This window comes from Zalophus californianus, chromosome 14, assembly GCF_009762305.2.
Source record: "Zalophus californianus isolate mZalCal1 chromosome 14, mZalCal1.pri.v2, whole genome shotgun sequence".
Classification (NCBI taxonomy): Eukaryota; Metazoa; Chordata; class Mammalia; order Carnivora; family Otariidae; genus Zalophus; species Zalophus californianus.
In genome coordinates, this window is record NC_045608.1 from 79,970,120 (window position 1) to 80,114,298 (window position 144,179).

The following is a 144,179-nucleotide window of genomic DNA, read 5'->3' on the forward strand; positions in this document are numbered from 1 at the left end:
TAAAAATCTGATGCTTAGTGAGGTGGGATAACACTCCAGAGCCCGATAGCCAGGGATTGAATCCCAGTTCTGCCACTATTGGCAGGTGACCCTAAGGCAAGTTATTAACCACTCTGTGCCTCAGTTTCTTCATCTGTAAAATGGGACTGGTAACATTCCTTACAAGGCTGTAGCAAGGATTAAATGAATTTGCATGCTTAAGTATGCTATTATTGTTTGCTATTATTATTGTCTTTCTAGAAACGTCCTTTGCATATATAATAAAATCATGTTTATGATTGTTTACAAACATGGGACATTACTCTGTAACTTGCTTCTTTTACTTAATAACAATAGACATCTTTCCGAAACCACTTAATTGTCTTAAGCAACTGCATTATATTCTATACTACAAGGGACTAGAATTTTTTCTACCATTTCTCCATGAACACTCACATTTTTCTCTTTTTGTGGTTTTACAAAAATGCTAAGGTAAATAAGCATCCTTTTATGTCTCTCTTTATATCTTGATATATTAGAGTCCAAGACATGGAATTGCTTTTTCAAAGGATATTTGCACTTTTAATTTTTTTTTTTAAGTCAACACTACCAGAGAACTTTCCAAAAGCACAAAAGTAGCTGGGCAGCCCGCACAGTAGGGAGTTACAATGCAAAACCAGTAGTCTGACTACAATAGCACAAAGCTGGGAGGGGGAAATGGAGGTATGCCACTCCAAGGTCCTTACACTATACATGAAGTGGCAAAATTGTATCCAAAGGTGGACTGTGATAAGTTACAGATGCATACTGTAAACCCAAAGCTAAAGAAATAAAACAAGGAGGTATATAAAATAAGCTAACAGTGGAGACAAAATGGAATCCTAAGAAATAGTCCAAGAGCAGGTGAAAACATCAGAACAAAGATGGAACAAACAGAAAACAAATAGCAGGAGAGTAGACTCGAATTTCACCATCTCTATAATCACATTAAATGTGAATGGTCTGAAAAACTCCAGTGAAAAGATAGGGACTGTCAAAGGGGGTAACATGAGAGAGCAAGACCCAATTATATGCTGTCACTTTAAATAGATGTAAATTGAAAGGGATGGTCTGGGGCCCAGGGACATGGCAGAGATGGAGGGTCTGCACTCCCGAGTCTCTGGCCATGACTTTCTTTACCTGGCGCCTTTTCTCCCCTGGGCTTTGCCTACCTGACGCGCCCCCAAAACCCAGTGAGGACGCGGCAGCTGCTTCGCCTCCTTAACCTTCCAGTAGCCGTCTCCACCCTCCTCATCATCCTACTGGCCCTCTGTGGCCGCAAGATGTCTCTTCGCCTTCCTAGATCTGGCTCCTTCAGAGGAGTTTGCCTTGAACATTTGAACCCACCAATCAGCATCACACACCCTCAGGCCAAGGTGACCGCGTGGGTCCAGGGTCCCAGGGGGTCGGAGGTGGGGCTGCCGAGGCCTGGATGGCGTCTAGTGTCCGCCCTCTGGCCACTTGGCTGAGAGCGTGGGAGGGAGGGAGGGTGGTATATTGGGGCCTCCGGGCTGGCCTGCCTCTCACCACTTCTCCCCTGGAATCCTTGGGAGTCTGTCAGTGGGAGATCCTTGTCACCATCCCCTTGCCTCCTCCAGCCCTGCAGAGCCCTACAAGTCTCAGGCGTCTCCATCCATGGTGGCCAGCCTGGTGTGCAGATGGGCAATGACTGCCGGGAAGTCCATTGCCTGGAACAGGCGTCCAAGCTGATGGCCAGACGCCAAGTGACAAGACCCTTGGGGGAGGAGATGACTCTTTCATTGAGACAGGTGTTGGCAAGTATGTGCCCAGGGCAGCGTTGGTAGACCTGAAACCCGCCATCATTTGTGAAGTTTGTACCAGCACCTACCACCAGCTCTTCCACCCTGAGCAGCTCATCCCAGACAAGGAAGATGCTGCCAATAACTATGGCCCTAGGCACTACACCGTTGGCAAGGAGATCATTGACCTCACCTTGGACCAAATTCGCAGACCAGGGCACAGATCTTTAGGGCTTCCTGGTTTTCCACAGCTACGGTAGGGGTACTGGTTCTAGGTTCAATCCCCTGCTGATGGAAACTCTGTCAATTATGACGAGAAGTGCAAGCTGGAGTTCTCCATTTACCCAGCCCCTGGGGTTCCACGGCTGTAGTTGAGCCCTACAACTCCATCCTCACGATGCACACCACCCTGGGGCACTCTGATTGTGCCTTCATGGAACACAACGAGCCCATCCATGACATCTATCGTAGAAACCTCGATACTGAATGCCCAACCTACACTAACCTAAATAGGTTGACAGGTCAAATTGTGTCCTCCATCACTGCTTCCCTCAGATTTGATGGAGCCCTGAATGTTGATTTGACAGAATTCCAGACCAAGCCTCTATTCCCACGTTTACTTCTCTCCGGCCACATATGCCCCTGTTATCTCTGCTGAGAAAGCCTACCATGAAGAGCTTGCTGCAGCTGAAAGCACCAACCACGCTCTGAGCCAGCCAAGCAGATGGTGAAATGTGCCCCTGCTGTGGTAAAATACATGGCTTTGTGGCCTGTTGTGCCATGGCGACAGGATTCCCAAAGATGTCAATGTTGCCATTGCCACCATCAAGATCAAGTGTAGCATCCCACTGGCTTCAGAGCTGGCGTTAATTACCAGCCTCCCACTGTGGTAGCTGGTGGAGCTCTGGCTAAAGTACACCACAGCCATTGCTCAGGCCTGGCCTCAGCTGGACCACAAGGTTGATCTGATGTACGGCAAGCATGCTTTCGTTCACTTGGATGTAGATGAGGGCATGGCGGAAGAAATTTTTCTGAGGCCCGTGCTGACGTAGCTGCCCTTGGGAAGGATTATGAGGAGGCTGGAGTGGATAGTACTCAGGGAGAGGATGACGATGAACAATTCTACCTGTCTGGGGCAATTTGACGCTCTGTTGTCTTGGGACTGTCCTATTTCCATTGTTCTGTGAAGCTGTCCATTGTGGCCCTAATTTGTCAACAGAAGTGATTTTTTTTATTATTATCAAGAGGATATTAAATCGTTTATTGTTTACACATAACAAATGATATACAAGCTTTAATCCCCTCTATAATTTTATCTGATACTTATTCATATTTCAATATGAATTCAATTCATATTTAGATATATGTTCATAATTCAATTTAGATATATTGCATAGCGTGTGCCAACAATCACTGATAACCAAATAAACTCCATGACTTTGCTTGGGTGACCCTTTTAATGGTAAACTACAGGTCACAACACATTAACTGTCAGTTCAACTACACCAAAGTCCGTGGAAACAATGGCTTCTGGGCCCAAGCAGGTTGCAAGTAAATTTCTGATGGAACCTGACATCTCCCTGAAGGAATTCTAACTTCACACTGTTGGGGTAGTTTACCAAGATGACTTCAAGTTGACTAACTTTACACAAGCACATTTAAAAAAAAAGACATTTATCGGGCGCCTGGGTGGCTCAGTTGGTTGAGCGACTGCCTCCGGCTCAGGTCATGATCCTGGAGTACCGGGATCGAGTCCCACAACGGGCTCCCTGCTCGGCGGGGAGTCTGCTTCTCCCTCTGACCCTCTTCCCTCTCGTGCTCTCTATCTCTCATTCTCTCTCTCTCAAATAAATAAAATCTTTAAAAATAAACAAATAAGACATTTATTCAGGGTCATGATTAGACTATTACATTTAGCAATCAACAGCATGGCTGCAAAAAAACAAAACAAAAAAATACACAACATTAAAGCCCTTTGTTGGAATGCTTTATACTTTCCACAGGACAGGAAGTAAAATAACCTGTTATACAATTACAAGTACAGTCCTCAAGTGTTTTGCCCCTCCACATGAGTATTGTCTAAAACATGTCTTCTTTGTAGCAGCTCAGTCCTGCCACCACTGTTCTTGGCTGAATTCACAAATGTGTTATAAGTAGCATCTGTGTCCCTTCTCTGGCTCTCCTCTGCCACTCAGCTTCCCTCCCTGGCAGGAATGAAAATTCTCTGCCACTGCTGCTGGAACCACCATAGCCACCTTGGTTTTGTGGTTTGGCAAAGTATTGGCCTCCACCACCATAGGGGCCAGAGCTGCTGCCTCCACAATTTCCTCCTTTCAAGGGCCCAAAATTTGAAGATGGATTGTTGTCATTGCCAAAATCATTATAGCTTCCGCCACTCCCAAAATGGCTTCCAACATTACCAAATCCATTATAGCCATTCCCCAGCCACCATATCTGCCACCACCTCGACTGCCCCCAAAGCCACCTCGCCCACTGAAGTTCCCTCCGTGACCAAAGTTGTCATTTCCACGAAACCACCTCCACGGCCACCACCAAAGTTTCCAGAACGACTTCCACCTCTTTGGCTGGATGAAGCACTCGCCATCTCTGGCTTAGACAGGGCTTTCCTTACTTCCCACTTGTGGCCATTCACAGTGTGGGATTTTTGAATGACAACCTTGTCTACAGAGTCATGGTCACCAAATGTTACAAAGCAGACTCTCTTCTTGCCACTGCCTCAGGCAGTCATGATTTCAATCACTTCAGTTTTCCCATACTTTTCGAAATAATCTCTTAGATGATGTTCTTCAGTACCTACTTTAATGCCACCAACAAAAATCTTTTTTACAGTTAAGGGGGCACCAGGTCTTTAAGAATCTTCTCTTGAGACCACTCCCCTTATGTGGCCTTGCATTCATGGCTGCATCTACCTCCTCCACAGTGGCAAACCGACAAACAACCCAAAGCCTCCCGAGTGCTTGGTATTTGGATCTCTCATTACCACACAGTCCGTGAGTTTTCCACATTGCTCAAAATGGCTCCTCAGACTCTCATCAGTTGTTTCCAAGCTCAGACTTCCCATGAAGAGCTTCCACGGCTGTTCAGGCTCTTTGGGAGACTCTGACTTAGGTGTGAGGGCCTTGGGAGGGGAGACTTTAATGATGCTTAAGCGCCAGCATCCATGGGCAGAAAAGCTGATGTTTCTTTCTTTCTTTTAAGTTTCTCTTTTAAATGTAAAAAGAAAGAAAAGAAAAGAAGGGAGGGGGAGGGGAGGGGAGAGGGGAGAGGAGGAGAGGAAAGAAAGAAAGAAAAAGAGATATCCCAAGTAAATGCTATTCATAAGAAAGGTGAAGTGGCTATATAACTGATATCAAAGTAGACTTCAGAACCCAAAGTTTTATCATGGATCAAGGAGGACATATAATAATGATGAAAAGTCAATTCATCAAGAAGACATAATAATCTGAGATGTTTATGCCTCTAATCTGAGCTTCAAAAACAAGTGGGGGGGAGGGTTGAGAACCAAAGGAAAAAATAAATAAACCCAGTTTCTGTAAATTTCCAGTTTTCTCAGAACAAGTAGACAGAAAATGACATTTCAAACAATTTGACCTAATTGATAGTCAAAACCCACTTCACCCAACAACGGTGGAAGATCATATAGAATATTCACTAGGATACACCATGCACTGGGCCAAAAGTAAGGCAAGTAGATAGTTCTGGCACTCGAGAAATTCAAAACAGAACCTTCTGTTGACACCGGACAAGTATTTTCACTCAAAAAGTTATCGAAAGGAGCGGGTGTGTGTGTGCGTCCAGCAACGGCCTGGAATGTGAGGTTAGATACTCTCCCAAGCAAAGAATAGCAAGTGACGAGAGCAACAGGTGCAGTGCCCGGGACACTGGCTACTTCCACCCCTGGAAGGGACGCATCAAGGCCGGAGACAGGGCGACGGCGGGCAGCCTGCAGCAGAATCCCGGAGGAGGGGCAAGAAAAACTGGCTGCTGGCCGGGCAACTTTGAAGGAGGATTGTACGAAGCGTGCCGGACGGTATACTGTGGTGACCTTTGCACAGTAGTCCACGAAATCCCCCACGAAGGTCCTCTTCTGGTTAATTCCCGGGCGGCGGGGCATCCACCTTGCTCGGGAGGCCGGGTCGGCCAGGGCTGAGCGCGCGGGCTCCAGGCGGCCGCCGGCGGGCGGGCGGGCTAGGCCGCCGCTGCCCGCCCTCCCCGGGAAGCCGGCGCCGGAGGTCTGGGCGCAGACTGGTCCGTGCCCGCGAACGTGGACGACACCGCAGGTCAGGCAACCCCGTCTGCCCACTGGCCGCGTGCAACACGAAGAGCCAAGGCCTGGAAGCTCCGGGCTCACTCACGCGCCCGCTGCTGCAGAGGATGCGGACGGCGGGGCGGCGCACCCTCAGATCGCCCCCAGCCACCCTCACCCACCAGCGGCCCGGGTCCGCCCGCAAACCCGAGGAACGGAAGGGGCGCGCCCCGCGCTCGGGCACCACCTGGCGGGCGCGGCCCGGGCCGGCGGGAGGGGGCGCCGCGCGGGCGGGCGGGGACAGGTGGAGGGGCGGGGTTGGGGCGGGGCCGGGCGCGGCGGCGGGGCGGGGCGGGCCGACCGGGAGGTCCCAGACAGCCGCGCAGCCCGGGCCGCAGAGGCCGCAGAGCGCGGCGCCCGCCCGCCCACCGCGCCATGGCCCCGCGCGCCCGGCGGCGCCGCCCGCTGCCCGCGCTGCTCACGATCTGCGCGCTGCTCGGCCCGCTGCAGGTAAGGAGGCCGCCCGGCCGCTCCCGCTCCCCGCGCACCCGTGCCCGCGCGCGATGCCTCCTCGGGAGCTGGGGAGGGTCCCGGGCGCAGGGGCTGCGAGACGTCCTGGGACCTCGCCGAGAAGCAGGAGACGGCGGAGGTGGACGGTGGAGGGACGGGAAGGGCGAGTGGAGCGGTGTCGGGGCGCAGAACCCGGAGTCGCGGGGCCCCAGCACCCGGACACGGGCCTCCAAAAGTCCACTTCGTGGCAGGCTTTGAGGTCACTTATTCAAGTTCCCACGCAGAGTAGCTGCCGTGCCGACACGGCCCCTGTCCGCCTGCGAACGGAATAAGCGAGGGCGAAATTCAGAGCCGCAGACGTGCCCACATTAGCTAAGCGCTCCAAATACGACCTCTCCTTCCAGGCCATTTTGGAGTCCCTCGGGAGCGCTAGGCCGTTCCCTGTACCTGGCTTCGCACCCTCTCCCCACCTCAGTTTCGTTGGTCACCTGAAGACGAGAGAGCGAGGCTCGTCGCCTCAGCGGATGTCTAGAGCGCGCAGTGAAACAGAATTTGGCAGTTTCTGCGGGAAAGCTGACATAAGATTTCCTTTTTATGCCCCCCCCCCCATTCTGTGTTTTCTGTCTCGTCCTCCCCTCCGACTCTCCCCACTGACAGCTTAAGGTCCACCAGGTCAGGTTCTGGCTCTCAATACCCATAGAATCACTTGTCCTTGGAAACACTTTGATGACTTTAGGACAGAATACTGTTTGCAATTGGAGAAACCAAGGCCCATGGGGTGCTTCAGGCGGGGGGTCGGGGGCTGGGGGGAGCCCGAAACTGAGCCCCGCTGTGCTTGAGCTCAGCCCGGGCTGGGGCTGGGATGGCAGGCATGCCCAGCGGCGCGGGGCTCATCCTCGCTGGTGCCAGCCCTTCTGGGGCTCCCCAGCCCGGGATGCACCTGGGGCTCCCCACGGGGGCCGTCCGCCCTTGCCTCGGGAGGGCGAGCCTTCAGCGTGCCAGATGATGAACATCCTCTCAAATCCTTGTTGCCGCCTGGTTTTCTCAGAAAGAAATTTCTTTACCACATCACTCAGCACAGTTGCCAATAAATAAAGCTGATTCCTGATTTTCTGACCTCCTGGAGGAGAGCTATAGTGCAACAAACCCAGCACCACAAGTACTATAAAACCCTTGTATGCTTGGAAGTTTCTCAGAGGGAAGAGTAAATGGTGGTGGTTTTCATGGTTTCGGCAGTTTCAGATTTCCCTTCTGTTACAGTTGGCTGAGGCTGTTGACAGGGCTCCGCAGAATGGCCCAGAACCCCGTGAAGACGGGAGAGGCACTTGTAGCGCTGTGTTTGGGGTGAGAGATGGGCGGGGGGAGGGAGGGGGAAGCTGGCTTGGGATTTAAAGTCTTGACAAAAATGATAGGAATATGCTGTAGGCTGGAGCAGAAAACTCTCCTGAAGGTTCATTCTATTTCACCCTTATGGGTATGGGTCTCTTAGAATGGCTGAGGGAAAAGAAGGCGGAAAAACCTAATGGAATTTTTCATTTTAAGCACGTCAGGTGTTGCTTAATGAAGTGCTCGACAGGTTGGACAGGGTGCTACCTTATTTGAACTAAAGGACCAGGGTGCCCGTGAACGGTTAGCTACCTGAGAAAAACCTACCCAACTCTGCAGTTCCAAAAAAGCATCTCCCGCTGCTCTTGCAAAAACTACATACATACATCTATTCATTCGATGCAGTAGGTTCTAATATGAACAGCAGATGCTGTCAAAACAAATTTAGTTTTTTGGAGATAGCTTTCAGCAAGTGCTATTTCCCCTCCCTTTCCCTTTTGGCCACTTGAATTAGGTGCAGTTTTGAGTCATACCTAAACAGGAAACCAATGATATCACGACAGTTCTAATCAAATGATAGAAGTCTGTGCCCAGTCCCACCAGTGGAGATCCATTAATTCTGAAAGGCGGGGCTGGGCGTTATAACAGTGGCAGTATTACCCCCAGATGGTAACGTGTTATGTTCAGTTGTGGCATGTGGTTCTCTGCGTGTTTCATTGCTTCTTCGGCCAACCGATTCATTTGTTCAAAAAAAAAAAAAAAAAAAGAATGGCATTGGCAATCCACTGGTGTTAGTTATCACACCCTGGGCAAGGCTTGAAGAACGGCTTAGTGAGAGGCAGGGCGTGTGTGTTGGTTTCGTAAAATCACTGGCAAAGCCGGCTTCTAGAAAGTGCTTTGTCTACAAGTAGTGTATTTCGTTTCATTGACATTTTGGTAGATTGAAACGTCCCTGGAAGGCTGAAAGTTTTGCCTTTTAAAATGTTCCTGTGAGGGGCGCCTGGGTGGCTCAGATGGTTAAGCGTCTGCCTTCGGCTCAGGTCATGATCCCAGGGTCCTGGGATCGAGTCCCATATGGGGCTCCTTGCTCAGCGGGGAGTCTGCTTCTCCCTCTCCCTCTGCCTCTCCCCCTGCTTGTTCTCTCTCTGTCCCTCTTGCAAATGAATAAATAAAAAAAAAATCTTTAAAAAAAATAAAACGTTCCTGTGATTAGATCTCTGCTCGTATCTGGGAGGGAATTTGTTTTCAGTGTTTGCCCACGACAAAAACATTTTATGATTTTATGTTAATAGTTCTGCTGTTTATTCCCAGTAAGAAAATAGAGAAGCTCGCTGTTTTCCTTAAGGTCACTGATTGGAAGTAGCCATGTTTGTCCCCAGTTATCTAAGACCTAAGGGCACATTCATTCAGACCTAGGCCAACAAAGATTTATGGCCTGCGACGCCCACACCGTGCTAGGGAGAAACAGGAGGAAGACAACTGCGTTCATGGGCCACTGTCTAGTCAGAGGACTGGACGGGTGAACCTGTAATAATAATAATAAGGCAGCACGTGATGACGGACGTGCGGAGTGGGGGCGGGGGAAAGGAGGGGAAGAGTCCCGGCGAGAGCGATTGGGGTGGGCTTCTGGAGGAAGGGTTTTTTTTTTTCTGAAGAGGGCTTTGCAGCACAGATGGGAAGTCAAGGGTCAAAAGAGGGGTTGATGCCAAGAAGCTGTTGGGGAAGGAAAGCTTTCTAGTCGAGAGGGTGGTGTGAGTGGTTCAGGCCTAAAGGAATCTTGAAAAAACAAACCAAAATAACCCACGTTGGTTTTTTTTTTTTTATGACTTTACAGATAGTACAAAGCACTTAATTCAGGAAAACCCACAGCAGACAAGACATGAAACATTTACAGTTTTTGAGATAGCTCCTGTACGACCCTTGCTGAGGTGGTAAGGTAGAGTGATCAGACAGATAAGCCACAGGGCCCTGGAGAAGCCGGTGGGGAGACCCCACGGAGGAAATCCCCTAGAGTGGAGCTCCAGGCTATAGGATAGGCACCTGCTTGCTGTCTTCCTGCCCCCTCCCATCCTAGAGAGAAGACTTGGCTATATGTTAATACTTGGTTTGGAGAACCACAGACATGTAGATCAGTGGTCTTTTAGTCCATTCTGTTGATAACAAGTATTTCAAATGCCTCGCCTGTTACTTCCTTCCCACTACTCCCCCCGCCCCCAAAATGACAAATCTGTAATATAAACACATTCTCTGTGTTGATAAGGAAATATGAGCTTGCTTTTTCAGTTATCTACCAGAAATTCTTACACCAGGAAAACTGAAACAATAAAGGTGTATCTTTGAAGGTCAGTAAATCAGTGTTTTATGAGGCCATGAAAAGGGGAGTTCCAGACCAGGGCCTCCTTTGCAGAGAGTGTTGTGTTAAGAAGGCGCTGCATGAACTTTATATGCCATGTCAGTATTAAAATTTCCCTCATTGTATTTTCCCATTTTTGAAGTACAGGGGAAAACAATATTAGTGTTTTTCCCACACGGTGTGTCCTGGTGTGTCCAATGGATGAGGAACGTTGTCTAGGCCATTTTTGTTTTGTCTTGGTTTGTTTGTTTGTTTGTTTGTTTGTTTTTCTGATACGGCTCTCCAGGTGATTCACTCCCGAGGGCACCTACCTGCCTGGCCAGGTGGCCTCCCTAGACAACCAGTGGCCTGTCTGCTATCTCCCTGCAGCATCCTGAGCCCAGCCCACAAGGCAGGCACCCCTGACTGAGCCTAAGGCAACCTGGCCTCACCTCGAGGCATCCAGAGCTGGCCTGGGGAGCATTCTGCCCAGCAGGTGATTCTCCCTCAAAGCACCACACCGTTTTGCTCTCCACCTGGTTGGTAGGAAGTCATTCCCTTTCTCTTTGTGTTTCCCTCTGCTTGCAATGAGTGGGCTTCCTGTAGGATCCACCTCTAGAAACTCATTTCATTCTTTCTGCCCCCAAAACATTGAGCCCGAAGAAACCAAGAAGGAGACAGGGGGCTTCAGCAAAACAAAAGACTTGGTCCATCTAAAGTTCTTAGTGAGCTTTTGAGGTTGAGCCCCGCGTGGGCGGCGAGTGAGATTACGCACAGCCCCATATCTCTGTCCTCATTCTGAGAGACGCACTCAGTCTGTTTCCTGCAGCAAGACCGGCCTGCCCGCGCGCCCCTGGGAGGTTTCCCCTCTGTCTCCGAAGTCAAGGGCTGCGGGGTGCTGCTGTGAGAAACGGCAGCACCCCCCATCCCCGTCATTCTTTATGGATGTGTGCTGATCACTTGATATCTGTATTTGCTGTGTGGGACCCTCCTCTTTCAGCCTTTGATGTCTGCGGGCTGCCACATTCAGGACAGGGAACCCAAGAGTGAGAAATAACACTGAATCTGTGTTCATTTATTTCAACAAAGTGAGCACCTACTATAGCATGTGGGACACTCTACAACAGGCTGGGGAGACAGAGACCAGGGGCATAGGCCCCCCGGCCCTTCTCCAGGAGGCACACAGCTAGACCTGAACCCAGAGGATTAGGGGAGACCTGTTTACTGAGAGCCTTTTCCATGTGTGGTGGGCACCCAGGACAAAGAGTGCTTTAACCTGCCTGAAAGAATATCTCCTTCTTCCTTACCATCCAGTCGTGTATGTCTGAAGCCCAGAAGGGGAGACAAGAGGGCAGCGTTTGGTCTGGGGGGCCAAGGGTGGCTGGTGCCAGGAGACATGACAGTGCAGTGTTTTCAGGGAACTCTAAAAAGGACAGCACTCCTGGACTCCCAAGGGCATGGGGGAGAGGGAGAGAGAGAGAGCCAGCGCTCCAGGGCCTTATATGCAAGCAAAAGAGTTCAGATTTTATCTTGCTGCATTGTGCGCTGGGGAGGGTCATGATCAGATTTGCACGTTTCAGGGAAGGGTGTCCGGGGGTGGGTCCAGGGGCCTGTAAGGAGGCCACTGCCCTGGTTTGGGGGAAGAGCTAGTAAAGGCTTGAATCAGGTCGGTGTAGTGGCAAAAGCAAGGAGAAGCCAAGTGCAGGAGTGATTTCGGAGCCAGCCGAGTTGTGCTAGGCGCCCACAATACAGGGGCAAAGGATGTGGTTGGACCAATTACTTAAGAAAAAAAAAAAAAGATGTGATAGATGTCAGAGTAAAATAGCTGACCATTTGAATTGTGTTTCTCACAGCTATTTAAGGAGATTTCTGTCTCAGGTTCAAGTCAGGAAGGATTTTTTTTTTTTTTTCCCTAAACCAGCATTAAAGGAGGATGAATTTTAGGCCATTGAATCCCAGCTGCTTTGGATTATTTTACTGTGAGGCAGAGACAAAAATTCTTCACACCCCAGCAAGGTAAACAAGCTAAGAGCCCCAAGGCCCCGGGATCCATGGAAATTTGTGTGCTCTGGAATTTAGAGCCATTTCCTGACCTAAAGGTGTCTTTGAATCAGAAGTTCAGGATGTAGGCAACATCAAAACTCTCAAACTCAGGACTAAAGAGAGATAAGCAGCCAGGGATCCCAGAGGGTCCATCATTAAAGCAGGTGTGACCTGACCCTCAGTTTTCCTGCACTGGCCTTAAATATGTCACCTGCCCCTAAATAGAAGCAGTGTTTACCTTGGAACTATGGCTCAGCAAACCCTTTTCGCTCGCACGAAACACATTTTCCCAGTGGATTGCTAGTGCCGCAGAGGAGCGTTTCCCTTTCTCTCTGCCCAGTTCCCTTCTGCCTCCCCCGCCACCCCCCCAACCCCCCCCCAAAAAAAATCTAGCTGAGCAGGTGACACGGAGACCCGTCTGGCACCAGCATGGTCAGAAAGCCGCCAGGTTTCAAAGTGGAAGGAAGAACTGCCTGCAAAAACTATCCTTCCAGTTTATCAGAGTAATAATAACTTATTACATTTCCTGTTCACTGTTGAGAGTGCAAGAGCCACTTCCTCCCACCACCAGAAATTTGAAGACTTTCCATTAAAAATGAGGAAGAAAAACCCTAGCTTTTCGTGAATGTGATGGTTAAACCTGGCAAGTGGGAAGAGAGGACTGTGGTGTTGCATAAATCCTACTAGCCCTGCAGGGTTGGCACATGTGGGTTCTCATGACACCCCCCCAGAGGGAAAACCAGCCACTTCCCTAAGGTACTGATTTTTTAAAAAAATATTTGTTACTCTTTGTAATGTAGTTAGCAGCAAACTTAACAGTGTGTATCCTTAAGTAACACAAACAGCTGCCAAACCCATATCCAGTTAGAAGAAACCTGTAAAGAGCCCTTCCCTCCCTCTCAACTTTGTACCCAAGATATAAAAGCAGCAGCGCATCTAAAACTTTCATGGTTGAGAATCTGTTCCATTTTAGAGCAGAGTAGAGATTATTCACATGCACCTTTGCCAATCCAGTTCACTGTTAATAATTCCCAATATCAGGAACTTCCCTATAGCAGACCTAAATCAAATATGTCACAATTTGACCCCATTTCCTCAAATTTGTTCTTTCAGAGGGGTAAAGATCAGTTGGTCAATGTTCTTTATTTTAATGTTTCCATTGTTGAAGATTGTTACCCACAACTTCCCTCTGCCCAGAGTTATTCATTCTGGTTCCTTTAACCTCTCTGTCAGCTTTTTTTCCTTTCAATCCAGTGGATCCTGATTTTGTACTTAGTGGCAAAACCCCACAAACACACAAACAACAGGCCAGAAGACCCCGTGGAAAATGCCAGACGTCTGCCACCCTGCCCATGACCCGGAAGGCTCCCCATCTAGGAGGGCAGACAAGACCGGACAGTCTGCACTCCTTGCAGTGACGAGGGTCTAAAGCCCCACAAAAGAGGAACACGCAAGATGGCCAGAAGCACGGGGTGGGGCAGATGCACGGGAGCAGGTAGTTCCTGACCTGGTCCTGGAGGGTGGGGCTGTTTCTGAGGGCAGGCAGCAGGGCACGGGGCAGAGCACACAGGGGAAAACTGAGTCCAGCCTTGATGTCTGGAGTCCAGGGCTGGCTAGAGAGACCAGGGAAAGATCAGGCCGACTTGGCAGAGGAGGGGGCGTGCGCTGGTTAGTCGTGAAGAGCTGTGTGAACAAACCTCAGGAGCTGGGACTCTACCCTGTGGAGAGTGTGGTCCCTGGACCCAGCATCCACCCTACCTGGGAGCTTGTTAGAGATGCACATTCCCGGGTCCTACCCCGTGTCTATCGAATCAGAACCTCGGGAGGCAGGGCCCAGCAATCCAGTTTAATAGTCTCTCCAGGGGATTCCGATGCACCAGTAAGTTTGGGAACCGCTGCTGGAAACCCTGGGATTCCCTAAAAAGGTTTTGAGCTCAGCTCTAAGTTAATATCATAGGATCGGTTATATTAAAAACACCTGCCGTTTGTTGAATTCCCCCCCCCCCCACCGTGTGCCGGGATGTGCTTGGTGCTTTACATGGATTCTCTCTAATCCTCACTCCACTTTTTAGCAAGAGGGAGAGGTAAGGGGCCCAGCTGGAACTCCTCCCAAGGGTCCCCTCCAGTGACATGGCCTTACCCCCCTCAGGGAAGGTGCTTATGCAGTCCACTGCATGACCGGGTGGGGATGGGGAGAAGACCCTCCAGGCGTGCTGGGACAGAAGCAAGCTTTTTAGTGTTTTTGGAAATACCATAACCAGGCTCCAGGGTACACACTCATGAGAGTTTTCTTTGGTTAACTGTTGTTATGCAAAAAGAAAAATGCTGTGACTTTAAGGCCAGCCAAGTTTAAACCAGCACCCTGAACACCCGGCACCGCGTCCGTGGGCCAGTTGATCCCTGACTCAGGAGGAAAAGAAATGTGACATATTGAATCACCTCGGCCACTTCCTGATGCAGAGGCATCTCTGACTCCTCTGTGCTCCCCCCACCAGGAGTACACTGGACCATCGCTCTGCTCCTGCCAGGACAGGTCACCGTCCTGTGTGTGTCCCCCTCCTGCCACCTGCCTGGCTCTGTGCTGGATGAGGTGGGCTGGAGGGGAGACAGGCTGAATGTAGCTCTACTATCTCTTTAAAGGCTCTATATGTCTTAGCATTACTATAATTACAGTGAATCTGGGGACTCCTCTCTTGGCCCAAATGACCTGACTCCAATTTTGATGTCTCTACCATGGCATGCATCTAAATCCTTCCTATTAATGACAGCTGTTTTTCAGTGCCGTAAAAGTCACTGCCCTAAGCAGTGGAGAAAAGTTCCAAACAGAAAGAGAGTCAGAACATACACAGCCCCTGGTCACCATTAGGTCTTGCGCTTTCCCCTGGAGTGAGGGAGGGAGCCTCCAGTGGGGTTTGTATTACTATGCACAGTAGCAAGAAACCTAGACACAGACCCCAGACCTCTGACAAGGGAGTGTCAGATACAGGGGCAATTAAATTCCGGGGGGGGGGGGAGGCACAACTGGAATCTCTGTCTTAAATTTTAACTCATTAATTTCTAATGGTTACAAGGTTTAAAAATTTTTTAATGAAATCATAAAACATTGCCCCCTTCCCATGAGTTCAGGTTTTCCATGGCCCAATTGGGGTCCCTGTGACCAGGCTGTTAAGGTCCGCTTTATGCGTAAAATTACAAATGAGCAAAGGATCAGAATGTGCAGCCGACTGGTCGTCATCTTAATTGTGCGGAGTGAGCCTCACAGGCCAGGGAGTGCAGGGGGTCTGAGCACCTGGCCGCTCTGCCTGGACAGGGAATGTAGAGTGACCTCACGAAAGGGCTAGAGGCACCGCATTCCCGGGCCGGAGCGCCAGGCATGAGGCTGGGCCAGCTGCGTTGTGTGCTGGTTAGGCAGACCTGTGTTCTGTCCCGATTAGAAAAGAGAATTTGAGCCCAGGAGGAGATGTCTAATCTTGATTTTGGAACCCCCTTCCCCCAGGGTAGCCCTAATTTTGCCCAAAATTGGTGGAACTCTTCCATGCCCATGCTTGGGAGTTCGAGTTTGATCCAGAACTAGTAGGAAATGATTATGTCTTCAATAAAGGGAAGTTAGGAGATCACAGTGGCCCTTTGGGCAGAATTATTCGTCACTTTAACAAGAATCTGAACCTTTGCTACCTGCCTTTGCTACATCACTGACCGTCTGAGCAGGTTACTCCATCTCTTTGTGAGGATGCTGGAAGTTAAAGGAAAAGCCTCCAGCATAGTGCCTCACACACAGTAGGTGTTTTATAAGGGCCAATTCTTCCTTCACCCCCACTCAAGATAAATGCTGTCTGTATCCAGCAATGGGAGAGGTGGTTCTCAACATCCTTCTATAGATGGAGATGACTGTGTGGTGTTTGGGGATGTGAGAAAGTTCTGGGTCTTGGTCTTTGACGTAATCTCTGACCTTGCTACACAGAGACCAGCCACAGCAGCACCCGGGGAGCCTGTTAGAAATGCAGAATCTCAGGGCCTGCCCTGGACCTACTGAATCAGAATCTGCACTTCCCTCAGATTTCCAGGTGATTCTATGCAAATTTGAGAGCACTGGACTTCATTCTGAGGGCCAGGGACCATCTAGTTCCTTCTCTGGCCACGTTGGGGGACAGTGGTCTTATTAGCTTGGTGCATCCCCAGAATGAAGGCAGGGCCTAGCATGAGCCTTGGCCTTCAGCAGACCAGCACGCTCTTGAAAGCACAGGGGTCATTGACTTCAACTACAGGAAAGAAGAGAAAAGTAGCTCTCATCTCAAACGAATACAAGTTAAAAAAAAATCAGGAATGGCAAGAGACAGAAAGAGACAGAGAGAGAAAGGAAGAAAAGAAAAGGGAAAGAAAAGCTGGGCACTGGGAGAATAAAGGGGCATTCCCTGGGCCTCTTGGGTGATGATATAAAGACACGTCAAAGCCGTCCTAATTACTGTGTTTAGGAAACAAAGGGTCCTTGCACTTTCCTTTCAAGTAGCGAACTTGTTTCCCTCTTTATCTGTCTGGAAGACAAAGACACTTGAAATTGAAGTTTTGAAATGCAAGTTTGTTTCTTCATTCTCCCTTGGGCCATATGTTTTCTTTTCAAGGAACAGAGATAATGACTGTATTGTGAGGAAAGTAAGGAAGAGGGTTGAGCAAAAATCAATAGAGCTTTGATGAGCCCCTTCTGAGTGAGTGCCCTGCTCCTGGTTTTCCTTACGGCACACCTGGAACCCAGGTGGTCCGGGGATGAGGCTGATGGGGCCACAGGGCACCTTCCCAGATAGCTGTTGAAGTCAGGCGTTGAATGCTTGCTGAGTCAAAATGGCCAGTATGTCAAGACATCGAATAGGCCATAAGTTACTCTACATTTTTGAGGTGTTTTTTTCATCACACCTGACCTAAGTCACATTTTTTTTTTCTGTGCGTCATATTTAATCCTAAAAAATCTTATGGCAAAATGGTTAAGGTAGTAAATTCTTGGGGCACCCAGGTGGCGCAGTTGGTTAAGCATCTGACTCTTGATTTCAGCTCGGGGTTGTGGAACCGAGTCCCGCAGGGGGCTCCAAGCTCAGCGGGGAGTCTTCTTGAGATTCTCTCTCCCTCTGCCCCTCCCGCTTGTGTGCACCGTCTCCCTCTCTCTCTCTCTCTCTCAAATAAAAATAAATCTTTAATGACAAAAATAGTAAATTTTACATTATGTGCATCTTATTATAGTTAATTTTTTTTTTTTTTTAATTTCCACCTCTTATGGCAGATGTTGTAATTCCTGCCTGGTAATGAAAATAGCATGAAGTGCTAATTATTTAAGCCTTGATGGTGTCAGTCACCCTCGGATGGGAGCCTACAGTCAATATCACACAGTCCAGGCGCTGCGGGGGTGTATTACCTCAAGATCTGGGTGATTATGTAATGAGTTGTGTGATTTCCTATACCACCCCCCACTGCACAGTCATAGGGGCCTTCCTGCTCTTCCTGATCAAGCCCTGCACACTCTTGGACTTCTGCAAATGTTCCTTATAGCCACGGGCAATACTCCTCCTCCTGACACTTGCTGTGAACATGGCTTGTTCCCTCCCTTTATTCAGGTCTCCACTGAATGTCATCTGACCCCACGTTCCCCTCCTGAGCTCATCACATCACCTCACCCGGTTTTATTTCATTTGTCATAGTCATTACAAGCAGATTGCATTTATTTTTATTTTTTAATTTTTTAAAGATTTTATTTATTTTTTGACAGAGAGAGAGAGACAGCGAGAGAGGGAACACAAGCAGGGGGAGTGGGAGAGGGAGAAGCAGGCTCCCCGCTGAGCAAGGAGCCCGATGCGGGACTCGATCCCATGACCCTGGGATCTGACCTGAGCCGAAGGCAGACGCTCAACGCCTGAACCACCCAGACTCCCCCAGATTGCATTTTATTGTCGGTCTTCTCCTGTGGACTATGAGCAAGGATACTCTCTTTCTCCCTGGGCCTCCCACTGCTCCCTCCTCTGTCTCCCTCCGCCTGCCCAAGCACCAGCCTTCACTTCTCCCTGCTCTGTCTGCGCCCCTCACCCCTGCCCTCTGGGCTTTGTGCACCTCCCTCTGTGATTGCTTCCCAGTCCTGGATCTGGGGGAGGATGTAGCCCAGGCCCTGCTCTCTCTCCTTCCCTGCCCATGACCAGGGAGGGCCAAATCCAGGGACTTAGCAGGACTTGGATCTTTCCAGTACATGGACCAGCTCTTGTGCTGTCATGTGGGTCTCTATTACAGTTGTCTGTCTGTCTGTGCCTGTGTCCGGTGCTAAACACTTTGAGAGGCCAGGGATGGGCTAATTTCTTTAGTCCTGCACCCAGCCAACCCCTTGCCTAAGTATGTGAGGGCTCAGTAAAGACGGCTTTGAAAGTCTGATGATAGCAGAGCTTTTAAAGAGATAGATGCTCTCTTCCGGGGACTGCGTCCATAGGCGTTCAGAATGGTCCAGCGTTTGACCTACCATCGTAGGCTGTCCTGTAATACAGCCTCTAACAAAACTAGGCTGTCCCGAACCCATGGTAATAGAATCGTTTACCTTTATACTAAGGAGGTTGGGAAAGCACCAAAATCTGCATGTGGCGTGCCCAGGCCAACTTCGAGGAGTTCGTGCTGTGAGACCTAAAGTCCTTATGAGGTTGTCCAAAACGAGAAAACACGTCAGCAGGGCCTATGGTGGTTCCATGTGTGCTAAGTGTGTTTTCCTTATCGAGGAGCAGAAAATCGTTGTGAAAGTGTTGAGGGCCCAAGCACAGAGTCAGAAAGCTAAATAAAAAAATGAAGCTTTTTTGAGTTATAAAAAAAATCAGAAGGCTTGATCTGTTATTGCTGTTGTAAAAATAAATAAATAAAGAGATAGATGCTATCTATTACTAAACCCTAGATTAGAGCAGAATGTGTCTTCTGGTCATAAGCACAGCAAATGACAGGCAAAGGAATGACTGGCCTTACTCTGTTATTTGCACAGTAAGTAAATTAATCACAACCCCTTTATGGAGTATGGTCTCTATGTGGGGAGGGGGTTGATTCATATTTATGGTTTTCAATGAGACCAGTAGGACTTGACCAGCTGTGATGAATGCCCTTCGAGTCTGAGTTTTACATCCTCTTTGTCACTGGAAACATATTCATAAAATGCATTTTAGAATGTTCCACATGCTTTAAAGATTTGATTTATTTGAGAGAGAGAGCAAGAGCGGATGGGGGTTGGGAGGACAGAGGGAGAGGGAGAAGCAGACTCCCCGCTGAGCAGGGAGCCTGACATGGGGCTCGATCCCAGGACCCTGAGATCATGACCTGACCTGAAGGCAGACGCTTAACCGACTGAGCCACCCAGGTGCCCCGTTCCAGATCCTTTTATTTTTTTAAGATTTTATTTATTTATTTGACACAGAGAGAGACACAAGCAGGGGGAGCGGCAGGCAGAGGGAGAGGGAGAAGCAGACTCCCCGCCGAACAGGGAGCCCGACGTGGGGCTCCATCCCAGAACCCCAGGATCACGACCCAAGCCGAAGGCAGACACTTAACTGAGTCACCCAGGTGCCCCATTCCAGATCCTTTAATAGCAGGTCAATTAGCAGAGTATCTGTGACCATCATAATGTCCTTCACAGTCTCTCAAACAAACTAGACATCTTTTCATGTTAATTAATCAGAGAGTACTTGAGCCTCACTTTTAGCAGATTTTTTTTTCAAGAGTTGTGTGTAAACTATATTTCTGTGAAATGAATTATATTTTAAACATTCAGGGAGTTTTCTGTTTAGACCCTCTGTATCTCTGTATCCACTTCCATTATGACTTGAGCCACGTACCTGGCTGGTTTAAGGGTGTCTCCCAATTTTTAATGTGTCCCATAGCTCAATGTCTCCCAGGTGAGGGGAGTATGCTAGGTGATCTGTTGTGGTGTATGGGGGATTCCCCAAAAGCTGCCCCTTTCTTCTGTTTGTGCCTTTCTTTTTTTTTTTAATTTTATTTATTTATTTGAGAGAGAGAATGAGAGAGAGAGAGTACATGAGGGGGGGGAAGGTCAGAGGGAGAAGCAGACTCCCTGCCGAGCAGGGAGCCCGATGTGGGACTCGATCCTGGGACTCCAGGATCATGACCTGAGCCAAAGGCAGTCGCTTAACCAACTGAGCCACCCAGGCGCCCATGTTTGTGCCTTTCTAACATACTGTCTCCATAGGTGCCTATGTAATGTTCTGAAGTGTGGAATGTGAAGCTTCGGTTTGTACAAAAGGAAAATGAGTCTGATACTCTGTAAATCTCTAAGCTTGAAATTCTATCAAGTTTATTTAAAATGAGAATGTGTAGAAGGGCATTTGGTCATAACTCAGTTATGTCCTAGTTAACAGAAATCACTGACAGATATAATCTAGCAGCCGCTTTATCAGCAGACGCCCTGAGTAAACTGTCTCTGCCCTCACCCAAGTGTGGCCTGTGTCACAGACTGAACCCCCAGACAGAAAACCACTGAAATGAGTCTGACCACTTGTCACGATTTCAGTCCTATGAGAAAGCACTTTTTTATGTGCTTTTAAAAAAATAAACCTCTTTGATTAACAACATTTTTTTCAGGGCGCCTGGGTGGCTCAGTTGGTTAAGCGTCTACCTTTGGTCAGGTCATGATCCTGGAGTCCTGGGATCAAGTCCCGCATTGGGCTCCCTGCTCAGCGGGGAGTCTGACTCTCCCCGTCCATCTGCCTCTCCCCCTGCTCATGCTCTCTCTCTCTCTCTCTCTCTCTCAAATAAATAAATAAAATCTTAAAAACACCACCACAACATTTTTTTCCAGTCACCCAGCTGAAATACTGTGCCATCACCTTTACTGGTCATAGCTAGGTTACAGGTAAACAGGGATGGTGCACTCAGTGAGACTGCAGGCCTTCAGAATTTTCTTGCGGGTCCCCACCCTCTCTTCTCCACCCTGTTCCCCCTTTCTGGTGACAGTCTTCCCTTTACCCCCTCAGGGAATGACCTGATGTAAGTAATGGATGCTTACTAATCCTACTTGGGTGGGCACAGAATTCCCGCTCCCCCATCACTGACCATGGCCTGGGGTCTACTGCTGTGCTGAGCGAATAAATAGGTTACCTCACTTCATTCTGCCACCAGTTACCAGAGAGGTCTTCAGCTTCAACGTGAGGAAGCAGAGCCTTAATTTTTCTGAGTATTGCTGCCTCATTTACATGGATTATCACATCTGATCCTCACTGCAGTGCGAGGCCTGCGGTGATTAGCCCCATTTTACAGGTGAGAAGACTGAGGCTTAGAATTGCCCTCCCCTTTGTCCTCAAATTGTAGAAATGTAGACAGTTTTATTAAAGCAATGTCAAGCATTCTACTATCCCAGCCAATCGGGAAGCTCAGTTCTGAGCACTGGGTGGAAGAATCCTGTCCTGGAGCCGACTCTCCTAACCAGTGGGGATGCCTGGCCGGGCCCTTCCTCCCGGTCTCATGCTCCCCTCTTCCCGTGTTCTCCTGGCCCCTCCCTCTGTTCTGCTGAATTCCTACATGCGGGCACATCAGACTTTATTTTAGTTAGTATTTCATTTTTCTTTTTTTCTGTAGAAACCTGTCTTATCGGACCTCTGAGCTACAGATGACGCCTATGTCATTTCCACTTCTAGTTATGAACTTTAACCAAGAAACATGAGGGCGGGATGCTTTCTTTTAATCAATAGACGTATGACTGTGCCATGATCGAGAACAGATAAAATAGAGAACGGCATCTGGAAACTTCTGGAGGAGAGGAACTAAGAAAGGAGCAAGACCCCAAGGTTCCTCAGAACATCTCGAGGTGAAGGGTTTTGCACACTAATTGAGACGTCTGTGAGGGGAGAAACTCAGAGCTCTCCGGCCTGTCTTCGCAGCCGACTAAGAGAAAAAGTCGCTCAAGGAAACCTTCGAGGAGCAACCCCTTTGCTAGGTTGCTCTGCTCTGTTCAATCATCTTTATCACCGTTTTGTTTGTTGTTTGTTTGTTTCTGGAAACAGAGTCTTCAGAGACAGTTTCCTGGCGTGAGACCATGCTAGTAAACCAGTTCTCTTGGTGTTCTGGGGGACGCAGGTCCCTTGTACTTTTGTATTCAGTGGTGACTTTCTTTAAAGATGCTTTTTCTTAAGGGCAGCAGGACTATTGTGAGGTGTTAGTTTCACATTTCATAGTTTCTCTCTTAACAAAAACCACATCTTTCAATTCTGCAACATTCAGAAATTTGATACCATCTTTACTTAAATTATAGCCAAATTTCTCAAATATAGTCACGGATGATATTTTATAGAATAAAATCTATGGAAAATCCCTCATTTGTTTTTCTGGGTTGGGTTCTTTTTCCCCTTGATCTGACAGAAGGAGCCAAGCTTCTTTCTGCTTTGTTAGATGTCAGCATGAATTTTCAGTAGGGCCAGAAAGTAATTTTAGTGTCCATGATGACTTTCACTACAATTGGGTTGCTTAACAGCACAAAAAATAAATATTTAAGTCAACCTTCCCTACAGGATCTAAATATAGACCTGCTGGTCTCTGTCGCTCCACTGACAGAGAGGTCATGTTTCCTCGGCTTCGGGTTTTTTCAGAATTAGACCCCACATGGCTTTGCATTGGGAAATAAATCCATGTAGCTTTATAAAGAGAAACTTGATTTACCATTTATTATCTTGCCCCTGCCTCCCAAAGCCTTGCACTGACTGTGGACATGCTTGTTCAAGATGAGTTTGTCATCTGTCAAAATAAACAGCAGCCTGTATGCCTTGGAAAAAACATACACATGACACAAAACATACAAGAAAGTCAAGCAACCAAAGGCAAATGAATTAAGTATATCATCTTGCCATTTTAACTCCCTTTTTTAGCACTTTCCAAGGAATTTATGCGGGTGGGTGGGCAATGTAAAGCCTATTTGCTATAAACAGACTCTAGTGTTCCTTATTAATTCAGGGGAAGTCTATTAGAAAACAAAGGTTAGTTGACATAAACTCTGTGGGCCAGACCTCATTTTAGTAGGTTATGAGAACTGTAGAAGGACCCTGTCGATACATGGCTGTTTGTTTTTTTTAAGATTTTATTTATTTATTTGATAGACACAGCGAGAGAGGGAACACAAGCAGGGGGAGTGGGAGAGGGAGAAGCAGGCTTCCGACCGAGCAGGGAGCCCAATGTGGGGCTCGATCCCAGGATCCTGGGATCATGACCTGAGCTGAAGGCAGACGCTTAACGGCTGAGCCACCCAGGTGGCCCCATGGCTGGTTTTTTGGCTTTTTTCCCCACTAAGACTTATAAGAACCATTGTATTCCCCAAACAAAAGTGCTACAAACAGACCTGACCTCAGGGTGGCCTCCAGAGCAGTTGTTTTGTAGAATAGTTTCCCCATTGGATCACGGGTCAGTTCTCCCCTACACCTGCCCAGGGATGCACAAGGGAATGGTCGCACTGGTCCTACTAGGAGAAGTGGTTGGGAGAAGGGTGGCAGGGAGACTTCCCCCAAAGCCTGTTGTTACTTTTGAATTTTGTGTCACGTTCTTTATTTAATAACTAGACATTTGCTTGTTTATTTCTTATTTGAGAGAGAGAGCAGGAGCTGCTGCGTGAGTGTGGAGGGGGAGGGAGAAGGAAGAGGGAGGGAGAGGGAGAGGAAGAGAGAATCTCCAGCAGACTCAGTACTGAGTGTGGAGCTGGACATGGGGCTGGAACTCACGACCCGGAGATCATGACCCTGAGATCATGACCCGAGCCGAAACCAAGAGTCTGACGCTCAACCAACTGAGCCACCCAGGCGCCCCTAATAACTAGAAATTTAAAAAGTGGTTCCGCTTTATTTGTTTAATGAAAACAGCGATGGTTCAAAAGCTCTATTGTTTTAGAAGGAAACAAGTCAATCTTAAAGGAGAACTGGGAAAAAAAAAAGATCTAGTTAACTAAAAGGTTGTGTACCTCAATTTAGTTACCAAAGGCCTTTTGCTCTTGCATTTTGAGCAAAAAAGGAGACTGTAGGTGGGCTAAGAAATCACCCCACTGACTGCAGCCTTAGGCTAAATTCCCCTAGTCCTTATTCCCCTATTCGGTAACACTGGAGCAGGAAGAGCTTTCTATCAAATTACTGCCTTACTACCATCGCTATCATAATAACAGCCACCAACTCTCAACCATTGAGAGCTTGGTCTTGGAGGGTGGAGTTAGGCCCCAATTCTGAGCAGTTGGAAGGGAAGCCTTGAGGACCAGCAGGGACTCCAGGGGCCTGGTGAGATGGTAGACATCAGGACCAAAATCTGTAGGCAAAAGGAGGGATGGGACTGGGAGGGGCTAGGGGGCATCCATTCATTCACGCCCACACATGGCATTCAAAGGATGTGCCTGGCAAAGCATCCAGGCAGAAGGAGATTGGCATACAGGAGCTCCAGTGCATAAAGGAGATCTAGCGCATGCTAACTGGAAACCAAGCCCTAGCAGGCAGGACTCGGGGACTTGGAAGCTGGGAGGCAGGCAGGTAGAGCCAGCCTGGCCTGCAGCACCTTGAGACAAGTCCCCAGGGGACCAGCAGAAACAAGACAGGCCAGCAAATCAGAGATTTGGATTTCCTAATCGTTACAAACACAGGTACTGTGATTCAGAGAGCAGCCTGGAGCCTGTTCCTGGGAGAGGAGCGTGGGATCAGAGTGAGACCAGCACAAGGCAGCCACCGCAGGTCTGGGGAGCTGCAGAGTCCTCTAGTACGAGGGTTCAGCCTGGAGCTGCATTTCTGCAAGTGGAGGGAAAGAAAGTTGGTAGAGGGAATTAGGTTGGAAGAGGAAAAAGGACAAAGGCATGGCTTGCCTTCTCCTGAATATACAGGCATTCTAAAGAGAATTTTCCAGACTCTTTTCATTTACCCCCAAACACATTTCCTTTAATATATGTATATTTGTATGTAGCCTTTTAAGTTGTAGATGCATTGCCATTTTGAAGGTTTGAAGACATACTGCAAAGTATATAATGTGCCTAAAGAACAAAATAACATTCTGTTTGAGTTGCACCTCAAATTAGATTAATACCTTAATTTTCGGCCTCACCATTGCAGATTTTCCAGTAGCAAAATTGGTGCTGCTTCTTAAAAGATCTGTAATCCTATAGCTCTGTCAAGTAGATATGTCGATTTGGGGGTGATAAAAATGTTCTAGAATTATATAGCAATGTGGTTGCACGGCCCTGTGAATATACCGAAAACCACTGACATGTACCCTCTCAAAGGGTGAATTTTATGTGAATTATATGTTCATTTTTAAAAAAGAAGACATGTCCAGGTATAGAGTCACAGTAAGCTTAGGAGCTTAGGAGAGAGAGATGAGTTCTAAGGAACAGTCTGTGAAGCTCTGTTTAGGAGCTGCTGAGACATCTGGTCACCTCTGGAATCAGTAGACTTCCCCCTTTTTGCCAGGAGGTGTAAAACCCCCGGGTTAAACAATGGGTTGAGTGGATCATGGCCACACTCCTAAATGGGTAAACAAATTGTCCACCTGCTCACGTCAGATGGTGCTCAACAGGAACCAGGATTTGGAGCCCAGGACACAGGCAGAAGCCTGACATCGTGCTAAGCAGCCAGCCGCTAGCTACATGGGGTAGCCCTCTTACCAAATTCCCCTAAAAAGAACCTCTCTGTGTGTAACATAAAGCCTGTGCTTATCTTACAGAGACTGTTGGAACTTTCATATGGGTCAGAAGCAATTGATAACCTTTATCATCTGAAGTGAGGCCCAACCACATATTTCTCTTGTTTGCCTTTGTCATCAACATGGCAGGAGCGTTCGCTTATCATTAGGCTCAGAGGAATCCGATCTGTTCAAATTTGCATTGACCACATTCAGCTTTACCATTTTGCTTCTGTTCATCTTTCTTCCATGTGCGTCCGTTACCGTGCTAGATGCAGACAGGGGGTGCCTACGGAGAAGCAGGTTCCCGTAAAAACAAAAAGAAAGAGAAGAGGAAGGAGGGGTGATTTCTGTTGGGTCATTCTTGCTAGTTTCCACTGGGCTCACTGCTCTTGTCCTTCAGCCCTCGTCCTGCAGTGAAGGCATGGAGAGCATCCAATTCACAGAATCCCGTGTCCACGGGGAATGTCGGCCCGACCTGGTCCAAAGACAACCTTCCTGGCACAGCTGGCTCCAGGAACACATTTGACCTTGTCATTGACCTCAGTGTAACTGTCCTGCCCCATCCCCCCCGACCCCCACCCTGTAAGCCCTTTGCCTGGCCGGAGCGGGGTCAGAGTGGTCCATGTTGGCTGTGTCCTTCACACCCCACTCAGGTAGCCTAGGGTTTTGGGCATGTGGTGCTCTCTTAATAAAATTTCCTCCTGTAACTGAGGTATTTTAGGATGCATGGCTTCTTCTAAGCTCTATTATTTCTACACCTTCAATCCAGTGTGCCAGTGAAGCCCTCTGTGAGCTCTGTGTTGTCTCCCAGCACTCTGCTGATGGGCCTTCGTTGCCCCCCATCCCACGTGCCATTGCAGGCCCCAGTGCCTCTGTTTGAACTGTTCACACGGTCTTAAGTCGTCCTCCCTGCCCCTCCCCTACCTTCCCCCTGCCAGTTCCTTTTCCCTCTTCTGGCTGATTTCTCTTTATCCTGCAGACTGAGCTCACTTGTCACATCCCTTAGGACACACTCCCTGACCTTCTCCAGCTGAGGTAGGGGCCCATCTGCCCCTGCGTGGGGGCCGGGGGGGGGGGCGGGGAGGGTAGTAAACCCCCTGGTGTGTGTAAGCCCCTTGAAGGCAAGGTTTATAACTCTGGATCCCTGAGACCCAGCAGGGAACTTGATCCTTGGTCTGCAGCATTTGATGTCTGTTCAGCCAGGCCCAGCTGGTCGGCGAGTTGCAGTGCTCAGTGTCCAACGTGACCGCCTGTCAACAGGACTGTTGTTGTTTCTCTCATCTGAGAAAGCTGATGCAGAGAAGAGCTTTTCTGTGGCACAGTGATAAGAATCTCTGAGTGACTGCAGGGGACTTGGCTTTTTGTTTTGTTTTGTTTTGTTTTATGTAGACGGGAAGATTTGGAAATTATATTTGTACTAGAATCATACAGAAATGAAACAGAGGCTCAAAAAGCTTAAGCAGCTTGTCGGGGGCGGGGGTTCCCCTCAGCCAGCAGGCGGTGAGGACTCCCTCAGCCAGGACTCTGAGCTCCAACCCCACAGCGTTCCTATGACATCTTGCTGTCCCACTTTAAAAAATCCTATGCATGTTTAAATTCTAAAAAAGTAAGCAGTATTAAACACCTTTTAAAAAATCAGAGAAAGTGTGTAAGACCAAATTTGACATCCCTGGTATATAATACATATATTAAGGGTCCTCCTTGTGTTCTACAATTTTGTGACCAAGTTGATGAGCATTTGTCCGCCATGTGACCATAATCCATCATATTACCATGAGCATAACGAGAATATTTTTTAAAGACTTATTTATTTATTTTAGAGAGAGAGGAAAGGAGAGGGAGAGCATGAGCAGGGTGAGGGGCAGAGGGAGAGGGAGAGAATCCTCAAGCAGACTCCCCACTGAGCGTGGAGCAGTTTGCCCTGAGATCATGACCTGAGCCGAAACCAAGAGTCAGACACTTAACTGACTGAGCCACCCACGTGTCCCATAACCAGAATATTTTTAAATGCTTTAATGGATTTTTAAGTCAGTATCAGTTGGCTTTATACATTCTTAGTGGGGAATGGGCTAGTGTACGAAAGTGACATTTTGGGGGTAGGTAATATCACACAGAGCAGTTTCAGGACTGTTTATGGTATTTTCTTATGCTTTTCAGAAATGGAATTCAGTGATTCACTTTTTATTTTATCCAGAAGGGACTTGTGCAAAATCTCCACCTGATGTCAATTTTCTCTTCAGGTGACTTTTCAGATCACCCCTCCGTGTACCCGTGAGAGGCATTATGAGCATTTCGGACGATGCTGTAATAAATGTGAACCAGGTTTGTATTTCTGAGCCACCTTTCCTTGTTCCTCAAAAGTGGGTGGGGCTCTCGTTTATTTTTTTAATCCAAGGAATAATTTCAATCCTTCCAGATTAAAAAAAAAAGAAATTGGGTAGACTTTCTATGGTAGTGGCAGGTAGTAATGTGTGTCACCCTGAAGATAAAAACCTTTCAATAGATAAAAATCACTTAAAAGCAGTTGCAGAAACTAGTACTTAATGTATGCTGGAATACAGTTTTCCAAAACACTATTTCTTGAGAAAGCAAGGTTTAAAAAAAAAAAAAACGAAAACCATATTTTAGCACTTTGCAATTCAAACTTTTGACATATAAAATGCAATTTAAAAGTATTTTACAGAAAAAATTCTGGGGCGAATAACCATAGTGGAGTTTTTGCTGCTGCAAATTGCCTAAACCCTATCATACCTTCTCCTCACATACCTGTTGAGAGGCAGAAGGTGGACTGGTTACCTCCTCCCCATATCTGCACTGCCAGAATGTGGTTGAGGATTTCTACAGCCTCAGTGAACGTCCGCAGGCTCCTCACTCACTCATTGTTCTAGAAACGGTGGTTACATTACATCAAGATCCTTTAGATATTCAAGCTATAACTATTTCTCAGATGTGCAGAACCAAGACCAGTGATTTTTGTGAGCGTGCAGGTGTGCGTGTGCGTGTGTGTGCGTGCGCGTGTGTGTGGTACTCTGGTCCTTCTGTTAACCGAGGGCCCACAGTAGATGTAGGACAAAATAAGTTAACACTCCAAATTGAAGTAGAGGGGATATTGAAGATGGGAGGGAAAGGGTAAAATGAAATTCTTGCCCCTCAAGTTTTTTAGGCACGTTTGAAAACCATCATCCTTTCCCTTGGTCAGCAGAGGTGTGGGGTGGGAAGGATGATCTTTTACTGAGATGAACTAAAAGGTGGCCTTGACCATAGACGGAGCAAGTCTAGGAGAGGTTATTTTAATTAAAAAAAAATTATGTATTTATTTGACCAAGAGCGCACAAGCAGGGGGAGGGGCAGAGGGAGAGGGAGAAGCAGGCTCCCCGCTGAGCAGAGAGCCCAACATGGGGCTCGATCCCAGGACCCTGGGATCATGACTTGAGCCACAGGCAGACGCTTAACCCACTGAGCCACCCAGGCGCCCCTAGGAGAGGTTATTTTAGCCAGCTGGGAGACCTGAGGAGCCCATCACTGATATTTGGTCTCGTCCCATGTATCATACTGTGTGAGGGGACTTCCTGGGGTCACAGTCATTTAAATGGCCCAGTAGATTGCTGTATTTTTGTTGTTCTGTTGTTATTTTGGGGGTTATTTTTCATTGCTGCATTTTTTTTTCTTCTAACTGAAGGAAAGTACATGTCTTCTAAATGCACTACTACCTCGGAAAGTGTATGCTTGCCCTGTGGCCCAGATGAATACTTAGACACCTGGAATGAAGAAGATAAATGCTTGCTGCATAAAGTTTGTGACACAGGTAAGTCAGTCATGCCGGTGGGGAGTGAGATAAGTGCTATTTTTAGCTACAGTAGTGCCATCTCTTCTGGAGGGGCATGGGAAGACGTTTTCGACATCAGACCCCCAGAGGTAAGTGCTTCTGATCCCGGAGGGACTGTGTTAACATTCTTCATTTAGAACTTCCGTCCTGGGATACAATTGTGTCTCAGTTTAATCATAGAACACACGTGTTACAGTTGACAAAATCTTGCCACAATGTTTCTGTGTATGTTGTGTTATTTAATTTCCGCAGAAACCCTGCCAGTTAGCCACAGTTATCCCATTTTAGAAGAGGAAGAAACGGAGACCAGGAGAGGTTGGGTGACTTTTCCAAGGTTAACAAATGTGAAGCAGGATTCAAAGCAGATCTTACTCTCAAGTCTTTCTCCTGAACCATAAGTGTCTTACTAACTCTACAGTTTGATCTTAGACTGCTACAGTTTTTTTTTTTTTTGGACTCAAAAAATTTTTCCCAAATTATAGTTTAATTGTAGGAATCAGAATCAAAATATGTACCTTAAGCTAGAGGTTCCTTTCCCTCTCTCTTTTTTTTTCTTTTTCCATTTAATCTCTGTTGGAGAAACCATGTTGTTAATCCTGTGGATTACAGGAATCCTGTGGGTCACAGTCTGATTTCTGCTGGTTGCATTCCCTTGGTGTCATTTAACATATTTTTCTGTCTCCTATATTTCCTATAAGTGGTTGTTGGATCTAGAAGGCTGATCAGAAGCTGGTTTGTTGTTTTTTGTTTTTGCAAAACCAGAGGTGGCATAATGTTGTTATGTCAGGGGTCGTATAGAAGCTGTTTATCTCTCTTCTTGTGATATGAACTGCTGTTGACCATCATGGCCTAGATCCACTTTCATGAGGAGCTGTAGAAAGGTGACCTTCTATCATTCCTTCTTCATGAATGGCTGGAATGCTTTATGAAGAGAAGCTTCCCTCGGCAACTATCCCTTACCCTGAAGTACAGTATATACGGGAGAGGCAGAATGAATGCTTGTAGCTTTATTTACCACTTTTCAAAATCATGACTTGATTTCCATGCTTTCTCCAAAGGATTTATATGAATATGATAAACTCAGCCACTCAGACATATTTGAGGTGTTTTAATCTATTACAGTTCCTAGGTATATGGGTCCTCAGATTGTCTCACCTCTTCCAGGTTACCCCCCCCCCCCGCCACAGTCTTTAATATGACCCCAGGTGATCTTAAGAGCTCTCCTTGCTTCCAGGTTCATCTTGGACATTCCCTGCCTCAAACCTCGAATCAGCCATTTCTTTTAAGAATTCCTGATTGCTTCCAGTGGAACATCTTATTTAGCAACCTCAGTCTGGGTGCTAGGGAGGTTCGTTGCTACCGGACTGATCCTTGTTCATAGGTTCTCTGCAGTGGACAGAACTAGGAGTTAAGTATTTTTTTTTAAACATCATAATTTTCTAGTGGGCAAGAGATAGCTGGCAGATTATAGCGGCAGAAGGTAACATGGAAACTCCACTGAGCAGAAACATCTGATCAAGTCTTTTTTCTTTCCCACTGCTTAGTAATGACTTTGACTCACTGCTGCCCCTTGGAAATAAAGGTTCATTCTGTCGGGCGCCTGGGTGGCTCAGTTGTTAAGCGTCTGCCTTCGGCTCAGGTCGTGGTCCCAGGGTCCTGGGATCGAGTCCCGCATTGGGCTCCCTGCTCCGCGGGAAGCCTGCTTCTCCCTCTCCCACTCCCCCTGCTTGTGTTCCCTCTCTCGCTGTGTCTCTCTCTGTCAAATAAATAAACAAAATCTTTATTAAAAAGAAAAGATTCATTCTGTCTACTGCCAAAGTTGATTAAAGCCCCAAACCTGGTACATTAAGATATTTAAAAATATGTCAAAATTGTTCGTCACCACACAGGCTTCATTCACTCATAATTGAGTGGGGTGGTGGAACTAGACTTTTCCACGGGAGTGACCCTTGTCCATGTCTGTTGTGTGCATGATGCACATGTTTATGCAGATTGGCCTCAGTGCTGCACAAATGACCTAGGCCTCAGAGAGTGGACACGGGAGGGACACAGGAAGATTTCTCCAGGTTCGCCATGCTCTGGTCTGAAAAGAATGGAAATAGGAAGCATACCCTCCCTGCTGGCGGTAACTTGAGACAGCGGAAGGAGACAGGGTTCTGGTCTGCCTGTTTATTTTTCCCCTGGACCTCTGCCCTAGTCCATTCAGGCTCCTATAACAGAATAGCACAGACCGAGTGGCTTAAACAACAAACATTTATTTCTCACGGTTCTGGAGGCTGGAAGTGGGAGACAGGGTGCCAGCATGGTTGGGTTCATGGTGAGGGCCCTCTTTAGGATTTCAAGACACTATTTTCTTGCTGTGCCTCCACATCGTGAAGAACGGAGAGGGAGGAAGCAGGCTCTCCTCTGTTTCTTTTATAAAGGCACGAATCTCAACCTCATGGCCTGATCACTTCCCAAAGGCTGCACCTTCTCGTACCATCTCACATTGGGGGTTAGGATTTCAACATGAATTCTAAGAGGACACAAACATCAGTCCATAACAAACTCCTATAAGGACTCAAGAGTGTAAGTCCATGGGTTATTGGGACAATCCAAGTGAGATGGGGGTCCTATAGGGGTAGAAGTTCTGTTCCAAATAGTATTACTGTGTTTCATCGTGTGTGTGTGTGCGCACGCGCAGATTGATTCTTATTATTCAGAGAATAATGTCAGTGTTCTGAACTAGCAAATGCTAAACCATTGCTCCTAGCAGAAATACAGGATTAGGTTCCTATGAGTCTCTAGTCACAACATTTTTGTTAACTGATCCACACATAACCTTGTTTTATGTGTGTTTCTGTTTAGACACCTTAGTAAATATTTTGATTCATTAACATTGAACTTAGAACGAACAGCTCTGTAACTCACACCTGAACAAAGTTTATCTAATATGTATTTGCTCATGAGACACATCACAGCCTTCTTGGGCCTGGAAACAGCAGATAGCACTTCAACACTATGATTGTGGGCCGTTGTAAGCAGTGGAATCGCTAACAAAAAGCGCAGAAATGCCCCAAATGGGACATTAAGTCGACCACAAAAAGGAAGCTCACTTCCAGTCTAAGAGCTGTAACAAGAAGGCGGAGGGTGACCTTGTTTGACCTCAACTGAGAGCATGAATGTCCAGTCCATGGCTCAAAATTTCCACTGTTCTGCATGTGTCCAAGAAGTTCTGCAGAAGTGCCAGGAGTACTGATTTGGGGGTTACACCGAAATGTTAGTGAGTAGGTGAAATTGCAAATAGGAGTCAACAAATAATGAAGATGGACCGTGTGTGTCAGCATGACCTCTATTCCACCGAAACTGGAAAGGGCAGGAGATTTGGGACAATGAGAGCACTTTGCTATGTGTTGTGAGAAAAGAGACAAGTAACACATGGGTGGCCCTAAGTATTTAGGGAGATTCACTTCAAGCGTGTCATCAGGCTCAGCCTCTGTAGTGCGGTCCCTTTTCTAATTACCTGTGACCCCTGTTTCCACAACTCTGAATACTCCTGTGGTCCTGCAGGATCCCAAGATGAATCCCCAGTCTTCAGAACCCTATTCTCTTAGGTTCAATCTAGCATTCGTGTTCAGAATATTTCTCACATTTGAATTTACTAAAAACCAAGAAGCTGTGAAGTCTCTTTGGCGTTAGCCAAAATAGTCAAGGATCATAAACTCCCCAGTTCTTAATCCTCCTCCTAATATGAAAATTGACTTTTAAAAAAACCACAAGACTCTTAATTACTGAAGAGGATACCAACCCTACTGGGATGTTTTAGTGCCAGCACAGGAAGAGGGGACTGGGGGAGTTCTCGAAACCTACTGTCCTGAAGGATGCGTTTGCGAGCCGCGCCCGCGTGTCGGGGTTTTTGCTTGTTGCTCCCGTGCTGGGGAGTTGCTCGAGGTGGAAGGTGAGCAGCCATGTCTTTGTCTCCCGCAGGCAAGGCCCTGGTGGCGGTGGAGCCCGGCAACCGGACGGCCCCGCGGCGCTGCGCCTGCACGGCCGGCTACCACTGGAGCGCCGACTGTGACTGTTGCCGCCGCAACGCGGAGTGTGCCCCGGGCTTCGGCGCCCAGCACCCGGGTACGGCTTCGGTTCGTGCACCCCGCGGCTCGTCGTCGACTCGTGCAGTTCGGCCCGGGCCAGAGCGGGCTTTGAGGGGCGTCCCTGCGTCACTAATGCTCCGGGGAACCAGGTGGCGCTGGAGTAGCTCAAGGGGCCCCTTGAGAAGGGCCAGGTTACGCTCTTCCAGGGCAGTGGGAGCGCGCGGCCCACGTGCTCCCGGGAAGGCTCTTCCCTCCGAGAAACCTTGGGATCCCCCTTTAGGCGGGCAGGGGCAGGGGTAACTCAGGGGGCCTCAGACTTTTTTTAAACTGGCGCACATCCCCCCCCCCCCGCCCCCGGAAGAATTTTGAAGAACCATGAGCCCCTGGAATATTTTTAAGTTGGCGGCGAACGTTTTTTTTATTGCTAACTTGAAGAGTTGCTAAGGAATTAGTTTCCAAGGAATTTTAACAGCAGTAACACTTTTAAAAATGGAATTCAATGAATCTAAACACCGTAGCAATTTGATAACACCATCATCCTTTTTATTTTTTTCTTAAGATTTTATTTATTTGACAGAGAGAGACACAGTGGGAGAGGGAACACAAGCAGGGAGATTGGGAGAGGGAGAAGCAGGCCTCCTGCCGAGCAGGGAGCCCGATGCAGGGCTCAATCCCAGGACCCTGGGACCATGACCTGAGCCAAAGGCAGACGCTTAACGACTGAGCCACCCAGGTGCCCCCATCATCCTTTTCAAAATGCACTCATCGTCCTTCACTGTTGGAAGATTTATACAATTCTTGTCCCCTCCTTTGATTTGTATCCATTTCACCTTCCCCAAAGAATTTTATACTAATGTGTTTTTATGCTTGGAGGGCTTTTACTAATCACCTTTTCATGCACTTTCATATCAAAACTATGTACCCATTTGAGATCGTAATTTTAAAAAATTTCCTGTGACTCAAGGTTTTAAGAGTTAAAACACTTGTGGACTAAGTTGTTATTACAATTATTACAGGATTGTCAAAAAGTAATATATTTCCCTATATTATAATTGTAAAAGCTTTATGAACTTAATAATGAATGTTTTTTTTCTGATTCATATATTCATGGTTGAATATTATTGCTAAAATGTAACAGATTTCAACATTAATTCTATTTCCACTAAGTGCTGAGAAACTTGTTCACATGAATAACTGAATGGCTAAGGAAGCCTTCTGGTAGAGGAGTATCAGTGAGTTCTTTTAACACTCTCTGAGTTATATGTCCAGGACACATAGTGGTCTGACATCAAAAGCTGCTTTTAAAGATTTTATTTATTTGTTTGACAGAGAGAGACACAGCGAGAGAGGGAACACAAGCAGAGGGACTGGTAGAGGGAGAAGCAGGCTTCCTGCTGAGCAGGGAGCCCGATGCGGGGCTTGATCCCAGGACCCTGGGATCATGACCCAAGCTGAAGGCAGACAGACGCTCAACGACTGAGCCACCCAGGTGCCCCTCAAAAGCTGTTTTTAATGATCTCTCAGTTAAGAACTCAGCTGTGTTCTCAGTTTTGTTAAAAGTAAAGAAATAGATACCTTTTTGCCAGAAACGTATTTCTTAGAGTTCTTTACCTTCCTGATTTCTGGAAAATACCCCCAAGCGGTTTTTTCAAGGTGTAACAAATGATTATTCATACCTGCTAATCTTTCACTTAGAGGCATCTTGTTTTAACCCAGAAGACTTGGACAGGCTTAGGAGAATTAAGATAGTATTCATTTCAATTCATATGGAGGAAAATGTCCATCAGAGTCTCACTGGTACAGTAAGTCCTTATTACCAAATGTATCAACTAAACCAGATGAGCTTTCTCTTGAAAAAAGTCTGACTTGATTTTTTTTTTTTTTTTTTTTTTTTGAGAGAGAGAGAGAGAGAGAGTGGGGGCAAGTAGCTGAGGGAGAGGGAGAGAGAGAATCTTCAAGCAGACCTGACTCGGGGCTCGATCTCATGACCCTGAGATCATGACCTGAGCCGAAATCATGAGTAACCGACTGAGCCACCCAGGCATCCGTTGATTTTTTAATTATTAAAATAAGTCTCCCGACGACAGCCAACTCCCTTATGAATTCGATTCCAAGACAAGGCCCAGAGTCTTTTGGTAGGGAGGCGCTCTGAATCGCAGGAGCTTTGCTGTTACCAGTATTTTGATTTGTTGTGGGGTTTTTTTGTTTTGTTTTGTTTTTGTTTTTGTTTTTTGGCATAGCAAGATTTGGAGTGGATAAGCAGCGTGCCTTCTTTTGTAAAGTGGGGAAAGGGTGATTGTGTCCAGGGAAAGAGAAAGGAGAACCTGCAGGATGCCCCTGGCAGGTCAGCATTCCAAAGAGTCAATGTGGAAGTCAAGTGCATGGATTTAATGCCCTTAAGGCTATGTGTGACTTGTGGCTCCTTAGGAAGTCTCTTTGTTTTTAAGGGTTACTCTTCTAGACTGTGTTAATATTGTAAAAAGCTGTTTGAATTCATGTGAGCAGCTAGATGTTAACTGGGATTTTGTTAAGATCATTACAAGGTGACTCAGATTACTAGATTGAGGCAATTGCAGAAATCAAGAATGCATTTGACTTTGGACAAAGAAAATGTAATTCCTTATTTTAGTGTTTTATTTATGACAATAAATCACAGAAGTGCTACTAATTTCAAGAGTAAATTGTGGTTTTGACACTAGTCAATTGCCTGATTATGATACCACATGGAAGCCCATGTTCTTCTTTATTGGAATTACCAAAGGGTCATCACGTGTCAGTTGCAGTGAGGCTAATAGATGTAGGAAATTGGAGACTTGTCCTATTTTGATAATGTAGCTGATGAGGAATGTGAGAGAGCTGAAGAAAGCTTCCTAACCAGGATCAATTCCTGCTTTCACTGCTGTGGCTTAAGGCAGGGATCCAAAATCCATCCCACCACTTGTGTTGGTGTAAATAGAGTTCAATTGGAACACAGGCACGTCTCTTTGTTTAGATATTGACTACGATGCTTTCATGCCTTAAGTAATTACAGCAGAAATCAGAGGCCCTGCAAAACCTAAGATATTTACTGTATGGCCCTTTCTAGAAAACATTTGCTGCCAACTCTTGGTTTAAGAGAGAGACCTATAGGGGTTTTTTTGGGGGGGTGTTGTTTTTGTTAATGTTTTTGTTTGAGAGAAGTGTGTTACAATCACTCTGGTGTTTGGACTGGTAAGATTTATCTGGGTTAGAAGGAGTCAGGACAGGAAGTTTCCCTTCAAGGCGGGAAAAGGGCTGTCATTCTCTGTAGACGAAGAATGATACAATCCCAAAAGGCTGAAAGGGGTGGGCAGACATGTGCCTGGTGAAAATAAAGGAGACAGCAGGCTCCCCAGCTAGGAAACAGAGGATCGGTGACCAGGACAGTGGCTCTGAACAGCCGAGGGTCAGTACCTAACTCAGATACTGATGTTCGTTACCTTGCTGAAAACAAGTCTATAACCTTCTGCTGGGACAGGGGGCCCTCTGAAGCCAGGAGGAAAGGGATGGGAACGGGAGGCCAGAGGCACAGGGGGCAGCTCCTGATCTCTGGTCCTCGGGAACATCATCCTGGCCGATCTCTAAGTGTCCTTGTTTGTTTTGCTTGTCCTTTGTCCGTTCTTTTTTTTGACAGTGCAGCTCAACAAGGACACAGTTTGCAAGCCCTGCCTACTAGGCTACTTCTCCGATGCCTTTTCTTCCACCGAGAAATGCAAACCCTGGACCAAGTAAGTGGCAACTGCAGAGGAGCCAGGAGAGCGTGTTGGTTTTATACTCAACCTGCACTGTCTCAGACTAGGTTGAAACCGGACTGATTCTATTTGGTGAGGCTTCTGCTCAAACCCAGTTTCAGAATGGGAAAATTCTGTCAATTCGGCATGGGGAAAACAAGCCAGTCCAACTCATCTTCAGCCTCATGTGCGACAGGAACTCCATATTACTTTTCAGATTCGGTTGGACTGAAATTTTGACTTACAGTTGCAGCTTCTTTTGTCCTTTTCTTAACCTTAGTTACTTGAAAATGATTTACAATGTTTATTCTTTACTCGCCACTCCCACGCTTCCCAGCTTCCCTGCACCACTGGTTTATTGGTCCAGAAACGTGTGTGTGTAGTGTGTGTGCATATAGAGGCATCCTGTGTATATAAATGTTTGCATGCTCTAAACACCTTGGGTTTTTTTTTAACATAATATATGCTAAAGGAAGCTCATTCTGTATTTGTTCACTTAGATCTTCGTGGCTTCTTGTAGCTTAGAAAACATTTGCTGCCAACTCTTGGTTTGTACCATAATTTATCTTGGTAGAGATGTACCATAAAGATGTACCTTAATTTTACTTAATAAATTCCCTATTGGTAGTCATTCAGGTAGTTTCTAGTCTGTCATGGTAATAAATAATTCTGCAATGAATCATCATATATATATATATATATACACACATACACTTTATATATACTGGGTTTCACACTTAATGTGAGTATGTGTGTATGTGTGTGTGTATAGTAGAATTATATGTATATAGTGTGTGCATATATATATATAGATATATACATATATATCTATATATATAATGGAATTTCTGGGTCCGTTCATTGCATGCTTATAATTAAATACTAATATAGTCCCAATATTTTTTTAAGGATTTATTTATTTTAGAGAGAGAGAGAGAGTGGGGGCAAGGGGCTAAGGGAGAGGGAGAGAGAGAATCTTCAGGAAGACTCCCTGCTGAGTGCAGAGCCTGACACAGGGCTTGATCTCACTACCCTGAGATCATGACTTGAGCTGAAATCAAGAGTCAGATGCTTAACCAACTGAGCCACCCAGGCGTCCCCCCGCAATATATTAATTCTCATTAGATACTTATTTTCTGATCCACTTATCCAAGCTTTATTGGATGTTGAAAAGATTTTTTGTGTTTCAGCTTCAAAAGAGCTTTCATCAAAAGTTTATCACTCTACCGAAGGCAATTGAGGCATTTGGAATCTTCTTCACCGAGGACACCAGTGCACCTTCTTTTGGACGATAGTGTCAGAGTGGTTCTTAGAGAATCCTGGCGGTGCTTACTTTTGCGTATTCATTGGTCCACCCTTCCGACGTGTGGACAGCCACTGGGAATTCAAACGTGTAGGAAGACCTCTCAGTTCTTCTCCCGAAGAAGCTAGCAATCTAGCAGAGTAGAGCCTTTCTGTAGCATTTTTTTTTTTTTAAGCAAGATTATAAAAGCAAAGCACTTAACTACCTTTATCTCTACAGCTGTAGCATTCTTGGAGAGGCAGAAGTACGTCATGGGACGGATAAATCAGATGTGGTTTGTAGTTCTTCTCTGTCATCGGCAAAGCCTCCAAGAGGTATGTTTAAACAGAACCTGTTGGCTATAGATGTGCCCAGTCTAGTCAGCGATTCTGGATTTCTTCCGAATTACATGCTGTGTCTGAAGGGGTTCACCTCTCCCTTTTCATCGGGACCATCTTATCTGTGGTCACTTTTATCAGTATTTTAACTCCACATATGCTGTTACTTGAAAATTTCCTCAGAAAATTCCCTTACTCAGAAATTGATAACAATAAAGAATTCATATATACAAAAAAAGAAAGAACAGAAACTGAGCTACAAACATGAATTAAAATGCCCAAATATGGCAGGATTGTGGCAGTCCCAGGAGGGGTGTCTGTGGAAGATTTTGGTCACCAACCGGAGTTAGAACATAGCTATTGTTATATAGGGCACATTTTGTAGATCAAGTTTATCTTAAGTACAGTTTCAAAGCCTGACAGAATGTTGACAGTTCATGGTGGATGCTGGTTGCCCAGGGGCGTGAGATTGTGCGGAGCTGGGTCCAGATATGGCAGCGCTGGAAACGGACACACAGCAGTAAGAAGCCAGGCCACAGTTTAACGGGGTTAAAGAACTAAGACAATTGGGGGTTTAGATTTGACATTTTGGGAAGCAGGAGGATATCTAAGCATTCTGGATATGGGGTTACCCAGGGTAGCATGTAAAAAAGACCATTTTAAAGATAACTTTGAAAATAACGGAGGGAATAAAGAGTTACTTTAAATAAAAGAGAAGGAGTGGAGAGGTGAGACTCCCAGAAACCAGGGCACGTAAACCAAGACTTCATGATATAAAGGTTCCAGCAAGGAAGTGATCAAAGAAGATGGGAGAAATGGTTAAGTCCATGTCGTGTTGTAGATGAAATACTGAAACGCTTTGCCGGATGGCCACGGTTCTGTTCTCATGACCAGCAGAACCCTGGTGCCATGTTGTTCTTTGGAATAGGGGCTTCCTTTGGCCCCAGAGGCCATCCACCTGGAGAGATTGAGGTGTTCTGTAGGTAAGCAAAGATGGAACTGGATGGCATGATCAAGACAATTAGAGTTGTGAAAAAGTGGCCATTTTTACTTATTTATTTATTAAAGATTTAATTTATTTTTTAGAGAGAGAGAGAGAGAGCACAAGCGGGGGCGGGGTGGCAGGCAGAGGGAAAAGCAGACTCCCTGCTGAGCAGGGAGCCCGATGCGGGGCTCCATCCCAGGACCCCGAGATCATGCCCTGAGCCGAAGGCAGACGCTTAATCATCTGAGTCACCCAGACTCCCCTACAGTAGCCACTTTTAAAGACAGTCGTGAACTGGCCTCCGTGGAGTGACGCCAAGTGTGGGGCTGTCTGCAGTGTGGTTTACCCTTCTGGAGGTGAGCACACTCTCTGCACACCTACAGTCAGGGACCGTCCCCCTTCTCCAATGCCAGACCAACATCCTTGATTCTGGGCCTTGATTCAGAGGGTTTTGTTTTTAAACAAGAATGAAAATAATCAGAGAATTAAATTAAATACTCTTTAACACCTTTTTCTCATTTTCTTCCAATGCAGAACCCCCGATTTACTTGCCCAGTTTAATTATTCTGCTTCTCTTCATATCCGTGGCATTGGTTGCTGCTGTCATCTTTGGTGTTTATTATAGGAAAAAAGGGAAGGCGCTAACAGGTACTGTGTCTATGATGGTTTTTGAAAATTATGCTTAAAGAAAGGAGATGCATTTCTAGGTGTACGCTTTGGAAGATGCACATACTGCCCATGACTGTCTCTGGTGATCAGCCTCGAGTAAGTGCCTTGATACTGGTTGCAGTTAAACTGAGGTGAAATACCCTTTATACCTGATTCATTGTTCTCTGGCCAAACAAATAAACAAAAACCCATGGTGCCTGTGGATGTGTAAGCAAACAAAATACGCCAGGTTCAGGAAGCTGATGACTTGTAAGCTGTGTGTTCGTGGCAGGTAGATCATGCATCATTAGGTATGAGCAGGTTGCCTTCATCCAAGAATACCAACATGTCTGATGCACCCGCTTAAAATAGAGACAAGTGTTCAGGTAAATGGCAGACGGGAAGTTTTGATTGGGGTCTTACCTTAAAATATGAGTATAAAATTGTGAAAATAAGTTTTCTTGTTTTCAGTAAAATTTAAGTGCTCATTCTTTTTGACACAGAGAGAGAGAAAGAGAGAGAGAGAGAGATTACAAGTAGGCAGGAAGGCAGGCAGAGGGAGAGGGAGAAGCAGGCTCCCGCCGAGCACGGAGCCCGACGCAGGGCCCAACCCCAGGACTCCGGGACCATGACCCGAGCCGAAGGCAGATGCTCAACTAACTGAGCCTCCCAGGCGTCCCTTAAGTGCTCATTCTTATAACGAATCATCCGGAGTTACCTTTTTTCTTGGAAATCATTTCTTCACAAACAGTTATTTGATAGTGCCTTTTTAACATTACGGCATATTTGACGTTTACACAAGGCTAATAGAGTGTCGTTTTTTCAAAAGATTTTATTATTTGAGAGAGAGAGAGCGCATGCTCATGAGCAGGGGGGCAGGGGCAGAGGCAGAGGGAGAAGCAGGCTTCCTGAGAAGCAGGGAGCCCGATGCGGGACTCAATCCCAGGACCCTGGGATCATGACCTGAGCCGAAGGCAAATGCTTAACCGACGAGCCACCCAGGTGCCCCGAGAGTGTCATTTTTAAGAAAGGATTCCTTGAGAGATTTCTTCATGCTTTCGTGGTCAGATCGCCTTCTCTGGGAGCACTGTTGTCTTACTATCCTTTTCTCCATTTTGGGTTACTCAGGGGTTTATCACGTCCGCCTCTGCTTTGCTGTGATTTGATCAGCGCTCCCACATCACATGCGCGAACTTCCTGAAACCCCGCCTATCTTGCTCTTTCCACTAACATCACGTTGTATAACGCTGGGCCATCAAAAGTTTTAAAGAGGGAAGATGGTGTTTGGAGATGCCCATGTTAAGCAGAGGACGGTATTAAATGACTTTTTTTAAGAATCTACTCATTATTGAGTATTTTTATTTGATGCCGCTCCACTTCCCTAGCAACCTGGTAACAAGGGTTTTGAATAATGCATGTTCAGATGATGAGGATCACTTGTGGAGTCACATTTATGAGAGATAAGCAGATTTCTGATTTTTTTTTTTTTTTTGTCTCTGCAATAATCTCTTCCTGCCATATCTTATCAGTGAGAAGGACAATGGGCCTACCAGTTACTGAATCAGGACAAAGAACTGTTAGCCCTCTCTTCATCCCTACATGGGACCCTCCCTCCTCACCCCCCACCCCCGGGGGCAGGACTGGCCCTGGGGGCTCCTTACTGAGCAGCACAGAGCGAGTGCCCTTGTTGGGGAAGCGGGCAGGGCAGGGTGAGGCCCCCAGAATGAGGCCGAGTGCTGAAAGGGAAGTTGCAAAGCTCCAGGTGAGCAGACGACAGGGGTGGTCTGACCCTGGGGCCAGCAAGGGCCTCCCAGAGATCAGGAGCTGAGCCCTGAAAGCCCTCTGGAATTGGCTAAGGTTCATGCAGCTGGTGCAGAAAGTCAGAGCCGGCAAGGAGAAACACTAGAAAGGGAAGCCAGGGCCAGATGATGCAGCCCTGCAGGCTCGCTCCTGGTCCTTAGCAAAGAGAAGTAAAACTAGCCCTCTGGTTGTAGGATAGAAAACAAATTCATGGGTACAGTAAGACTGGTTGCAGACACACCAGTTAGGAGGGCTTTTGCAGGCATCCAGGAGAGAGAGATGAGTATCTCCTTGTGTACAAATGTCATTTTTTAGTACCATTTGTGATTATCTAGTACTGATCCCTACAAGGAAAGAGCTACAAGTTTCCTTTAATTTGGGGTAACTGTATTTTTATGTAATTTCAAAACTATAGAAAGGAAGCAAGAATAATTATGAAGATGCTAGCAATACCTGACATATATTGAACATTTATTCTGGGCCAGCCCCGCTTACGCATTTTACACGTACTCGCAAAATCACAACGGCACCAGGAGGCAGGCACTGCTATTTCTCCCATTTCGTGCTGGAGAAACTGAGACTCAGGGAAGTGAAATGAACCAGGCAAGTTCAGGTGATAGGGATCATTAGCTGTTATCATGACCTGATCATCTCCTGGACAATGGACAGCCTCCCGCTTCAGTGTTTATAGTGAATTTAGCATCAAATAATCAGTGGAAGTGGGGTAAAATTGTATCTTTGTAGAACATAAATTCATAGGTTTTTTTCATTTCGTAGATCTGACTTTTGTTAAAAAAAGATTTTATTTATTTATTTGAGAGGGAGAGAGCGCACAGAGGGAGAGTGAGAGGAAAAAGCACACTCCCCGCTGAGCAGGCAGCCCAATGCGGGACTCCATCCTAGGACCCTGAGATCATGACCTGAGCCCAAAGCAGACGCTTAACTGATTAAGCTGCCCAGGAATCCCATCACTTCTGTTTTTTAAAGTTAATGGGAGATGTGCTTTGTTTATGCCACGGAACATAACTCTTCCTCCTGAGAAGCAACCAGGTATAGTGGAAAAGGATTTGAGGCCCCCTGGAACTCAGTGGGGTCTGACCACCTTCCGTCCTGCACTTTTCCTTTATTGTACATCCGTGTGAGCTAGTCTACTGGAAGGGCAATGCCCTGGACCTGTCTTCGTCATTCCCCTGCAGTGCCTCGCCCCGTCCCTTGGAGTCATGGGAAAGTGGCAAAGGGAATGAGAACGTTTCCAGTCCTAACAGCAGCTCTGAGTCTGCCCAGAGGAGTTCAATGGAACATTAGCCAGAGGATACTTTGCTTTCCAGAGATCAGAAAGTTCTGTTTGGGGGAGGAGGAGTCTTTGAATTGGTTGATTTTTCTTTTAAATGTTTTCACTCTCAGGAACTCTCACTGAAAGACTTGCAGAGGACTGTGTTTAAAGAAATATTGAGCTGACGTAGTGATTGATAATACTGAATTAGATGAAATAATATGAAGTTCTAATCCTTACTTTGTTTTTCTAGCTAATTTGTGGCACTGGGTCAATGAGGCTTGCGGCCGCCTAAGTGGAAATAAGGTAAATTTAAGTCTTAAGTGCCCCCTTCACATCCTTTTAATGGCTTAGGCTGATGTGGCTGTTATTAGTTCACCCACTGTGAATGGGGTCCTTCCTTGAGGGGTGGAACCTCGATTCCCAGGATTGATCCCCGCAGAATAACCCAAAGCCCAAGTGGGTGCCCATCGTAAATGCTCTTTTCTTTGCATTTCCTTCCCCTCCTCATCTCTGTGAGCATACATTATTTATATTGTTGTTCTAGAGCTGATCTTGATTGCCTAGGATGGGTTCCAAGGAGGAAGGACCTGCCATTTCCCTCTACTCTTTAGTTATTTTTGTAACTTTTCATTTTGATATAATCAAAATTATAGAAAAGCAGTGAGAATAGTACCAAAAAAACAAAACAAAACAGAACAAAAAAACAGAACAAAAAACTCCCACGCACGCTAAACTCAGACCCACCAACTGCTTACACTTTATCACATTGCATTATCATTTGCTCTCTGTAAGTGTGTATTATGTGTGTGTTTATTCATGGACCATTTTAGAGTGATTGGCTGACATCACGCTCCTGTACCCTTAAATACTTCAGTGTGATTTTCTTGAGAACAAGCACATTCTCTTATATAACCATAGTACATTTATCAAAATCAAGAAATGTAATCGTGGTACAAACTATTATCTGATCCACATGTGATATTAAAAATGTCTTTGATTATCCCATTATGTCCCTTAGATCTATTGTCTGTGGTATAAAGAATATACATTTTAAACCGTGAGTTCATTCTGATGCTTCCAGTTCCAGTCCCAACACCACAGGATTCATTGGGTCTTTCCCTGCCCTGGACTTGAATCTTTTCTTCTCCAACAGGACGAAGCCTGACTCCTATTATTCTCAATATGTTTACTCGTTTGCTCAATGCCAGAATACACAGAAAGTACTTTCAGAATTATTAAACTGTACTACAGAGAAAACAAAGCTAACTAGAGTTCCTTATTTGTTTACGGTAATTTTTTTTATTTAGATTGAGTGTATACGGACAAAGTACTGTGTTCTAAAGTTACTTGAGTTAGCACTTCGCTTTGCTTTAGTGTAAACATGCTATTCGTTTGAAATGCAGTTTGACTCTGTGGTTCCCATATTCCATTTTAGGGTTCTCCCCCCCTCTGTAATCGTAAATAACACAAATAAAGTGCCATAATGAGTGTTTGTTATGTCCTTGTTATGGTGGAAATAATTATTCTGAGCCATTTTCAGCCATGTTCAGCAGAAACATGTTATAATAACTCTGGGTATTAATACTTCTGCCTTCTGAATTTACATCAGCAGGAGTCCTCGGGCAACAATTTTAGCAACACTCACATGGAAGCCTCTAGTCAGCGTGAAATTTGTGAAGGTGTCCTACTGCTGACTCTGGAAGAGAAGATGTTCTCTGAAGATATGTGCTGTCCAGACGGTGGTGGTGTCTGCGAGGGTGCGTGTGCAGGCGGCGGGCCCAGTGCCAGGATGCTCCCCTTGGTCAGCGAGCTCGAGGGGGACCCCTTCCAGCATAGTCCCATGGAAGACGAGTATGTGGACAGGCCCTCCCAGACCCCAGACTCTTTGCTGTTCCTCACTCAGCCTGGGAGCAAGTCCACACCCCCCTTCCCTGAGCCCCTGGAGGTGGGGGAGAATGACAGTTTAAGCCAGTGCTTCACTGGGACAGAGAGCCTGGCCGATTCTGAAAGCTGCCACTTCGCTGAGCCCCCATGCAGGACTGATTGGATTCCCACGGCTTCCGAAAAGGACTTGCAAAAAGAAGTGGAGGGTGGCCATTGCCCCCACTGGGCAGCCAGCGGCAGCTCGGCAGAGGGCTGTGCAAACTGTGGGAACCCGCCTGGGGAGGCCCGGGAACCCCTCACGGCTTCACCGCAAAGCGGACCCTTGCCCCAGTGTGCCTATGGCATGGGCCTTGCGCCTGAAGATGCTGCCGCCGGGGCCGGCCAGCCCGCCTATGGGGCTGACCGAAGGCTTCCCGGCTCCATGAGGGGGGGCCCTGGGTCTGGAAGCGCCTCCAGTGACCAGCCACCTGCGTCTGGTAAGTGATGTTCTGCTCTCTCTTGCTTCTGAGCAGAGAGGCCTATTCCTGGTGCAGTGTCTGGAGGCAAGGGGCACAGACCATTTGGGGAAGAAGGATGCTAACATGGGGAGTATGCCACTCGAAACTGGTCTCCTGATAGGCCTTTTGGCGGGGTGGGTTTTGATTCAGTCCCCACGTTGAGGCTGTGGGTTGTGCCCCCTGTCCCCACCCGGGGGGCTGTCTCTTGGCTTCCACGTGCCCCGCGCCCAGCACTGACTGCCTGGAGGCAACGTCCACATCGATCTCAGGATCGCCTGTCATTGAGGCATTCCCTCAGATCTCTGGGTTTTGTTTTTGTCTTTAAAGCAGCCTCTACCTCACATCTCCCCTGAGAAAGCTTTTATAGTTGTCAGGGGGACAAACAACACTGTTTAGTTAATCCTTAATTAATTAATATTTATTCAGAGTAGCTTGTTGGTTCTATACCAAATTAATGACACACTAAAGCTGTCCTTTGATGCTTTATATGAGAAGCCCCTTTTACAACTGCTGCATATGATATATTTATGGAACCAGGAGGATGATTTTACAATTTAAAATCATTATAGAGATTTATCGCTGCAGCACTGCTTGAGCATGAATAGCCCACCAATTATAATATTATAACTTTTTTTTTCACAAGGGTAAAACACCATCTGTTTGATGATGTAGTTAGAAGGAAATCTGCTGCTGACGGTGAGGGCTCTGGGTACTGTTCACCACATGGGGGGGGTCGGGGATCTCTTTGAGAATCTTCTGACAGCTGTAGATGCTCTCTCCAGAAAAACGAATATATGGATATATGCTATTTAAGGGGTTTCACAGAATCCTCCTACCCTCAAAAAGAAAAAAGAAAAAAGCCCATTCGTGGACCTCCTTTATCCTGGGATGCCTTTTCTTTTTCATTCCTTCCTCTTTATTTAGACAGCAAGTAGTGCTAGCAGCTGCTGTTTGAATTATTTTATAACCCTGAGGTAGCTAGATCCTGCCCTAAACACAGAGACCCTCCTGCCTCATGTTGCTGATGGCTCCTGGCTTATTTGGTAGAACAATGTACTTTCATCTGTCTTCCAAGCTTTGTGGTTTTGCTGCAACTATACAAATTCACTGATGTGTAAATTCTGTAACATCCGTTCTCAGTCAGACTAAAAGGAGGAGTTACGTTGGGGGATATTTTTCAAAGAACTGATGTTTTTCCTTCCGAAGACCTCCACATTTAAGATTTTAAGGAATTTCCATAACCAAAAGTTTGGTTCTCTTCTTCCTTTGTATAATTCCATTTCTTTTTTTTTTTTTTTTAGTGGTTAATTTTCTTCCTGTTGGTCATAGAGACATACAGAACACGAGTTTTGGGGGCTGAGGGGGGGGCATGGAGAGACCCGAGCTGAGTGTGGCAGTGACGGTGTCCTGGTACCACGGCCAGGGGCAGACCAGTTTTTCCATTAGTGACTCCAGGAAGGTGATGTTTGCCACTGTGTGAAAACGTCAGCAGCTGTTGGAAGAAAAGAGCTGGCCAAATTTAAAGAGAGATTTTTTTTTTCCTTAGTGTCCTGAAGCCAAAAGCCAGATCTCGGTGCCCTAGTCTGGTTTTCATTACCATTTATCTCTCCAGCACTAAAAAAAGAAAAAAAAAAAAAGTGTGTCATCAACTAAATGGTGCTAATTTGTAGGAAGTTCACACTGCTTTCTCTCTTCATCTGGTGCTTCGCCATGCAAACTGTCCGTGGAGAGTCTGCCTGTGGGTGCCAGTTAGAGGGCCAAATTCATTCTCGCCCCAGGAGAAGCGGCAGCCAGACTGATTTTTGAGGCTTTGCTCTTCTCTCCATAATTACTTCTACATGAACAGGCCTTCTGGTGTCTGGTCAAAATAGCTCTTTCTCATTATTGCTTTTTTTTTTTTTTTTTTTAAAGATCGTCATTATTTATGTTCTATAAATGTGTAAAAGAGGATGGAGCTTGGGTGAAAGATCAGAAGGAGTCTAATCCTATTTGATCTCCTGAAAGCCACTGTTGCTCTTGGGGACTTGAAAGAGGTGGCCTTTTTTATTAGGTTTTAGATTTTTTTTTAAGATTTTATTTATTTATTCATGAAAGACAGAGGAGGAGAGAGAGAGAGGGAGAGAGAGAGAGAAGCAGAGGGAGAAGCAGGCTCCCAAGGAGCAGGGAGCCCGATGCGGGACTCGATCCCAGGACCCTGGGATCATGACCTGGGCCGAAGGCAGACGCCTAACCATCTGAGCCACCCAGGCGCCCAAGGTTTTAGATTTTTATTTGTGGGTATTTAAAACACACACACACACACACACACACACACACACACACACACACACACACACAACCAAATCAAGTGGTTTCTGGGAAAATGACATGACTGGGCACTTCCTCAGTAAGGACGAGTAGCTCCTTTGCTCTCAGCATCCCTTTGAAGAGAATGATGGTTCTTCAAACAATTCTACAAGTGTAATTTTTGAAAATAATATCCAACGTTAAGGTTATTCTAGCAATGTTATAACCCTTCAAGAACGGTGAGAATTATTAGCAAAGACCAATACGGGAAAAACATATATTTGGTTATGTCTTATAAAACCATTTCTTAATTTACATCTTAAATTACTATCCTGATGACATAATGGTGGCGCCCTTGGTTACAAATCCTTTCACCTGGAGTTTGGAGAATTCTTACTGTGTCCTGAAAATTAGTTCATGTGAAAGAATCACTTCTTACAACTAATGCGTCTACAGTGGCTGGGGACTTGCTTTTGGCTCCTGAAATCACTTTCTTGCTTCGGCCGCTTCCGGAGCTGGAAACAGATGTTTATTTACAGGGTCCACGGCGGTTATTAATGAACAGCAACTACATATTTGTTTTTCTATCATATCTTTATTGAGGGTCTGTTGAGCCCTGGAGACTTGGGAAAACCAGCAAAACAAGTAGAGATTGAGGTCAGGGAATGGACAACTGAAGAAATCAGTAACTTGAGACAGCAAGGCCTTGGGCCCCCTGCCGCCCCACCCCCAGCCCGCTTGCCACCCCTTCCGCACCCCCACCCCCCCACCTGCCACCCCTTGGCCTTCTCTCCCCCAACACCCCCAACCTAAGTTTTGGCCAAAGCCAGCCCCTTTTCCTACAGACACCTCTCACTTGCCTCTTCTGTTCTGTCATGTGCTTCTGCTAGTGTGAGCCACCCTGTCCCCACACTGTCCCCTTTTCCAGAGCGCTCCTTCCTCCTGTCCTTCAAGTCACAGCTCCAGTGCTACTTTGGAACCAGGGAGGGCAGGTGTGCTGGCCGAGCGGCCACCCTCTCCCCCCCGCCCCCCCCCCCCACCGCCGTTCTGTGCACTTTCCGTCTTTGTTACTGAGCCCGGCAGGCACACACCTTTATCTACAAGCGGGCTCTAGGTAGCACACCATTCAGTGGGAATTTCCATGACCTTTGCCACACCTGATCTTTCCAGTATCTCCCGAGGCGGCTTAGTCACAGGGTGTGAAGGTCATCCATTCAGCCAGTCATGAGTAACTAGAGGAACGGGAGACAGTACCCCCCTGTTTGTTCCCTAAAGTCACTCTCAGCCTCCCACATTTTCAGTCTGTTCTGGGAGCTGGAGGCCAAGCAGAGGATGGAAGGACTGGCCTGAGCTGTCCTGGACCGACCTCAGTGTCCTGGGTAGAGGAGGCAAGGTGAGCTGGTTCATCCAAATGGCAGTGACACACCAAGGCCGATTCCTGGGAGCCCAGGGCACTGGAGGTTGACCCCGTTTCTCCCCAGCCTCAGTCTCCCATCCCTGGGTCCCCCTCTCTTGAAATGACTATTTTTGACCATCCGTTTCCATCCCGAAAAGACAGATAAAGCTTCTCCTACCTTAATTTTCTTCCCTTTCCCTCCCCCTGCCGCAAGCAATGGACAACACTCTATCTAGTTCTAACTTTCTTTTCTTTCTGGTTGGAATGCCATCCACTAGCTCGTGTTTCGCTTTTAGCTAAGGACTGCAAGGGCAAGTATTAGCTCATTGACCCTGTAAGTTAAAAATGATATTTTATTATTTGGTTGGTTGGCAATATTCATTGATACTAAAAGTCAATGCATTCTTTCAAAGTATATGAAAAACTTGGTTACTGTATACTTTAATTCAGTCCTGCTTACTTTCTCTCTGTTCTAATGGGGCTCATTTTGGAAGAGTTTCATTCGTAAGCCATTCTAAGTAACTTTCAAGCATGATTCAGAATGGAACTATTAAATACTGCTTCCCTTCCCTTATCATCATCATATACTCAGTTTCTTCCAAATGCCTAAAACAGAGCTTGCATTTCCATAAAAAGGAAAATCACATGAGAAGCATATGGGTTAAATATAAGTTTTTAAAAAATTCCAAAAGAACTCTATGTAGCCTGGGTAGTTTGAGTGTATTTGTGTATATTTTTAGTTCTGTTCCTTGGGAGAAAATCTACATGACAATTGGGTGGTATTATTTGCTATAGTTCTTGTGATTTAATATTCATACGTTATGCATTTTAAACAACATAATAAGCTCTTGGGAAGTGTGTATTACCTTGCTTAAAAATGTGAATTCTGCAGAGACTGAGTTCTTAAAACAAAGCTTGTTTTTCTCTGCCCAAGAAAGAGAGATTCCATGGAGCCGCCATGTCAAGCATGGACTTAGCAAAGTGTAGACATCTTTCTGGTTAGGATGAGACACTTCATTTGTCCATTGTTTCTGTTGACTTCAATGCTATTTTTAACTGTCTCAAGTTACCTGAAGATTTTGTTAGTTAAGTCACATTAAATATTAATGTTAACCCAACCAACCCATTTTAAATGTTAGAAATTCTTCAAACTTTCTCTAATTTAGGAAAAATCCTCCTGTCATTCTGGCTCTCAAATCCCACTTTTAGGTAGCTTCAAATACAAGTCCCAGTCACCTCGTGTTGAGAGATGAGGAGACTATTTTGACCTCCTGATCATCTGATTGTGAGGCTGTCCCTTAAGCCACTGTTCTGCTGCTATTAAATTGGTGCCATCAATATTGATTTCCTTTGTTCACTGTGTGTTGGAGACTCTCCAGTGTGCTGCAGAATAAGGGTCTGGGATAGCTGACTACTCTGGCTGAGCGAGGGGCTGTGGCCAGGCCAGGCCCAGAAGGTTCCATGCGCAGGGACGCTAGGGTCTGTGCAGTAAGGGATGGCTACCTTGGCCTATGGGTCACCTCCCTTCCACCAGCTGTCTCCAGAAGGTACTATTTTCACTATCCCTGGTTCTTTTGTGAGGAAAGTTCTTTCCTTCAATACCTACAACCCTATGTTTTTTCTCAAGTGACAGTAAAGTTAAGATCAATGCCAGGGACAGCCTAGCAGGGGAAAGGTGTCAGAAGGGCAGCCGAGGAAGAGAAGGACGGGGTAGTGACGGGCCCTTGCTTTGCCTTGTATTCCTGGAGGCTGAATAGACTAAAAGTCTCAGGCCTTTGTAAGGCATCTTGGATAAGCCTTATCTACACGCTTCTTCTCTTTTCGTATTTCCCCTTACCAGCTACCAACAAGGGCTTCCGCCCCACCCCCACCCCCGCCACCAACAGCAGAACAATCTGGGGCTTCCTTGGCCCTCAGTGGAAAGAGTTACCCCTTTGGGGCAGATATCAACTATAGAAGCTATCCAGCCATGCCCAAAAGGAGGCCCTACAGCACCCACACAGTCATGCAGCTTGCTGACATGGGGACCCACTGACTTGCCCTCTCTGGTCTACTTGCATAACCCTATAACACCCTTCTGTCCTAAAAGGTAGCACATCATAAGGAATTATTTGCTATTGAGAAGGACAATTCAGGACTTATGTGTATTACAGGAGAAGGATATTACCAACTCATTCTGAACCCTGTGCTACAGGCAAGTCATCACTGACCTGTGTGAGGAGAACAAGACTATGGGGGTTCAGTGCAGAACGATATAGACGAGTGTTCAGACCAGTGACAGTCATAATGATGATTTAGTTTGGCAAAGAAAACAAAAGTTGGTTAGATTTCTGGAGGAAAGTGCCCTCTCTGTCTTTAAGACATGTTGAGATCCTCCAACAAGACACGGATGGAAAAATGACATTACTGCCCAGCACATTCCCCCCATCTCTCTCCCTGGGAGGGCCACCTGCCAGGAGTAGTAATGCCATCAGCGTCCCTGTGACTGATTCCCTGCGATTCCCCGAGCATTTTCAAATCCATCCTTGTTTGGCCCTTACGCCATCCTGCGGGTGCTCATTCATTCATTTCTTCTTTCATTTAACAGGTATTGTGTGCTACTCTGTGTGGCTCCACCCGCCAGGCTAGCAGGACTTGAAACTTGATTCGCATTTCACAAACGAGCAGACCGAAATCTGGAGAGGTTGTTAGGTGGCTTGTCCCAAATCCCACAGCTAGGGAGGGCCGAGTAGGACCAGACCAGAGCTTCCAGACCCCTGCTCTCTCCTCTGTTTCTCCCCACTTCTTACCCTCCTGGACTGAAACCTCATCCCTTTAGTCAGCAGAGAGCACCTTCTGCTCTTCAGAGACCACAAAATCAGGATGACATTGACATCATTAGATGACTGGCAGGTGAGTCTGCATTAAGACAAGCCATGAAAAAAGAAGGCTCTTTGACAGTTTCCCTCCTTAAGGCAGAGAAGGGAGAAAGAAGCCAGCCTGGAATGCTCCCATGCAAAGTAGCTGCGAGCTGGTGTTTGCAATGCAGCCAGCCCAGCGTGGAGGGAGCACTCAGTAAATTCTGGATTTGGGGCGTTGTTTCCATTACTGTTGTTACTATAATGAGTGCACACCTAACCATAGATTAGCACACATTCTTCTCTCCCTCTGTAGAGTAAGCCCACAGTACACTGATTACTCACACCTAATGGATCCCTCTAGAACAGCCAGGCCCTTCTGCTCCCACTTGGTGAATGGCTGTGCGTACTAAATCCATGGGTGTTCCCTGTCCCGAGACTGTGAGTTGATCCTGTTAAAACTGGTGAGCTGGTAAAAAGAAGTGAGTTTGAAAAGCATGAGAACTGTTTCTGTGAAAACCGTTCAGTGCTTTGGGACTATTCAAAGAATGAGTTGCTAAAATCTTTTTGCTGTTGAAGCTGAGGTGGGTGAGACAACTATGAACGTTGAGGGAAGACAACTCTAGTAGGATTCTGCACTTAGACTGCTTGGCAGGTGGCTTGGTTCTCATTCCACTTTAAAGAAACCAAGACTCTAGACTATAGGCAAAGCAACAAAGGTATCATTGATACCATCACTAGACTTTTTCTTAAAGGGATGAGCCTCAGTGCTATATCAGAAAGTTGGTGTCGAACGTTTCACAACAAATGACAAGTGGCTTTGAACATCAGGGAAACATATCATAGGATCCGTGTTGTAGTGGCACCGTACGTAGCCTCTGGGACTCAGTGTCTTCCCAAACATTGAGTTCTTTATCAGTACAGAAAATCAGATTCACAAACACTTCCGCGATACTGAAAGATATCCAAGTTATAAGAGGTTACCTCCAAAAAGAGTGACACTGAATTAAAGCATCGGTGTGGGGGGAAGAACCCAGAGCAATACTCCCAAGAGCTGCCTGCTGCTCAGGACCCACTACATCATTTCCAGAGCCCAGTGAAAGATGAAAACACGAGGTGTCCATGTGCAAAAATTAATAAGAAATCCAAGACGATGACAGCAGAGCATTTAATCAAGCATGGCCTTCTGAGGGTCATGTGCCCATGAAGACAGCTCTGTAGCCACTTATGTCATTGGCAGATCAGTAGAGCTTTTTAAAAGTTCAGTCTGTACCAGTTTACTACTCTCATAAAAGTCGGCATGTACAGAATGGGCTTGGACTTGATCAAAGGTGGTTTTTGTCATTAATGGTAACTTGAGTAAAAAAAAAAAAAAGAAAGAAAAAATGTGAAGAATAAAATTGCTTTAGAATCTTATACTCTTTCTAGATACCTTTTCTTTACATCCCAGTTATCAGGAAATTAAAGGCCTTGTTCTTGTCCACCCCCCATTCTGTCCCTCCCCCACCCCCAAAAGAATAATATTCTTGATCCAGTCTAAGTCAGAGCATCCTGAAATGTTCAAATATATCTTAGGCGAAAGGATTTGAGTTCCATTTTAGATGGAAAAAAGGAATATAGATCCTATGGGTTATAGCAAAGATATTGTTTGCCCCGAGGTAAATTGGCATGGGATGAAATTCTTAATGTGAATAATTAAACAAGATCTTGATGTGCAAGATGATAAGAAAAAATGGGCTTTGACTTGAGCTCAGACAAACTGAAGATTCTGACCAGGAAGAAGGTAAACAACAGTGTGTGGATTAATGAGGATGATTTGTTGGGAAATAAAATTTAAAATGAGGGAGAAGTCGTATATACCATGACATCAGTAGATAAGTCTCCGTATGAAGAGGACGAAGAAGATGGGAGATTAAATTCAAAGCCATAAGTCAATCACACAGGGGCTAGTGATGCCCTCTGCTAGCTCTCCATTATTCTACTGAGATCAACAGAATCAGCAGTCACTGATGTTTTAATAATAGACTGAGAAAATCATACTTTTAAACAGCTTTTTAAATCGCTTTTATTAAACAAACATGGTGTATTTAAATTAGAATAGAATGTTGGTGGTATCTTCCGTCATACTGTTAATTTCTCAACTTGACTTTTTCTTTTTTTAAGATTTTATTTATTTATTTCAGAGAGAGAGACACAGCGAGAGAGGGAACACAAGCAGGGGGAGTGGGAGAGGGAGAAGCAGGCTCCCCGCGGAGCAGGGAGCCCGATGCGGGGCTCGATGTGGGGCTCAATCCCAGGACCCTGGGATCATGGACCTGAGCCGAAGGCAGATGCTCAACCGACTGAGCCACCCAGGCGCCCCTCCTGCTTTGACTTCTGTTAACTAGTGATCTCTCCACTGGGAGGACTTCCGAGTCACGGTATCACTCCTGCTGCCGCCACAGGAGAGGCCCCCGTACCAGCACTGGGTCAGTAGTTGCTGAGTTACTTGGAGGAGTCATTTACAAGCCCATATCTTGGGCATCTTTTTAAACCTAAAACATAACTTAACATTCACAAGGATTATTTTTAGTAAAGGGCCATATGTGTTGGCTGATGATAGTTTTTTTTACATTAACCTCGTGATCTTAATTTCCACTCTCTCTGTCTCTAGTGTGGCATGAGAAATTGTAGACATTTGCAAAGCAGATGTGAGTCCAAGATCCTTCTGCCCTTTTCATGTGTTTTGTTTTGTATCTTTTTTCAACAGTTCTCTTGCCCATGTCTCCTTACCTACCAGTTCAGCGGTTTGTGGATGTTGTCTTTTGTTTTGCGTTGAGTGTGACTCACTTTTATTTGGGTCTTGCATTCACTTGAGTTTTTACAGAAAGTTCCCCTTCTTTATCACTTACATTTCACCACTTTACAAAATATATAGTTAATTAGATTTCCTAATGAGTTCAACTGGTAAAAACAGAACTGAGAACTAACTCGGTAACTGGTGGGAGAAGGAAGGCATAGACATACTAGAAAGTAGACTCCTAACGTAGAGTACACCGTATGTTAGGAGCACCTGTTGGTATATTTCAGAGGCCATGGAGTGATCCAGCTAGCTGGTGAATGGAAACACTAGCTGGCCTCCCCCTTGTTGCTTTGGTGGGGGGGTCATTAGGCAAATAAATCCCCACCACCATCTTGAAATATACCCCATACAACTGCCTATGAGAGAAATAGCATGAGTCATAAATCTTTTTGATTTGTTGCTCACACTTGAAATCTGTTTTCATTTGAAATCCTTATAGTTTCCTGGGTCACTGGGCCTCCATCTCAGCTTCTCTGAAGGTACTTTGTGGGTGGAGGGAAGGCTCCCCAATGGGATTTCCTGTAGGCTGTTGGTATTTTAGTCAGACCATCCAAAACATGCCTTCCAAACTTGGGAAAAATCTCTTCTTGTGGAGTGGTGATAGAAAGTTAATTTGTATAAATTATTACGAAGCTGGGTCACAGTAGATGAGAAAAAAAGATGAAGTTAACAGTGAAGAGCCATTTTGATGTTCATCTCTTCTCGCCAGAATGAAAGATTCTGTTTCTGATACTGAGTGTTGGGACATTTCTGCATCTGCTTGGTTTATGGCATTTATTTTCACCTGGGACATTTCTAGAGTATCAATTTTTAAAATAGAAGAGTAGTAAGGGTAGCAAGTTTCCTAACACTTGTTGAATTTTCTATTTGTTTCCCAAAAGGCTCATCAGTTCAAGACTGGTCAAATCTAGTCACCCACAAAGAAGTGATGGTAGACCCCCTAGGGACAAATCACCCTCAGGGTTCAGAAGGAAAGAGTGATTTATAGGATTTCTTTTTTCCACTTTAGTCTTATGAATCTCTTTTGTTCCAGGAGTTAAAGGTGGTAAGGAAATTGATTTAACCTCTGCTAAATACCGAGCCTGGGTGGACCCATGGCCCTCCAGGGCTGAACTATTAGGGACCTCCGTGGAAGGTACAAAGGTGTGACAATCTGGTCACCGGGGAGGCTGAGCTGGTGGGCTCCAGGGTCCTATCAGGCAACGACCTTCCCTCCAGAGGTGCGTTCCCTTACTGACGCATTTGGCCACAGCCAGGCCACTGGCTGTTTGCGGCCTGTGGATCTCCCGCACGCACACCCTTTCCCAGGTAACGGCTGCACCTGTTACAGTCTAACACCTGATGTGCTCTCCTGCCGGTATCCTGAGTCCCATGTGGCAGATGACGAAACTGGAGCATGGCCCGTAGTCTTGCTTCTCTTTTGCCTTCTCTCGCCCTCCTTCCTCTGCCTCAGTCGGTCCTGGTGAGCTGACAAATGAAGGAACCAGTGGGAGTGTCCGATGCACTCTAGAGACGGTGTCGGTGAGGGGAGGCCGCTGCTAGAACAGCCTGTTTCCTTGGGAAACTTCCCTCTCACAAGACCGAGTTCTCATCAAGAACTGATGACTCACCTTCTGCGTGTTCTCTCTTCCTCTCCCCTTGTAGGAAATGTGACTGGAAACAGTAACTCCACGTTTATTTCCAGCGGGCAGGTGATGAACTTCAAGGGCGACATCATCGTGGTCTACGTCAGCCAGAACTCCCAGGAGGGCCCGGCAGGGCCGGGCAGCGGCGCGGGGGAGCCGGTGGGCCGCCCGGTGCAGGAGGAGAGCCCGCCGCGCTGCGACTCGTTCGCCGGACTCGGGTCGCGCTTCCCGGACCCGTGCGCGGGCCTGGACGCGCGCCTGGGCGGGGGGCTGCAGGAGCGCGGCGCCCCTGGGCCCGATAAGGCCTCGCGGCCGGTGCAGGAGCAGGGGGAGGCCGAGGCCGGCGCTACAGGGGCACGGCGCTGAGCGGCGGGGGACCCGCAGCGGCTCTCGGCGCCCCTCGGAGCCGCCTTGCCTGGGGGCGGGCGCCGACCTCTGAGTCTCCAGCCTGGCCTCCGCGGGCCCCACAGGGGCGGGGTCTCTACCCCGCTCGGGAGCCAGGGGCACCTGCGCCTGGGCGGGGCCGGGGGGTGGGGCTCCGCACCTGCGCCTGGGCGGGGCCTGGGGAGAGCGCGCTCCTGCGCCTGGGCGGGGCGGTGGCCCGGATCTGCTCCCTGACGGCCCTCCCTTCGGTACATCCGCGTCGAATGACCTGACATTCAGCGCCCACCTTCTTGCTCTTTATGTAGAATCGGGCACTTTTTAAAAAACCTGCAATTGTTATGACCATTTACTGATACCCACAGTCACGTATCATCTGATGACACAGGTACACGACGCTCCACTTTTTACCTCCTTTTAGGGTTTTCCTCCGTCCCCTCCTGTTCCCCATTATCATTTCATCAGTAGTTTGTCTCTTTATGGCATCTGTTTTAATGATTGTTCTGTTCTCTTTGGGTCCGTTTTTTTCCCTTATATTTGTATTTCATTTCCATAACATTTTTCTTGATACTCTAACCCCCTTTTGTTTTTACTCTGTAAGGGTTCTCTTGAAAATTCTCCTAAGGGTGCTGGTCTTTATATATTTTCTTTTGCACCCCTTCTTGAAAGTAGGTTGCCTGTGTTTTGGTGATGGGTTTTTTGGGGGGCGGGGTAGGCAGGGAGGTCTGTACTAAGCACTTTTGGTGAAAAGGCCAGGACTGTGAAGCCTAGAGGGAGGCTCAGGAGCAAGTGGAGAGGATCTTCGTCTTTGCAAAATTTTCTGTGTTCTGTTTTTTTCTTTTTTTCTTAAAGGAAGAAAAAAGGGAAACCCTGCTTTCCCCCTGAATGTTTTTAAGTTTCTGTCAATCCACAGGCAGAACTAAGCTGTAATGTGTCCTTCTTTCCCTCACCCCAAAAATGGCTGACCCCTGAGGTGAAGGTATTTACTCATTCCAGCAGAGGCAGTCAGGTACTTTGGTAACTAAATCTCTAAAATCCAAGTTGCTGCAGCTCGGCATTCTTACTCTTGATGTCTCTCTCAAAAATACGTGAGAAATGCATAGGACACAGGACAGCCTGAGTACAGGGTGAAAAGCAGCTGCCAGGGAAATTCAAGAAAGAAGGGATGGGGCACCTGGTGGCTCAGTCAGTTAAGCATCTCACTCTTGGTTCCCACTCAGGTCATGATCTCAGGGTCTCTGACTCTGCTTGGAACTCCCTCTCTCCCTCTGCCCTTCCCCCTGCTCTCTCTCTCTCTCAAATGAGTAAATAAATAAAATCTTAAAAAAAGAAAGAAGGGTTAAAGCTGACATGTTAATTTGTGTTTTCTTTTTCTAGATAAGAAGTGCATAAGTGTGTTTAGGCCGTAGACCCTATTTTCGTCCTAAATAATTGTGCATCTGTGATTCAGCCTTGTAGAAATGGTAAACATTTCTGCTATTTTCCAAAGCATCTTATTTAAAAACCAAATCCTCATATTGTGAATTTAAGAAAACTTATCACAGAGATACTTTTCTCTTAGATCAGCCCACTTGTGAGGAAACACACAGCGTGAGTCAGATTGAAAGGAAGTACCTGGGTTCTTCCATCTGTTGTGGTCAGTGAGTATTCTCATATACCAAAAAAAGTTAAAATATCTAAGCAGATTAAAATTAATTTTGTGGATCTGGTAGGTTTTAAGAGTGCTAATAGTGGTCAGTGTCCAGACTTAAATGGCCAAAGGTGTCCAGCTGAAGGAATGACCATTGGTCACTGGTTTCTCCTTACTGGTTGCAGGTCTCTTGGAAATGCTGGAATAGTAGCAGTCAATTGTGACTTTTTTTTTTTTTTGAGAGAGAGAGAGCATGATTGGAGGGGTGGAGGGAGGGAGAGGGAAAGAGAATCTTAAGCAGGCTCCACACCCAGTGCAGAGCCCGACTCAGGGCTCCATCTCACCACCCTGAGATCACGACCCGAGCCGAAATCAAGAGTCGGATGCTTAACCGACTGAGCTGCCCAGGTGCCCCTCAATTATAATTTTTAATGGAGAAGCAAAGGGTAGCTCTATAATTTATGGGACTTCTTAGCTTACATAAAAAGCTGCAGGAAGTAACTGCACTGCTGGGATGATTAGTTTGTGGGAATTTACTGTCTGTTCTGCCCATTTAGTTAACATCCATCCAAAGAGAGATGTCATAAAAATGGGAGAAACCACTATACCTTTTGATATGGACTGTATTAAACAGACAAAATGTGGTTCACAGAGTAGAATGCTAAAGCTAAAGACCCGAGTCTCTACCGTGAGTATCATCATCTCATGATACTACTTTCACCTTTCTGTGCTTTCATATTTCTTTCTATAAAAAAGCACTAGTGATCATTTTTGACACTTACCCAGAGAAAACAAAAGGATGTTACAGTGAATGTTTAAGTATCTTGAGCTCCTTCAACAAAAGGTGCTAAATAAATCCATAAGAATCTACTTTCAGAAAAAGGTGGTATTCTTTCCCACCCTGATCCCTACATTCGATATTGATCCAAAGACAGTTAAGTGGTAGAAATGTATGGCAAATAGAGGTCTGTGTCTATGTATTACAGAGACATATAAGACAGATGTAAACAGAATAAAATGAAGAGAATAATGAAAAATTTGGGGGGAATGTGATAAAGAGATTATTAAACTTAGCGTTCATCATAAAAGTTGTTTTTTTTTTTTCATGGCTTGCTTGAACAGGGCTCTTTGTAAAATAATTGATGTGACTTCTTCCTGATCTCTGTGGTCTGCTGTGGTGTCAAATGTTGGTTATGTTATTTCTTATCGGTGGAACCCTCAACAACAGAGTTGGGACAGAAAATGCTTTGCTTTGACAATGTATCTGCTGTTGATCTCATAAGAAAATTTTTTAAATTCAGGTTAGCTATGCAGTGAAAGAGTTGAAAGGGAAATGGATTCTAGGGTCTCCTGCCCACATTTAGCTCCACTACCAGAAGAAGGAAGAATTCATTTCTCTCTCTACCTGTAAGTGCAAAGAGCAGTTTGAATGTGATGTAGTCGAACCTTCCTGTGGCAGGAGGAAGGGGTTTCTGCTATGTAACAAGCACCCCAAAACGTAGTGGCTTAAAGCAACCACCATATATTCTGTGGTTTGGCTCAACTTGGCTGGTTCTTCAGGCCTGGGTGAGCCTGGTAAAACTTGCTTACCCATGTGCAGGCTGGCTGGCTGGCTTGCTGGCTGGGATTAGTGGGGCCAGACTAAACACTCCCCATGTGCTCCCTCATCCTTTCAGCAAGCTAGTCTGGCCTTGCTCTCTGGTGGTGGCAGGTTTCTGAGAGAGCAAGTGTGCCAGGCTTTTTGAGGCCAACGCTCAAACTGGTATGCTGTGACTTCTGCCACACTCTGTTGGTCAAAGCAAGACACAGGGGCAGCCCAGGTTCAAGAGCTGGGGGAGACAGACCCCCTGCTCTAAGCGGGAAGAGCTGCGGCGTGAGAGAGGAAGAGGGATGGATGCAAGGAGGGGAAGAATGAGTCCCTTTTACCATCTGTCTACCATTGGAGTATTGTTCAGAACAAAATGGCGTGGAATAAAATCCTCCCAGAGCTCATCTGGGAGCAGGAGAGGGATGTTCCTAGCCCCTAAGGAGTGCTTCCATCACTGGGGATCACATTCGTACAGAGAGACACCCACATCCATATTTAAGTATTGAAATTCCTTCCAAAGCCAAATATCCATGGCTGGGGACCTGGATCGACTGTACTACTGCATTCCATTGGCACAGGTCATTGAAAAGCGACTATTTGTAAAGTCAAGAAAACTGGTGAGACACTTGGGTAGAGGAACCTGTTGTATAAATAGATAAAAGAGGTCACGTTCACTCGTTGTGCTGACTCAACAAACTATCTATGGCTAGGTACTGGGCAAAAGAGTGAGTTTGAGCAAAGGTTCTGTCTCCGGTGGGAGAGGTGTCATTTTGAAACGTTTGCTCTTTGACAGTCTCCAAGGGCACGTGGCTCCCCTTGGCCATCTGCTCTGGGCACCAGTTGCATAACCCCCTTTAAGGGGAGGGAATAAGCATTCAAAGGCCTAGGCATTCAGTTGGTGAGTCATCATTTTTATTTATGCTTGGGCCCTGAGCATCCCTGAGAAAGGAGGTGAAGCTAGCTAAAGTCCTAAGGCATCTGGGGACATCCTAGAGAGTTAGGGAAGACCTTGGACATTGCTCTGCAATAGGGCACCAGAGGAGCTTCTGGGAACAGAGATTAGCTGTGGAATTCCTGCCACAGCATGCCACCCCTACACCCACCCCCACCCCCCGACTGCCGCCAAGGAGGGGCTGTGCTGGCTGGTGAACAGACTGCCTTGCAGCAATGATGCCTTGCCAAAAAGAGGTGGGGACCCAAAATCGGGCAGTGGTGGGGCCAGCAGCAGGCACAGCATGTCGGGTGGAATCACGGAAGCCAAGCCCAGAGGGGCAGGGGGCCACGGATGCTGGAGACCCTGGCCCGACACCCCCATGGCTGCCCCCACTAAGGAACTGACTCCCTTAGGAAAACAACTCAGTGTCCCCCAAGGTCTGAACAAGGGGAGCACAGAATACATTTCCAAGTGGGGAGGGACACCTAAGTGACCTCTGATTGTGACCCTCGATGATTCCCTTCACCCTGGCTTCTCATGCTCTTGTGAGCCTGACTGTCTCTCTAGGTCTGTCCACCTTGTTACTGCACAGTTACCTTGACCCCAGGGTGAAGTTGAAACCCCTCCTTAGTTTGCATCTCTTTCCTCCATTCCCCTTGGTAAAACCGACATGCAGGAACACTTCCCCCCCCGCCCAAAATCTTCATTTAAGAATGAGGTTGCCAATAGCATAAAAGTTAAAATGACAAATTCCAGGACGTTTCCAGTATCTTCATTCTACTGCGAGGCACTGGAGACGTTCCCCTGTGTAATGGAGCAAATAGAAGAGTCGCAGTCAGACCCGGAGTCAAGAGCCAGCCCTCCTGCTTCCTGACTTCCCTCGTGCAGCCACCCTCCTTAGCTCTATTTCCCACGTGTGTAAATTGAAGATAACCCTATTAGTTTATAGGGTTGGGGCGAGGATGGAATGGGATGAGGGACAACTGTGCACCAGCAGAGCTCCTGGAAGATGTTAGTGGGAGAGACCATCTGTTACACATCACCCTCCCCCTGTCTCTTACAGCTGTCCATGTGGTGGCCTCAGACATCATGTCTCCTTCCTGAGTCGGGCCACACAACTATTAACTAACCCTGCCGCCCACCTCAGACACCTTCCCACTCTTTCAAACTAGGTCCAAGAGGTGCGCCTTTTCCATTGTAAATTCACAAGACTGTGGTAGCTGACCCAAAGTTGTTGTCTCCTGATGTCACATGGAGGGAAGGGGGCTTATGCCGTGTAGCCCCCCAATATACCACCTTCACTGACCAGTACAATCAGAATGGGCACCGGGGGGCCTTTCTGTCCTGGCCTCTGACATTTGGGAAGAGTGAGGGATACCGGGATGTGCAGGTTGAAAGGCTGTTTCTTGGGTGCCTGGGTGGCTCAGATGGTTAAGCGTCTGCCTTCGGCTCGGGTCCTGATCCCGGGGTCCTGGGATCGAGCCCCGCATTGGGCTCCTGGCTCAGCGAGGAGCCTGCTTCTCCCTCTCCCTCTGCCCCTCTCCCGGCTCATGCTCTCTCTCTCTCTCTCTCTCTCTCTCTCTCTGTATCTCTGCATCTCAGATGAATGAATAAAATCTTAAAAAAAACAAAAACAAAAAAAGGCTGTTTCTTTTTCTCCCAGTTTGGGAAACATAATAAATTGGCCACCAGCTTGGAAGAGGTGGCATTATAGGCCCAAGCCCCTTCGGGGCTGGGGGTGGACTGGAGCCCTTCCCTGTGACTTAGGCCGTTGATTTCTTATGGGCAGGTATAGCCCTAAAAACAAGGCTATGTGGACTATAAAGTCATGAGAAAACTACCTTCTCGTGATGAGACTCTGACGAGTTGTCTTAATTTAGGCAGAGGCAGTGAAACATCTTACCCTCAAATGGAAAAGCAAATTCAACCTACTGGCTTTCATGGCTTATTCCAATGACAAAGGAACCATGAAAAAAATACATATTTAAGGTTCTTAAAAGAGCTTTTTCTCAGTGGGAAAACAAACATAATTTTTCCTATCAGGTTTATTGAGTTTGTGATTTATATCCAGTAAGATTCTCCCCTTTTTAGGTATACAGTTTTAGTATAAGTTTTTGACGAAAACTTATGGTTGTGTAACCCACCACAATGAAGATAGGGACTATTTTCAGCACCCTACGATTTCCTGTTTCCCTTTGTAATCAATCGTCTTCGTTTTACCCGCCCCCCCGGGCAACCACTATCTGTTCTCTGTCCCTATGGTGTTACCTTTTCCAGAATGTCGTATGAATGGAATCCATTTGAGTTTGGCTTCTTCCAGCATAATGCCCTTGGGCTGCATCCAAGTTGTTGGGTGCTTCAGTAGTTGGCTCCTTTTGATGGCTGCGTAGTATTCCATGGTAAGGATGTACCACAGTTTATCTGTTCACCAACCTTTGGATTCCTTCCAGTTTGGGGCGATTACGAATAAAGCTGCTATAAAAACTTGTGTGGACATGTGTTTTCATTTCTCCTAGGAGTGGGATTGTGGGGTCATAGGGCAAATATATATGTGGAATTGCAAAATCGTTTCTCTAAGTGGCTGTGCCATTTTGCACTCAGGTCAGCAATGAATGAGAGTCCAGTTGTTCCACACTCTCATCAGCACTTGGTATTGTCAGTTATTTGTTTTAATTTTAGCCATTCTGCTAGACATACAGTATCTCATTGTGGCGTTAATCTGCAGTCCACGATTTTTTATTTTCTAAAAAAATTAAGTTTCGGGAGATGTATACCAGTAATATTTATTCAGAGTAAATGTTTTCCACAATAAAAACTCTTTTCACAGTGGGACTCCCAGTGTCAGGGCCGAGAGCCACCACTTACTCAGTGGACTGTCACATCCTATAAGGCTTTCTGGAATGAAGCAGGCACACTTCTAGGGAGCACGTTCAACCATGGAAACCGTGAGTTTGTGATAAACATGCTGACATAAATGTCTTTTATTGGTTGAGGAAATATGGAATGTTTTTCTATTGATATTTTCTGATTTCATTATTTTTATATTCATAATATAATAATGAGTGACTGAGTAAGGAGGAAAAAAGTAAAGACAAACTCCTATCTTCTGTGTGTGGAAATGGAGAGAGCAGGTGGCCTTGGGAAAGGCTGTCGGTCACCTGAATGTAGGGCCAGGTAGTGTCTGTTGGCCTGGCGGGTAAGGGAGCTGTTGTTGCCTGACAAAAATGCCTCCACGGTTGCCCCTTGGTCTGCAGAGCTAGTGCTGGGGGACAGAGCAGCTTCCTGAGAGGGTCAACACTAGGGAGCTTCTTGAAGGATCAGGAGCATCCTAGTGAGGTCCCCCAGCAGGAAGGACACCAAGGGCTCCCAAGGGGCTCTTGCACTGGTGGTGAAGGGTTGGGCTGGACAGGTGGGTGCACCTGAGGCCCAGCACCTCTGACTCCGCTCTGGAGGCTAAGGCTGTGGGTGAGCAAGGTAAATGTGATTTTAACCCTGGAGCCTCCCCTCCCCTCAGCAGTCCACAGTATCTGTATGAGTGGGACAGTGCTGGACAGTGACCAGAGGCTGTGACAATGCACAGCTGAGCTCACTAGCCTTTCTCAGCCTCTCTGAGGGGTATTTGGAAGGAAAATCTGTTCCCTTTGGACTGAGTAAGAGCTTGGGGTTCTTGGATGACTAGAGGGAGAGACTTTACAGGTGAGCAGTTTGACATCATGGGGCCCCAGCAATTAAAAGGAAAAATAAAAGAGGTGTGGCTGCATTTATACGTGCAGGTGGTAAAGTAGAATATGCCAGAGATGGACAGATGATGAGAAAAGAGGAATCAGGACATTATGAATTTGACCACAACTCCCCCTCCCTCCCCAGAAGACCAAAATCTTTCACATGGACTCCATGGCCCCCAGCCCTCCAGGACCATCTCACACCACTCCCTTCCACTCCGGTGGCCCTGGTCTTCTCTCCAGTGCACACACCTCCGGCCTCAGGGCATTTGCACGTGCTGTTTTCTCTAGCTGCAGTTTACTTCCACAGTTCTTCCCCTGGCCCTGACTTCTTCCCTGTCAGATAGACAGGGAAGGTATTAGTAACTCTTTTTTTAAAAAACCAATCAGAAAATGAGGACAATCTAGATGGGGAGAGGCCATGACATGGACTAGGGGTCACTGATGAGGAGAAAGCATCAGAACCAGGGAGTCTCTCTGGCTGCCCCTCCCCAGCCTCTTCCACTATTCCTCTCTCACTTCCCTGACTCCCTCTTTTCTGTAGTTCCTCATTCTGTGTCTCCTTCTCTCTCTTTTCCTCTTGCTCAAGCCATTCTCTGCTCTCTGCCTTGTGCCCCAGGCACTTGGTGTCCCTCCCCTTTCCCTCCTCCTGTGTGGGTCCCACATTCCTGATTGTTCCCTCAATGACTCCCTTGTCCCTCCCTGCCTTAATACTTGTCTCTGGACACTTAGAGCCTCCCCTGCCTCCTCTCCTCCTTTCCTCGGTCCCTGTTCTTGTCCCTTCCCCCTGGGTCTTCCATTTCCCTCCCCCATCCCAGGGTTCCCCAGCTGCAGAGGGTGCTGTGGTGAGATCTTCTTGCTAGAGTTTAACCTTCTACTGATCACTCTTTTAGAATTTGGCCTTTTCCTAGAAGTTACCCTGTTTGTTCATCTTGCGCCAGTGGGCATACTGCTTCCATTGCATGGTGAAGTGCAGACCCCATCTTCCTTTAGGAAGGACCCCCTCAGACGCAAAGGGTGAGGTTTGGACTCTGCCTTACCGTTTCAGCCACTGGCAGCATGTATGCATCCATAGCACTGTCTTTAAAATGGTTTTTTAGGGACACCTGGGTGGCTCAGTCAGTTAAGTGTCCAGCTCTTGATTTCGGCTCAGGTCATGACCTGAGGATCATGGGATTGAGCCTCCATGTCCCATCTGGCTCAGCGCTCAGCAGGGAATCTGCTTGAGGTCTCTCTCCCTCCGCCCCTCCCCCACTTCCCCTGCGTGTGCGCACCCTCTCTCAGATAAATAAATACATCTTTTTTAAAAATGCTTTTTTTAAAGCCCTGCTCAATGCTAGTTGAAACCAACAGCTATTTCTGACTGCTTCAGTGGTTCGTGCGGAGGTTTCGGGGACTAGGAACCCACTCGGGTGAAGTCAGGGAGGGATCTCAAGAAACCAGAGAAAAATGAACCCCCAAATGTTGGAAGGGTGGGACTGGGGTAGCCCCAGGCACTGCCGCCTTGTTCTTCTCCCTCCTGTTCCTCCCAGTCTCTCTTCCCCAGCCTTCAGCTCCCAAATCCTTTCATTGCCAGTGAGTCTACTACCCACTGGCCATATATGTATGTGTGCACGTGTGTGTAATATATAAACTTTGTGTGTGTATCTGTACAGCATATAAACTATCCAGTTTATACATATGACTGTTCCAAATTCCAGGTGATAGACTCTGGTCAGCCCAACATAACTACTGAGTCAGAGTATTGTTCATAGTGTACGTGGGTCAGTCCAATCAGCCGGGGCCAAGGAGGGTCACTGATATAAAATGAGTCTCCCTGGGACGGTCAGGCCTGTGGTAAGAGTGTGTCCAGCAGACAATGGAGGAGGGTGGACCGTGTGTGCACCCTGACCCTTGTGTAGCCCCAGACTGCGTAGGTCCAATGACAAATACACACACAGTGAGGATGAGATCACTGTAGCACTTTTTTCTCTTCCAACTTCTGTTATTGTTAATGACTCAAGAAAAGGTATATTTTTCTAGTTGGAAGCCATGACAAGAAGCAGCCACAGTTCAAGGGCCTGCTCTGGAGAAGCTGGGGGAAAATGGGGTTATTTAGATAAGGATTCTCTGTGTCTTCTTTTTTAAAATAGGCATTTTTATTAGGCCAGAGCTGGCTATGGTTCAGAAAGCAAAGAATAGAGCAATAATCCCTGATGATACATGAAGCAGCCATAAAAATAGAAGGAAATCTTGCCATTTGTGACAACATGGATGGACCTTGAGGGCATTTTTCTAAGTCAGAGAAAGGCCCATATTGTATGATCTCACGTATAGGCAGAATCTAAGAAAGCCAAACTCCTAGAAACAGGGACCAGAATGGTGGTTGCGGGGGCTCGGGAGGTAGGGGGGAAATGGGGAGATGTTAGTCAAAGGGTACAAAGTCTCAGTTATAAGATGAATGAGTTTCTGGGGGTTTAACACACAGCTTGGTGACCATAGTTAACAATACTATATTAAGTATTTGGAAAGTTGCTAAGAGAATAGATCTTGAACGTTCTCACCACACACACATACAGACAAAATAGTAATTTGTGAGGTGATGGAAGTGCTGACTAACCTTATTGTAATAATTTCACTGTATATACGTGTATCAAAGCAGCATGTTGTAGGCCTTAAACATACACAGTGTTGTATGGCAATTATATCCCAATAAATCTGGGGGAAAAATAATTCCTGACAATGAAAGAAACAAACCTTAGGCCCCGCAAGAGTTCAAATGTCAGGGCCGCTCAGCACTGCCAGGGGCTGGGAGCTCTCACCAGGATCCTTGCCAGACGCTGAGCGCCCAGCCCTGGGCCTCTCAGCACTGAGTGGAGCTTCTGTTCTTGGCCTTAAATTCTCACCATAAATACATCTACTCCTGGCTGCCAGCAGGGAAGGGGCCATATAGCAATCACTGACAATTCTGTTACAGGAAGAAGAGAGTGTGAGTAAAGAGAAAGCCTCACTTCACATCAGTTAACACTTGCGCAAATAACCACCATTTGCTGAAGCAACCTGCTGAGTGATGTACATACGTTATGTCATATGTCAGAGCATTATGTCATTTAATCACTACAGCGAATCTATGAGGTGACTCTTATTATCTCTATTACACAACAGGATATAGGGTCAGAGAGGTTAATAAACTTCCACAAGCTCACAAAGGTAGTGTGTGGATTTTGCACCCAAGCCCCAAAGTTTGTGTTCCTGCTCGCTGTTGTAATGATCTTGAGGATAGCTGGTCATGTCTATGTGTGTTTTGCTTTCTTTAAAGTATTCTGTTTTCAGCTGTAGCGAAATGATGTGCATAGAGTTGAACTGGAGTGGGCCAAGGAAGTCAATCATGAAAATATTTTTAAAATAGCTTTTCATTATAATCAGACTTAGTTTCTCAAATTCAACAGTGAGCCCTAAAACTTGGCATTAGATACCTTATATCCTAAGCATATAGTCTATTGGCCCTATGTCCCAAAAGAGATTCCACTCTTTGAGTAGGGTGATACTGCTAATCCTCTGTTAGCATCGAGAGCAAGTGTAGATTCATGGGCAGTGTCAAAAGGATGAGCAACCCCCCATGGTGGCTGATGGACATTTACCCATTACTGCATCCCACCATGTGGGTGCTTCTGGGCCCTATAGATCTGTCTCGATGACTGTATATTTATTACAGTATTTATTATGAATAATGAAACAGCCACCATGACACGGTTAAGAGATCTCTAAAGCCAAGCAAACAAATATAAACCCAGCAATTACTTGATGCGTCCATGTCCCAGCATCCATGGATGGCGTGGACAATGCGCAGACGACATCCATGGGACAGAGGACCTTTTCCAAAAGGGACAGATGGTGGCCACTGTCCTTCAAGAGCTCTACAAGTCAGTCATGGGCCCTGCCAACTAAGTGCATTGCCTCCTGCTCAGACAGAGGAAAACAGTTACAGTGCGCTACCTGGGCTAGGTATTCCAAGAGCAAAGGACCACATACCCTCCCCACCCGTGTTTGCATCAAGGGTGTTAAGGAAAGCTTATTCAACATCAGTGTGATACTTAGGAAGTCACAAAATGACTGTTTTTAAAATCAGTTTTATGGAGACAGTATAATTTACGTGCATTAAAATTTACCTTTCCTAAACCTACCGTTCTATAAATTCTAACAAATGCATCAAACCACACCACAGTCGGGACACAGAACATTTCTGTTATTGCCAGAGTTCCCTCCTAATCCTTTGTAGTCAGTCCTTTCCTCCCCACCCCAGCCCCTGGCAACCACTGCTCTGTTCTCCATCCCTACATCTTTGCCTTTGCCACAATCAATGGAATCGTATGGTGTGTTTCTGTTTGAGTCTGGCCTCTTTCTCTTGGCACAAGGCTTGCTTTGGCATGCATTTGTAGTTTGTTCCTTTTTATTCTGGAGTAGTATTTACTTTACATTAGTTTGTTTATCCATTCACCAGGTGAGTGACATTTGGCTTATTTCTGGCTTGGGGTAATTATGAATAACGCTGCGATAAACCTTCACGTACAGGTTTTTGCATGGACATGGTTTTCAGGCTGGACTGCATGGTGAGCATATGCTTACAATATGGCAGTGTATGAGAGATCCAGTTGCTCCCCATCCTCACTAGCACGTGATACTGTCCACAAACTGACTCTAGAAACAGTTAAAAGTAGTTGCTAATGTCAGGCAGTGTTGGTTTTGTTTTGTTGCCTAAAAGCAAGGCTTCTGTCTATGCTTTGGATCAATCTGAAGGAGTTAATAATGAAATAAAGTGTTTTTCTGGGTAATTGCACCCTTAAATTATGGCTTTTTCCCTGTTAACTATTTAATGAAAACTTTTACAAACATCTTTGATACCCAAGCAGTAGGTAGGATGGCAATTGATCCTATGCTCAATGGGTATTTTTAAACATTCAAATGAGGTGGTATTTTCTTTAAAAGGAAGCGTTCAACTTCCTTAACCTTGTTTTGAAAAGATCTTGAAGATTCCTGTGCTCTGGGGAAAACCAAAGCCAGAATTAGAACAATGGCAACCTTGGACTATTCTCATTTCTCTTGCAGGAAATGGCTTTTTTTTTTTTTTTAAGTTAGCTGTCTATATGCAACCTATGGATTATCTACTTCCAGAATTATACATAAGCGGTTTAGAATACTGTTGCTCCACATTTGCCTCTAATCCCCCTCACTTCCCAAGCCAACCAGTTTTCTTTCCAGTCAATCCAGGCATACTCCAAATGTTAAATAATGAGCCTTAGTCCAAATGGAACATAATTAGAGAAATAACTCCGGAATCAAAATAATTACATACACCAGTGTCAAGACAAATACGGCTTGGAGTAGTCACCATCTTGGGGGGGCATCGATTCTGAGGTTTTCCTTCAGCAGCTGGAAAAATTGAGAGTAAAATGGAGATGTGTCCGCGACAGGGTGGCGAGGCGAAGAACCATCTGAGGAGGGTTCTCCCCCACAGCACATGGAGGCTTCTGTGAAGATTTTAGCTCATTGTTCTGGTAGAATCTCGTTGAACCTTTCAATAGCTAGGTAGACAAGGGGCTCCTGGTTTAGTCTCACCGTGGCTTCTAGATGTCTTCGAGATTCTTGGGGTCTCAGGGGCCGTCCCGGGAATGATGAGAAGGCAGTTGTCAGTCGGGTCCTGACTCTGAACTACCAAAACCCTAAAGAAGTTGAAAGGTTGGCAGGGCAAGTCTTAAGAGTGGCTTTGTTGCTCCCGATAGCATTCAGGAGTCCAGGGAAATGATGTGTTTCCTCCCGATTAACCCCAAAAGAAAGAACAGTATGAGGAGAAAGTGGACCTGGTGCTACTATGTGCTAATAATTTGTGCCGGAGTCTATTTTATGACATTTCAAATTTAATTCTATCCCCCGCCCTATGAAGGAAATATTATCTCTCATAATTACTCACAGCTGGGAAATCGAGGGTGCCAGAGGTTGCCTCAGGGCTCGCTTGGGCAGCACATAGACTGAAATCGGAACGATACAGAGAAGATGAGCATGGCCTCTGTGCAAGGATGACACGCACATTCGTGAAGAGGTTGCTTCACTAGCTCGTGTTGCTAGTTGAGTGGCCAAACTCAAAGTCCCGCCAGATCTGTCTGACCCCCAAAACCCTGCCCTCCCTTGAGATCCCAGGAAAATATCAGATGCCCACTTAAATTTCCAGAGAAACAACTACGTATGTTTTTAGTTTTTGTAGGCCCCAAATAGTACATGGGATGTGCAGATACTAAAAATCATTCCTTGTTTATCTGAAAGACAGATTTAATGGAACATCCTATATTTTTATTTGCTAAATTTTGCAACCCTGGCCCTCACTGATGTTTTCTGGGCACACGACGGAGTTGCCAATATTCTGCAGTTTGCTCCTCCTCATTAGATCATTGCAAAAAGATTTCTTCCCATCGTGTACTTTGGGGGATGGAGTGAGGAGGAAAGGCTCTAAAGGGGAGGCTCACCTGAGCACAATCACGAGTGGGAAAATAACAAGCATCTCCTTCTTTCAGGATCACTGAACTGTACTGGGCTGGAAAACGCCCGTGGGCCAGGTCATTTTCCATGATGTACACGTGTCTGGTTTAGAGCTTTCCAAAGTTTGTTTTTGTGGAGCCCTAGCCCCTGAGATAATTTGTGCACAGCTAACTTTGGGAAGTGCTACAAATGTCCCCCTCTTGGAGGGTCCTGGGGCACATTGGATCATTGTAGTTCTTGAGAAAGCCTGTTGGGAAGACCACCGTTGATTTTCTGGAACTGAGAAGGTTTCACGCTCCCTGACCACAGCAGGAGCCCCTGCCTGTGGGATGACGGGAAACTCCATCCTTTCTCCTGTTACCTTCTGAGACAGTTTCTGAGAATCCACAAGCTATGTTTATATATCCTTTTTTATTTGGGGGCTTCGGAATGGAGCTGGGCCCACAGTACTCAGTTGCTAGCGCTGAGCTCACATGGCGTACGAATCGCTAGAGGTGTGAGCATGTGGATTGAGCTGCACTCCATGTACGCATCCCCCCTCCTGCCACCTTGTCACTTGCTTGCCCCCACTGCTGGGCTCGGACACTGGCCTGCTCCTTAATTCCTCTTGTCCGGCGCAGAGGAGACAAACGGCGCTGGAAACCGGACAACTCCCAGAGCCTCCACGGTGTCCCCCTGCCAGTGGTGTGTTGGTAGATGCTTAGCAACGGGCTAGAGGAGTCTGAGTCCTAGTGTGTGGGACTCAAACACATGAGCCCGATGGTCAAGAGTCACGCGCTCTATCAACTGAGCCAGCCAGGTGCCCCTACATAATTTAATTTTTAATGATGGCCATGCTTGTCAACCAACTTGCAAAATTCCTGACAATTTTACAATTTTACAGAAGTCCATACATCTAGCTCCAGCACACCACTGCGGCTTCAGGGTCACTTGCTCCTTAGCCTCTAACTCCCATCCCCCATCTGCTTCTCCCATCCCCACGCCAAGCAAAGGAAGGCACTTGAAACCATTTCTGTCCTACCCAGAATCCAGGCCGAATTGCTTCCCCCAGAAACGCTCCGCAGATTAATGAAGACAGATTTTTATGTTACAATCGAAATGCCTTTACCTTGAGCCATCCTATTTCAGAACAGCATACTTGCTTTCGTTTGCATATATAAAAGGGCAATCAGTGTATTTTTCCCAAAAGAATCATCTGCACCCCCAAAGGCAACTTCTAGTCTCTAGTTGGAAGTCAGCAGAATGGAGAACCACTAAAACTTTAGAATTTGGGGGTCAGTTTTTTTTCTTCAGGATTTCAGAGAGTTCTGGACCAAGTCTTAGATGGAGCTCTGAGTCTCTTAAGCATCTCTCTCCTCCGCTGCTATTGAAGAAAGGCTTTTCCCAGACATGTAACCTATGGGGAGGGGGGGTGGTATGTGGGTTGAATTGTGTTTCCCCAAAATATGTTGGAGTCCTCTAAGTGTGGTACCTATAAATGTGACTATTTTGAAGGATGGGGAGCTCCTGCCTCCAGTCTTCCTATGGTGGACTGCATTGCCCCGAAGAACCTAAGAACCTGCACAGGAATAATCAGATCCCTCTACATAATTAACCCCGGGTGGTCTATCCTGATCCTAACTTATCCTTGATTTATAACGCATGCAAACATGAATTCATCTCTACTGGTTTATTAGTAGCCATGGACAACACTTCTCCCTCCATGCCTCCCAAATAAATCACTTCCCCGCTAAGGTCTGAAAGTTCTGGAAGTCTCCAAAATTGAAATAGTTCACCTTGGAAATTCTTAATTCAGTTGATTTCTGTCTCACAGCAGATGTTATAGAAATACTTGATTATTGATAATATCTCCAATTTGCATAAATGTTGATACCATGTTAAAGGGGATGAGAAGAGAAATGATATAATTACTGCAAACTAATTTTACTAATTACTCAGAGCCGGGCACAATCAGGGGTTCTAAGAGATGCGTGGAGAGAGGACTAGGTGCTGAGCTCTGAGGTTTCAGGGTGCACAGTGAGCCAAGCCCTAGCGTGTACGAGGGCTGGGGAACAGCCAGTGTCCTTTGCTGACCAATTCAGCAGCCAAGGGTATGGCCGAGACCTTTGTGGTCTCGGCCAAACCGCAGGGTTTTGCCCGACTGTTCCTCAGTCATTTTGTTGTTGTTGTTGTTTTACTGCCTCTGAAATACCTAAATCCAAGATGCAATCACCTGGGAACCCCTGGAAGACAAAGAATTCTTCTAGAATTCTGGCCCTAAGTGGCTAAGCCTGGGTTTTAATGTGCCCTCGGGAGGTAGTTCCATGATTCATGGCCTCTGATGAATCTCTTCGCCCTGTGGCTAGCACCTGGCGTCAGCCCCTCCCACGTCGACGCTGGGCGGGCCCAGTGCTGCTCCTTCTTGGCCCTGGCCGATGTGCATCAGCATGTGTGACCCAAGCAGCAGCTCAACAAGCACAGGTACATGGGCGTCTGCCCTCGGGAGTTGCTATTGCCCTTCTCTGCCGGAGAGGTCATATGGACCAGGACTGAGGCTCCTGGCTGGTAGCCCTGGGCATTCAAATGAAGCCTTCTGAGACCCTATAGTCTTCTGAGTAATCCCACAGAACCCCACTAACCCCAGCCAAGCCCAGAATGGTGAGAAAATAATGGTGGCCATTTTAAGCTGGTAAGATTTGAGGTTAGTTGTTTCTCAGCGATAGATGATTAAACACTGCCCTTGATCTGCAGAACGTTTTTCCAAGACATACCTTCCTGAGCACCTAGTGTGTACCATACTCAGTGACAGGGAGCCGGGATACCAAGATGAACATAGAATAGCTTCCATCAAATAGCTCAAGGTTCCAGGACAGAATAGATGATATCGTGGTAGGGACAGCAAGAAGAGGTTCGTGACAAAGGTGGTATCTCCTTTCTTTCTTGAATTCATACTTAATAAGCTTCTGTTGAGTGCCAGGTTATGTACTGGGCAGAGCAGTGAACTCAAGAAACAAGACTCAAAGAGCTAGTGGCATTCAAGGTAGACACTTCTGGGGTGCCTGGGTGGCTCAGTCAGTTAAGCGTCTGCGTTCAGCTCAGGTCATGATCCCAGGGTCCTGGGATCAAGCCCCACATCCGGCTCCCTGCTCAGCGGGGAGTCTCCTTCTCCCTCTTCCTCTGCCTTTCCCCCCACTTGTGCTCTCTCTGTGTGTCAAATAAATAAATAAAATCTCAAAAAAGAAAAAAGATGGACACTTCTGTTCCCATGATTGTCTTTATCCTGGGAGGTGACACCTGCCCATCTTGCCCTAGCAAGTATAAGGGAGGTAGCAGAAGGAATAACATTGCTTCCATAATAAATGCTTTTATGCAAGGCGACCATTTCATATTCTTTATATCTAAGTAATTTATTTTTTTAAAGATTTATTTATTTGAGAGAGAGAGAGCATGCGAGCAGGGGGAGGGGCAGAGGGAGATGGAGACAAGCAGACTCCCCACTGAGCAGGGAGCCCAATTCAGTGCTGGATCCCAGGACCCTGAGATCATGACCTGAGCTGAAATCGAGAGTTGGATACTTAATCGACTGTGCTGCCCAGGTGCCGCCCCTGTATCTAAGTAACGTAAGCAAAGAAGTAATTTCAGCAAAGAGATAGTTAATCGAGATGCTGGCAACGATAGCATCTCCATACCTTTCCGTGGGGTGGATGGCGGTTGTTTGTGGGCAGTGGGTATCAGTGACTTGTTTTCTCCTTCCCACCTTTCAACCACCTGTTTATGAGCGGCTTGAGAAGGCAGAAGGAGGCGGGAGTTAGGCTTGGTTTCACCTCTCCTAACAGCGGCTGTGGGGCAGCAGGACGGCTCTTTGGAGGGCATCTACCAAACTCTTCTGGAGAGTCGTTCCCTTTGAGGTGTTCCGGGTTCAGTTCTCAGGGACGCACACTCCGAGATGGAGATGAGCTGCTGGAAGTTTGTTAGGGGGCATTCTCAGGATCAGCACCTGCGGAAGAGAAAGGAAGGAAGCAGGACTGGGCAGGAGATGGTGGGCGTTAGCCAGCCCCATGGGGAGCTCGGAAGCTGGCCTGGCTCTTCAGAGTTCTCAAGCTGCGCTGAGGGACCAAGGCCTTTATACTCCCGAGTCAACCGCTTGCTCGTTGGCTTGCCAGGAAGTGGGGTTCTCCGGAGCACAATAGCTGTTTTCCGCCCATGTAATTCCTGAAGAAGGATGACAGCTGAGGGCCATCTGCTGGCAACACTGCCGGCATCCGACAAACAAGTCCTTTATTTCTAAACAGGATCTGGGGGGTGCATCCCAACAGCTACCACAGAGAATGAGCAGGATCTGTCTTCAAGATAACAGGACCATCTGATGATGCCGAGCTCTGCCTTCATTCCTCTCTGGGCGCCAGTTCTTCCTGGTATAGTAGGTACCTGGCTCCATCTCCTAGACTGCTCTCCCATTTGGCCATTTCAGAATAGAGAGGATGGTGATGATAATGGAGGTGATGATGATGAAGAGGAGGAGCGGGGGAGAGATCTGATTTAGCCATTCATTTAAAAAGGCTGGCACCCTCAAAATGCACATAAGCAATGCGCCGTTGTATTTGCTGACCAAGGGACTGAATAGATGAACACAGTTTTAGTCAATATGTTCAGTATCTGGCAGGTGCATATTAGCAGACCAGGTTTCAGACTGAGGTATCCTCACTGGCAATATGGGGCTCATTGCCGTGTCCGGTCCTGGCCTTTGGGGTTCTGCTGTCAGTCAGATAAACGGGGGGCAGGGGGGCAGGGGTGAGAAGGCAGTCTTCCCGTGGCTCACGGAAGGGACTGTGAGCCTTGATGCTTCCAGGGATCAACGCAATAGAAGCCAGGAGCTAATTTAGTTCAAAAATTTTTTCTTCATGGAAGTCATGAAAGATATTTATCTCTGATCTCCACAAACCGTAACTACAGAACAGTATCCTTCTTTTAAAGATTTTTTTCATTTATTTATTTTAGAGAGAGAGAGAGAATGAGTGCAAGCGGGGTGTGTGTTGGGGGGAAGCAGAGGGGGAAAGTCAAGCAGACTCTGTGCTGAGCGCAGAGCCCAATGTGGGCTCAAGTCCATGACCCTGAGATCATGACCTGAGCGGAAATCAAGAGTCAGATGCTCAACCGACTCCGCCACCCAGATGCCCCAGAGCAGTGTCGTTTTATACTAGGGTAAAATCATGCATACCATACACTGAAATGACCCCTTTCTCTCATCAAACACAAAACAAATATAGAAAGACTTTTCAAACTAGTCACTATAAAGAATCCATTAAAATAAGTGTCTCTTCATGACAGAAACTTTATAACATGCACAAAAATAAAAAGATTAATATAGTGAATCCCCCATGTACCTAGCTAGCACCCAACTTCAATAGTTAACAATATTTTGCAAATCTTATTTCACCTATTTCCTTAATTTTTTTTCTGGAGTGTTTTAAAGTAAATCTTAAACATCATGTTATTTCACTAGCAGGCAAATATTTCAGTATGCTTCTCTACCTGTTAAAGATGTCTGGTTTTTTTTTAGATAACCAACATGGCATCCTTAACTCAAAATGTTGCAATAATTCCTTGGCATCATGTAATATTCAAACTTCTTCGTCTTAAAAATGCCCTTGTGAGGTTGGTTTATTCAAGTTGGCATCCAAACAAGATCCACGCATTGCATTTGATTTTTATGTCTCTTAAGTCCCTTTTAGTCTAGTCTGTTACACACTCTTTTTAAAATAATGCCATTGATTTGACTTGTTTGAAAATGGGTTATTTGTCCTGTAGAATGTTCCACAGTCTAGATTTGGCTGGCTGCTTCCTCAGGGTGTCATTTAACCCGTTCCTCCTCCTACTGTTTCTCATGTAAAATAATATTTACATCTTGAGTTATGATTAGATTCAGGTTCAATTATTTTAGGCAAGAATACTTCCTAGGTGGTGCTATGTCCTACCTATTGCCTCTTGTCAGGGATGTTATATTGGACAATCCCATGTTTCCCAAAGCCTACATTGTCCTAGATCAGCAGCTTCAGCGGGGCAGACTGATCACTTCATTAGAAAGCCTTTCATCTTGACGATGTTCTATCCCTTCCTGCCCTCAAAGGCTCACCTGATATTTGCAGCATCCACTGGTGAGTATAGTCTTGATCCATGATTTCAAAGTGGCAAAAATGGTAATTACTAAACTCCATTATCCTCTCTGAAGTTATTGGCTGGAATTCTTCTTTAAAACCAAGCAAAAACAAAAGACCTTCCCTCATCAGTTACCGGGCAGGAACCCATTTCAATGCCATGGTTAAGTTTGTGATATTTATTGTTTGATTTATGTTTACCAAGGTATCCCTAAAGAAAAGCATGGTTTAAGCATCCATAACAGCAGGGGAGAGCCTGGCTGCTGGCCTGTGTGCTTGATGCCACTCTCTCCTTCCGTGTTCTTCCCAAGGTCAAGTTCTCCCTAGGAGCTTTTAGTCCCATCTCATGGCACATCAGCTGGGACCTTGCTCTAGCAGTCCTCTTCTTTTACCTTTGTCTCTAAACTCTGTCTCCATAGTTTTTATGCTCTGCCTGAAATGTATATAGTAGATTCCCTTATGTTGGGAAAAAAAAATCCTTCTCTTATGCTGCAATGCCTAACGTGAGTTCCTCCTCAGCTGGGCCTACCCATCTTTCCAGCCTGGTTTCTGTTCGTCTCTTCTTATACCTCATGCCTTGACCAGACCAAATCCTACCATTTCCCAAAGGTGGCCTGTGCTTTCCTCCCATCACCTCTTTATTCACACTGTTTCTTCTGCCAGAAACGTTCTTCCCAACATTTGTCAAACCTTCCTGTCCCCAGAGATTTGGTTCAAATGCCACATCTTCATGAAACCGTTCCTGATTACCCCTCCAGAAGAAAATGATCAAGACCCCAATTGCCCAAAGAAATGTGTACCTCTGTGGGAGATAGTCTATTAAATTTTAGTTGTTCGTTGTTTGTTGTTGTTATTGTTGTTGTTTTTAAAGTAGGCTCCACGCCCAGCATGGAGCCCAGTGCAGGACTTGGACTCACAACCCTGAGGTCAAGACCTGAGCTGAGATCAAGAGTCAGATGCTTAACTGACTGAGCCACCCAGGCGCCCCTCTGTTAAATTTTTGAAGAGATCTACTAAATAAAAACCGATGCAGAGAGACAATAACAGACATACACAAAATTTAGTGAAATGGAAAATAAAGAATAAGGAACAAAGAGATGCAAGCTCACTAACTATTTGGGTTACCAGAGTTGCTGTGACTGGTCATGTATCTGAGCTTCCCAAAACCTTGAGAAAATGAGAGAAATGCCTAAATTATGTGATTTTCAATATTGGAAGAAGTCCCTTCAGTTCCAAAGTGTTATAGGAAAGTTTTCTGGGCCGCAATTTCTGAAATAAACTTTCAGATGGGGTTGTATGGGTGGTATAGTGAACAATATTTTACAGCAAGTGCAGAAATATATTCGTGTGGCCATTGCTTATAGCAACTTTAGATAAAAGGTAATGCAATTAAAGATAATCTTATGATGAGCTAATCGAATTTAGTTCAAGTATCAAGGCTTCTGGTGTTCTAATCTGATCAAAGGCAGTGCAGAATACTTCAAGAAATAAATGGAATGCCCAACCTACATAGGCAATCATCTCTGTTTATCACCTTTCCAATCCAGTGATAAGAGCTAGGCAAACAATAGTTCAAATTAAACCTATTGGTGGGAATCTACAATGCTTGATTCTATATTGCTGCATGAGGGGTAGATGCATATAATTTGGAAACCAAGTAAGCAGATGGTAGGGTCGATAACCTTAGATGGGAATTGAGAAGTTAATCTGTGTTCTCACTCAGATGGAAGGTCATTGTGCCTGTAGTTAACTGTAGAGAAAGCTAAGGAGTTCCCTAAAAAGGCTGTTTTTGATTGGCTCTGGAAATTGAACACAAGGACCTCTAGACATTTTTCAGAATGGTTTTTAAAAATTGCCCTACAATAATACTATGACTCAGTGGCTTTCTGACAGAACTAGTTCTCTATGATATGGCTCCTGTCTGCCTCCACGGGACACCCCCATTCAGCTTGGTAAGGGGGCTTTCTTCAAGGAATTCTTGCATGTCACCCAAATATTCCACACTAGGTTTTGTAGAGTATCTGACAAAGATACTTGCTTGCTTTACTTTATTTAAGAGGTCTTTTGTTCTGGAAGATTTCAAACATACATAAAAGTAGAACTTCAACAATTATCTACATTTTAATTTGCCTGTTTTTAATTATAACAGTAGCACACATGATAGAAGAAAAAAATCAAAAAGTACCAAAAGACATTACATAAAGTCCCCTCTACCTTCTACCCCAGTATAACCACTGTTAACAATTTCTTGAGTATCCTTCCAGAAATGTTCCATGCATATAGGTATGCACATTCATCCCTTGTAAAATGTGACCATACCGCTTTTCTTATATATATTTTTTCTTTTATATATACTGCTTTTCGCCTTGCTGTGCTTTTTTTTTTAAGCCAAATAATATACCTTGGAGAGACTGTCACACTTCCAAATATAAATCTACTTCATTCTTTTATTAATCATGAGAACCACTCTTACGTACTCCTGACCATCTATGCCTACAGTTGTTCATCTTTCTTTACGTATGTTACCTCACCTGATCCTCGTAACTTCTCTGCATACAATTATCCCATTTTACAGATGGGGAAACTGAGAGATGGAGAGGTAAAGTAACTCGCCCGAAGTGCCACAGCTGGTGAGGGTCAGAACCTTGTGTTCTTCACTACCTCACTGGCCTGCCTCTGTGTAGCACAACGTCGAACGGCTGCATGCTATCCCATCGCATGGATGGACCATACTTTCTGTCTGGGGCTGCATGTTTAGGTTGTGCCCAACTTTGCTTGCTTTGTAAGCAATGCTGCTGTGACTTCCAATTAAATATGGGAATTTGAACACTTGTATTTATTGCCTCTCCCTCCTGAAACCCCACCAATGTGACAGTAGAAGTGTATGTGTGCACAAACACACACATACACACATACAGACAAGGGAAAACCCCACAAGAACAAAGATAACAAGGGAAGAAGATGAGAGGCACCTGGGTGACTCAGTCTGTTAAGCGTCTACCTTCGGCTCAGGTCATGATCTCAGCGTCCCGGGATCGAGCCCCACATCAGGCTCCTTGCTCGGTGGGAAGCCTGCTTCTCCCTCTGCCTGCTGCTCCCCCTGCTTGTGCTCTCTCTCTCTCTCTCTCTCTGACAAATAAATAAATAAAATCTTTAAAAAAAGAAGAACAAGATGAAAGTACCAACATTTCAAAAGCTGAAAAGTAGATGGATGACCGGTAACTCATGGCAGATCAGAGAAAGTTGGAACCTTTGCGGTGGTGGGCAAAGCCAAGAGGCGGGTGTGTTGGTGTTTCAGGATCTCAGGAAGCTCAGGCGCCTGGAGCCTCGGAAAGAAAGAAGGTGTGGCTGAAAACAAGAGAACTAGTTAAAAATGTTTGAGATGAATAAAACTTTTAAGTGATAATGAAGCGGAATAGGGAAGGATTTCCTAAAGAAGATACAACAGGCATTAACCATAAGAAAAAGACTGGTAAATTCAACCACCGGAAGAACTTCTCTTCATCAAGACACCAGAAAGAGTACAAGCGGAACCACAGAGTGGGAGCAAGTGTTTGAAAGACAGCTAACTAACAAAGTATTCAAAATCTGTAAAGGAGTTCTAGCAATAAGAAAATAAGAAAAAGTACAATTTTAAAAATAAGCAAAACATGTCAACAGGCTCTTCGCAAAAGAGAAAATCCGAATAGTTGATAAACATGTGAGAAGCTACCCAATGCGATTTTTCATCAAGAAAATGCAAAGTAAAGCTGTAATGATATATTCTTACACACACGGCAGATGGGCAAAATTTGAGCAGTTCTAACGGTATCAGTTATCCACAAGGAAACAAAGGCACAGACTCTCCTGACACTGCTGGTGGAAATGAACCAGAGACGGGCCCTTGGAGAACAGTTTGGAATTACATGATGAAGTGCAAGGTGTGCGTTGCCTACGACCTAGACCTTCTACCACCAGCTCTACGACCTCCATTCTGACACCAGTTCTGACCTGTGGGGGGTTTCCCCCACACCAAGCAAATCCCCCCATACCAGATCCCACAGGTTCAAGGCTCAACCCCACCGGACTGCCTGCCTCTCTTCCGACACCAACCACGAGTCCACGTTGTCTCCTGTGCTTCTGACCAATGGGCTATACGTCTGAGGTTTCCATGACCCCCTCTTTGGGGTCATTGATTTGCTAGAGCAGCTCACAGAACTCAGGGAAACATTTTACTCACTAGACTGCCAGTTTCTTATGAAAGGCTATAATTCGGGAACAGCCAGATGGAAGAAATTCACGGGGCAAGGGACGGGGGAGGGGAGCGGGGCTTCCATGCCCTCCATAGGAAGCTCTCAGAGCCCTCTTTTTGGGTTTTTATGGAGGCCTCACTACATAGACATGATTGGTGAAATCATTGGTCATTGGTGATTGACTCAACCTCCCAGAGGTGGGAAGGAGGGGAGGGTGGAGGTTGGTTCCCTTGGGAACCAGCCCCCATCCTTAGGTGACCTAGGGACTTCCCAAGTCACCTCATTAACATCACAAAAGACACCTTTATTGCTCGCACCATTTAGGAAATCCCAAGGGTTACATGAGCTCTGTGCCCACAAAAGGATGAAGAGTAAACCTATATTTCTTATTATAAATCACAATATCGGGGCGCCTGGGTGGCTCAGTTGGTTAAGCGACTGCCTTCGGCTCAGGTCACGATCCTGGAGTCCCAGGATCGAGTCCCACATCGGGCTCCCTGCTCAGCAGGGAGTCTGCTTCTCCCTCTGACTCTCCTCCCTCTCATGCTGTCTCTCATTCTCTCTCTCTCAAATAAATAAAATCTTTAAAAAAAAATAAATAAATCACAATATCACAACACCTTAGAGAGACTGTGCAGACACGCACCAGGATACATGACCACACAGGCTCTGAGCATCATTTCACGAAACAGTCTCAAAGTAGAAACAACCCAATTGTCCACGAACAATACAATAGATAAATAACTTCTGGCGCACGCATTGGTTCTGTGGGATCCTGTACAGCAGTGAAAATAAATATGCACGTCACACAGTAAGACAGATGAACTGCAAAAAGAAGTTGAATGAAAAAAGCAAGACAAAAAAAATGCAATAGGATGTCATTTAAGTAATCTTTAAAAACATCTGAGAGCTGAAAAATGTTAATTCTAATAATTTTATTTACCTAGTCAAGCACGACACAAAATCCCAAAGTCCATCAAGGAAACACATGTAGCCCAAGCTGCAAGCTGCATCTCACGGACCTTTTCCCAGGGTCTCTGGGACTCCTGGCCTCAGGAGATAGGGCCCTTTGCTTCAAGGCCACCTCTTGCTAACCTGGCTGCCTCCCCACTAGGCCTGCCCCTCAGAACCCTTCTTTTCTCTTTGCTGCCTGCCCCAGCCAGGTGCCCAGTCGGCTTCCTTTGCCCAAAGCCCCGGCCCCGAAGGTGTGTGAGCACAACAGCCCTGACTGCAGGCCTATGTGGCAATGCAGCTCTGTGCTCAGGAGGGTGGGCCCCTGGCTCAGATTTGGGGTTCTCATTACCTAAAGGCTTTGTGATCTTGAGCAAGTTACTTAACCCTTTTGTGCTTCCCTCTCTCACCCCCAAAATGAGCATATTAACAGAACCCACTTCATCGTGGTCATTATAAGAAATAAATGAGGTAAACCAATTAGTATGCCAGGCACAGCCCAAGTACCTACGAAATATTCAAGATGGTCATTACCTGCCAAGGTACAAATGACATCAATGACGTAAATCCCCATGTTGGAGGTTCCTCACGGGGCAGCTTTCTCCACAGCCTCTGTGTCTTGTCCATCATGGCAGCTCTGCCCCCCCACCCCCCTGCCAATTCTTTCCCAAGGCCATACCCCTCCATTTCTGAACTTCCTTTGCCCCTACCCTTCGACTCCATCCTGTACTTTCTCAAGCAGCTTAGCCGCCCCCGAGGCCCTTCCTCAGTGCCCGGCCTGCCTCCACACAGCCAACGGCACCCACGTGCCCCCAAGCAGCAGGCCATCCGCCCCAGGTGACGGCAGACCGCAGGGGCTGCGAACCTTCGGCCTCCCTGGCTCCCCAGAGCAGGAAGGGATTCTTTTTCCCACGAAAACGAATGATGCCAGCGCCCTTCAAACTGGAGAAGCCACTACCCACCGTCACCTCAGGTTTCAAATAGCTAATGTTCCTTCTCGCTTATGAATAGATGCAGCCAACTTTCCTGTTTGATCTGCATCACCACTGTCTTCCCCACTGAAGGGAGGGTAGTGAGACCCGGCTCCCCCTGCCGCTCATCTGGGCCATCATCCCGACCAGATGCTGGGGGGATGCGGTGCACGGAGTCCAGAGTTGGTCAGGTTTGAGAACCAGCTGTCCAGGTAATCCTCCCACCTGACCCTGAGGTCACGGTGTGACGTCGGCTCAGGAGGGACGTTAACGTTGGGGGAAGGGCAAAGAGTTCTGATTACAGGCCCCTGGGAGCTCCGCCCTGGCCCTCTTGATAGCCCCGGAGACTAAAAGTCCCAACCCGGAGGCTTGTCTGCATGTTGTTTTGGGGGGTCGCCCATCCCCAGAAGGTAGAAAAGAAAGAGACCTAAAGCCTTGGAGAGTAGAAAACTCATTTTATTAAAAAAGCAGACCTCTTGGAGCAGATAATCACGACGTGATGGGAAAGTTGACACAACAGAATATTTGCTTTAAAAGCCAGTTATGCCTCATCTCCACAAGCAGCTATGGTGTGGCATCCACAACATTCAGGAGTAAAATGTGTCCCGTTACTACATTTTTTATCCGAATCAAACTCCAGGCCTCCACTTGAGGAGCAAGAAATTCACTATCAGGTTGTGGGGGGCCCCTCTGCTTCCCGAGGGTGCTGGGAGCCTGTCCAGAAAATGTGGGGGAAGGCCGTCCTGAATGGTGTTGCGGATCCTCACACACTAACAGTGTCAGCAGCTGCGCCCGTTGGAAGGCGGACAGCCATGTTCTCCCTGAGCGAGCCTCGGACACAGAGATCCTCAGCTTCGCGGCTTTGGGTCCGGCTGTGTGGTTATCCCATCAGAAGTTCTGCTGCCGACAGCGCCTGCAAAGGGAGTGGGGGGAGGAGAAACCCACCCCTCAGGCCTGTGAGATCTGACCCCTTCTCAGGGGCCACACCACTCCTCACTGTCTCAGCCCCCTTGGCCTCTTGGTGCGCTGAGCAACGGGGATTTGACTACACAAGAGCCCGAGGTCATTGGTGCAAGCAGATCCGGGGGTGCTGTGAGCGAGGGGACTCTGGCCAAGGGCCTCGGCCAGCCTCTGGAAGCAGGAAAGGGCAAGGAAACGTTGTCCTGGAGGCTCCAGAAGGAACACAGCCCTGTCAACACCTTGATTTTCGCCCAGCGAGACCCATTTCAGACTTCTGACCTCCAGAACTGTGAAATAAACTTGTGTCATTTTACATATTTATTTATTTTATTTCATTTTATTTTTTTAATTTGAGCATAGTTGACACACAACATCACATTAGTTTCAGGGGTACAACATAGTGATTCAACTTCTCTCTCTGTTGTGCCCACCACCTGTGTAGCTCAACTGTGACCAAGCAATGCTATCACAGGGCCATTGACTGTATTCCTTGTGCTGTGCCTTCCATCCCCGTGACTTACTCATTCCCTAACTGGAAGCCTGTATCTCCCACTCCCCTTCACGCATTTTGCCCAACCCCTTCCTTCCCTCTGGCCACCATCAGCTTGTCTCTGTGTTTATAGGTATGATTCTGCTTTTTGTTTGTTTACTCATTTTTTTTTAGATTCCATATATGAGTGAAATCGTATGGTATTTGTCTTTCTCTGTCTGACCTATTTCACTTGACATAATACCCTCTGGGTCCATCCATGTTGTCACAAATAGCAAGATCTCATTCTTTATTATGGCTCAGTAATATTCCACTGTGTGTGAGGGGTGTATGTATGTGTGTGGGTGTGTACATATATACACATCTTCCTTATCTGTTCATCTATCGATGGATACTTGAGTTGCTTCCATATCTTGGCTACTCTAAATAATGCTGCAATAAACATGGGGAGCATATATCTTTCCAGATTTGTGTTTTTGTTTTCTTTGGGTAAATCTGTGTCATTTTAAGCCTCCAAGTTTGTGGTCATTTGTTATAGTGGCAACAAGAAACAAGTGCAGCTCCTTTCCTCAATAAATCATTGAGCTCTTTGGCCCAGAATTTTGAAAATTAAATTTTAATGGGATGCGAGAAACCCAGCCCTCTAGGATGCTGAGACTGGGCTGGTGGCCTGCTTAGAAGGGGGTGGGAAAGTATCTACATTTCTTTTACATGAGCTCACAGCAGGACGTAAGACATAGTTGATTTCTCAATCACATGATCCTGTCCCTCTGGAACATTTGAAGATGAATCCTCCAACAAACCTGGGACTGGCAGCCTGCAGCATAAAGCTTGGGGCCATGCAGGTCTATAACCAATGCTTGAATGAGCTGTCCTTGGCTGGGTAGGCCTCAGTCACCTGGACAATCACAAAGCCCGCTGACCAGTTCTTCCTGACGAGGAAGATGTTGATGACCTCTTTAAAGGGATTGCCTGAGGAGAGGCAGGACTCATTGGAGACTCAGAAGGAGAGTGAGTCTGGGCAGAGTGGAACTGAATGTAGGCACAGCAGGGAGGAGGGTGAGCTCCAGTCTGTCCATGAAGGGTGTTGCTTTGGCTGGTGTGTGGACAGGACAGGGCACTCTTTCCATACTCACAGGCTGCAAAAATAGGACATTAACAGGCAAGAATTCCACTTATTTGGGGGAAATCTACATCCTAGATGTTAATCATGCTTTGTTTTGCCTTACTAAGATAATATTATATATTTCTAATGTGAACGAAAGAGATCTATCCTTTTTACTTTTCTCATAAAAACTTTTATTTTTTTTTTAAGGATTTAATTTTTTTGTTTGACAGAGAGCGAGAGAGCACAAGCAGGGGGAGCAGCAGAGGGAGAGGGAGAAGCAGACTCCCAGCCAAGCAGGGAGCCAGATGTGGGGCTCCATCCCAGGACCCTGGGATCATGACCCGAGCCGAAGGCAGAAGCTTAACCTACTGAGCCACCCAGGTGCCCCTCTCATAAAAACTTTAGGTCATCTGGTTAAAGGCAAGTGTATCTATTTCTCATTGCTGCTGTAACAAATGACCACAAACTTAGTGGCTTAAAACAATGCAAATGTATTACCTGACATTTCCTTCTGGAGACTTGGGGAGAATCTGTTTCTTTTTCCTCTTTCAATTTCTAGAGGCTGCCCACATTCCTTGGCTCGTGGCTCTTCTGGCATCTTCAAAGGCAGCAATAACATCACTCCTACCTCTGCTTTCATTGCCCCATCTCCCCTGCCTCTGAATCTCCCGCTTCCCTCTTTCACTTCTAAGGACCTTTGGGATTGCACTGAGCCCACCTGGATAATCTGGAAGGATCTCCCCATCTCCAGATCCTTAACTTAATCACATCTGCATGGTCATTTTTGCCGTGAGAGGTAGCATCTTCATTGATTGCAGGGGTTAGGACGTGGGCGTCTTTGGGGGCCATTATTCTGCCTACCATAGCAAGCCAATTTACTAAGATATTTTAAAATCTAGCTCTAAAACACCTGTTCATGGAATCTTCTTGAGGGAGGCTGGTGTTTTCCATAGGTGCCTGATGTATAGTAGTGACTATTTGCTTCTTTCTCTCACAGCTGTGTCCATTTGTTCACTCATGAGTCCTTCCTTTCCAATAGACAGTCCTTAGAAGCAGCTGCTGGAGATGATCCTTGTGAAATTTCTAACGCTCCTCAAAAAGGCCTCCAAGGACCTATGGATAAACACATAAACAAACCCTGCCCCAGGGTCTGAGGGCCAGCTGATCAGTCCATTACCAGGAAGAAACCATCCTTGTTTCTAGCCAATCAGAAACACACATGCTTCCAGAAGATGGGGCCAGACATTGCCTTACTTTTCCCTCAGTGTCCCCCTATACCGAGCTTTCCTCCATATGCCTCTGAGAGGGTCCCTGCTTTCTCGGTTCCCTCTCCTTTTCTCCTTCTTTCTCCACCCCTTCCCAGGATCCTGGCTCCATCCTGGCAGCAGTCCGCAGGATCATGAGGAAAACTCCTCCTGCACCATCCAGGAAGGCAGAGCTTGGTCCCTCCCTGCTGCCCTTATTAGCACAAGTCATAAAACTTTCAGGCTCCTCAGAGCAGGACATGAACAAGACCAGCCTTTCTCACCAGGATTGACCACTAATGTACATTATCACGTTTAATATGTCTGTCTAGCATGTCTGTCTTTCCAAGACCCTCCCTCCACAAGGCAGAGGGAAGGAAGGCTTTAAGGGGGAGAGAAAATTTCATTCTCCCACAAATAGCAAAATGAATAAATAATTGAATGGATGAATGCATGAATGAACAATTGATCCAATGTCTTTAACCTCCTGTCTTATACCTCTTAAAACACTGGTAACTTTGGCCTGAAGAATTTGCCTTTACTGCAGAGGTCAACCAGCACCCACCTCCGCTGGCTTATCTCTCCCACGTCCAGCACATACCATCTTTCTGCTCTGACTTTGGCTTCTCAATATACTGAGAGACATGCTTGACTCTGGGAGAAGTCTGTCTGCTCTTTGGGAATGCTGGAAAATATGAAATTCCATAAATGTCAAGTTGGAAGGTTATTTCATAATTTATGCTCCAGATATCTCAGTATATTTTCTCAAAACTCTAATTGTCAAGGGCTGCACAACTGCTTCTGCCAAAAGCTCTTCATTACCATACCGGTCATATTTCTGAATATTAATTTAAATGCATAAAGCATGCTAGCACCTTCCTGTATAAAATGATGTGCAATAATTATCAGTTAGCCAGGCTAGCATGTACCGTGATGTCAAACCTGTGCCAGGAATATTCTCCTGTGATCTTTCAGGGAGTTCTAGGGGTCTGAGCAAAACTTTTTAAAAGTTTCCTCTTTGAGGAAAAATCTCCCGGAAATACCCTCAGTGGGGTTTTTCTGGGAGTCGCTGGGCAGTAACCATGCCTCTATTTGACTAACCAAAACAGATTTCAAGAAGGATTTAACTGAATAGTCAAAAATTGTGTCCTAGGTGAGCAGGGTTCATTCTCCTGAAAATCACTTGAAGGCGATTTCTAGTGTGGACTGTTTTATTAGGGGTCTTTGGGCATAGGTAGAAACTGGAAAAAATCCTCCCTGGGAGCATCTTCTGCTAGGACTGTGGATTTTCCACTCTAGACTGAAACCGTAAGTGGGTGTGGCTTCATCAACTACCAATTTATTTGAATATCAAGCTATGAAGACTTTGAAATCAATTATATTGGCTGTGGTGATTAACGTGTGTTAAGTCGACTCTGGCATATAATGACTACTTGTAACGCTTGCTGTCACAACCCCTTTATCATCGATGATACCCACATTAATAACCAAACTCATATCCAGGTCTGCCTAATGGCCAGTCCGCTGAAGTCAGCCCAGTCAGCACCCACCCCTCCAGCTAATGCATCTCTCTTACAGTTCTCTTTCGTTTTCCTACATTTGTCTCCAAACTCTGACAGTTTTTCATTCATCATTATGACTTAGGAAAGGAAATGTGATGCATAAAATATAAAATTGGCAACAGCGTCAGAAAAGTCACCACTTAGGAAATGAAGCATGATGTTCCACTTGGTGCTGACTGATGTGAACAGCAGGCTCAAACTTCTGACGGGGCCCGAGACAGAGATGGTTTGCATGACATCAACTGGATTTCAATTTTAGAGGATCAAGAAGGTCAACTCAGCTCGGGTACCTGTGAAAAATCAGAAACACTTTCAAAGGTGAAGGCGTGACCTTCTAGATCAGAACTGTCCAACAGAACTTTCTGAGTTGATGGATATGTTCTGAACCTGTCCGTCCAATATGGCGGCCACTAGCCACAATGGCTCCGGAGCACTGGCAATGTGGCAAGTGCCGTGGAGCAAATGAATTTTTAATTTTATTTAATTTTAAATAATTTAAATTTTAATTGAAGTATCATTAACATACAGTGTTATCTTAGTTTCAGGTGTACAACATAATGATTGAACAATTCTACGCATTATTCAGTGTCATCACCATCTGTCACCAAATAATTTCAATTTAAGTAGCCACAGCCCAGATCTAATTCAGAAAGTCCTCGTAGGGGAGAGGTGTGCACATCTGGTCTGAGATTGGAAGTTACGTTGAACCTTCTGGAAACTTAACCATTTATATACGGCCCGTCCTCAGGCTTACTCGGATAAAGCTGGCTAACTGGCAGATAAGCTGGAGGCTGTCTTACCTGCACCACATGACCTTGTTTCCACGCTTTGGCTAAATATACTATGTTATGAATGCTTATATACAGGTTTTTGAGTGGAAACTTAGTGGAATTACTGGATTTAACCTTTTGAGGAATGAGCTTCCTCAAGGAAGGAATGCATCTTTGTATTCCCCGTATCAAAACTGCAACAGGAGAAATGTAGTAAGTTATCAACTTCTTGCTCAAAGTTGCCATCCCAACCATCTTCCTGCATTTTGGAATCGGGAGGGAGATTTGCTATCAGCTGGCCCAGGCTCTTGACCAGGCGAGCTCCCAGGCTGTGGTTGTGAGGTGATCATCCCCAATTCACATTTCTCTGTCTTGTTTATGTGGTGCCATGAGATCCTCTGCCAAAATCCACATCCACGAGCTCTCTGGATTTCCCATGATGTGCTAGTATAATAGTCATCCTAAAAGATGGGGAAATGTGGTTGGTTTGTCACCACCCTTTCCTAGGGTTCATGCCGAGGGCTAAAACAGACTGCTTAATGACACCTTGTCATCCTTAGCCAGGAATCAATACTTACTGTCTATACATTTCACTTCCCCCTTTCTCTTAAAGCAGGACCTCCGATTTGTCACTGGAGTTGTCACTGCTCTCTCGTGGATCCGGCTCTTCAAGCCACACCTGCAATGGCTCCCAGCCCCCTAGAACTCGGTTCTTCTGAGCTTGGAGGTTCGTCGGCTCTCGTTCTAGTGCGCTCTCTGGGTTTCTCATCTCCAGGCTTATTTTTCTTTTCCACTTCCCGGTAGAAAGATCGTTTTCCATGATACAGAAACAAAAGCATTATTGACTAGTTTTGAGTAGCTCTGTATTCCTTCCAGCAGGTACTGACACCACACTCCCCCTCAGGCTCATGAGTCATCTTCCTCGTTCCTTGGCTCTGATAGATCCACCAAGCCCTCTAAGTTTTTCACAAGCTCCAATCACTGTAGTCTTTGGAACTTCCTGACATGGCCCTTAAAAGATCCAGGTTCCTCTTGTATGGCTGGCCATAGGGAAGTCACCCAAGGACCATTTGCCTGTGGGCGCTGTCTTAGAACTATTTCTGCATGGTGGGGATGCCTTCTTGTTTCTATTTTCAGCAGGGCCCGGCCTGGCTGGCTGCTCTTTGTAGCTGCCCCTTCTGATCTTAGCCAGGCTTCCGTCTCTCCCTCAGGCACTGCAGGGAGGCACCCCCTGGACATCGTTCTTGCTCTCCTCCAACTCTAAATAAGGTTAGAAATATTTTTGAAGTCATCCAAGGCAATTTAGTGCTGGCCAGGGCAGGAAAATAGAGGAGAAGATTAAAAATAACAGAAAAATGATAAGAAAATTGTAACATCTGTGGTCGTCATCCCTGGAGCTTAACGGGACATGATTAGCCCTGCTCTTTCTTGGTCCCTTCATGGGATCAGAAGTCAGCCTTCCCCAAACCTTCCATCCCCACGTTCAACTGTGGGACTCTCGTGGGTTTTCCTATCTTCCCTCTCCTTATCTATACCTTCCTGCCTTAAATGAAAGATGCAAAGATCAGACTATTTGGTCTACAAATCAGAAGTCCTCTCAAAATCTATTTAATCTCATAACTTTTCTTATCACCTAGTATAGTTACCTTCATCCACGTTCCTCCTCCCATCTGTGTATGTGCAGCCCATCCGAGAGGTGCTGCGCAGCCATACTGATCTTTGTAGATGCCACCCCCCATCAGGATCATGTGAAATTCTCTTAATACTCTATATAACTCTGTGTGTGTATAAAATATACAGTCAGTTCTGCTTCACAGTAGTTATGATCCATAAGGTCACCATGAATCCTGCACCACTGCTCCTGGGGGAAACACAGGGTTAGTTTTCTTTGAGTTTTGATCACGTTTTCTTTCATCAACTTATCAGCATGTAAGCTTGCTTTCTGTGTGTTTCCTTTGAAAGAAACCTTATTTAATATATATTGTTAATTAACTACATTGAACTGCCAACTGCAGTGTTATCACTCATGCCGAAGGAGACTTTTCTAGCCCGCTTGGTTTCCCCGTGAGGCACAGCCTGGCCTTCTCGCATTTAGGGACATCAAGCAATGCTTCAGCTCTCTACTTGGGGACATTTTAAACACTGAAATCAATAAAAGCACAAAAATGCAAGACACGTGACACTGAATAGATGGTGGAAAAGACACATGTTTACAATATGGTGGCTGAAGCAAGAAGGTAGAGGGTTGCCTTGTTCGCCCTTAGCTGGGAATGTGTCACATCAAGGGGTTCAAATTTTTGACCACTCTGCACATCTCAGCAATTGACTACAGAAGCACAAGTATTGATTTTGAGGGTTTTAAATAAATTTTAGAGAGTAGGTGAATTCACAAATATGGAACCCGTGAATAATGAAGATCAACTCTATACACACAAGCACACACATACATTTATACACACACACACACATTATACACACACACACACAACTCCCAGGGCAGATCTCATCTGTCTATGTTGTACCTCCCAAGGCACAGGCCCTGATATGAGCCAGGGGTTATGTTATCTGGTTCACTAGTGTACACACCATACCTTACACAGGGCCTGGCACATTGCCCAATAAGGTCAAGCACATACTCACAGATGCAACTTTCCATCCATCATGTACTGTGTCCATACAAAGATACTGCCCATATATAGTCCATAACAATTAGATGTGATTTTATACAAAACTACTAAGGCCATTTTAAAGTTGCTCATCACATCTTCACCTTCATTAGATACATAATTTTTATTATGATTATTACATTGATGTAGCTCTTTATGGATTGAAACACACATTCATGTAGTTTCCAAGCCTATAGGGTCTACTGTATGTAAATTGGTTGTTGATTCGACCACCATCTGGAATTGCTGTGGAGTATTTATCACTTTTAATAAAGTGATGAATAGAGTAGTCCATTGGCTCAGTTCTGTGTTTTGACTCACTAATAATGTGGTTCTGGCTCTATGGCCATTTGGATTTCAGGGCCCCAAAGAGGAGAGATGAATTCACAAATGTGTTTGTTTAAGAGTTCAAGATATTTTGGAGGTGAGAAAATAGGCATATTTCCATCTAGTGGTCAAAAGTAATACGTGGGAATGTTGAAATGAGTTTGGACCATTAGGCATTTGTCTGTATACCTAACCATGAGCTGCTCTTCTTGTGAGTCAAAGGTTGGGGTGAGGAAAAGGGACAAGATTGGTCAAGGAAAATCCGCCAGGCTGACTGTGGAAGATATTATGTGAAGGTAGTCCAATATAAGCTTTGGAATCATAAACTCGAATCCAGATTCCAGCTTCACCACTAAAGAGCTGTGTGATTTGGGACAAGATACTCTGCTGTCCAAGCTCAGCCTCCTCATCTGTAAAGTAGAAATGATACTTACAGCATAAGCTTATTTTAAGAAGTAAATAAAACGATGCATATAAATCAATTAGCACAGTGTCTGGCACCTAGAAACAGTCAGTCGTCAATGATAGGCATTGTTATTATGTCTGTTTGAAAGGAGGGCTAAAGTATTTTCTATAAGGACAGCGCTTAAGTGTTGCAAACATGCCTGTGTTATCAATATCAAGGTAACAGGATTATAAAAAATATAAGGAATAAGAGTGTTGTATGCTTTGGTGCAATAGGATCTATTGAATTATCTATCAAATAGATAATGTAGCAGATAAGAAAGAATCCTAGAGGGGCACCTGGGTGGCGCAGTTGGTCGAGCATCTGACTCTTGGTTTTGGTTCAGGTCATGATCTCAGGGTCGTGGGATCCAGCCCCGTGTTGGACTCCACACTCAGTGGGGAGTCTGCTTGGGATTCTGCCTCTCCCTCTCCCCGTTGCTCTCTCTCTCTCTAAGTAAATAAATCTTAAAAAAAGAGAAAAAGAGAAGGAATCCTAAATAAAATGAGAAGAAAGTTTCTACGTATTTCTGGTTGACTCTTTTTCAGTGGAAATGCGCAGTGTTCAGTGGAAATGCACAGTGTTAAACACATCCACCAAAAATAAAGGGCATGTGTTTAAGATATATTTCTAATCTTGTCTTAATAATAGTATGTGATATTGGGGTCTTGTCTGGAGTTGCATATGTAGCCTCCTGTAACGGAAGTCTGAAGGGGTAAGAATGTGGGAATTCGAGAAAACAACCACTGGCCGCACTGGGGAGCCCCTGCCTCCATGTTCTCCCCACCCTCAAAACTGGTGTTGGTCTTGTGGTTTCTGCCTGCTGTTGTCCCTTCCTATTTCTCGTGGGTTGAATGTGTCCCTAAAAAGCTATATTAAAGTCCTAACCACCAGTCGCTGTGAAAGTGACCTTCTCTGCAGATAGGATCTTTGCAAGATGGAATCAAGATGGAAGTAAAAATGAGGCCACACCGGAGGAGGCTGAGCCCCTGATCCAACAGGACTGGTGTCTTCATAAGAAGAGCAGAGGAAACGCACACAGAGTAGAACGTGAAGACTCAGGCGCACACGGAGGGAAGAGGTTGGGAAATCACAATGGAGTGCCGCAGGGGGAGGCTCGTGTGACACGTCTACAAGCTAGGGAAGGCCAGGGATGGCCAGAAACACCGGAAGCTGGGAGAGAGGCACAGATTCTTTCCTAGCACCTTCAGAGAGCAGCGCTCTGCTGACACCTGGATCCTGGAGTTCCAGCCTCCAGAACCAGGAGAGGATAAATTTGTTGCTTTAAGCCACCAGTTTGTGGTACTTTATTTAGGCAGCCCTAGGAAACGAATACACTGTTCCTCACAGAGTTCCAGGGTGGCTTCGTGGTGGGAGTTTATCTGAGCAGTTAATTCCCTGAAATTCTAACCCTACAAAATTATAGCAAGCTGCCTCTAAAGGAGAGGCATGAAAAGACTGAAATCATTTGTGTTCGGAACACATTGGGCAACAGGCAATGCAGAAAGAATTTAAACATTTAGGCCCTCCTGACAATGCCAGCCCGGCGGGGGGGGGGGGGGGGGAGACAGGATTTTCCTTCTGGATGGCAGAGAGCCAGCTTCGGGAGCCTGGGATGCCGGCTCATCTGTCCGCCTCTGTGCTCGTGAGGACCGCGCTCAGCTAATCTGCTCATGGCTGATCTTATAGGAACATTTCCAGGACATGTGCCTTGTTCTCCCCTCTCCTTCCCCATGCCACCCCCGCAGCCAGGGACTCCGTCCCAGTAAAAGAGATCCATTCTCTTCCCCCCAAGGGTAAGTGCAACTCAAGCTCTCAGGCTTTGAAATGGCCTCGCTCAGTTAACACACGCCCCGCTTACATCCATGATATGTGAACGCGGCTTGTTTGAATTTAGCAGATGCCCAATCATGCCCTTGACACAGAGCCTAAAATAAAAGAAGCAGCCCAGGCCAGACCCCTGACGCAAAAGGGACTCCCCTGGCGGCATAAAGCTTGCAATTGAAAGCAATTCCGCTAGATGGAGCTCTGCTGAAGGTTAGGCCTTGACTTTCCCGGTCAGTACGGGCAGTTTCGGGAGCAATTCGAATGAATGAGGATCTCCGGAGGGCAGACCTGAACTGCTCTCGGGCAGATTTAGAAGACGACTGTACTTCCCCTCAAACGTTTGACTTCATCTTCGGGCTGGACAGAACCTCTGACTGCTTCCGTCGTTAATAGTCTCATCTCTGAGCAGGTTCCTCCCACCTCCCCGCCCTGGAAAGGCTCAGAATCAACACAAGCAAACCCCAAGTTCAGATGGAAACAAGGGAAAGGAGGCTGTCAGGGCGCTGGGGCTTAATACAGGAGGCAACACCCAACCAGGTTAGCCGAGTGCCTGACACGGGGGTGGTTGCGGCGGGCAGAGAAGGCATGGCCAGCATCTCGTCAGCGGTGCCACCGGGCCCTGGCCGGACGGAGGGGACACTCTGTGCCTGTTAACAACCTTCTGGAACACTCAGACTGACCAGCTGAGAGGATGGGATGGACTGACATGATAGAGTGAAGTGCTTTTCTAGTTGCACGAGAAAAGGAACCTGAACAGGCTTCTCCCATAAAGATCACTGTAAGTATTTCAACACGGGAGCATAGCTGGGCACCACGTAAAAACAAAAGGGACTAAATAAAGAGTGATAAAACCGGGAAGAGCTCTTTGGCTGCCACCACTGTATACCTTGAAAAGGGCTTCCCCTTTGCATTGGCCACAGAAGACTGCTTTTACTAAGTGACAAAGGTTCTTTTGAACACCAGCTTCAGGACATCCTCCTCATCCTCAATCTCCTTGACTGTGAGTTGGAAAAGTTAGTTCTTTCCTTGTGGTATTGCACTGAGGCTTGGAAATAAAACACTAAACACTAGCAAAGGGCTTGGCATATGGCAGGTCCTCAAGAAATAACTTTCTCCTTCTCTTCCCGCTGCTCTTCTCAGAACTCGGGAGGAGAGAGGAACCCTACAAACACACGGGATTGACATAATTATTATACATGAATCACCAAAGCAAAGCCGCTGAATACTCTAGGATAGATTCTTGCCACAGGTGCCACTGGAGCAAATCCTATTCTCTCCACCTTCACCAGCGTCAACGTTGATTACTGGTTTATGAACGGTGGGGAAGGAGCACCGGGCTCCCTGCTGCCCTCCAACTTGCCAGCTGAATGGCTCTGAGGAAGGACCCAGAAAGACAAAGCCAGGTGTGCTGACTTGCCCCAAATGACCTGGGCGCCGGAGCCTCAGCGGCAAGTACCCATTCTGAGCTATCCCTGGGACACTGACGTAGAAGAACCTGAAACAGAGTACCTTCCTCCTCTTCTCCCGAATGTCCTTCTTTCCTCTCTCAGCAAGGTTACAGGCCCCTGTCTTTCTTCCCTTTTTTTTCCTCCATCAAAACTTAATCTCGGGAAAAAAACTGATTATCAGTTAACTTTAAGTCAACAGACGTTTGTAAATGCTCTCTCTCTAGATAAGATTTTTCCTCATTTGTTCACCACCCAGAAGGTGGTGGAAGGCTTTTGGAAGGCAGGCATCCTCTGGTGTCCCTGACATCACCCCAAAGGACACCTCTGCTCTTCACTCTCTCGAGGTTGTTGGAAATGTATTTCCAAAGGCCCTCCTCAGGGACAGATGGAGGTTTGTAATAGTTGGGTACTTGCTTCTGGAATTCCTGAAAAATAGCGGCAAATATCCATAAGCAAAACATTAGAAACAACATACAAAATGCTTGGCATTTGGCATATTTTTTAAAACTTTACCCCTTTCTTTCTTCTTCTGCCAATTGTTAGAGTTGCCAAGTGGCTTTTTAAGATTGGGCCTCAGCCCACCTCTCAGATTACGACCCTGGCTCAAGGAAAACATCATCTGAATTCAAACAAGCCAAATGTATATTTGTGCTTGCTTAAATATCCAGACTTTGTTCTACTCCTTCGTCAAATACATAGCCTTAGGATGTGGGATACGCGCTTGGCTTTGACAGCTGGGAGGCAAACGCAGGAATGGCAAATATGGAGCTCCGTTTGCCAGCATTCTCGGCTCCCTCTTCCATAGCAGGGGCTGCTACTCAATCTCAGCCTTTGTTCTCATGGGGCAGGGATAAAGCCTCACAATCCTTCTCAATGCAACTGTTTGAGAGTGGGCCCCGAGATGAGACTCTCATTAGAGTTCAATGTGGGTGCCCAGTGGGAAGGCCAAAGCCATCTACCAATTATTAGATGCTTTAAGACAATGCAGAGTAGGTGTTTCAAAAGAGGCAACTGGTTGCCCCTAAAATTCCTCCCAATTCCACTGTTGGCTGAGGCCTAACATTCTGTCATTAGACCATCCATCACTAGAGTCCATAGCTTTGATGCCTACAGGGTAGACACTGTCCTGAGTCCATCTCATATGCTGACTCATTTAACTTTCATAATCTGCTGTTATCCCCATCTTACTGATAAAAAAAAAAACACACCAAGGCTCAGAGATTGAAATGCCCGAGATCAGACAGCCAGTAACTGGCAGAGCCAGGATGATCAAAATAAGGTCTATTTTACACCCCTCCCCAAGACCTTGCTCTCTGCACTGTATCACACAGGCTTCAGTGGGTGAGGATTTGAGAAGGAGCCAGGGAAAGGGAGCAGAAGAGTTCATTTCTGAGGGAGAAGAGAACAGAAGGAAGGCTGCAGGTTTCCCAGTCCTGAGGAAATTCCTCAGGCTGGCCTTGGGTTGAAAGGGGAGAACCTGAGTAGAAGCTGACAGCTCCCCCAGAATCAAGGTACCTGCATCCAACAGGATTCAGCAAACTCTCCCTTGGGGCCGCCAAGTAAGAGCAGCAGATGCAAGTATCAAGTATCTGCTGTACAATCCAGGAACCGGAGAAAGGTTAAGTATCAGTGTTGGTGCTTTTGTTACTACAAAATTAGGTGCTGTTATGCTCTCTGAGAGTGAATGTCACCTTTGACAGGCGGAAACTCCAGAATGCTATACCTTCTCGAGCAGTGGCCTGGACTTCACACCCAGAGTGGATTCTTTTTAACGACTCCCCTACCATAGCACACAGTTTGAGCAATCTCATGATATTAAAGAAAAATCAATAATGGCAGGGAAAGATGTGCAGAGAATGAATTTTTTCTTTTATTATACTTCACATACATGATCATGGCACTTAAATACATACATGAATCAATTAGTAAATAAATAGTACATTTTTAAGGGGAAAGAGTAAATACTTTTAAATTAGTTTTTTTTTTTAAGAAAAGGGAGAACTTTTTGCCTATATGTTGGGAACAAATAGAACATCACAGTTTTTGTCTTTGAGACTTCTGCAAATTTGTCAGTGATTTCATCAAAATCGGTCCCAGATAGTCCCATTCAATAGGCAGCATCGCCAGATTTGTCAGTGTGTCTCATGGTTCACTGAGGAATATTTTTCATTCATTTTAATTTTTAAAGTTTTCTCTCCTTTTAAAATTGAAGTATACTTGATATACCGTGAAGTTTACTTTTACCTGTAACAAGAGACATATAAGTAGTTAAGGAAAGTCTGAAGTATAAGGATAAATTTGGCAGAGACCCATACCAATCCCATGTCACAGCAAATTCCAGAAAGGGCAAGATAGTTCACATCTTTGTTTCTTCAGAACCGATTCTAGCAGCTTTCAAATGTCCTCACAGCTGAAAAATTTTTGCCAAAAACCCATCCCCAGCAAATTCATCACAGATTTCTATTGTATTTGGTTCTCAAGTTTCACACGTGCAAAAATCAGAGAAAGTGTCTGAATGACAGCAAATAGGGACCTACCTGAGCCGTTGTGTTCTGGTCCAGTTCCTGGAGAAAGTGACTCAGGCTTCAAACACTGCCCTGTTAATTTCACCAGGCAATGTCAGACTGGCACCTTTGCTCATTTCTCGTAAAATTTCTTCCTTACATTTGATTCTTTTTTTCTATTTCCTCACTTTTTTTTTTTTTTTTTGGCAGAAGAGTCCTCTCCACAGTTCCTTTGCAGTGATCTGGAGGAATCATTTTAAAGTGTTGTGTGCCTTGTTCAAGGTGGATTCTGCCAGTTTGCAAATATTTTTGTATGCTTCCGTACAACAACAGGATTGAAGTCACTCAAATCTGTGCCTCTGTCTACAAGGGCTCCCATTGTCTACTTCTCATGCACTATTTGGAAACAAAGCCATGTGCCAAGTTAACTCCCATATGGAATACAGTATTTTTTAAAGGATAAAGAATACAAATGTGCTAATTTAGGCTTAAGATTATTCAGGGCTGAATACTATATCACTAATGTTATTTAGAATTACCAGGGCGTGGTGATAGTGAAAAACAGACCAACTTTTAGATGGTTTGATCAGCATTTTAAAATTCTCTGCAGACAATGCCCCCTTCTTCTTCCTGCACCGTGCAGAGTGCTCCCACTGCCCACCTTTTAACCGACAACATTTACGTAGAAATTTCACTGCCTTGACGCTGGGGTTCAGATCTCAGGAATATTCCCTTCTGCTCTTACAACCCCGAAACTTCTTGCTGTCAAGCTGGTTTCATTATACGGGATTAAACATTTAAAAATTGAAATCCCACAGGATGATTTTCTCCCACTCAAGCTACAACCCCCTTACCTGGGAAGGGGTCCACAGGTGTCAGGGTCCAGCCGCATCCCGCTAGGGTCAAGGCCAGCTGGTCACAGGCAATATGGGGCTCCTTCTGGCCTTCCCTTCAGCATCCTGCAAATGCTCTTCTTCCTGGCATCTGCAAAGTGGGGTTCTCGTCTCCGTTCAGCCACTAATTAGCTTTGGGATCCTGGAACAACAGCATTTCCCCCTGCTTGCTCACAAGCGAACGTTTCACTCAGTCATGTCGAAGGCTCCTTCTAATGTCCTCAGGCACGGGTTGTGAGGGCACATGACCTTGGCTGCCCGTCCTGGGCTTCTGCACGTGGTGCCGATGCAGGGAAAGGTCAGCTCCTGGCAGCCCCTCTTGCAGCCTGTGCCTTGTGCACCATCCCAGGGGCACCGCTGACTCTTCAGACTGTCACATTTCCTTGTTTGGCATCTTCAGAACCCCTGGTCTCCGGAGACTTCCAGATGGCTTTCTTTAACCGTCAGGGCTGGATTTCCTGGGCAGTGCCTTCCTCTGCAAACATTCTTATTTGTCACGGCACTGACCTCAGAATGTGCAGGATGCACATTTTAGAAATCAATTTCTAAAAGACGTCACCAGCCTGTCCTGGGCCCACCCTTGTGCTCCATCCCTGCCGCACGCCAACCTGTGGGGGAAGGGAGGGGTTGGACTGGCTATTCCCATTTTACAGATGGGGACACTGAGGTGCCGAGGCTTGAAATGCATGATCATGGCAGTTCCCCGCAGGGTCAGGACTGGGACGAAAGCACTCCCATCCCCAATGTCCTATTCACTCCTCCAACCCCACTCCAAGATGCTGAGCTCAGGCTTGGCCCAGGCCCCGTCACCCTGGTTATACAACTGATACCCAGCATGCACGCAGCTGCAGAGGAGGAACAGACCCCGTGCTTGCCTCTAAGGATTTATGATTCAAAAATCACAAGATTTGTACACTGGACATTAAGGTGTCTGTAGAAATAGAAAAAAGTAGTGATAGCATAGCAATAGCTTATTTTTATGACGTCGTATATTTTTATATCAGGACATAAAAATCTCTTCCCTATGTTTGGCAGCAACATATTTATGAAATGGTCCCCCCAAAAAGCTATAGACCAGGGATGACGAATGGCTGGCATATGCCCGGATAGCCCCTGGGAACGTTTGTGGTAGATGGTGACTCTATCATGGCTCTCTTCCCATTTAGCACAGATGCGGCCTCAGAATCTTTCCTAACACAGCATGCCCCTCAGTCACATAATTCACACCAGATTTCAAATAGTCAGGCCAGCCTGGACTTGCCATCCTTGCTACACATCTGGGGCTGATTGTTCTAGAAAACGGGGGAAGATTGTAATTTCAGTGGTTTGCCCTCTTGGGGGCTGCTCCTTGGTGTATCTTCTCTTTTCTCCCTCCACACCTTCCCCCAGCCCCCAAACAAGTGCTAAGGTCAACTGATTGCCAGGAGGTGGGTAACCATGGTTGGAAACAGAAGCTGCACACCTGAGACAGATAAAATGTTTGCAGCGTTGACCGCGGTTTACTATGTAAATGACCCCTTTGCAAGGCACACCTTCCCGCCCACCTCTTGCAGAATTCCCGGCGCAGGTGTTTTTTGTTTTTTTTTTTTAAGATTTTATTTATTTATTTGACACAGAGAGAGAGAGAGAGAGAGAGAGAGAGCACAAGTAGGCAGAGTGAGAGGGAGAAGCAGGTTCGTCACTAAGCAAGGAGCCCGATGCAGAGCTCGATCCCAGGACCCTGGAATCATGACCTGAGCCGAAGGCACTTAACCAACTGAACCACCCAGGCGTCCCATGGAGCAGGTGTTCTTTGTAAGACACCCCCACCAGCCAGATGATTCTACTGTTCCCCACCCCTCCCCCCACCCCCAAGAGAAATGATCTCTCGGAGATATTTGCCATTTCTCAGAGGATTGAGTCTTGAAGATTGGGTCAAATGGCTTAGAAATTGTTCATGGGGAAACTCAGCCATAATAGCAAGTGGCGAGGGGGATATTTTGAGCACCAGCTTATCCCCTCCCATGGCATCCACTCCCCCAATGTCAAAGTTAGGTAATTCCAGAACTAAGAAAGAACCTGAAAGGAGCCTAGAGCCCTGAGCTGGGTTGAATAATGTTTCCCCAAAATTTCGTGTCCACTCGGGACGTCAGAATGTAATTAAGATAAGGATTGAGGTGAGAAAGTACAGGGATCAGGTGGGCCCTAAATCCAATGAGAGTGTCCTTAGGAGACACAGAAGAGGGTGCAGAGACACACAGAAGGCCAGATTGCAGCGATGAGTTACAAGCTGGAAATTGCCACGGATTGTGAGCAACCACCAGAAGCCAGAAGAGGCACAGAAGGATTCTCCCCTGGAAACTTCGGAGGGAGCGCCGTCCTGCCAACAGCTTGGTTTGGACTTCCGGCCTCTGAAACTGTGAGAAAATACATTTCTGTTACTGTAAGCCATCAGTGTGTGGTCCTTTGTTTCAGCAGCCCTAGGAAACGAATAGGCTGTCCAAGGGATAAATCTCCCAATTCTTTACTCAGGCTCTGCTCTCAGGAGAGAGGAGATCCAAGGAAGGTAGAAATAGCCTCACACCGCAGAGGATGAACCTGAGGCAGTTTTGCTCACAGAGCGGCTATGGGAGGAAGCGCTTAGCTAGGTTGTGGCTTGCAGCGGGCAGTCACCCCCTCAGCGGTGTGCTGTGCGTGGGAGCCGAAAGCCCACAGCAGCTCCGTGAGCTCCGGGGCCCAGCAAATGGCCTGAGAGGTGGGTGCAACTGTGGGCCCCTGGGTGCCAGAAATATGGTCACAGAAATGTAAAACGTGAGATTTTTTTTTGTTGTTGGTCCTAAGTGCTGGGAGGACTGTGGGGGATGGGGGAGCAAGTTCTTCCCTCACACCTGGGCTGAACAGATCTCTGACGGGCACTTTACCTCACTTGTATGGTCCCTCGTTGTGAGGATTCAGTGAATCAGGGCATTTTGCCCGAGAAACCTGCTTTAACAATCAGCAGCTCAGAAGATAATACTAAAGTATTTCTTTTTCTCTTGTTTGATATATTTTTCGAGGAAATATTTATTTTTTGAGAGCTCCTGGACACAATCCATAGTTCGTTTTCCGGGAGAAAAAGCCTCAAGCCTTCTTGACTTAATTTGCAATTATCACTGAAAATAATAGAAAAGCATTAGCAACCTATGTTTTATATTTTCATAAACTTAAATAACCAGTCGGTCTGTAATCTTTTATCCCCTTTGGAAAAGAAAAAGACCTTTTCCAATAAAGAAGTGTCTTCTCTACTGATGCTTTAAATCTCCGTGGCCTTGTTTATTCCCCCCGGGGGTGGACTGGAAAGGCCATTTCCAGAGCTCTGGTAGGCTCCAGGCAGAGCACGGCACAATCTCCTTGCGCTCCTGGCTGGCAGGGGCTGGGATCTGAAAACAGCAGGAATGGAAGGATTAACAGAAGCAAATGAAAAGGAGGACAAAATATCTGCCAGAAGCGTCTTTGCGCCCTCCGGCCCTCTGGCGTGCCACGTTTCCCTCTCCCTTCTTAGCCCGGACAAAGCCCCTTGTGTCCTGCTCATCTGCCTCTTCGCTCCTCTTATCTCCCTAAGGATGACTCAGAGGCGCTGCTGAGCCAAGGAATTTCTGCAGACTGGCATGGCAGCCTTTCGATCTCTGTAGCAATAAAATGCAGATGGAGGAAGGCCCTTGTGAGCAGGGAGAAAAGGCGTTGAGGCCTTTGGCTCTAGGTTTCCAAGAAAGGCAGTAGCTACATACTCAGGCTGCGCAAAGGGCTGGCTGGCCCAGATAGATTGAAATCTTGGGTCTGCTCCCATCTCCTTTGTGGTGGGCTCCACGGCCTATCCCCTGAGGGGAAGGAGCCACACAGAAGCACAGAACGTGGCTGAAAAGTTGCTGCCTTCAAAAACTAATGAGGTAATGTATGGTGATTAACATAACAATAAAAAATTATTTAAAAAAAGTTGCTGCCTTAAAATATGTTCTAAGAAGGGCCATTTTGTATTCTTTAGACGGGCACCAAACATAGGCTTTATTTTCATGGTTCCTGAACTGTATTTTGATACATCAGAGTGGTTTGGGGGGATATATTCTAAATGGAGGTTAATTCCTCTCCCCTCCCCACCCTTCCCAGGCATCACATTTCCCAGAATGATATAGAAAGTCAGTCCCTGCGGAAGGATGGTACCTTTCAAAAGTCAGAAGAGACCACAAGAAACTGCCATACTGCAGGGTGGGGAGAAGGGTAGGAGCCTCCGCAGTGGGGGCATGGGGGAGCAGTGACCATGACCTGACCTAGACCTAGACCCAGTTCTTCTACTAACGAACTATTAACTACAAACTAGCTCTCAGCAGCAGCAACACTGGACTCTAGTTAGCTCGCCAGCAGGATGGGCAGGTGTCCCCTGTGATCACCCAGGTCCCATCTATTCCTAATGTTTCCTAATCTTGAAACCCATTTAGTGCCCAGGTTACCCTCAGACCTCTGGACAGATAGCCAGTAGTTCTCTTGGGTGGTTCAAACTCCTCTTAGCCCTGAAAAGCTCGTAAATGAAAAGCAGAGAACTTCTAGCTCGCCGGTCCCCCTTGCCAAATAGTAAGCTTGAAAAACAGCCCCCTTCCCTGAGAAGTGGAGAAAATAAATCAGTTAGAAATAAGAGGATGACGGTACAGGTCAGGCAAGAATTTACAAGGGGCTGTTTCAGGAGGGCTGTTAAAGAGGATGAGGCCTGTGGATTCACCCCCCCCCACCCGCCACCTGCCCCATAAATTGTCACAAAGCTACAGAAGCAAACTAATAATCATGTTGTCTACTGCATGACTATGTCAGCTGCAGCTGGGAAGGGGCAGGGAGAGGAAAGACTACCCTCAGCTTCCAATTATGCTATGGTATTACTGTTTAAATTTTATTGAGTAAATAATTATCTCTGTGAATTAAACAAGAAACAAAACACAGCCTAACGCCCATTAGTCATCTGTCGGAGGTAAGGCTTAAGTATATATTTTACACATGTTTATTTTTTATTTTTTATTTTTAAATTCAGCGCCCTGATTTAGCAGAAGGCCGTGAGCTATTCATATCTCCAGGGGGTAAGTGACTTGTTCTTTTGGTAAATTAGGTATTTGTTTTAATCTCTTATTAGAATCTTTGTTTTGGGTTTTTAATTTATTTTGAACCAAAGTCAAGAAGGGAGGAGAATATGCAGGTGTCTCATGGGGACCTATGTGAGGAGTGGGTGTGTTTCGGGGGGGCGGTGGGGAAGGGGAAAGCAAGTCCAGTGGGGTTTCCATGGGTCCAGTTCACCAGAGAGAAGTGTTGCTTTGAACAAGAAGGGAGGCATACAGCAGAGCTTTGGACACACTGATTTGTCTTTTAAAAAGACTAGTGAGGCCTCTTACAATGTCTGTGCTGGGCTGGAAACAAAGACTTTGTGGACAATAATAGCAGACGTGATGCTGAGATGAAATGGAGAGGTGGGCAAAATTTTCCCTTTTGATTATAAGAAGTCACATCAAAGCCTTATGTGTGTGGCTGGTGTTGATTCAGCTGTCAATTCGGATGACAGCTCTCTCTAATTAAAAATTGAAGGAATGGGTCAGCTTCTGGGGGGCCGGCTGCTGAAGTAAGGTTTCCTACTCTTGTTCATGATTACATCTGGATTTTCTTCCTACCTGGGACATGTTTAGGGAGTTGAAATCGCTATGGCCAGAAAGGTGGGCGATTATGGTGACTTGGGGCTAAGTAGTAGAGTTCTGTCCTAACCCAGTGTGGGGATGCGGGCCGTGGAGACTCTGGAAGGAGATGCCAGAGAACTCAGAGACGGGATCCCTCGGAGAAGATGGGAAACTGTATATGTCATGCTTTGAGCAAGTTTAGATAAAGCTGAGCCATTTGGTAGTGAAAATGTTGGGCCACCAATGGATTTCCTCACCCTAGGACACCGCTCTCTAAAAAACCCTTTTGTCCTGGTTTCTAACTAAGCCCAATGCCTCCTGGGGAAAGAAGAAAAAAAAATAGGTGGATTTTGTGCTTCCCTTCATCTTTGCTGGCTAAGCCATCTTGTTTTAGTTTGAATCTCCTGGGAGTGTGAATTGACTGGCGTGGGTGCCAATCCACGTGTCCTTACCTGGCCAGTGTGCCTGTCCCCCGGCTGCTTAGAGCTGCTCCCCTAGAGAGCTGAGCTGCCTTGCCCGGGGTCGGGTGGGGGGGTAGCCCCTACTCCCATAAGTGCCCTTCCCTGCAGGCAGCAGGGGGACTGATGAGCCACCAGGGGACAATGACAGGAGGGCATCAGGGTGGGACAACCCTGCCTTACAGCTTGTGTTCCAGAGCTTTCTTCAGGTTGAGTGCTCTTAGGTCTCGGTAATTCCACGGACAGTTTTGTGCAAGAGGTCATGGTCGCCCGCCTTCTGGCTAGAATCCTGCATTTAGGAGCAGAGGCCTGATCTTCTCATTGGTGAGCCAGGTACTTAAGATGTACTCCAGCTGTGCCAGGAAAGTAGGATCCATTCTTCTTTTCAAAATTAAATAAGGGGCGCCTGGGTGGCTCAGTTGGTTAAGCGACTGCCTTCGGCTCAGGTCATGATCCTGGAGTCCCGGGATCGAGTCCCACATCGGGCTCCCTGCTCGGCGGGGAGTCTGCTTCTCCCTCTGACCCCCTTCCCCCTCGTGCTTTCTGTCTCTCATTCTCTCTCTCTCTGAAATAAATAAATAAAATCTTTAAAAAAAATTAAATAAAATCTTTTAAACAAATTATTTGAGAAAGAGCACTCGCAAGAGAGTGGGGGAAGGGGCAGGGAGAGGACAAGCTGACTCCCCATTGAGTGCAGAGCCCCACATGGGGCTTGATCCCAGGACCCTGAGATCATGACCTGAGCCGAAATCAAGAATCAGACACTTAACCAACTGAGCCACCCAGGCGTCCCAGGATCTGGCCTCCTTAACCAGCTACCCCCAGTGTGCAGCTCTGGAGGGGAATGGCCTGGGAGCCAACCGAGGCAGCGGACACCAGGAGAACAGCACAGTCTCCAAGAAAAGACTTGTTGCCAAAGCCAAAGCTTAAGGCAGTAATAACAACTTTGATTTATAACGAGAACTATTTGTACATAATTACTAAAATATTGATTGCACATTCAGCAGTGTGCTTAAGTTAAAGACAAACCAAATCTGGTAAAGGTGCCAAAAGAGTCTTCTCGCAAACAGACACCATTTAGCCCTTTCCTGCAATAACCTGGTGGCATTTTACGGAGAGTGGTTCAATCCAGTGTATGTGCTGCCGAAGCGGGTGTGAGGACAGTTCAATTTATTGAGCATTGCATTCATTGATGATGGCTCCTCATGGCCCTTCAAGAGTTCCCTGTTAAAGGCAGAAAACAGTACCCGTGATACAATGTCGGCTCTCTGTAGTACGGAGTAACGTTGGAACAGGGATGGGGGTGCAAATAAATCTGGCAGAAAGGGTCAGGGAAAACACCGAAGATGGACAAGGAGGAGAAGGGACCCCAGACCCAGGCGAAGAAACACCAGACATGCCGGATGGTTTCAGGGATTGCTTGCAAGCCGCATTTTACAGCTAAATTCAAATTTAAAGTCACAACCACGAACTTCACGTGGGTCTTTAAAGTGGAATTGCAGCCTGGTGCATCCTCTCTTACTCTGCAAAGCTCCCAGGACCTGCGTCCCACTACCTCTCAGAACACCCCACCCCACTTTTCCACCCACACTGACCCCTGTCAGGAGGTCACATAAATCAAGGGGATCCCTACTTCTAGGCCCCTGTACTTGTTCCGTCGCCCACAGTGCCTTTCCCCACAGTATGCCCCTGGTTTGTTCCTTCATCTCTTTCAAACTTTTACCCACCTGTCCACTTCTCAGCGAGCTGTCTTTCTGTCCTTCCTACCCAAAACACAGCCCTACTCACCCCCAGTGCTCTCTGTCCTTCCCTGACTTCTGTTTTCCAGATACTATGCTATGTATTTTACTTAATTGTTATAATCTATTTTGTAACCTATGTGTGGGCGGGGACTTTTGTCTGTTCTGTCGCTATATTGTCCCAGCCTAGAATGGTAGTTGACTTGTGGTGAATATTAAATACATATTTGTTCGAGGAATAAAGTGACCTCCCCAGCTATGTCTCTTTGCTGTCTCACCCCTCATCAAGGTACATTGTTTTTAACTTTCACAATTCTATTTTTCATTGACTTAAAAAAAATCTTCTTTCAAAACCTTCCTGGTCATTTTTATGGTCTCATTGCTTGCCTATTTTTATGATCTTTCTTTTTTTCAGACTTTATACATTGGATACGTGGTTATTTTATATATATTTGTGCCTGATAAGTTCATTACCTAAAGGACGGAGGTTTAATTCTGGGGGTCATAGTTTCTGCTGATTCTCGCTCATGGTGGCCTGTTTGCTTGTAGATTTCATGTTCTTTGATTCTGAACTCGTTGGTTGATCTTCACTGGGCAGAATCCTGAGGGCCTACGAGGAGGATGCTTTTATTCAGACGTGACTTGAGTCTGCTTCTACTGAGGGCTGGGGGCATCGTCCTAGCATAATGCAAGAGTTTCCCTTTCTGCAGCCTATCCCCTTTGGCTGTGGTCTGTCAGACTCACCATTACCATGCTGACCCTGACAGCGGAGCTCAAAGCAGCTCTGCCCCCCATATTCACTTTTTCCCTGACGTTCCCTCCCTAGGTTCATCTCACTCCCCTCCCGCCCTTACTTAACATGATAGAGTCCATTTTACACAGGAGTTGGTTGTATAGTATCTAATACTGCTGGACTAAACCCAGGCTTGCTTTCTGCTCCCAGACCTGTCCACTTAATTGTCAGCTCTGTTTGCCGGGGGTGGTGCTGGAGCTGTCTCCTGACTCTTGCTATCTCTCAAGCAGGGTGCTTGCTAAATAGTGTCCAGGATATAAATCCTGATTTGTTGCTTAATATGTAAACATCCAGTCAAGCAAGTTAACACGCTTCCCAGCTGTGGCCCTTTAAGCGAATGCTCTAGATCCATGTGATCTAGGCGCACATTCTTCTAGAGAGCTTCCCTCCCTCCATGCGGGAGGATTGGAGTGTTGTTGCTAGAATTTCGCCCACCACCACCTTCAAGCCCGTTGCCAACCGTGGTTTGGAGTGGCTGGGCCGGCATCCCGGAGGCCTGTTTGTTTGTGCTAGTATTCATTACTCCTTGGCTCTTGTCCCATCTGCTGCCAGGGCAGGGTTATTTATAGCAGATCAGAGAAGCCCTGGTGAGCTTCGCTGTGCTAACTCACATCCTCAGAATGCCTTGCATCCCCAAGGACTTTACACGTGGTGTGTCCTCACAGGAAACCCTTCCCTGCTGGCCCAGGGGGAACTCCTGGTTTCCCTGGGAAGTGGCATTCGCTCCATCCATCTGCCTGGCTGATAAGGCCTTTGCATTTAGATGGACAGCGCTGGCCCCACGAGACCTGCCGTGGAACTTGCCCAAAGAGGTCATGACAGCTGAGTCACAGAGAAGAGCGTTTAAACCATAGCCCTGGGGGGCGGAGAGTGCGTCCCAGGAGTGGAGCCAGAGTGCTGAGTCATGCCCCTCAGCCCGGCATCACGTGGTGTGTTTGATAGCTTCCAGAAGAAGGGGACACTGCTTGGAAGCCACTAATCCTGCCACTCCCAGGCCTGTCCTGTGCTTTCTGCAATTCTGAGACCCAGCAGCGCATCCCCCTTGGAACGACTGCCATCAATGTCACATTCTGGCTGCAATTCATCAGCTCTCATGTGTTCAACCAATAAAACTTCATTGCAGCCAGAGTTTCACTGTTAGACACAGGGCAGAGCCAAGCAAAGGTCTTCTGATGGTCTGGCAGTACTCTAACTCATTTAACAAACTAACATGAGTCCACAGGCACAGATCTCTACAGAAATTAGATCAGCTCTGAAAGATATCAGGCCGGGGGTGGAAAAGGTCAATAATCATTTTAAATGGAATTGAACAAATCATTGGTAGTCAAATCCATACTTCTGTTGGTGTTTGTAGCAAGCAGCATCATTGGGGGAAAGAGCCAAAGAGAAAATGGATGGCCTGGCCAAATTTTGTACTGAAAATAAATTTTCAAATAAAATGTATTTATAAGCCCACCACATGCTATCAAATCACGGTGTGGGGAAGCTGCTAGGACAAAGCCTGCCCCATCCTATAGCCTCTGGGAAGGAGTTTCTGCCAGGGAATATCAACATTGCACCACCAGGCCAGTGTTGAAATTCAGCGGGTGCAGGGAGGTGGCAAGTGTGGGCGGTAAGTTTCAAAACAGTTTTGAAACACCCACAGTGCTTGGCATCCCGGGCTCTGTGGTGGGCAGAATCATGGGTGCTGTGTACACATCCATGGAAGGTTATTCTGATTCTCCTGTTATAAAAAGACCAGGTCCTGTTCCAGAAGAGCAAAACGAGCAGTATTGTATTCTTCTAGTTTCCTCTCTTTTTCTCTTAAACGCAGCACTTGCCAGAGTGTGGTCATTGGTTAAAATGTTCCCTTTGCTCTAAAGGATTCCTTTGTCATTCTCTGAAGGTTAGTCAGAATAAATATTACAACTTGGACTTTAAGCTTAGGACGAGCAGATGTTAACTATTCCGTCACTTCTGTCTCTGGAGAAAGGTAAACAGAGTGCGGTTTGTAGAAATCCTCCAGAACTTGATGGTGTTCTTTGCTAGAGAAACTGTTCTTAATGGGTCAGCAGTTTATTCCAAAGAGAAAACAATGTATGTAATTGAGATCCCACTTTTGTTCATTAGTGAACATTTTTTCTTTTTTCATGTGGTTTTTATCATGGGACCTAAAACTTTCAGGAATAAAACCAAAAACCTTTGAAAGTTGATTAATGTGGTATCTGTGTCTCTCCCTAAGCCTTCAACACTCTGCTCCCCCTCTTAACTACTGGCAGTCGATCTTCTTAATTCACCCAGAAAATAGAAGAATTGAGCTCCCAAGGTACCACCTCCCTTGATCTACTCATCTCTCTGCTTCTGTCCTCATTTACTTTGCGTTGGTTCCCCTGTCCTTCCTCCCAGCACAAAGTATCCCATCCCCTCCCACTACTCAGAACTGCTCCCATGACTCTTTGCTCTCTATTTGGCACCAGGTCGTTCCCATGAGCATACAAATTTGTTGTCCTATTTCCCATCTTTAAAAAAGAAACCCCATTGAGCCCACATGCCCCTCTAGCCATAGTCTCATTTCTCTGCCTCCCTTTACAGGTACTTCTCTATACCTGGCTGTTTCCACCTCCTTTCCTTCCATTCTTCTCCCAAACCCACTCAAATTGGCCTCTTGTTCTCACTACAACAGTGAGACCTGCCTTGTTACAGTCACCTCTACAGTTCCCAGTGTCAGAGTCAGTGGGGGTGTCCCATGTTTGGGTTGAGGAAGGTGCCTCCAACAGGCCAGTCCTGTGAAATGCTCTGGGGCACCCTTCCTGCTTCAGAAACCCCTGTCCAAGCCTGGTTCTCTAGCTCTCTCAACAGTGCTAGCACCCTTTCAATAAATCCCATTGCAGTTTAAATGAGCTAAGAGCTGGTTTATGATGCTTCTCGTCAGGAGCGCTGAACTGGTTCATCGGAGGAGCTAGACTGACTTGGTTCTCCAGAGTCATTCCTAAAATACAGCGGTCTGGGAGATTTGCCTGGGCCCCTCACCCCCAGGAAGAGTGGGGGCGTGTTATAGTTCCATGTGCTGGTGGCTAAAGAAAGGCCTGTCAGGGCGCCTGGGTGGCTCGGTGGGTTAAGGGTCTGCTTTTGGCTCAGGTCATGATCTCAGGGTCCTGGGATCAAGCCCTCCCCACAATCTCTCTGCCCCTCCCCCCATGCTGGTGCACACACACACACACACACACACACACACACACACACACACTCTCTCTCTCTCTCTCTCAAATAACTAAAATCTTTGAGAGAGAGAGAGAGAGAGAGAGAAAAGAAAGGCCTGTTATCACCATGCAGACAAACCAGCCTCTTCCAATTCTGCCCCTGGGTGATGGCTTTCCACCTTTTAGAGTTGATCACGATACTCATTCTGTTCAAATTTGTCCATGCAAAAATGAAGCAAACAACCTAAAAAGCAAAATGAGCAAACAATATGAACATGCCGGGCTTCACAGAAAGCAGCACCAGTGGCCAATAAACACATCACAAAATGCTAAGATTAGTAATCAAGGACATGCAAGTTAAAACCCATCAGATTAACAAAACTTTAAGTCCGTCCTACTGCACTGATAAGGCTGCGGGCAGGGGCACTTGAAGACACAGCTCTCTTGAAGAGCAAATGGGCAGTATCTGCAAAAGTTAATGCTGTGCAGGCATTTTGGCCACAGCTGTAGAGAAACCCACATGAACTTGCCCAAGAGTGTGTATAAGAACATATACAGCACCATTGTTTTTAATAACCAAAGACTAGGAACCGCCTAAATATTCATCATTAGAGTTTCGATAAAGAAATGGCATTTACATACGAAGGCGTATTAAACAGCAAAAATGAATGAGCCTGAGTTACTTGTTCAACATGAGTAAGTTTCATGGACAATATGTGAAACAAAAAAGCAAGTTGGAGTAAGAAGCATTTGGTATCCTTTTAAAAATTAAAAGAAATATGGGAAGCAAATGCTATATTTTGCCTACGGATACATACATATGTAGCAAAGTTTAAAGAAATACATAGGAATGATAAATACGAACTCAGGAAAAACTGTTGTTTCTGGGAGTAGGGGTGCAAAGGTGGAAAGAGGAGAATATAATAATGAGCAAAAGGCTACTCTATTTCTTATGTTTTTGTTATTAAGCTGGGTTGTGGGTACACCTTTTTACAATATCTAAACGATTTCATAGTAAAAACGTAACGAAACAAAGGGATTAGGAAAGAGGGTGAGCCAGAGAGGTTTTCCCAGGTCCTGCAAACACTGATTTTTTTTTTTTTTTTCCAGAAGTGGTCTCAGGACCAATCTGGGCGCTGATTTGGCCAACATTTCTACCAACATCACCCAGTTTCCTAGTTCCTGAAATAATGATTCGGTTGATATGAAGTATCTGCCTCTTGCAGCTTTATTACGTGATTTGTTGAGAGGAAATGTGAGCTGCTAACAGTCACTTTGGTTCATTTCTCCTCCTTTCCCATCTCCTTCTTGTTATGGATTGAGTTTATTTAGGAAAACAACAACAACAGGTAACTGATTTCAGGCAATGCTTTCTTCCCTCTGAGTTCTTGGTCTTGCGCTCACTAGGCTTCTCCAGAAGGAGTGGGGGGGAAAAAAGAAAGCGCTTGAGTGAAAGAGAAGGGGCACTGCCGTTGTGGGTTTCTTGACATTGGGTCGTAACCAAAATGATGGGCCTGTTTGTCCCATATCCTCTCCACGCCAGGACAATGGCCTTTACTCCACGAAGAACTACCCGCCCATATGCTGGGCAGTTATAATACAAGTATAAGACAACACTGGGATGTGACAGGGACACAGGCACAAATTCCCCGGAAATAAATTAGTAGTGTCTATCAAGATCCTTTCAAATGCTCATGCCCTTTAACCCAGAAATCCCACTTTTGGAATACTAAACAAAGGAAATCATCAAATGTTACCAGATACTTATGCCTCCAAATTACTAAACCTAAAGTTCCCAAACAAGGGACCGTTAATAAAATTGTAGGAAATCCTAAAAATGTACAATTAAGAAGCCACTGAATATGATGGACATAAGAGATAATAGCACTTTAATTGGAAGAAGTAAGATATGAGAATGATCTACAATATCAGTTGCACTCTATGAATTTATTCACTATTTATCTGTTTACACACATACATAAGAGAAAATCAGAAATAAAATATATAGGAGTTAGTAGCACTATGGCTCTCTGGGTAAACCAAGGGGTCATAGCAATTGAAGAACATACTTTTCTGATTTTTCCAGAGTTTTATACAATGACTATGGTATTACTTTAAAAGTGAGGGGAAAGGTTATTAAAAGAAAAGCACCCAGGGTTGAGAAATAGGTATACTAAGCGGAATAGAGAATGTTCTCCCACAGTTCTCCTCTGGGTGTCCTTATCACTGGCTACACGCACCGACGTTCTTACCCCCTCCTTGGGAGTGGGAGCCTGAGCTCTACTTGAGCAGTTGCTGTGGGCTGTGTGTGGACAGCTCTGAGAGTAAAAACTCCAGGGGGGACTAAGTCACACAACTGTGAGATTTACCTCCACCAGGTTCCCAGGGTAAATACCAGGGGGAAACCCCTCCTGCTTCTGGCAGTGGGGAGGAAAGGAACCATTTTGAAATATCCCAGAGCACTGCCCTCAGGGAAGACTGGTCACAAAAGCCTAACTCGCTGGGGTGTTCTCAGAGCCTGGCTGACCTGGAAAAAGGAAAGAACCAACTCTGGCACATTCACACCATCCTGTCCCACCGAAGGGGAGAGAAAAACTGAGAAACACTTGTGTGGTTCGCAGCCCAGAGGCACAGGCTCACTAGAAGCCTGACACCTATCACAGAGCTGTGGGATACTTCCCCTCCCCCGCTCCCCACCCCCACATTGCTAAAGGTGTGTTTACATCCATTCCTCTTATCTAGTACACCCTCCCCGGCTATCTAGAAAAAAATCAGAAGGCATACCAAAAGGTGAAAACGTACAATTTAAAGAGACAGAACAAGTATCCGAACCAGACATGGCAGGGATGTGGGAATTATCAGACGGCGAATTTTAAATAACTGTGGTGAATGTGTTAATGGATAAAGTTAATGGCATGCGAGAAAAGATGGGCAATGTACGCAGAGAGGTGGACAACCTAAGAAAGAACTGAAAAATGCTAGAGATAAAAAACGCCGTAACATAAATGAAGAATGCTTTTGATGGTCTTATTAGTAGACTGGACATGGCTGAGGAAGGAATCTCTGAGCTAGAAGATCTAGCAATAGAATGCTCTAAAACTGAAAAGCAAAGAGAACAGAGACTGAAAAAAAACCAGAACAGAATATTCAAGGACTGTGGGACAACAACAAAAGGTATTAACATATGCATAATGGGAATAGCAGAAGGAAAAGAAAGAGCTAAAAGAAGAAATATTTGAAACAATAATGACTGAGGATTTCACCAAATGAATGTCAGACACCAAATCACAGATTCAGGAAGCTGAGAGAACACCAAGCTGGATAAATACCAAAAACCGAACAAACAAACAAACAAAAACAAAAACAAAAACCCTACAGCTTGGCATATCATTTTCAAATTACGGAAAGCCAAAAATTAAAACAAAACAAAACAAAATCCCAGCGGAAGGCAGAGGAAAAAAACACCTATAGAGGAACAAAATAAGAATTACATCCAACTTCTATTCAGAAATCACGCGAGCAAGAAGAAAGTGAAGTGAAATATTTAAATCGTTGAAAGAAACCACCAGCCTAGGGGCATCTGGGTGGCTCACATGGTTAAGCATCTGCCTTCGGCTCAGGTCATGATCCCAGGGTGCTGGGATCAAGTCCCACACTGGGTGTGTCTTGCTCAGCGGGGAGCCTGCTTCTCCCTCTGCCTGTCGCTCCCCACTGCTTGTGTTCTCTTTTTTGCTCTCTGACAAATAAATAAAATCTTAAAGAAAAAAAAAAAAAAAAAGAAACCACCAGCCTAGACTTCTGTAGCCTGTGAAATTAGCCTTCAAGTGGGAAGGAGAAACAAAGACTTTCTCAAACAAAAATTGAGGTAATTTGTTACCAATAGACTGGTTTGCAAGAAATGTTCAACGAAGTTCTTTTTTTTCTTTAAGATTTTATTTATTTAAGAGAGAATGTGTATGCACACGCACGAGAAGGGGCGGGTCGGGGTAGGGGCAGAGGGAGAGAGAGAATCTCCAGCAGACTCCCTACTGAGTCCGGGGCTGGATCTCACTACCCTGAGATCATGACCTGAGCCAAAATCAAGAGTCGGATGCCCAACCAACGGAGCCACCCAGGCGCCCCATCAAAGAAGTTGTTTAGAGCGAAGGAAAATAATCCAGGTCAGAAGCTTGGACCTACATAAAGAAAGGAAGAACACTGCAGAAGGAATAAGATAACAAACTTTTATTTTTCTTATTTTTAACTGATCTAACAGATAACATTTTGTTCCAAATAATAATGGCAACAATGTATTCCACTATGTATACTTAGATATAAGTGAAATGAGTGGCCACAAGGGACAGGCAGAGGAATTAGGATGAGGAAGGCACTCACACCACCCTTGAAGCGGTATAGTGATATTTGAAAGTGAACCTGGATTCGTTGTAAAAATATATTGCAAATTCTAGGGCAACCACTAAAAAAGTTTAAAAAAGAAATAGAACTGATTTGCTAAGAGAGAAAATGAAATCATATGGAATGTTCAATTAAAACCAAAAAAGCAAGAAAAAAAAGTAGGAGACAAAAATAGGAACAAAGAACAAGGGCAACAAATATAAAACAGTAACAAATACGGCAGATATGAACTCAACTATTTCACTATATTCACTTTGAATATCACTCTTCCTGATTGAGGTGGTGGAGGAGGTAAGCATCAAAAGCATTCTGAGCTCCCTGAGCAGGACTTCAATGGACAGCCCCCTCCAACACGACTGAGGGTTCAGATAGACTTGTTCACCTCAAGGGCAGGGTGTATCAGAGTGTGACGATGGCAGGGGGTCATCCTATGTCAGCCTTCCAGGCAATTCTGGGATGTTCATCCCTTCCCCACCTACCCACCCTCCTTCTTCGGAATCTCAGCCTCCAAGGAAGATGCTATTTGAATGTAAGGCATGAAAACCCACACACAGTCACCAAGCAGGATGAGTTGGCCTCATGGGTATGACCTCAGAACCCTCATGATCAGCCCTTCCTGCCCCTGCAAAAAAAAAAAAAACAAAAAAACAAACAAAAAAACTGCCCCTCTTTGTCACCAGGGCCCAGAATTCCACACTGAACATCATTCACTGGGCTTGAGCCTTTGGTATCAGACGTGTCAAGGTCATTTGTGGAAGGGACTTGGGCAGGTGAACTGGGAGATCTAACACTAAGATTCCACAATCATGTGCTGCATTCCTTCAGGGTGAGTGAATTCCAGATTGTTACTTGAAAGATTTGGAGTGGGCGCCTGGGTGGCTCAGTTGGTTAAGCGACTGCCTTCGGCTCAGGTCATGATCCTGGAGTGCCGGGATCGAGTCCCGCGTCGGGCTCTCTGCTCGGCGGGGAGTCTGCTTCTCCCTCTGCCCATCATCCTGCTCATGCTCTCTCTCTCTCAAGTAAATAAATAAATAAATATTGAAAAAAAAAAAAAAGAAAGATTTGGAGAGAGGGTTGTAATCTGAGGAAGTAGGAATGAGAACAGGGAGGATACAAACCGAGTCTGGGGTTCCTCACCTATGTGTGGGCTTTCCCACAAGCTAGCTTTTCTCCTCTTGAAAGGGGCTGGCGGGGAGGGGAGGGGAATGGATCCCAGGATATGACCTGACAAGCCTGACAGACATGGCAACTTACCCACAGCTTTGAGATGGAGAGTCTGAAGCTACAAGCGAAGTGTCGGAGAAAAGCCCACCTAGAGGAGTGTTATGTCTCTTTGGTCTCTCCAAAACTCGTATGTTCAAGTCCTAGGCCCTGGCCCCTCAGGATGGTAACCTTATCTAGACATAGTGTCATTGAAGATGTAAGTTAGTTATGATGGGGTCCTACACGAGGGTGGGCCCCTAATCTAATCTGATTCGCGTCCTTAGAAAGGGGGACATTTGGAGGCTGATATGCACAGGAAGAGAACACCATGTGAAGGTTGGAGTCATACTGCCAGAAGCCAAGAGGTCTCCAGAAGTGGGAAGAGAGAGCTGGAGTAGTTCCTTCCCTAGAATCTTCAGAGGGAGCATGGCCCTGCAGACATCTGGACTTGAGACTTCGGGCCCCCAGAACCGTGAGAGAATACATTTCTGTTGCTCCAAACCTCCTCGTTGGTGGGATTTCTTATGGCAGCCCTAGGAAACCAGTGCAGGGGGCTTGTGGGAGATCTGGCCTGGTCTCTGGAAAGGCTCATCAAGCCCTACAGCCAAGAGGGGTGCAGGAGAGGTTCTCCCGTGGCCGGAGGCCCTGCGGGCACTGGCTTCTGATCCCAATATAGCCTTGGGGGCCGCTGGTTCAGAAGAAGACCGCTCTCCTAGGACCTCCCTCCTAGGACCCCCTCTGCCTCCTGTAGGACAGCCCCTTCCCCCAGAGGACGGGAAGCATTAACAGAAATTCCCATCACACAGAAGCCTGCTGCTAGCGCACGGGTTATTTAACTGTCTGGTCCATTTTTATTACTCATGCTACACCCCTGTACAAGTGACTCATAAAATTGCATATAAAAGGAGAGGAGTATCATTTTTAATCCCTTTAATGTAATATAATGGGGAAATTAATCATTTATTACAGCAGACAATTGAAAACCACTCAGAAAGAGTGTTCTCTCCTGCCTGCAACTTGGCAGTAAGGTTCATTCCCCACAGTTTTCTGAAATCCTTGCCTCTTTTTAAATCTTTGGCAAAAGGAAACATCAGATAATTTAAATAAAGGGTTTGTTGTTTTTGTTGTTGTTGTTGCCGTTTTTGAAAGCTTCTTCGCTCAAGAAGACCCTAAGAAGCAAAGTGAAGGCAGGGACTATAAATGAGGATGTCAGCCTTTTGGGGCTTCACCGCCGGTGGGTCAGGGAAGGAATCACCTGCCTGCTCCCGGGAAGGGAAGGCCCACGTCTCATCCATTACTCACATTTAGCAATCGCTCTCATCTCTACTGAGGACTTCAAAATATTTTGCAGAGGGAATTGAAACTTTATAATCACCCAAGGGATAGACCTAGGTCAGCTAAATTTGCAACCAAGTAGGGTAAACGGACATATGGAGATGGAGTCAGTCGGGCCACCCGGGCCACCCAGATTGGCTGCGTTCCACCCCCGGGCCTGCTCCAGCCGGCTCGGCCTGAGCAATCCCCTCGCTGTGGCTCCATGCAAGTGCATCAGGTCTCACTGCCCTGAGCAAACGCTAACTGGCTCTTAAAGGCTCCTCCAGGTCCCTGAGCAACCACGCGGGTCCCTCCACCACCGGGCCTCAGTGCAGAGAAGCAGCCGCGTGGATGCCGTTGTCACCTGTGCCCACACTGTCCGCAGGAGCGCAGCCAAGGTGACATTGTGGCATGCGGCCCCCGGCTACCCAGGCGGATGCCATTGGCCTTATTCAGGAAGCTTCTGCTGCCATGACGTGCCCGTTGCCCAGCTGACCCAGTGAGGAAACTGGATCTGCTCCAGGCCAATGGAAAACACCAAAACCGAGCAAACCCACAGCAATGCGGGGGAGTTGTTAAAACTACTTAAAAAAAAAAAAAAAAAAAGTCTCCAGCCTCGTTGGCGTAGCATGGATTCAAATGGCAAAGCACGGGAAAGCTTCCAAAGAATTTTTGACTCAAGGAGACAAAGTGGTTCCAAGAGTCTGTCCCTTCGGCAGCGGGACCAGAGCGAGCTTCCCATAAAGAGTGTCATTTACCGCCAGAGTTAGGAGAGTCTAGCAGCTCTTTGGTGGTCTTCATTAGCCACCTCCTGCCGCCTTTCATCAACGGGGGTGTGAGAATCAGCGAGAAGACCCCAGAACAGCGCTCTTCGCTTCCCTTGGTGCTGGGGCCGCCCTCGCTCGTGGCTCTGGAAGAGGTGTGCTCTCCACACGGGGTCCTGGGCCTCGGCCCATTGTCCCTCCTGCCTCCCTATGTGACACCTGCTACTCAGGAGGACACAGCCCCTCCCTCCCTCGGTTTTGGGTGAGCAATATAATTTCTTCTCCTTTGCAACTCATCAGAGGGATTTGTTGGGTGTCCGCTGTGTGCCCAGTCCATAGCAAATTGAAAGACTTGGGTATTGTCGGTTCTGGAAAATATCTCGTGTTACCCAGACCCATGTATTTTGTATAGAAGCATGCCCTGGTATTTAAATCTATTCGCTTCCCAAGTTTTGGAAAATGACAGCAAGAGATTCGATACCAAGGGGTGCTCTTTCTCCAAACTACTCTATTTCAAAAAATTTTATCTAAATAATTCAGGTCCTGAGTAATGAAGAATAAGAGCTCAGCAGACAAAGGAGGGGCTGATGCTTCCAAGAGAGCTAATAGACTAGCTTCCAGCACAATATTATCTACCTCACGCTTTATTTCCAACTTTAAAAAGCATTAGTTTGACCCAGCATCCCTCTCAGGAATGGACTTCATTGTATTTTTTAAAAATTGTTTTATTGTTTCAAATATTAAAACAAAAATAACAGGGATATTAAATCTTTTAAAATAATGCAAAATTCCCATGCCCTCACAAACCAGCCATTCCATTTGCCATATTTCCTAGTAGTCTTTTTTATTTTTTTTATTTATTTTTTTATTTTTAAATTAAATGTATTTTTTTAAATTTAAATTCAATTAACATAGAATGTATCATTGGTTTCAGAGGCAGAGGTCAGTGATTCATCAGCCTTATATTAATACCCAGGGCTCATTACAACATGTCTACTAGTCTTTTTTTAAAGTGTATTAACATTTTATACATAATTGTACAGCATAGATGGAAATGTATTATCCCTTCCCCTCCATTTTTACCTTAAATCATGAGCATCTATGAAAATTTCATACTTACAAATGCTTACTGATCCATGATATTCGGTCTTGTAAATATCCTACAATTTACCTACCATTGTTTGCTGTTGCAACCGTCTATAATAAAGATCTTCGTGTGTCTATCATTTTCTTTCTTTCGTGGAATATTTCCTTAGGAAAATTCCTAGCATTGGGATTATTTGCCTGAAGGGCATTTTTATGCTATTTTATTGTTTTTGGTAAATTGAAATGTGTTTTGTTTGGAAAATTTCACAACAGCTTTCGAGGTCATAGGAGCACAAGGGTATTGCAAAACCAAGGCTGGTGACCCAAGTGCCTGGCACCGAGTCTGCTCAGGCTATCTCACTGGCATAGAGACATGCCTGGCTGCCCTTTATGCACAGAGGAGGGTTGTTAAAAGCAGACAGGAGAAAGAGACAAGTAAAACAGTACAGACATGGCATACAAATGACTAGACTAGAAAGATGATCTTTTGCCTTCATTGATTTTTTTCCCTGCCGTTGTACAGCATGTTATGAAAATGTCGTTGCCAGTTTTTGTTTATCTGTGACTCATCAGAAAATCTTTTCAGCACGTTCAGGGCTAGCAGTGAGCCTTATGACAAGCACTCAGCTTGAACTGAATTGAAGGGAACTTAAGTTTTATAAGACTTCATTCCATTTTTTCCATTTCTGCAGCGGACATACAGCAAGAGCAATAAATAAACCATCGTTGCTGAAAGCACAGAAATCTGGAGGCTACTTGTTACTGCAGCATAACCTAGGCTCTCTGGGCTGATACATCACTTGTCAAGTGCATTCTTTGAGAAATGGCTGGATCCACAAAGGTACTTACTGCAGCATTATTTATAATGGCAAAAGAAAAGAAACTGGGAATTACTGAGAACATAATGCAATTCCATCATTTTATCATACAATCATTAAAATTAGTGCCTACAAAGACTTCAAAATTACATGGAAAATCCTCATACTGTAAGATTTATTTTATTTTTAAAGATTTATTTATTTGAGAGAGAGCGCACATGCAGGGGGCAGGGCCAGAGGGACAGGGAGAGAGAGTCCCAAACAGACTCCATGCTAACTGCAGAGCAGGATGCAGGGCTCGATCCCATGACCTTGAGATCAGGACCTGAGCTGAAACCAAGAGTCGGATCCTTAACTGCACCACCCAGGCACCCCTGTAAGATTAATTTTAAAAGGATGACAACTGTATATAGACACGATTAACATGACATTTAAAAATTATGTACATGGAAAAAGGATGAAAAAATGCAACCGAAAAACGATAGCTTTCGAGCACCTGGGTGGCTCCGTTGGTTAAGCATCTGCCTTCGGCTCAGGTCATGATCCTGCAGTGCCAGGATCAAGCCCTGCATCCAGCTCTCTGCCCAGTGGGGAGTCTGCTTCTCCCTCTGCCCATCACCCTGCTCATGCTCTCTCTCTCAAATAAATAAGTAAATAAAATCTTAAAAGAATTAAAATAAAAAAACACAAAAAACTATGATAGCTTTCGAGTGGAGAGAGGTGTTTCTCCTTCTTTCTCCTCTTCTTAATTTTCTAAGTGTTTTTAAGAGTGTGCATTCTTTTTATATTTTGCAGAAGACCACTCTGCCTCGGGACCAATTTTTTCTTACCTATTTCTCTTCTAGTCATTCATTCAACAACTGTTTATCATTGAGCACTCCTATGGGCTTTTCATAGTTCGATGCGCCGGCATGCAATCACGAACAATGCAGACAATGTTATTCTTGTTCTCACAGAGTTTTCATTTTAATGGAAAATTATAGGCAGAAAATTTCCATAATAATTATTTATTTAAATTACTTTGAGACTTTTCGGAAGGAAAGGAAGGAAAGAGGGGTCTAAGTGGGAAATCTGATCTTTTTTTTTTAAATGAGATGTTTAAAGATCTGGGCTATTCATTTTCTGTTTTAATTAAAGTCATCTGCTAGCACTTTAAAAAAAAAAAGTCTTCCGTCACTGTTAGAGTTGTGTCTGCTTTGTGGTTTTAGTTAATATTAATAATTGTTATTAAAATATAGCAAATATTACTCAAAAAGAATACCGTTATTAACTGGTGTCCTCATAAAGATGCCGATTGTGGACATGTACGGTATGGGACAGGTACACAATTACTAGTCTCCAAGTTCCATGTTGGAAATGTTCAGCTTGATCCTCTGAATTCAGAATCAAAAGCCAGACTCATAAAAGAGCAGAAAGACATAGTCCCACTGGTGTAGGAAGTGGGAGGAACCGGATTTCCCCCGCGAATCTTAGGGCTCTTCCTACGTTCTCCAAAGCCAGCAAAGAAAATTGCTCTGATTAACACATTTTTTCCTGAAAGAAGTATAAAACACTTACAAATAAAAAACCAAAAAGAATTAGTGGGGCACTCGCTCTGATTTTTAATAACCTTTATTGTTTTACGGATTATAAAAGTAATACATGTTCTTTGGAGAAAGTATGAATAATGCAGAAAATTAAGAAGAATATAAAGCTCATCTGTAATCCTGCCACATAAAGATAACCACTGTTATTATTACGGCGAACCTCTATGCAGTCTTTCTTCCAGAGCAGGGCTTTGCAAACTTATGCAGCATAGTGTCAGGCAGTAAATATTTTCAGCTTTGGAGGCCTTATCTGTTGCAAGTACCCACCTCTGGCGTAGCAAGAGAGCAGCCCTCCACGACCCCTAAATGAATGAGCGTGGCTCTGTTGCAACAAAACTGCATTTACGAAAACAGGCAGCAGGCCTGATTGGGTCTCATCCATAGTTCATCCACTGCCTATTCTAGAACATTCTGTTTGGAGAGGGACAAACATGGACTTACAAATTCATATTTCCCCTCTCCTCTCTGTCGTGTCCTTTGCCATCATCCCACCGGAGGGCTCTCGTTACTGTTCACCGTATTAAGCAGTCAACCAGTGTTTACTGCAAGTCTACGGCTGTGCGTTTGAACCTGGTGCGTGGTGTGTGAGCCCGCTGCGCCCCTGCCCTCCTCGGGTTATAGGCAGTAGGAAAGCCGTTACAAATATGTGAATAATAACAGGTGCGCCCAGGAGAACTGTCAGGAGCTCTGGGAGCAGAAACCTGGAGGGCCTAACTCGACTGGAGAGTCCCGGACAGCTTTCACGGGAGGGTCCACGAAGCTGGGATCTGAATGATGAGCAGGGGCTGCCTGGGCCACGGGCTGGGAGAGTGCCAGGAAAAGGGAACAGCCGACACCATGGCTGAAAGGTGGGGTAGCCCGGACGGCCGGAGGAGCCGAAGGGAGGTCCGTGTGGCCAGAGCACAGAGACGCCACACAGCCAGCAAGAGGCGTAGGCCAAAGCCAGGACGGTGTGGGGCTATGACACCACCTAAGGCACCACCTGAAGCATTTTGGACTTGATCCTGAGTGAGAAGCCACTGAAGAGTTTTAAGCAGGGGAATCATGAGATCAGCTTTATTTCGATGGATCCTGAACTCAACACCCTTACCCCTGGCCACGAGGAAATGTCCCTTTCAACCCTCTCTGTGCGTTGTTGCAGAATGATCTCTGGAGTATCTGCATCCTGTCCCAGCTCTGCCAAGGCACCTTTACGGGCACCGCGATGGATGTGTGATGAAGATCAGACCCCCGGGGCAGGAGTTATATCCACCAGACCTCTTGACATTTTTCCTCACTCTTCCTTCTCCTTTGCTATTTTCTGTCCATACTCCGTACTCTCCCATCTCCGTGTTTTGGTTCAAGCTGTTTTCCCCAATCCGAATGGCCTGTATTCCAAGTTCTGCAATCTAGTCCCACTTCATATGCAGCCTCCAAGGTCCCTGGTTCATGTTCAGGTGTTGTGTGAACACCTGATCTCAAGAACAGAGGTAGCCCTCTCTCCTCCAACTTCCAAAACACGGTACCTTCCCTCTGTCCACCCACATCATTCTGTGTCTTGTATTTAGAGTCACTTGTGCGTTTGCCTTATGTCCTTCCTTGGTGGGGTGTGAAGGAAAGAGACCCGGTCTCTTCAAAAAATAACAAGAGCAGCTGTTTGTAGAGAATTTTATGGCAGTTGCTGAGCTAAGTAATTCACAAATATTATTTTATCTCATGTTTGCAATAACAGGGAAGGCTTGTGGTAATGGTTTTACTATTTTATAGATGAACAGGGAGGTACTTGCCCAATGTTATCAAGCAAATAAAAGATGGCGCTAGGATTTGAACCCAAACGAACCCAACTCCCCAGACTGCCCTTCTCTGCAGAAGTTTGCATCACTGCTTAGCACCTAGAGAGTTCTGGCTGGAGAGTAGCACCACAAAAGAGAGAATCATTAGAAAGACCTAAAGAACAATTCTAGCTAAAGCTTGACGTTCCCTCACATTGCCTGCCTCCCAATTTCATACTTAGTAGGGATAGTGAACCTCTTTTTCTCATGAGGGTGGTGACTCACAGAAAAAGATCCAACAATGTTAAGGTTACTAGGTTTAGCAAATAAAGATACAAAACAATGAATAATTTTTTTCATGTATGCCCGAGATTTATTGCTCATCCGAACTTCAGCTATAACTGGGCCTCCTGTATTTTACCTGGCAACCCCGATCAACAGCTCAAGAAAAAGTAAAAAGAACCCCACCACTATGTTCCCTAACATCATTAGGAGAAATAGAACTGGTTAAAATTTTTATTGTTCCTACCACATTTGATTTCCAAAACTTACAAAATTTAAAGCCTAACGGAGTTGATGTGCCAAGTTGTTACTAACATTTTAACGAAAATAATCTTTTGCAAAGAATGTAGAAACGTTTAAAACACAGAAATGTATACATATTAAAAAAAAAAAAACCTGAGAATAAAAATCACCGAAGATCTCGCCACCCAGAGGCAATCATTTATGATAGGTGGGACATTTTCTTATGATTGGTATTTTAGCAGCATTCCACTGGGAAAGCTAAAATGGGAACAGCCTGAACACAACAGTGCTTCTTAGGGAGAGTGAGTCTTTTCAATCTATCTGCTTTTCAACAGGAAAATGAAGAAGATAAAATCTTATGCAGTGAAAGCAACCCGCTCGCTCCCCTGCCCTGCACATACTTCCTTCGGGGAGGGAGTGAAGACAGGAAATGGAAATTCTTGGAAAACAGTGACAGAGAAGAGGGGGCAAAGGGGACAGAGGTGGAGCGGGAGGTGAAAAGGAAGGGGAGAGTAGCGCGTGACCAGAAGGGCAAGACGCGGAGAGGAGAGACAAGTACATCAGGAGTCTGGAGAAAAGAAAAGCAAGGGAGAAACAAGGGGAATGAGACGCTTCCAGTACATTCTGAAGTGAGGGCTTGATCGTCGTTCTGTCATCTGCCTCCAGGGCAAAAGGAAAGCAAAGTGGAAACAGATGAAGAGAGACCCACGTTAGATAACAGCCCTTTTGCTGGCCTCAGGTCCTGGGAGCCGAAGTCCAGAGGGCCAAAATGAAGTTTTGTCCCTAGGTTGGTTTGGTTGGGTTTTTTAGAGGGGGGGGAGGGGCAGAGGGAGAGAGAGAATCTTAAGCAGACTCCACGCCCAGCACGTGAGCCAATGTGGGGCTCGATCTCATGACCCTGAGATCATGACCTGAGCTGAGATCAAGAGCTGGATGCTCAGCCGACTGAGCCACTCAGGAGCCCTGTTGGGTTGTTCTATATATATATATATATATATATATATATATATATATATATATGGAAACACAACATAAAGAAAAGTACACAACTCAAATGCACAACTTACTGAGTTTCCCAAAGTATACACCCGAGTGGAACCACTCCCCAGAACAGGAAATGGGACCTTCTCAGCAACCCCACAGCTTCCAGTGCATTTCCTACCCCCCAGTAGTGACCCCTCTGAAGCTAATCACTGTCCTGGCTTCTACACAATGGATTAGTTTGCCTGTGTATTTTGACCTTCATATATACATTTATATGTAAGTTAAATGAGATTTTACCGTAAATACCCTTGGAGACCTGGCTTCTTTTGCTCAGTATTATGCTTGTGAGATACATCAGTGTTGCTGTTGGTGGGGGGGGGCAATAGCTTGTTTTCATTGCTATCACAATTTTCCTTTGCATGAGAACATCACAGTTCATTTACCGCTTGAACTGTTCATGGATATTTGGGGTTGTTTCCAATTTATGGCAGTTATGAATAATGCTGCTATGACCATTCTGTAACATATCTTTTTTAGTACACACATATATGCATTTTTGTTGGACATGTACCCAGGAGTGAAAATGCTAGATCATGGGGTCTGCATGTTTTCAGTGTTAGCAGAAACTGCCAAATGGTTTTCGAAAGTAATTTTACTGATTTGTGCTCTGACTGCATATGAGAGTTCTGGTTGCTTGACATCTTCAACAATTTGTAGTATTATCAGTTATTTGGTTTTGTTTCTATGTAGCTATTTTGATGGGTATGATGTGGTATCACATGATGGTTTTATTTTTTTAAGTTTTTTTTTAAGATTGTGTTTATTTATTTGACAGAGAGAGAGTGTGTGCACAAGTAGAGGGAGTGGCAGGCAGAGGGAGAAGGAGAAGCAGACTCCATGCTGAGCAAGGAGCCCTATGTGAGGTTCGATCCCAGGACCCTGGGATCATGACCTGAGCTGAAGGCAGACACTTAACCAACTGAGCCACCCCGGCATCCCTATGAAGGTTTTAATTAGCGTTACCATGATGACTAATGAAGTTAATCATCTATTTATATGCTTATCAGCCCTTTGTTCATTTTTAAATTGTTTTCTATACCTTTAAAAATTGATCTGTAGTTCTTTAGATATTCTGGGAATGAGTATGTACTTTGTAAAATGTATGTATTACGAATATCATCTCTGGCCTTCTAGCTTGCCTTTTCTTTCAATGGTTTCTTGGGTTGAACAGAAGTTCTTAACTATGATATGATCTTTTCTTTATTATTAGTGCCTTTTGTTTCCTACTTACTTCCTTACTTAAGAAATCTTTGTCTATTCTTGGGGCACCTGGCTGGCTCAGTGGGTAGAGTATGCTATTCTTGATCTCAGGGTTGTGAGTTCAAGCCCCATGTTGGGTGTGTCGCCTACCTAAAATAAAGAGGAGTGGAAGAGGAAGAAGAAGAAGAAATCTTTGTCTACTCCAAGGTCATGAGGTTTTGTACTACATTATCCTCTAGAAATTTTATTATTTTACCTTTTATATTCATCCACTCATTGTCTTATTTTTTCCCAATTAAGTGTATTTTATTACTTCTTTCTTAAACATATGAAAGACTTCACCAGTGAAGCCATCTAATTCTAGAGTTTTCTTTGAATCAAAGTTTAAATTCAGTTTCCTGGGTAGATATTAGATTCAGATTTCTTCTTTCATCTTATATCAGTTTGGGTAAGTTATGTTTGCCTAGAAATTTGTCCACTTGATCTAAATTTTCTTATTTACTGGTACAAAAGCATTCATGATCTTTTATATTACCTTTTTCAAGTCTGTGAGATCTTTAGCAATGTCCCCTTCTCAGTCCTAATACAAGTAATTTATGCCTATCCCTTTTCCAGTTTTGCTAGGGATCTACCCCATTTATTTGTCTTGCCAAAGAGCCAAATTTTGATGTTGTGGTTTTCTCTATTGTACATTTGTTTTTGTTAATTTGTACTATTTTTGTACTATTTTTTTCTTCTCTTCTACTTTCTTGGGGTTTAATTTGCTGTTCTTTTTGAACTTCTTGAGATGCTTAGGTCATTGATTTTCAACCTTGCTTTTTTTTTTCTAATACATGGATTTAAGGCTATAAATTTCTTTCTAAGTACATCTTTGATTATATCTCATACCTTTGTTTCCATTCAATTCAAACTTTTTCTTCAATTTCATTAAGATTCCTTTTTCTTTCTGTAATTCTCAAAAATGTTATCTGTGTTGAGGCAGAAGATGAAACAAGAAAGACCATGAGTTCATAATTTTTGATACTTTTGGCAGGGCTGAAAGAGAAAAACCTCTCAGCTAAGCATTTGAGATCTGGCAAAACTTTCCTTCACAAATGAAAGAGAAATAAGGTATTTCCAGATAAATAAAAACTGAGAGAGTTTATTGCTAGTAGACCTGCCTTACAAGAAACGCTAAAGGGAGTCCTTCAGGCTATAATAAAAGGACGTTAGACAGTACCTCAAAGCCATATGAAGAAACAAAGAACACTTATAAAGGTAACTACATAGCTACTATTATATTATTGTATTTTTGGTTTGTAATGTCTCATTATTTTTGTATAAGGATAGACATATAGATCAATAGACTAGAATTGAGAGTATAGAAATAAACGCATACATTTGTGGTCAATTAATTTTTGACAAGATGCTAAGATCATTCAATGGTGGAAGAATAGTCTTTTTACCAAGAGGTGCTAGGACAACTGGATATCAACACGTGAAAGAATACAAATGGATCCTACCTCACACCATAGAAAAAAATAACTCAAAATGGATCAAAGACTAAAACGTAAGCACTAATAGCATAAAAATCTTAGGAGAAAACAAAAGTAAATCTTCCTGACCTCAGATTTGTCACTGAATTCTTAGAAATGACACCAAAAAACACAAGCAACAATTAGACTCCATCAAAATTAAAAACTTTGTGCTCTAAAGGATACTATCAAGAAAATGGAGAATCTCCAATCCATAGAATGGAGAAAACACTTGTAAATAATATACTTGATAAAGCCTTAGAATCCAGAATATATAAAGAGCTCTTACAACTTAACGACTAAAAGACAAACTACCCAACTCAAAAATGGGCAATGGACTTGAATAGATACTTCTCCAAAGAACATAAGCAAATGGACAAAAAGGACTTGAAAAGATGCTAAACATCATTAGTAATTATGGAAATACAGTTCAAAACCACAATGAGATACCACTTTCTACCAACTAGGATGATTATTATAAAACAAAACAAAATAGAAAATAACAAGTGTCGGTAGGGATGTGGAGAAATTGGAACCCTCATCATTGCTGGTGACAATGTAAGATAGTACAGCCAGGGGTGCCTGGGTGGCTCAGTCGGTTGAACATCCGACTCTTGATTTTGGCTTGAGTCATGATTTCGGGGGTTGTGGGATTGAGCCCCGTGTAGTGCTCCATGTTCAGAGTGGAGTCTGCTTGAGAGATTCTCTCTACCTAACCTTCCCCCCCCGCCCCTTCCCCGACTTGTACGAGCATGCGAGCACGCATGCTCTTGCTCTCTCTCTCTAAAAAAATAAATAAAATCTTTAAAATAAAATAGGGCAGCCATTCCGGAAAACAGTTTGACACTTCCTCAAAAAGGTAAACAGAATGACTGCGTGGCCCCGCAGTTCCACTCCTGATATACACTCAGAAGAATTGAAAACAAGTATTCAAACAAATACAGGTACATGAATGTTCATAGCAGCAGTATTCACAGGAGGCAGAAACAACGCAAATGTCTGCTTTGGATGACAGTGGATGAATGGATGGACAACGAAGGTGATCTATCTGTACAGTGGAATATGATTCAGCCATAAAAAGAGCTATAGTTGCACCAAATCTGTGAATGTATTAAAAACATTAAATTATACCCTTAAAAAATTTACACTCGGGACCCAAACTGAAGCTCATTCACTAATCTCTAAGTGACTGGTCTACAGCTTATTCTGACTGTTACCTCTGGGAGAGTGTGAAGGAAAAAGTGGTGTGTAGGGAGGGTGTGTTTTGACAGGGAGTGGAGCCTTAAATCAAAGTACTAAAGCTCTGGGTATGTTTTCAGCATCAGCCCACGGGTCAGACGTGAGGTTTGGGGTCTCCTGGAACAGCAAGCAGCTGCCTGTCTCTGAAGGGAAGGCTTGTCAGCTTTGCTTTAAAGCCATTATAATCTCCTTTCAAAGCTGTCCCGCTTCAAATCTGCAAGGAAAGTCTTGCAGTTAACAAGCCCGATTGTGAAATATTTATAAGCCCTAATATAGCATTTACTCTGCTGTTAAGATATGTTGATAGTGTTAAGATTAGCTCAGGGCAACACTGCGTCACAAGGATTGTGGCAGACTTAATACATATAAGGTTTTTCTCATCTCACTCTCAAACGTTCCTTCTGCCTTTTAAAGTAAATATCCCTCCCTTGGCATTCTTTGATACTCTTTCCTTCCTTCCATTCCACAGCTTCTGTACTTAATGCTGCTTCCCTGCCACCAGCTCAGATCATTCCAATGCATCTGACGAGATCGCAGACTTTTAGAAAAGCGATTCTTGGAATGCCATCTGGCTAACCATTAGATGTGTCCAGACAGACACTTTGCGGATTATCTCCAGGAAGGAAGAAAAATAGAAGAGAGTCTCAGAACTATTTATACAATTAGACTGCAGGGTTTGGCCTGGAAAATAAGAAACTAGGACTTTAAGGTTTTTGACTGAGTTTCTTCCTCTTGTATTTCCTGAAGTTTAAATTATAACCATCTGTTTCAGAAGATATAAAAATCCTGAATTCCATCTTCTTCCACTTTAACAGAATACCAACCCTTTGGGGAATCTTGTATTAATGGAGGTGCTCAATAATGATGATACTAAAATCACAGTGTCTAACAAGCACCAAGCTCGTTACCGATCTACGTCCCTTGCCTCTTGAATCTAACGATGGAAGGGGCATCTGTCTCCAAGGTGTGTCTTCTGAAGTGAATGTTTGTGTGGGGACACGGACAAGCTTTTCTGTTCCTCTGATGATGGTGTTGAGGAGGAGGAGGAGGAGGAGGAGGATGGTAGAAACTCTGTTTCCTCCAGTTCTTATTAGAGGCCATTGCCCAATTGGGCATATTCTTTTACTCATCCTTCATTCTCAAAATTTCCCCCAATCATTCCCAGTAGATTCAGAGGCATTTCATACTTGGTGATTAATTTATCTTGCTTTCGTTTTTACAGCCTATCAGGCACTATCTGTGTGAAAAACACCTCTCTAAAATTCACCACCTGCAATGAACTGCATCCCGTTCCCCACTCTGTCACCCCTCCCCCCCAGCCCAGCTCCAATTCCGTGGGTCATTCTCGGTACCTTTCCAATAAGCTGGAGGGAAAATATGACATTACGGCTGCATAAAATAACCTTTTCTATGGCACAGAGACTCATTGTGTTCCTTTTAGTTAATGTGCTAAACTCCAATTTTCTCTTTCAATAGGCTTTCTCTATTCTTCTCTCAGAAACACTTTCCCTTCTCCTTCCCATTAATAAACCTTCATAGAACAGCCACTGTTTTCTAAACACCGTAATGGGGACTGGAGATGGGGAGGTAAACAAAATCTGGTTTTTATCCCGGAGTAACCAAATTCCAATGTCAACAGGGCATGTGAACAAATAACCCACAACACAATGAAACAAGAGCTCTAGGAGAGAAGAGTTGAATGGCAGGGAGGAGGAACGGCCCCCAGAGAACCTTTCACTGTGTCAGTTGGATCTTTGGGATCTGGAACGAAGTAAAGAGAAGGCTTTGGAGTGTGTGGTAATGGGGCCTCTTGTTGGTGACAGCTGTTGCGGGCGCTGTCGGGGGCTTAGGCAGCCCTGCCGTGTCACACACCCTCACGGTAAATATGCCTCAGTGAGTCAGCAGGCGTGAGGAGAGGGAAGGCTTCCCCCTTCGCCACAAAGAGAAAAGAGAAAGAGAAGGCTTGGAAGGCTAGAGAGGTTATATTCCTGTGTCCTTCCAGAGAACAACAGAACACACTCTGATACGATGTAACGGCGGTGTCATTGCCGAGGTGAGGCGTTTTTAAGAAGTAAAACTAAAAGCAAGTGATTGCTGTTGAGCACGGTGCTCCATCGGGACCCCAAGGCCAAGGGCGAGGCCAAGACGGGTTGTCTCAGAGGTAAAAGTAAGCAAATGCTTTAAAGTGCTTGTCTGGGGGCTGGGAGATGGAGTGTGGCAAGAAAAGAGAGAAATGTATTAACTCGAGAAAGACCAGAGAACTCAGAGAACGGGAAATCTCTTTTTATGTTGAAAAGGTAATCACGTTCTTGACTAAGAGAAGTAGTTAACAGTTCATTTTGGAGGGAAACTGAATGAATGGAATACTAGAAGGAATTTTCTGGAAAGTGTTTAAGGCTTGGCTGAATGAACAGCATGATCCACCCTTGGGGAGAAAGGTAATTGCTCCGCGGTTACCTGTGGGTACCTGAAGGGTTTCGGCTTGAGAAGGATTCTTTGCACCAACTGGGTGTTTCAGATAATCCGGTGAGAAGCCTCTGGGAAAGAGCCAGTGAGCGTAACGAAGTTTTTAAAAGTTAGCGTCAGAGGCGACGGGTGTGTCTGGAGACAGCAAGCTGTCTGTCCCTTGGGGCCAACCACCAGAGCGCTCCTGTACTTGCGGTGAGAAGCCAAAAGGGTGTTTCCCCGCAACCAGGAGCACAAGCAGCAGGCTGGGGATGCTCCCTAGAGGTTGAAAAGGGCAGAGATGCTTGGCCTCTGCCACTTGGCTGACAGCTCGTGGACCTCAGCTATGGGGCCAGCCCAGCCTGGGGTGCTCTGCCGTCTCCCCCCACCAACTCCCGGGGGTCCTTACCCAGGTGGAGGCTCCGTGGGAAAGAGGACCCAAGAGCCAGCAGGCTTTGGGAAGCACCAGGAAGTCCTTGAACGCAACAGGCCATGAGACTTGAGAGCAGAAGTCCCGAGGAGGGACTTCCCATAACGACACCAAAGAGAGCAGCAGGCCCTAAGGACAGTGGGCCCCATTTTCCCACTACACTCTTCTATCTCATACTCTTCCAAGGCAGGAAAGGCAGAGTGATCTGCTGCCCAGGTCCTGGCATCCATAGGATTTTGTCCACGCTGTGTTAGTGAGATATTTCCACCCTGGCTGTCCAGAATGGTGTCTCCAAGCTTGTCTGATTGCATGCTCCATCAATAAGACATTTGAGCATGCATCCCAGTGTGCATTTCTTTACTTCTAAATTATAGACATGAACTCCTATATGGTATGCATGTTATGAAGCATACCCAAAAATAGGAATTACAGAAGAATGAGATAACAGTGAAGGTATAATAGAAATTCTATTATTTCCTTCCAGTGGAGTTCCTTATGCAGCCTATAGGATATATGAGCCCACCTTGAAGGCCCCAGGAGGTGGTAGGAATCATGTGGTGGTGACTAGCTGGACAGTCCATTATCAAACCACTCTTCTGTCATCAGCATATGTGACATCAGGAGCTTAGGTGATATTGGCTCAATTCTCACTCCAAAGTGTCATGGGAAAGTCACCCAACACCAAGGAAGTGAAGTGGTCTTACTACAGTGGTATATGATTTAAGCTTACCCCCATGCCCAGGGGATTAGCTGTTGTTTTCACATACAAATAAGCTCAATTTTGGCCTACAGACAAAGGAAACGAAAGGAAAAGTGAGGATAATGGCTGTGAACTCATTGGAAGAAATAAGGTCGGGAGAGTCATTATGTATAATTTCTCAGGTTCTTCTTTCTCTTTCCATTACTCCTGAAAGGCACTTTAATGACACTAATTACATCTGTCTATTAAGTATTTTATCTGCTCCTCTATAATTAAATTGCGATTATTAGGGACAGATATAAGAAGGCTGATTTTCCTCTGGTAGTTATTTCCAGAAGATTTGTTCAGTTTAAAAATCGCTCCCTTTAAAATTACTATGTCTAGTTTTGGAGGGTCCGTGAAATAGAAACATTGACATCTTTTGAGACTATCTCAAATCATTATGATTCTTGGTTATCTAATTGAGTTCTAGAGAATTGTGTGCAATTACACATGAACTTTGCCAATGCTTTCCAGTCCGTTATTTCTCAAAGTAGTAGTGGGATTTTAGAATGATTAAATTACTGTTAAGCTGTGGCCTCATATTTTTCTTATGGACACAGTATGTAATGGTGGTGTCCTTGGCGTCTATATAAAGTAGCACCAAGATGTTATCGGTGCCAGTAACATGCTTACTGCTAAAGATTCAGGGAGAAGTTTTCAAAACATAATCAAGAGACAAAAGACCATTGAAACGTATCACAAAGTAGGATGAGAAATGACCATTCATTCACTAGATCATAAGCTCCCTGATGGTACAGATTTTGTTTAGTTCATTGCTACATCCCTAGTGCCTAAAATCGTTCCTGGCACAGAGGAGGTGCTTAGTGAATATTTGTGCAATGAATGAATGAATTTATAGAAGACGCAAAGCCAAAATATTATCATCAATAGAGAATTATAAATTCGCCTAAGGAAAAAAAGAACCAACTATCTTTGAGGGGGAGAATGTAAGTGAGATCATTATAATTTTTTAAAAATGAATGAATGGAACAGAAATGTTAATGAGTTATGAAACTTTAAAATTTCCTTTCAAACTATGCCCAAGGAAAGCTTGACTGTGGCCCAATGTTTAATATATACATTAGGAAGAGTAATACATTCTTTTAAAAAAATATTTTATTTATTTATTTGACAGAAAGAGAAAGCACATGCAGGGGGAGAGGCAGAGGGAGAGGGAGAAGCAGACTCCCCGCTGAGCAGGGAGCCCGATGTGGGGCTCGATCCCAGGACCCTGAGATCATGACCTGAGCCAAAGGCAGACACTTAACCAACTGAGCCACCCAGGAGCCCCGAAAGAGTAATACATTCTTATGATATAATAATTTTTAAAAATTTGCTAAAAATGCATCTGAACTAATATGAAAGTTATGGCTATGGGTCAGGAGATCCTGGAGTAAAACTGTCAGAGCAGAGTGTGATTTGCCTTTGAGAGCTCCTGGACACAAGGGAAGGAGGAATGGCGGCCCCTCCTTGATACATATATGTTGAGCACTGCACGGGGCCCTGAGGCTACAGAGCAGACATTGAATTGGTCCATGAACTCAAAGATCTCATAATTAAGCAAAGCAGCAGGTGTGTCTGTTGGGGGGACATGCCTAGGCTAGTGTGAAAATGTGGACCAGTGCAGTATCTGCATGGAGAGCTGGCGGGTTCTGGCGCAGGAGACCGGAACATGTGCACCCACGCATCTGAGCGCACCTGCCACACAAGGAAAGAGGGGAATGGTTTTCAAGGGGCAATTGTGCCTGAGGCCATCTGACACACAGGATGGGCATGAGAAAGCCTGAGTTAGTCGGCTCAGGCTGTCATAACAGAGGAGCAGGCTGAGTGGCTTAGACAGCAGAAATTTACTTTCTCACAGTCTGGAGGCTGAAAGTCAGCGAAGCAGGTGCCGGCAGGGTTGGTTTCCTCGGAGGCCTCTCTCCATGGCTGGCAGACGGCCGCTCTCTTGCTGCCTCTTCACGTGGTGGTCCCTGTGTGTGCACACATCCCTGGTGTCTGTCTGTGTGTCCTGATGTCTTCTTCTTATAAGGACACCAGTCAGATGGAATTAGGGCCATCCTCAGGGTCTCATTTGAACTTAATCATCTCTTTTTAAAGTTCCTATCTCCAAACACGGTCACAATCAGAGGTACTGGGATTAGGGCTTCAGTGTATGAATTTTATGGGGAAGACAATTTCAGCCCGTCACAGGATGTAAAGTGGCAGTTCTCAAAGTGTGATGACATGGACCTCTGGGGGTCTCCAAGGTCCTCCCAGGAGCTCTGCAAAGTCAAAATTATCGTAATAGTGCTAAATGTTAGTTGCCGTTTTCACTGTGTTGCCATTTGCTCTGATGCTACACAAGGCGGGGGTGGGGGGGGTGGGGGGTAAGCTCCTGCTGCCTTAATCCAAAGCATGGCACTGGCCCAGGCTGCACCAAGCAGTCATAGATTCTTCACGGCTGTCCATGGTGGGTTAAAAACAAACAAACAAACAAACAAACAAACTAGTTTTTCCATAAGAATGTCCTTGGTAAAGCAGTATAAACTAGTAATTTTATTAAATCTTGACCTTTCACTATGTCTCTTAACTATTCTGTGTGACGAAACAGAAAGTGCACACAAAGCACTTCTGCTGCCATCCAGGCACCATGGTGACGTCAAGGAAAAGCACTTGTACAGTTGTTTGAGTTGTGGGCTGAACTAACTGCTTTCTTCATGGGACACTCTTTGTACTTGGAAGAACAACTGGCAACTATGGTTATTCAGACTTGATGGCTTGGTAGAGTTTTCTTAAAAATGAACCAAGTGAGCTTGTCACACCAAGGAAAAGCAACCGACAGTATTTGTTTCCTTTGAGCTTTTATAAGCAAAAGTTAGATTTAAAAAAATCTTGTATCAGGCATCATAAGTTTGACAGCTTCCTAGTGCTTAAAGACTTTTCAGATGAGATTGGTGCTGAAATTGTGTAATGAAATGGGTCATTGGAAGATCTCCACAACTCAGTGAACCAATATTTTCCAAATAGTTATAAATGATGTTATAAAATTATGCATGGGCATGGATGAAAGATCCATCCAAAGTGCAAGATGGACCAATGGACTAATGCAACTGACTGAGGAAATTTCACTGATACGGTTGCAGATCCCACATTACAGCTAACTTCAAGAAATTGTTCTTGTCTACTTTTGGTGAGGTTTAAAGAAGAATATCCACAATTGTATGAAAAAGCTATGAATATTCTCCTCTCTCTTCCAAACATATCTGTACGAGGCCAGACCTTTCCCCCTACATTCTTAAAGTAAAACAACATTTTACAACAGAGTGAATGCAGTAGTTGTGAGAAACCAGCTATTTGAAATTAAAGAGATGTTAAGCCTGATATTGAAGAGATTTGCAAAAATGTAAAACAATGCCACTTTTCTCATTAACTGTTTTTGGTCTTGGAAAATACAGCTATTCTTCATAAACGTATGTCATCTATGTTAACAAATGATGATGGATTTATTATTGCTTTTAAATTAATCCTTTTAAAAATTATAATACAGTAAATAACTATGGGGCTATAACTAACATAAGCCAGAGCCCTTTGGCGTTCCAACAACTTTTAAGAGTATAAAGAGCTTGGGGTGCCTGGGTGGCTCAGTTGGTTAAGCGTCTGCCTTCGGCTCAGGTCATGGTCTCAGGGTCCTGGGATCGAGCCCCGCATCGGGCTCCCTGCTCAGCAGGGAGTCTGCTTCTCCCTCTCCCTCTGCCCCTCCCCCCCTTGTGCTCACGCTCTCTCAAATAAATAAATAGAACCTTAAAAAAATAAAATAAAAATAAAAAGGTTTTATCAACTTGGGCTGATGTGATCCAGGACCAGGGCTTTGGGCTAAGATGAGAAAAGGAAGCAAAGAGAGGCCCAAAATCTACATACTGAGAAGTGGAAGATACTTTTAATTAGAAAGAATAGGATAAAACTATGAAAGACCTGGAAAATTAAGGGACTGAACCAAAACTAATCTTAAAATTTGAGCTGGAAGAGAACTTAAACATTATCAACTCTCATGGTGCTATTTTAGGATGAGGAATTTAGATGAGCAATCTCAGGCCCAGGGATAAGGTGACTTGCCCAAGGACACATGTCAATTTGTGGTAGATGGGATTCTTGATTCCCAGCAAAGGCAGTCATTCGTTCTTACCTCACACCGCCGAGATCAAATTGGGACCTGTTGCAAGAAGGAACACGAGCAAAAAAAAAAAGAAGGAACACAAGCCATGATAGCCCCTGGGTGTGAAGAGGGACATTCATTCCATTCTGTTCCCAGGGAAATGATGAAAGCATTGTTTCAGAAACATTCACCTGGAAGAGGAATGCAGGAAGACCTTTGAACTAGGTGTCTCAGTCCATTCAGGTTCCAATAACAAAGTACCAGAGATTGGGTGACTTATACACAACAGATGCTTATCTTTCACAGTTCTAGAAGCTGGAAGTCCATGATCGAGGTGCTGGCGCCTTCCATGTCTGGTGAGGGTCTGTTTCTTGGTTCATAAACAGCCATTTCCTCCCTGTGTCCTGATGCGGCAGAAGGAGGGAGGGAGCTCTCTGGGTCTCACAAAAGAGCACTAGTCCAATTCATGAAGCTCCATCCTCAGGACCTAATCACCTCCCAAAGGCCTGCCTCCTTTTTTTTTTCTTCCAAATTTTTATTTAGATTCTAGTTAGTTAACATCTAGTGTAATATTGGTTTCAGGAGTAGAATTTCGTGATTCATCACTTACACATGACACCCACTGCTCATCATAACAAGACCCCTCCTTTATGCCCATCACCAATGTAGCCCATCCCCCACCCTCCTTTCTCCATCAACCCTCAGTTGGTTCACTATCGTGAAGAGTCTGTTATGGTTTGCTTCCCTGTCTCTCTCTCTCTCTTTTTTTCCCGCTTACCCTATGTTCATCTGTTTTGTTTCCTAAAATCCACATGTGAGTGAAATCATATGGTATTTGTCTTTCTCTGACTTACTTCACTTAGCATAATACACTAGTTCCATCCACGTCATTGCAAATGGCAAGATTTCTTCTTTCTGTTGGCTGAGTCCTAATCTGTTGTCCACCTCTTCTTTATCCATTCATCAATCCGTGGACACTTGGGCTCTTTCCATAGTTTGGCTATTGTGGACATTGCTGTTATAAACATTGGGGTGCATATACCCCTTTGAATCTGTATTTTTGACCTAATCATGTCCCAAAGGTCCCACCTCATAATACCACCCCATTGGGGATTAGGATTCCAACGTAAGAATTTGGGGGGGACAAACATTCAGTCTATAGCACTAGGGTTAGACGGTTGAAGTCCGCCACTCTGATGCTGGCAGTGGGACTGGAGAGGAAGAGTTAAATCGGAAACATAGGAATCAGTGACAGTTTGGAAATTGAGATACAGCCTCAGAAGCACTCATAGATGACCTCTGAGGCTTCTAGTCTCCCGTGTTTGAAGCTTAGCTGTCTTCTGATCGCACCTCATTCAACAACTGGTTATAATTCTTCATAAACCTCACAACAGTTTTTTTTCGGTTAAATTCCACAAAAATATGTTGTTTAACAGCCTTCTGCGTCCATTTTTGCTTTTCTCCTAGATTGGTTCCTGTTCTTTGACCTACGGTACCATCTATATCACTAAGAATGTCCATAGGACAGTTAACACATCAATGAGGTGAAGAATTAAGATAAATGGTTAATTTAAAGAACACTTTGCATGACTGTTTCCTGAAGCCTTCTGGGGAAGGCAGTGGGCTGGCTCTTAGTGGTTACCTCAGTTCTGCATTCACCCAATCCCCTCCCCACCCCCCCCCACCCCCCCACCCACCCCCCCCCCCCCCCCGCCTCGACGCTGAGGCCCGCTTTGGAGATAACGTCACGAGGATCCTGAAGTGAAAACAAACAAAATCCTGTATTTATCTCGAACATCACCAAAGCCGTATTGCACAGTAGTCAACTAGTGAAAAGGGAGCTCTAGAATCAGAGCATCCTAGGATACTCTTCATGCAAACCGCTGCACTTTTTATTCTAGTGCTGACAGCATGCGCTGCACACATCATTGCTTTGCATTTTGTAACTTTTATAAGCCTTATTTTGGATACAAATCAATGTCTGGAATGTCCAGTATGTAGCAGTACTACTGAAGATTAGGAAGGGTGTGTGGTAAGGAACTTTTTTAAATCTATGCAAGATGCTCTTCTGTCATGCACGCTGGTTTCCTGGGTTTATTTCTCAGTAGAAGATTCGAAGTAGATTTCAGTAATTGTTTCATGCTTTTACACAGTATCTTGGTAACACAAGGTATTTACCTTGTCACATGCACTGAGAATCGGAAGTTTGCTCTTGAATGCCCTGTCCAGTATAGTGGCCCCCAACTATATGTGGCTATTCAAATTTAAACTTGTATCAGGTAGAATTAAATAAGATTTAAAATCCAGGGCCTCCTTCTCAACCAGCTGCTTTTCATGTGCTCAGTACCTCACATGACTAATGACCACCATATCGGAGCATGCAGATATAGAATATTTCTCTTATTGCCGAAAGCTCTATGGAGCAGTAGTCATCTAGAACATAATCTGTGGTTTTCATTTTTTAAATATATGGCTGTAGAAAGATCATACCCGACTTTTAAAGAACGTTAATAATTTGAAAAATTGCATACAAAATGAATTTTTGTTTTGGAATTCTGTTTACAAATTCATGTTTTTAAAGTAATTAAAATGAATACAGCCCAAAGCATGTATTTGCAGAGGAGCTTTCTTCCAAGTTGCTTATTCTCCCGGGTCAACATTCGTTTATTCATTCACAAAATATTTACTGAGTGCCAGGCACTCTTCTGGGCTCTGGAACAACATAAATAAATGCCTGGCCTCATGGAGCTTACGTTGTGCCCAGTGGGATGAGAGGCAAATATTACTTCTGTTTTCAGGGCCAGACACAAAAGTATTATGTGCCAAACCAGTGAACAAAATAAGAATATTCCAGTTCCTACTTTGTTGCTCATTGAGAAGTCAAAGAAAGAGGCAAATATGAAGAATATAACTTCTGGGGCACCTGGGTGGCTCAGTCAGTTAAGTGTCCAATGCTTGATTTCAACTCAGGTCATGATCTCAGGGTTGTGAGATTGAGCCCCATGTTGGGCTCCACTGGGTGTGGAAACTTCTTGGGGAATTCTCTGTCTCCCTTTCCCTCTGCCCCTCCCTCTGCTCTCTCCCTCCCTTAAAAAAAAAAAAAAAAATCATTGAGTTCCTGATGTCTCTTTCCTCTGCTAAGGAAAGTATGTAAAACTTGTAAATAAAGGGTTTGCTCTGTTTAAAAAACAAAGAATATGACTTCTGATTTTGAACTATAGTCCCATCATCAAAAACAAGCCTTGCAAAAAATTTTTAAATATTATTTCTGAAAAACCATGTTTGCCTGACAAAGCAGGTGAAGACCTTATACACAGTTTCCAATGTCACCAACTTCCTCCATGGAATCAGAGTATCTACATTTGGAAATGGTTTAGCTACTTCTGTTCCAGCTTTCTTCCTACAACATCCAGCCATGAAACCATTTCATCTCTAGCTGAGCCCTTCGGGTAGCAGAAAGCTCGCTGACTTAACGGACAGCAAGGGTATGTTTTCATCAGTCCCAGCTTTCTTTAGTATTAGTATTAGAATTAGTATTAGTATTAGTATTACAGTATCACATATTCATAGTTCAAAGTTTAGGAATAACAGATAAAAACAAAAATGTTAAATTTGTTGTATTCCTGCAACCCAGAGAGATAACTACCATCAGCAATTTGGTATATAGTCTTCATGAATTTCTCTGGGTCTGTCTCTATCTCTCTCTCTCCACATACTTACAAAATACATTTCTATTACATTAAAATTGTGCCATTTGTATCCTGCTTTTTCTATTTAACCGTATGGCACAAACATATTTTCATTCAAATAAGTGTAACTCTACAGCACCATTTTAACAGCTGTATAATTTTCCATTCAGTGAAAATAGATCTCTATGAATATCTAGAGATATCATGACTTATGTAGAAAGTTCATGTTGTTCGAAATGTTTCATTATTATAACCAATATCATGTCGACCATCCATGTACACATATCTTTGGGATGCTGATAAATTTCAGTGAACAAAATCTAGAAATGAGACTCTAGATTCTAGAGTGAAAGATTCTACACATATTTAAGACTTTCATGCATATTACCAAATTCTCTCCCAGGAAAAATTGTGCCTGCAGCAGCGAGAACGCCCAGCTCCGGAAGCCCTAGCCCATGCTACTGTTCTGGAGGCAATTTCACCTTTCCTCCATTTTTTACTCATTGGTTCCCAGCTTGCTCCTGGGACAAACTTTCTAGTGTTTGAATAAGACCATCATGTCCTGCAAAGTCTCCTCCTTTTTAGACTTAATAATCCCCCCAATATGGATTCATAAATTATTGTCAACCTGGCACGTGCAGGATCAATAATTCTGTCCTTGATCTTTTACGGCTCAACATTCTAATCGATGACTTGGAGGAATCTCTAAAAAACATGCTTGCAGATTCTGCTCGACATTTATTTAGTGCCTACCAGATGCCAGGCGTGATGCCTTGTTCTTGGGACGTAAATACAAATGAGCTCTCTCCCCCGCCCTGGAGGAGCTCTTGGAGCCATCCAGGTGGAGAAGGAAATGATGCGGTTCGACCTGATTCCAACATGGCACGTGTGGCAACTAATATTTGTGACAGAGGGGCACCAGACATCCCTGTCCCTTTCACAGCGCTGCCGCACACCGACTGGGAGACTCTGCTCTAGTCAACAGTGTGTCAGGCCCTGTTCTCCAGAACAATGCCATAGAAATCATTTTTTGAAGTGTCACGCCCTTTCCCCCAGCATGGCCACAGCAGAAGCGTGTCTCCAATACACTGGGACACATGTGTCCTCTAGCTCAACCCTGTCTCTCCCTCCTCGGTTATTTATTTTCTCCGACAATTTCCCAAGAGACGTTTTGTCGGTGAATACAAAACCAAATGCATTTTGAAGAGTTTTAGGACCCAGTCACTTTAAACTTAAAGAAGATAAGCGACTTCAAATCCTTTTGGGAGGGGAATCAAGCAGGGCATAAATACGCAAGACGGTAAATCCAAAAGTCTGCTGTGAAATATAAATTAGGCGGGGAACAGAGAAAGCAATGCTCCAAACTCTAAAACATCCAGCACTTCGTGATTGACGGATGATTCTGTTACTAACAATTACGGATATTAATCCAGAACTTTCTTCCACTGCGATTAGCTCTCCCCTGTGTCCTACTTCCTCCTGTGTGGTAACAGCCTCATTCACTTTATCCTCAGAGAACGAGCTTGTTGCTCTCCTTAGGAAGCTCTCAGGTCTGACAGGACTTGACACAAGAGGCAGCCCCTCCCTGTCAGATGTCCTGGTGGAGCCAGAAGGACCTAGGAAATGTTACTGTACTTTGAACTGTGGGGTGTTGGATGTTAAATCAACAGCCCTTCTTCCCAGAGAAGTACAACCAGCCTGTGATTTGAAGAGTGAAATAACGAAGCATGCCTTGTTCTATTGCAGATTTATGTGCTTTCATCTTTGGATCGCTGCCTGACATTTTACTTGAAGGCTAGTGGGTGAATGGAGCAGAACAGTGGATCTTGTTTCTTGCATGTCTTATGAACCGTGTCCCACTTACAGGAGCTCAGGGAGTGGACCAAAGCTGGCTCTGCCTTCTTGCTCTCCTTTCCAGAATTC

At 45.4% G+C, this 144,179-nt stretch overlaps 1 protein-coding gene, 1 long non-coding RNA gene, 1 other non-coding gene and 3 pseudogenes across 3 annotated transcripts; 4 read left to right on the top strand and 2 right to left on the bottom strand.

The window, feature by feature from the left end:
* The first annotated feature begins 1,301 nt into the window (after nt 1-1,301).
* Nucleotides 1,302-2,922, top strand: LOC113912391 (annotated as a pseudogene).
* An 838-nt stretch (nt 2,923-3,760) lies between these two features.
* LOC113912392 lies at nt 3,761-6,482 on the bottom strand (annotated as a pseudogene).
* Nucleotides 6,483-6,518: 36 nt separating this feature from the next.
* Nucleotides 6,519-63,301, top strand: TNFRSF11A (TNF receptor superfamily member 11a). The gene is made up of 10 exons (XM_027577014.2): nt 6,519-6,555; nt 28,144-28,225; nt 29,583-29,708; nt 33,696-33,839; nt 37,455-37,548; nt 39,074-39,168; nt 40,691-40,804; nt 44,131-44,183; nt 45,490-46,240; nt 57,267-63,301. Exons 3-10 carry the CDS (start codon nt 29,591-29,593, stop codon nt 57,611-57,613), a joined length of 1,716 nt encoding a protein of 571 aa, XP_027432815.1. The 5' UTR covers nt 6,519-6,555; nt 28,144-28,225; nt 29,583-29,590; the 3' UTR covers nt 57,614-63,301.
* On the top strand, nt 18,723-19,053 carry LOC113913071 (annotated as a pseudogene).
* An 8,182-nt stretch (nt 63,302-71,483) lies between the features above and the next one.
* Nucleotides 71,484-71,590, top strand: LOC113913387. The gene has a single exon (XR_003517180.2). It is a non-coding gene; the product is annotated as a U6 spliceosomal RNA (small nuclear RNA).
* A 27,414-nt stretch (nt 71,591-99,004) lies between these two features.
* Nucleotides 99,005-100,719, bottom strand: LOC113912274. Its single transcript, XR_003516778.2, has 3 exons — nt 100,506-100,719; nt 99,685-100,047; nt 99,005-99,391 (listed from the first exon to the last, which is right to left on the bottom strand). It is a non-coding gene; the product is annotated as an uncharacterized LOC113912274 (long non-coding RNA).
* Nucleotides 100,720-144,179: the final 43,460 nt, after the last annotated feature.

Coding starts and splice junctions, on each gene's coding strand:
- TNFRSF11A (XM_027577014.2), top strand. CDS start 29,591: ATGTCTTCTAAATGCACTACTACCTCGGAAAGTGTATGCTTGCCCTGT. Junction 40,805..44,130: donor AAAAGGGAAGGCGCTAACAG/GTACTGTGTCTA, acceptor TTGTTTTTCTAG/CTAATTTGTGGCACTGGGTC. Junction 44,184..45,489: donor GCCGCCTAAGTGGAAATAAG/GTAAATTTAAGT, acceptor AATTTACATCAG/CAGGAGTCCTCGGGCAACAA.